Here is a 131,659-nt window from a genome sequence, read left to right as displayed (position 1 = left end):
CAGCTAACAGAATTTTTGGAAATTCACAGGCAAAAAATCCATTGTCACTCAGTTGGCTTATGAGAATGCTAATGCAGCCTGCCACAAGGCTATCAGACCTCACAGGGGGGAAGACAGACTTAGTTGGTTATATTTGCCTCTGTTCTGAAATTGGCCCCTCATATAATCAGGGTCTAGCAATGGCCGCAGCTTTGCAGGGAACCCCCATACCGGGGATACTTTCGCAGAGACGAGGGAATAAAAAGTGTTTTAAATGTGGTAGTCTGGGTCATTTTAGAAGTGATTGCCCTAGCAACAGGGGTGCTATAAGTGGGCAATCAATTTGCATCCCAGAAATCTGTCCTAAGTGTAGTAAAGGAAACCATTGGACTAGAGAATGCAAATCTAAGACTGTTATTCAAGGTGTCAGGGAAACTGGAGAAGGGACCAGCCTCAGGCCCGGATTCAACCAGGGCAGACAGTTTATGGGGCTACGCAGCTGCTGTCAAGCCAGGAAAATCCATCTTTGAGCTTATCAGAGCAACACCAGGAAGCACAGGACTGGACCTCTGCAGCAGCTTCCATGTCCTATTAACCCCAGAAATGGGTGTCCAGATTCTGCCTACAGGAGTCTTTGGACCTTTGCCTGCAGGAACTTGGGGATTGCTTCTAGGACGAAGTAAAAGGGGCTACAGATTTATCCAGGTGTCATAGACAGTTATTATGAGGGAGAAATAAAAATTATGGCTGCTTCCCCTCATGGTGTCATAACTATACCTGCTAACCAAAGAACTGCTCAACTTGTTTTGGTTCCTTTACATCTACTGCCTTCCAAATTCGTTAAGGATAAAAGAGGACAGGAGGGCTTTGGCTCCTCTGGAGTGTATGGGTTCAATCCATTACTAATAAAAGACCTAACCTAAATTAACAATTGAAGGAAAGGTTTTTGAAGGATTAATAGATACAGGAGCTGATGTAACAATTATTAAAGGACAAGACTGGCCACCCAGCTGGCCTTTGATGGAAACATTTACCCATCTCCAAGGTATTGGATATGCTAATAATCCAAAACAGAGCATGAGACTTCTAACTTGGAAGGATGAAAAGGGAAATTCAGGACAAATCCAGCCTTATGTTATGCAAAACTTGCCTACTACCCTTTGGGGGAGAGATCTTTTATCACAAATGAATCTGATTATATGTAGTCCTAACGAAATTGTCTCTAGGCAAAAGTTAGAGCAAGGATCTTTGCCGCTCAGGGGCTTGGGAAAGAAGGGCAAGGCATTAAAAGGCTTGAAAGCCCCCAGCCTAACTCTAACACTAGAGGTCTGGGGCATTTTCACTAATGACCACTGTCTTGTCTGCATCCCACGCTGATAAAATTCAATGGCTTAATGATAATCCTGTGTGGGTTGATCAGTGGTCTTTATCTAAAGAAAAAACAGAAGCTGCCTCTTTGCTAGTGCAGGAGCAACTAGAGGCAGGACATTTAAGACAATCTCAATCTCCATGGAATACCCCAATATTTGTTATCAAGAAAAAATCTGGTAAATGGAGATTGCTATAAGATCTAAGAAAGGTAAATAAAACTATGGTACCCATGGGAGCTTCACAAACTTGTCTTCCATCTCCCATGGCTATTCCTAGAGGATTTTATAAAATAGTTATAGATTTAAAAGATTGTTTCTTTACTATTCCATTGCATCCAGAGGATTGCAAAAGATTTGCTTTCAGTGTTCCTTCTATTAATTTCATGGAACCTATGAAAAGATACCAATGGATAGTTCTTCCTCAGGGCATGGCTAACAGTCCTGCCTTATGTCAGAAGTTTGTGGCACAGGCCATTCAGCCTGTAAGACAACAGTGGCTGGATATTTACCTTGTCCATTACACAGATGATATTTTGATTGTGGGGGGAAAAATCCTCAGACTTTGCTTTTATGTTTTAAAGATTTGCAGCAAGCTTTAGCCGCTAAAGGATTGTAAATAGCTCCAGAGAAAGTATAAACCCAGGATCCGTATAATTATCTGAGTTTCAAACTTACAGATCAAGCTGTTTTTTCCCAGAAGATAATTATTCGTAGGGACAATTTAAAAACTTTAAATGATTTTCAAAAGTTATTGGGTGATATTAACTGGCTTCAACCATATTTAAAGCTTACTACAAGAGAATTACAACCTTTATTTGATATTCTAAAGGGGAATGCTGACCCTACATCCCCTAGATTATTAACTCCAGAAGGACTTTTGGCTTTACAGCGAGTGGAGAAAACTATTGAAAATCAATTTGTTACCTATATAGATTATTTTTTACCTTTACATCTGCTAATTTTTAATATGACTGATTTGCCTACAGGTTTATTATGGCAAAAGGCTCCTCTTATATGGATTCATTTGAGGGTGTCTTCAAGGTGTAATATCTTGACATATTATGAGGCAGTAGCCCAAGTAATTGTGCTTGGAAGAAAGCAGGCGCTAACTTATTTTGGCAAAGAACCAGATATTATTATTCAGCCTTATAATGTAGATCAAGATGCTTGGTTAAAACAACATAGCACAGATTGGTTCCTTGCTCAAATGGGCTTTGAAGGGACTATAGATAACCATTATCCTCAAGAAAAATTGATAAAGTTTTTAAATATGCATGAGGTTGTATTTCCTAAAATGACATCTTTACAGCCATTACATAACGCCCTTTTAATTTTCACAGATGGCTCTTCCAAAGGAAGAGCTGGATATCTTATTAGTAATCAACAGGTGGATATAGAGAACCCTGGGCTTTCTGCTCAGTTATCAGAACTGACAGTGGTATTATGTGTCTTTCAATCTGTAAGTAGTACCTTTAATCTCTTTACTGACAGTGCTTACACTGCATATTCTGTACCACAATTAGAGACCTGTGGCACATTTAATTTTAATACACCAGCAAGATCCTTGTTTTCACAATTGCAAAGTATCATTCTTGCTAGGAAAAATCCCTTATACATTGGCCATATAAGAGCTCACTCCGGTCTTCCTGGAGCTTTAGCTGAAGGCAATCAGTGCATTGACAGAGCTCTAATAAGAGAGGCTTTAGTTTTAGAACCTGTGGAAATGGCTAGACATGATCATGATAGATTTCATCTTTCTAGCCATACATTAAGACTCCATCATAAGATCACAAAGGGGCAAGCAAGAATGATTGTAAAACAATGCTCTAATTGCCTTACATCAGCACCAGTTCCTCACTTAGGGGTTAATCCACAAGGACTTATACCTAATCAAATTTGGCAAATGGATGTAACTCACTATGCAGAATTAGGAAAATTAAAATTTATATATGTTTGCATTGATACTTGTTCAGGATTTCTTTTTGCTTCTCTACATTTGGGAGAAGCCTCTAAAAATGTAATTGATCATTGTTTACAAGCCTTTAATACCATGGGATTACTCAAGATCATTAAGACAGACAATGGGCCAGCCTACTCTGGCAAGAACTTTATCTCGTTTTGTAAAAAATTTGGTATTAAACATAAAACTGGAATTCCTTATAAACCAATGGGTCAAGGAATTGTCGAGCATACTCATCGCACTCTTAAAAACTGGCTTTTTAAAACAAAGAAGGGGAAATTATACCCCCCCCCCCAGGTCACCCAAAGCACACCTTGCTTTTGTTTTATTCGTTTTAAATTTCCTGCAGACTGATGCTAACAGTCAATCTGCAGCATACAGGCACTGGCACCCTACCAGTTCTAATTCTTATACCATGGTTAAATGCGTAACCCTTTAACTAATACATGGAACGGTCCAGATCCCGTTTTAATCTGGGGCAGGGGGTCGGTTTGTATCTTTTCTCAAAAAGAAGATGGAGCCCAATGGCTGCCAGAAAGGTTGGTACAACAGATAAGCACACCCTATAATTAATTAATTCAAAAAGGTATTCTTTAAGCTGCTTCTCACTTACTTGGGAAGAAAGGTTCCTTTGTGCTCTTGTAGTTAATTTGCAAGCCAGGCCTCTTGCCTGGGTCACAAATCTGCAATCAAATTGAATGCCTTGGGCCTTCCAGATACTGCCCAAGCAGGTTTTTTCTTTTAATCTCTTTTTGTGTTTCAAGCAGGTATCTCTCTGATACAGCACTCGAAGGTGTGCGACTGCAGCAATGCTTCTAAGGATCCGATGGAAGGCTGTGGAGGCAGGCCCGCAAGGCCACACTCTCAAGACATTTACTTTACCAGTGGATCCCCAGAGAGGGGGCTGCATAGAACCAGATCTATGCATGTTTGTTAATTTAGCAAACATGGGCATCAGTTTGAGGTGCAAGGCGAGGCACTGCAAGGGAAAAGGAAATGTCCTGCTTCCAAGTTTCCCTGAAAAGCTTGCCGGGCTGCATAGGGGTTGACATTGAAATACAGTCCTTAAATTATTAAGGCAGTCTATTTCCCCTCCCCTGAAAAAGATGTCAATTAATGTTTAAGGGGGCCGAGGCCTCTGCTTTCCCTCACTGATTAAAGCCCGTCATCTTTTGACGAATATATCTATCCACTGAGTTTTTTAAAAAATAAATAATTAAGGGGGAAATTGTCCCTTCCCCCACAGCATTGAGCTGGGATTCTCAGCCCATTTGATCAGCCTGCAACATTCCTGGCCGCCACCTCCAGCCTTCTGCTTGTGTTATCCCTGGCCTTTGTTCTTCTGAGAACAATACAGCTGCTTTCACCTGGAAATCAAGGCTGCCTCAAGACAGTCTCACCTGGAAACATCCCGGGACCTGTAAGACATGAAGTCCTTTAATCCCAGCAGGCAACGCCTGAGAAGAGGAGCCAACGATTTCTCAGATATCTCCTTGAAGTCTGGGGGCAGGGTTTTACCGACAGGAGCAGGGTATTAGAGAACCTACAGGAGCAGGACATTCGAGAACTGGCAGGAGAACCCAGCTCTCCCACAACAGCAAATCCTGCATACTCCATCACATCAGAAAAGCAAGAACCAGATTTGAAATCACAATTCATATCGCTAATGGAGGATTTCAAGAAAAACACAAATAACTCCCTTAAAGAAATAGAAGAGAATATGAGTCAACAGGTAGAAGCACAAAAATCCCTTAAAGGAAGACAGGAGAATATGGATCAAAAGGTAGAAGCCCTTAAAGAGGAAACAAAAAATTTCTTAAAGAAATACACGAGAATATGGGTCAACAGGTTGAAGCCCTTAAAGAAGCAATACAAAAATCCCATAAGGAATTACGGGAGAACGTGGGTCAACATGCAGAAACTCGTAAAGAAGAATCTCAAAAATCCCTAAAAGAAACACAGGAGAACATGGATCAACAGGTAGAAGCCCTTAAAGAGGTAACACAAAAATCCCTTAAAGAATTTCCAGAAAATAACAAACAAACAAGTGAAGGAACTGAACAAAACTATCCAAGATCGAAATCGGAAATAGAATCAACAAAGAAATCACAAAGTGAGACATCTCTGAAAATAGAAAACCTTGGAAAGAATTCAGGAGTCATAGATGCAAGCATCAACAACAGAATACAAGAGATAGAAGAAAGAATCTCAGATGCTGAAGATTCCATAGAAATCATTGACTCAACAGTCAAAGAAAATGCAAAATGCAAAAAGCTTGTAACCCAAAACATCCAGGAACTCCAGGAAACAATGAGAAGACCAAATCTAAGGATTATAGGAATAGCAGAAAGCAAGGATTTACATCTTAAAGGCCCAATAAATATCTTCCACAAAATTATAGAAGAAAACTTCCCTAACCTAAAGAAAGATGATGCCCATGAACATACAGGAAGCCTACAGAACTCCAAACAGATTGGACCAGAGAAGAAATACTTCCTGCCACATAATAATCAAAACACCAAATGCACTAAACAAAGAAAGAATATTGAAATCATCCAAGCAGGGAAAAAAAAGAACTATACAAAGAATCAACAAAACAAGGAGCGGGTTCTTTGAAAAAATCAACAAGATAGATAAACCCTTAGCCAGACTAACCAAGGGACACAGAGACAGTATCCAAATTAATAAAATCAGAAATGAAAAGGGAGACATAACAACAGAAACTGTGGAAATTCAAAAATCATCATATCCTACTACAAGAGTTTATACTACTAAAAGTTTGAAAACCTGGATGAAATGGTTATTCACCTTGATCAAGTAGCTTTTATCCTTTATCCCAGGGATGCAGGGATGGTTCAATATACAGAAATCCATCAATGAACAAACTTAAACACACACACACACACACACACACACACACACATACACACACATGGATATTTCATTAGATGCTGAAAAAAAAACATTTAACAAAATTCACTACCCCTTCATTTAAAAAGTCTTGAAAAGAACAGGAATTCAAGGCCTATATGTAAAGATAGTAAGAGTAATATAGATCCAACCTGTAGCCAACATCAAACTAAATGGAGAGAAATTTAAAGCAAACTCACTACAATCAGGGACTAATTAAGGCTGCCACTCTCTCCCTATCTATTCAGTATAGTGCTTGAATTTCTAGACAGAGCAATCAGACAACCAAAGTAGGTCAATGGATAAAAATTATAAAGGAAGAAGTAAAAATATCACTATTTTCAGATGATATGAATGTATACTTAAGTTACTCCAAAAATTTCATCTGAGAACTCCTTTTGCTGATATGAAACTTTGCCAATGTGGCTGGATAAAAAATTACCTGGAACAAATCACTAACTTTCATCTACTCAAAGGATAAAGAGGCTGAGAAAGAAATTATGGAAGCAACACCCTGACCCGTCCAGCAGGTCCAGTTATTCCAGGGTCTCGAAGAGGCACTACCTGAGGGTCAAAAATGGGGGGGAGAGAAAAGGGAAGCCAAGCACGCTAACAAAATCAGAGTCAGTCTGGGTTGTGTCAAGGCTTCATTTAATGTCGGGGAGGTAAGTGGGTTTTAAGGCTTACAGAGAAGGAAATAACCTTCACACCAGACAAAGGAGGGAAGGGCAGAGACACCCCTAGGGGTCGAAGCAGGAAGCAAGCGAGGAGGTCATCTGGTCATCTGGAGAGGACACCAGCAGAGAGGAGTTAACGCCAACAGGTACATTCCACGGTTAGGGCAGGAACATCTTGTGGTATTCTCGGGAATCTTCTTGCACCGGTAGCTCATGGGGAAGGCTCTAGTTAATTGTTCTCATATTTTAGCAGCCACCACCTTAGGGCCATGAGTAAGCATAAGTCCGAATAGCTCAGGATGGGTTCCCACATCTCCTCCTTTTTTCTTTCTTAAATTGGGGGGTGGCTATGGAAAGAGGGTCGGTGGAGAGTCTGTTTTAGGCTATGTGGTTTTGCCCCCATGTCCAGCACTGCAGTAACTAAGCCCTTTTAGATCCTAGTAGGGCAGGGCCTCTGCCTTAGGCTATGTAAGTTGCATCCACTCCTGGCATCACATCCCACGCCAATGGCTTAATCAGGCCCTTGGTGGGTGTGACGGGCTTCCAGGTAGCGGACTCACAATAATCCCGTCATGGAGTCACCCTGCAGCCAATAGGTGGTGTGCATCTGGCTCGTGGCACCACAATATTTCCCGTCATTAGCTACTCCACAGCTTAAGGCCCTCAGCCACTATTAGGAGCCGGAGGTCACCCTCCCTGGCATTGATGTTTCTACTGCTTAGGAACCAAGAAAGCTCTGTGCCTGCAGCAAGGGTAGAGAACTGAAGGCCGATGGTTGCTACCTCCACGTCTGTCAAGGCAGAATCAATCTGTGATTTAACAAAACTGGTTAATCTGTTAAAGGCCCAGGAGCCAAATGACAAAAGCAACAAAAGACCCAGGAAGGGCCCCAAAAGGCTGGAGAGCAAGGTGGAAAGCCAGGGTGAAATCTCAGCATGAGCATACTCTGGCAGCTAGCATGTTCCTTCAGCATCCTGTAGAAAGAACACAAACATGCCTCTTCTCTACACTTAGAGTTCCCTGGTATTAAAATTTTTAAATTTTTGTGGTATATAGAGATGTGATTCTCCCTTCTTTTATTATAAAAATATTGTTGTAAAGTTCTATGGGCCTGTTGCATAATATCTTGTCTCTGTGAATTATGAGGAATCTCAGTAATATGACTAATATTAAATTATTAATAAAACATCTCAAATGAATGACTATAATAATCAGTTATAATATCTGTCTTAATCTGATTTGGAACATTCAGTATAAAAAATAACATATGTAAAAACAGTTATAACTAGAAAGCTTGAAAAGCTGTCAATCGTCATGTATATTTTCATTAATTTTTTGAATTCCATTTATATAAATAATTGTAAAAGTTAAGAATTAGTAGCATAAAAAGAAACAATTTCAGCAATTGTAACCCATGATATATATATATTAATATTTTTATATTAATATATAAATCAAAAGTATGATTTTTGACATTTTAAGAAGAACAGCTACAGCACCCAATTCAATTATCTGTGCTGAAGCAAGGGGACACTCAAAAGAATAAACATGTGATATAATTATATGAGCTTTACTCCCATAGTAGGTACATTTTTATAGGATGCATGTATAAATCTATAACAATATTAAATATGTATAGAGGCATATATTTTAACAATTTATCTTTTAGATAACAATTATTAATTTTGCCTAAAAAAGGCTTGCCATGTAATAGATCAACCATCAATGTTTTGTAATAACCAATTTGATTGCTGTTTGAAACAAGGAACAAACGTTTTTCTCCTTGAAAACAGAGGTTTAGGTCTTCCAAGGGCAAGCTTAAGATGAGGTTAATATAAGATAAAGCCAATTAATATATCCTAAATCCTTTAAAAATCATTTATGTAAAAATTCTAAAGGCCTATGGTTAGGAAAAAAGGCCTGTAATGAACATTCCATGAACATTATACACGGAAGAATTTAAGATCCTAGCTTCTTGTATTGAGATAGAGAAAAAATATTTTTTCTCACTTAAGGTAAGACTACTAGCCATTCCTTAAAGAAAAAAAACCTTCTAATGAAATTGCTTTATTGCTTTTTTTTTCCTTTTTTTTTAAATTTTTTTTATTCGATATAATTTATTTACATTTCAAATGATTTCCCCTTTTCTAGCCCCTCCACTCCCCGAAAGTCCCGTAAGCCCCCTTCTCTTCCCCTGTCCTCCCACCCACCCTTTCCCACATCCCCGTACTGGTTTTGCCAAATACTGTTTCACTGAGTCTTTCCAGAACCACTCCTCCTTTCTTCTTGTACCTCATTTGATGTGTGGATTATGTTTTGGGTATTCCAGTTTTCTAGGTTAATAACCACTTATTAGTGAGTACATAACATGATTCACCTTTTGAGTCTGGGTTACCTCACTTAGTATGATGTTCTCTAGCTCCATCCATTTGCCTAAGAATTCCATGAATTCATTGTTTCTAATGGCTGAATAGTACTCCATTGTGTAGATATACCACATTTTTTGCATCCACTCTTCTGTTGAGGGATACCTGGGTTCTTTCCAGCATCTGGCAATTATAAATAGGGCTGCTATGAACATAGTAGAGCATGTATCCTTATTACATGGTGGGGAATCCTCTGGATATATGCCCAGGAGTGGTATAGCAGGATCTTCTGGAAGTGAGGTGCCCAGTTTTTGGAGGAATGGCCAAATGATTTCCAGAGTGGTTGTACCAATTTGCAACCCCACCAGCAGTGGAGGAGTGTTCCTCTTTCTCCACACCCTCTCCAACACCTGCTGTCTCCTGAATTTTTAATCTTAGCCATTCTGACTGGTGTAAGATGAAATCTTAGGGTTGTTTTGATTTGCATTTCCCTAATGACTAATGAAGTTGAACATTTTTTAAGATGCTTCTCCGCCATCCGAAGTTCTTCAGGTGAGAATTCTTTGTTTAACTCTGTACCCCATTTTTTAATAGGGTTGTTCGGGTTTCTGGAGTCTAACTTCTTGAGTTCTTTATATATATTGGATATTAGCCCTCTATCTGATGTAGGATTGGTGAAGATCTTTTCCCAATTTGTTGGTTGCCAATCTGTCCTCTTGATGGTGTCCTTTGCCTTACAGAAACTGTAACCTTATGAGGTCCCATTTGTCAATTCTTGCTCTTAGAGCATACGCTATTGGTGTTCTGTTCAGAAACTTTCTCCCTGTACCGATGTCCTCAAGGGTCTTCCCCAGTTTCTTTTCTATTAGCTTCAGAGTGTCTGGCTTTATGTGGAGGTCCTTGATCCATTTGGATTTGAGCTTAGGACAAGGAGACAAGGATGGATCAATTTGCATTCTTCTGCATGCTGACCTCCAGTTGAACCAGCACCATTTGTTGAAAAGGCTATCTTTTTTCCATTGGATGTTTTCAGCCTCCTTGTCGAGGATCAAGTGGCCATAGGTGTGTGGGTTCATTTCTGGATCTTCAATCCTGTTCCATTGATCCTCCTGCCTGTCACTGTACCAATACCATGCAGTTTTTAACACTATTGCTCTGTAGTATTGCTTGAGGTCAGGGATACTGATTCCCCCAGATTTTCTTTTGTTGCTGAGAATAGTTTTAGCTATCCTGGGTTTTTTGTTGTTCCAGATGAATTTGATAATTGCTCTTTCTAACTCTGTGAAGAATTGAGTTGGGATTTTGATGGGTATTGCATTGAATCTGTATATTGCTTTTGGCAAAATGGCCATTTTAACTATATTGATTCTACTGATCCATGAGCATGGGAGGTTTTCCCATTTTTTGAGGTCTTCTTCCATTTCCTTCTTCAGAGTCTTGAAGTTCTTGTCATACAGATCTTTCACATGTTTGGTAAGAGTCACCCCAAGATACTTTATACTGTTTGTGGCTATTGTGAAGGGGGTCATTTCCCTAATTTCTTTCTCAGCCTGCTTATCCTTTGAGTATAGGAAGGCCACTGATTTGCTTGAGTTGATTTTATAACCTGCCACTTTGCTGAAGTTGTTTATCAGCTGTAGGAGCTCTCTAGTGGAGTTTTTTGGGTCACTTAGGTAGACTATCATGTCATCTGCAAATAATGATAGTTTGACTTCTTCCTTTCCAATTTGTATCCCTTTGACCTCCTTATGTTGTCGAATGGCCCGAGCTAGTACCTCAAGTACAATATTGAAAAGATAAGGAGAAAGTGGGCAGCCTTGTCTGGTCCCTGATTTCAGTGGGATTGCTTCAAGTTTCTCTCCATTTAGTTTCATGCTGGCTACCGGTTTGCTGTATATTGCTTTTACTATGTTTAGGTATGGGCCTTGAATTCCGGTTCTCTCCAAGACTTTAAGCATGAAAGGATGCTGAATTTTGTCAAATGCTTTTTCAGCATCCAATGAAATGACCATGTGGTTTTGTTCTTTGAGTTTGTTTATGTAGTGGATTGTATTGATGGATTTCCGTATATTGAACCAACCCTGCATTCCCGGGATAAAGCCTACTTGATCATGGTGGATGATCGTTTTGATGTGTTCTTGGATTCGGTTGGCAAGAATTTTATTGAGTATTTTTGCATCGATGTTCATAAGGGAAATTGGTCTGAAGTTCTCTTTCTTTGTTGGATCTTTGTGTGGCTTTGGTATCAGCGTAATTGTGGCTTCGTAGAAGGAATTGGGTAGTGTTCCTTCTGTTTCTATTTTGTGGAATAGTTTGAAGAGTATTGGTGTTAACTCTTCTTTGAAGGTCTGGTAGAAGTCTGCACTGAAACCATCTGGTCCTGTGCTTTTTTTGGTTGGAAGACTTTCTATGACTCCTTCTATTTCTTTAGGCATTATAGGACTGTTTAGATGGTCTAGTTGGTCCTGATTTAATTTTGGTATTTGGTATCTGTCAAGGAAATTGTCCATTTCCTCCAGATTCTCCAGTTGTGTTGAGTACAGTCTCTTGTAGTAGGATCTGATGATTTTTTGGATTTCCTCAGTTTCCATTGTTATATCTCCCTTTTCATTTCTAAGTTTGTTAATTTGGGTACTTTCTCTGTGCCCTTTGATCAGTCTGGCTAAGGGTTTATCTATCTTGTTGATTTTCTCAAAGAACCAGCTCCTGGTTTTGTTGATTTTTTGTATGGTTCTCTTTGTTTCTACTTGATTGATTTCGGCCCTGAGTTTGATTTCCTGCCTTCTACTCCTCCTGGGTGAAATAGCTTCTTTTTGTTCTAGGGCTTTCAGGTGTGTCATTAAGCTGGTAATGTATGCTCTCTCCATTTTCTTTTTGGAGGCACTCAGGGCTATGAGTTTTCCTCTTAGCACTGCTCTCATTGTGTCCCATAGATTTGGGTATGTTGTGTTTTCATTTTCATTGTGTTCTAAAAAGTCTTTAATTTCTTTCCTTATTTCTTCCTTGACCATGGTATCATTGAGTAGAGTATTGTTCAGTTTCCACGTGTATGTGGGTTTTCTGTTGTTTTTGTTGCTATTGAAGACCACTTTTACTCCATAGTGATCAGATAGGAGGCATGGGATTAGTTCGATCTTCTTATATTTGTTGAGGTCTGTCTTGTGACCAATTATATGGTCGATTTTGGAGAAGGTACAATGAGGTGCTGAGAAAAAGGTATATTCTTTTGTTTTAGGATAGAATGTTCTATATATATCTGTTAAATCTAATTGGTCCAAAGCTTCAATTAGTTTCATTGTGTCCCTGTTTAGTTTCTGTTTTCCTGATCGGTCCATTGAGGAAAGAGCAGTGTTGAAGTCACCCACAATTATTGTGTTAGGTGCAATGTGTGCTTTGAGTTTTAATAAAGTTTCTTTTACGAAAGAGGGTGCCCTTGCATTTGGAGCATAGATGTTCAGGATTGAGAGTTCTTCTTGTTGTATTTTTCCTTTGACCAGCAAGAAGTGTCCCTCAGAGTCTCTTTTGATGACTTTGGGTTGAAAGTCAATTTTATCTGATATTAAAATGGCTACTCCAGCTTGTTTCCTGAGACCATTTGCTTGTAAAATTGTCTTCCAGCCTTTTACTCTAAGGTAGTGTTTGCCTTTGACCCTGAGGTTTGTTTCCTGTAAGCAGCAAAATGTAGGGTCCTGTTTACATATCCAGTCAATTAGTCTGTGTCTTTTTATTGGGGCATTAAGTCCATTGATGTTAAGAGATATTAAGGAATAGTGATTGTTACTTCCTTTCATTTTTGACGTTATTTTTTAAATTTGATTGCTTAACTTCTTTTGGGTTTGATGAAAGGTTACTATCTTGCTTTTTCCAGGGTGAAGTTTCCCTCCTTGTATTGGTGTTGTCCTCCTATTATCCTTTTTAGGGCTGGGTTTGTGGATAGATATTGGGAAAACTTGGTTTTGTTATGAAATATCTTAGTTTCTCCATCTATGGTGATTGAGAGTTTTGCTGGATATAGTAGTTTTGGTTGGCATTTGTGTTCTCTTAGAGTCTGCATGAGATCTGCCCAGGACCTTCTAGCCTTCATAGTCTCAGGTGAAAAGTCTGCTGTGATTCTGATAGGTCTTCCTTTATATGTTACTTGGCCTTTTTCTCTTACTGCCTTTAATATTCTTTCTTTGTTTAGAACATTTGGTGTTTTGATTATTATGTGACAGGAAGTATTTCTGTTCTGGTCCAGTCTGTTTGGAGTTCTGTAGGCTTCTTGTATATTCATGGGCATCTCTCTCTTTAGGTTAGGGAAGTTTTCTTCCATAATTTTATTGAAGATATTTGCTGGCCCTTTAAGTTGTAAGTCTTCACTCTCATCTATGCCTATAATCCTTAGGTTTGGTCTTCTCATTGTGTCCTGGATTTCCTGGATATTTTGGGTTACAAGCTTTTTGCATTTTGCATTTTCTTTAACTGTTGAGTCCATGGTTTCTATGGAATCTTCAGCATCTGAGATTCTTTCTTCTATCTCTTGTATTCTGTTGTTGATATTTGCATCTCTGTCCCCTGATTTCTTCCCAAGGCTTTCTATCTCCAAAGTTGTCTCCCTTTGAGTTTTCTTAGTTGTTTCTACTTCTGATTTTAGATCCTGGATGGTTTTGCTTAGCTCCTTCACTTGCTTGTTTGTGCTTTCCTGTAATTCTTTAAGAGATTTTTGTGTTTCCTCTTTCATGACCTCAGCCTATTGACCAAAGTTCTCCTGTATTTCTTTAAGTGTTTTTTGCGTTTCCTCCTTGTTGGCTTTTGTATTCTCCTGGATTTCTTTCAATGATTTTTGTGTTTCCCTTGCAAGGGCTTCTAACTTTTGATCCATTTTCTCCTGAATTTCTTTGAGTATGTCCTTCATGTGTTCCTGTACCAGCATCATGACCAGTGATTTTAAATCCAAATCTTGGTTTACCGGTGTGATGGGGTATCCAGGACATGCTGGTAGAGGAGAATTGGGTTCAGATGTTGCCATATTGCCTTGATTTCTGTTAGTGACGTTCCTGCGTTTGCCTTTTTCCATCTAGTTCTCACTGGTGTTACTTGGTCTTGTCAGTGCTAGACTCACCAGTGCAAGCTGCCCCTTCCCTGTTGGCCTCTGTTGCACAGCTTACACCCTGTACTGCCTGTAGACAGGGTGCTGCTGCCCAGGCTGTTCAGATCCCAAAGCAGGCACCCGAAGGCTCCCTCTGGGGCCCGCAGGATTTACTAGAGCACACCGACTTCTCCCAGCTGGCTGCCCGGAAGCCCTGCTAGCCTCTTGCAGGACCGGTAGATGTGGCGTTGCTGCCCAGGCTGATCTGGATCTGGAAGCGGCACTTTATTGCTTCTTTAAAGTTAGAAGCGAATGCTTTTATAATTGTCAGAATGTAAAGCAAAAAACACCCTTTAATCTATAATTTTGTATGGAGTAGACAGGCCAAATGTTAATGCCTTATTGACCTTTTATAGATTTTAACTGCATTTTAAACCACATGTGGATAAGGATGTAAGGAATGTCCTTTTAGCCAAACATTCCCTAGTTGAGGTGAGGTCTGTAAGGCAAAAATAGTTTTTCACAAGCTTCAACTGAGGCAGCCCCAAGCCTTGCATTAATTCAAATGTAAATTCCCCTTTTTTCCCTCCCAAGGACCCACCTAGAGTCCTTGGCTAGGACTTTCCATGTGCTTCCTCAAACTTAACCACCTTCTAATCTGAGCTTTTTATCTAAGACCAGACCCAAACCCGCCAGTCCAGTCCAGCCAGGACACCTTGAAGATTGAATAACCAAAGGAACCTGCAATTCCAGATATCAAATAAATTTCCACTGAGATCTCCCTTTTAATTTTGGAGGGTTAAATTTTGCTTCTACCATTGTAGCCTATAAACTTGTGGAAAAGTAGCAATGGGCCTAAAATGGCCACAGCTGTATCATACTTAAAATCATCTTAATTACAAAATATGTTAAGAATCATGAGCCTTTAACCAGGCGCAAACTGCAGCCAATGGCACAGTGGCAATTTTTATTGTAACTCAATTTTTCCTTGCAATATTAGAGCACAACTGCAACTTTGGAAGCAAATTCCAATTTTAAACAATCTATTTACTTTAAAATCAATGGCAAACGTATTCTTTACAGCACAAGGTTTGTCTGCCTGTTCTTATGTTCAAGTGTATGACGGTGTAACTTATTAAAGAGACATTATTTTAAATCATATTTCTTATAAGTCCAATCTCCAGGCCAAGATTTTCACACGAAACACCAAGCCAATTTAGAAGCATTTTAGAGGCCTGTCTTTCCTGGGTTGCGTCATGCCACGTGTAGCTAGTTAAGATGGCTCTGACACTGAATTGCCAGTTTTAAACAAACCTTTTCTTAGTAACACTATACCTTTTAAATCATAGCCAATTAATTTATAACTCTATAGCCAAGATATGTAAAACATTTATACCTTTAAGACCTAATTAAAAACAAGAATAAAGCAATTACACAAATTTTATGAGTTAAACCAGAGTTTTCCCAAACTGGACGTTATTGGTTCTCTAAGAGAAAAAGTTGAGCACTCTGCCGGGTCTACTGGCTCGTGGCCCACAGAGTTCCGGGGTCCCTCCAAGCCGGAGCAAGGCCAAGTAACTTTGAGGCGCTAGCACTCTGCCTTTAACCGCTTGCCAGGGCCAATTGCCCGTGGCCCACGGAGTTCTGGGCTCTCTCTGGCGGCCGCCATTATTGCCTGTGCCCTACGCGCCATGCGCTGCCCTGTGCTCTACCTCCCAAGTGCTTGGATTAAAGGCGTGCGCCACCATTGTCCACTGCTGCACATTTTTTTTTCCTTTAGTGGTGTTTTACTCCTACTTATGAATGTGAGGCACCTCAAATTAGCCTCCTCTGTGTAAACTGCAATTGGCAGGACTGCCAGCAAGATAAAGCTTTTTTACCATTTTTTCTTTTTAACATAAAACATAAAAACGACCAATCATTCAGCCAAACAAAACAATAGACAACACAAATTGACACACATATAGACAAGTTTTGGTGCACCAAAAGACAAACAACAGACAGCGAGGGAACGTGATGTCCCAAAGAGATCCAAATATCTTAACCTGAACTAAAGAGATCTCCAGTAGGTTTCAGAGAGAAAACAGGACGTCTCCCGCTTTCCAGTCCCCACCAGGAGAGTTTTGAAATAGCTTCCAACCATTTTTTTTTTTATACCATGTCCTACACATGGAAAAACTGCTTTTCTGAAACCTGCTTTTTCTCTTGTTTAAGATTTAACAAGGGGGAAGGAGGATGCCTAGTCAAACACACACACCTGTGGAGAGGGAAGAAGAGCCTAGGAATTTCTCTGCAGTCCAGGTCTCTGCTGCCCGTGAGAGGTTTTTCTCTGGCCGCCTCAGCAGCAGTTTCTGACTTCTACCTGCATGGGTCTCCCCTGTCCATTTCTGCCTAGTCCCTGTCCAGGGAGATAGCTCTGGGAGAGTATTTGTTGAGCAATAACCTCATTGGGACCACACATAAGGACTTTCATTTGAGAGAGAATGTCTCTTCCCCAGAGGTTAACAGGCAGACCAGGGACCACGAAGGGCTGAGTAAAGCTAGTATTTCCCTCACTGTCCTCCCAAGTCAGCAACTGTGAGCTCTGGAGAGTATTTTTTGATTGTCCATTCCCCTGCAGATGGGTCAGAGAGGCTTGCAAAGGCCAAGCGGGAGTCTAAGCACTTTGTGAGATCACAGTAGAATCGGCACCTGAGTCTAAGATGCCCTCAAAGCTTTTACCATTTATTTTAAGGCTGATCATATAGGACGATCTCTGGTGATTGCCTGGACCCAGTAAAGGTCTGAGGAACCTGGCTGAGAGGAGCTGCGCTGCATGCCTGGATATAGGGTGGCAGGCCACGTGGAGGGGTTTGTTTTGGCTCTGGCTTTTTCTAGGCATTTGACTTTGAAATAAATCTTGAAGTTAGAGTGACCATTTGTCCCTCGTAGCTCCTTTAAGAGGGCTGCTTGCTCTCTGCAGCTTTTCTCCTCCAAGTTGGCTTTCTCCGGGGGGGGGGGGGGGGGTCTCTTAACTTAATGGCATATCAGCAAGGGATGGGTCCCTCAGGAGCAGAGGATAAAGAGAAGTTACAGGAGCGGATGGCTGGGACTTAGACCTGTCTATAAAGACCGAGGAAGGTTTTGGAGAGTTCTTTTTAGGGGAAAGCAAGGTCACAGAAGCTGCCCGCGACAAAGGGCGGAGGCAATATTCAGCAGGGTCCTCGTTCGCACTCTGAATGAGCCCCCAGTAACTAAAGAATGTATCAGACATTGGTTCACCTGTACCTGTTTTCAAAATCTTATTAATTTCTTTACCAACCCTATTCCGCATTAGCGGTAAATATCAGGTCCACTTAAACCCAACCAAGGGCATTTTTCATGACAAAACAAAAGAACTTAATTAAATCTTTTTTTTTAACTCTTACTTCTCTCTCCCTGAATGATTGCTTGATTTCTCCTATGAATCAAGCCTCTTTAGCCTCTTTTTTTTCCCCAATGACAATCGGACGACAATGTTTGGCCACTTACCTGCCCCTCCAGCGACGCAAGAGCAATGTGGTCTGTGGGGTCCTTCATTCCTTTTCCCGGGATTTCTCCTCCGTCGTCCAGTAGTTGACCATACTTCGGGTCCCTGGTTCGGGCGCCACTATGACCTGTCCAGCAGGTCCAGTTATTCCAGGGTCTCGAAGAGGCACTACCTGAGGGTCAAAAATGGGGGGGAGAGAAAAGGGAAGCCAAGCACGCTAACAAAATCAGAGTCAGTCTGGGTTGTGTCAAGGCTTCATTTAATGTCGGGGAGGTAAGTGGGTTTTAAGGCTTACAGAGAAGGAAATAACCTTCACACCAGACAAAGGAGGGAAGGGCAGAGACACCCCTAGGGGTCGAAGCAGGAAGCAAGCGAGGAGGTCATCTGGTCATCTGGAGAGGACACCTGGAGTTAACGCCAGCAGGTACATTCCACGGTTAGGGCAGGAACATCTTGTGGTATTCTCGGGAATCTTCTTGCACCGATAGCTCATGGGGAAGACTCTAGTTAATTGTTCTCATATTTTAGCTGCCACCACCTTAGGGCCATGAGTAAGCATAAGTCCGAATAGCTCAGGATGGCTTCCCACAACACCCTTCATTATATTCCCAAATAATATAAAATATTTTGGTGTGACACTGTAAACAAGGAAGTGAAAGATCTGTATGACAAGAGCATCAAGCCTCCAAAAGAAATTGAAGATCTCAGCAAATAGAAAGATCTCTCATGCTTGTAACTGCCCACAGCTGCAGCAAACTGGGTCCCTGGAAAAGAAACTGGCCATAGATGGGGGGGGGGGGAGGGGCAGAGAGGAATGAAGACTAAGAAAACACCAGCTGTTCAAAGTCTCATGGTTTATTAGGGGACCCAGTGTTGTAAGGTTTCAGGCAAGACCCTCCCCAAGTTCCAGAATATGTTCTGGGAAACTGGTCTGCCTGTTCATTGCATGTTGGTTCCACTGCTTGGGCAGCTGGGTGCGTCACCTGCTTAATTTAGGAATTCATAGACCTGGAGGAACAAAGAACTTCACCTTCACTCGGAGTGTTCCACCCTAAGTATAGCAGGATACTGACTAACAAGGGAATCACCATTCAACAAAGGCTGGGAAAGGAAGTTCACCTTGATCAATGTCGAGTTCCTACCATGTGGCATGACACCCCAATATGGCTCTGTACATTTCCTCGCTTTTTATTAGTTTGAAAATGAGGGGGCAGCAAACAAGTGGATAAACATCCATCAAAAGATGGTGGGCCTTGATTCCTCTTAAATATTACATGATGTCTTTTGCAGAGGAGAGGTAACAGGCTTCCTTATTATTACTTTAAGGACAGCCTCTCAATATCAACCACTATGCAATCAGGCATGCTTCCGTGGCACTCAGAGACAGAAAACATGATCCACCCACTGCAGTGCTTTGCCTTACACCTCTCACTGGTGTCCATGTCTGTTTGCAAGCAGACACACATAGATCTGAGTTCTATGTGACTCCTAAAAGGAAATCCACTTGCATAGGTTTTGAAGCCAGCGGGTCTGCAAGTGTTCTTAACTGACATGCAATTTTCAATCCAGGTGAGCCTGCTTGAGGACAGCCAGTCTGCTTAACAAACAAGGTCAAGAGTTAAAGGTGGAACAGGATTAACTTGTCTGGGGATGTCCCTGAGGTATCCAATTCAGTTGCAAATTAGCAACTTTCAGAAACAAAACCTGGCTTCTCATTTAGTTGCAAATTACCAACTTAAAAGACACAAAGCCAGGCCTCTGGGGTTGGGGAGGTAGCTTTGTGAATCATGAGATGATGCTCTTACTTCTCAGGAAAAGTGGAGACAATATTTTAAATTAACTCAGCTGGATGAAGAAGATTATTAGCCATCTTCATAATTGGAATCTCCAAAACTGGGTTTATTTCTAGAACAGTCTATGTTTGAGTCAGGTGATCACATTAAAGGAAAGAGAAGAGTCATTATAATGTCTCCCTAGATTAATCTTTCTAAGTTAGCTTAACAGTCTCCATGTTCTGACCCAGAAGGTCTAAAAGCTTGAGGCAAGGCAGTTTATCTAATCTGTGACATAGGCAAGTAAAGTCACCATTATCAGGGTACTCTGCAAGCCCACAGTTAGCATTATCTTCAGCATGCCACAACAATCACTCTGGCAGCTAGCATGCTTAGGCAGCATTCTGTGGGGAAAAAAAACATGAAAATGCCTTCTTCCCCAATGTTAAGTCAGGATCACGGCATATGTCAAAAAGTGAATTCTTCCATCTTCCCTAGGCATCAACATGCCTAGCTATAGAATGCCATATAAACTCAGCAAAGAGTTTCTTGGCATCCAAATTTTAATTTTTTTAAAAAAATATACAAGCATAATTTAAATAATAAGAACAGGGATAAATTTTCCCCTCTCTTTTCTTTTTTAAGAAGATATTGTTTTAAAATTTCCATATTACCTCGTCCTTGAGGATAATAAAAAATTAAATTATCAAACACATCTCAAATGTTTGAGGACTGTAATAAATAGGTAGTTCCATTGTTTTAATTTAAGTTGGAACTCCAAGCATAGACAATAATGTAGGCAGCAAGGATAGAAAATAAACAGAGCATTTTAGTTGCTTTTCCTGTAAGAGCAGTTACAACTAGTGTAAGACCCCAAAAACCGAGGGTACCCCAGCACCCCACGCCCCGGAAGGTGACACCCAAATCACTTGCAAGAAATGGTCTTGATGCAATAACATGAGGGTTTCTTTATTCCAGAATTCTGGGTTCCACAGCTGTACACCGCACAGGGCTAGAGGACTGTGGACCACGAGGGCCAAATTGCGACAGCTTTTATAAGTTTACAACAAAGCCCGCGAATCACTAACCAATCATTTCTTAGCATGGAGAGCCCATGAAATGCGAGCCAATTGATTTGTACCACTCCATAGTTTTTAAGCCAATCAGTTTAAATTATCGGAGCCCACACTCAGTGGATCAATTAGTTTCCTATTTTCTTGAATGTCTATAGCCATGTGAACTCCTGCATAGGGGTAATGGCTTAAGCAGTTTACAGAAGCAAGATAAGCTTAGCCCATTTCCAGTTACCTTATGGGGCCAGGATCACCTATTCAAGGCCTTTCTGCTAGGTCTAAACAAAGGGTGGGCTCTGAAATAAGACCTTTTACCTAGGTCCTAACAAAGCAAGATAGCATTTTAAACTTCTGACTTCTTGGGGTCATTAGAATTAGGCTGTATTATTTTCTATCCTTTCACTAGAAAGTTTAAAAATATATCATTATTCACATGTACATATTTTTATTTTCTAAAGTTACAATTGAGTATCATTTATCTGTAATAATTAATTAATTCCTCTAGAATTAACTCCATTATGAGGTATAGGTAGAAATTGAGGACACCAAGAACAAGTCTTTACAATTTGATGTGCATATTTTCTAAATATATAAAATTATTTTCAAGCCATTATTATTTTGATGATATAAAGAATATGCTTATATGGCCAAGTGCTCCTATATAGTCTGCCTGGGACACAAATTTCATGTGCCTTGCCCTAAGTGGTCTTGTCCAGGCACCTTTTTAAAGATTTATTATTTTATTATATATAAGTATTCTGTAGCTGTCTTCAGACACAACAGAAGCAGGTGTAAGATCTCATTAAAGGTGGTTGTGAGTCACCATGTGGTTTCTGGGAATGAACTCTTATATTTTTGTTTGTGGACCTAGCCTGTAACGGCTGAGCCATCTCTGCAGTCCCTGGATCAACTCTCAAAAATCCCAGACAGTCCTTTTTAAACTTGAATTGTATTTGCATAAATAATTGTAAAATTTAAGAATTAGCGGTATCAAAAAATGAACAGTTTTAAGCATTTGTAAGCCATGAATATATATCCATGCACCTAAGTCATTATTGTCTGTGCTGAAGCAGGGGGAAACGCAAAAGAATAAACATGTGATCTATTTATATAAGTTTTACTACCACAGTAAATGTATTCTCTGTGGGATGCATGTATAAATCTATAGAAATACATAAGCATGCATGGAAAAAAATTTTAACAACTTATCTTTTGGATAACAATTATTAATTTTGCATAAAATGGTTTGCCATGTAATAGATCATCTATCAATAATAATCAATTTGATTGCTGTTTAAAACAAGGAACAAATGTTTCATCAGGTTCTTAAGACATTCCTTTTAAAATACCTTTATGATTTTATCTTTTAACATTTTTCTAACACACCAATATCTTTATTTGAGAATGTAAAAACTTTACTTGGAGATGAAAAAGGCTGACTTTACATTAATGTTCTCTTTGCCAAGGAATGGCAATGGACACGTAACAAACTATTGATAAATGCTTACAGTAGCTTCCTCCAAGTTGTGTCTCTATTTATTTTGGATCTACCTTGAGAACATCAGAGGCTTAAATCCTCTTGTGGCAAGCTTAAAGCAGTGTCTTAGCCAATAAATTTATCCTAACAACTTGAAAATCATTTACTTAAAATTTTTAAAAGCCCATTGTTAAGAGCAAAGGCCTGTAATAAAATTCTATGAACAATATACACTGAAAGATTTAAGATTCTAGCTTCTTGTATTGAAGCAGAGACAAAACATTTTTTTCTCACATAAGGTAAGGCTATTAGCCATTTCTTGAGGAAACTTTTCTTGAGAAACATTTCTTCAGAAAAACTTTCTAATGAAATTGCTTTATTGTTTCTTTTAAAGTTAGCTCATAGAAGCAAATGCTTTTACAATTATCAGGATGTAAAGCAAAAACACAATCTTTTAAATCCATAATAATTTTGTATGGAGTAGGCAGGTCAGATTTTAATGACTTGAAAAATTCTACCTAGCCTTATTAATCTTCCATAGATTTTAAATTTGAACTGTATTTTGAACCACACCTGGATGAATCTGTTGAGAATGGATTTCTTTTGACCAGAAATTCCATAGGTGGGGTCTGCAAGACAAAAGTAGTTGCTCACAAGCTTCCATTGAGGCAGCTCTGAGCTTTGCATTAACTCAAACATGAATTTTTTTCTAATCTGCCCAACACCTACCGGTCCAGCAAGGACATTGTATGAGGCTCCCCAAATGTTAATATCTTCTAATCTGAGTCTATTGTCTAAGACCAGACCCAAACCACCTGTATTGCAAAGGTATTATATGAGGTTCGAATAACAAAAGAAACCTTTAATTTAAGATTCCCAGAAAAATTCTACTAGTTTTTTTCTTAGTAGTCAAAAAGCTTGTTTGATATCAAATAAATTCCCACTGAGATCTCCTTTTCAATCTTGTGGGGTTAAACTTTGCTTCTACCACTGTAGCCAAAAAACTTGTGAAAATGCGGCAACAGGCCTATACTGGCCACAGCTGTTTTTAACATTTATCACTCTAAAAATCATCATAATTATGGAATATGTTAATAATCATGAGCCTTCACTAAGACTGCAAATTGCAAACTGCAGGATTAAAAACGCTGGCGGTTTTTAACCTTTATCACTCTTGCAATATTAGAGCATAACTATAACTTTGGAAAGCAAAACCCAATTTTAAACAATCTATTCTCTTTAAAATCAATGGCAAATGCCTTGCTTTCACACTACAAATTTGTCTGCCAGTTCTTATGTTCGAATGTGTGACAGTGTAACTTATTAAAGAGACATTATTTTAAATTTTATTCCTTATAAGTCTAATTTCTAGGATAAGATTCATATAAAACCTTATGCCAATTTAGAAGTACCTTAGAGGCCTGTTTTTCCTGGGTTGGATCATGCCACGTGTTGCTGTTTAAGATGACTCCAACCCTGATTATCAGTTTTAAACTAACCTTTTGTTACCAACATTATATCTTTTAAATCACGCCAAATACTTATAAGCCAATACTCTAGTTAAGACATACAAAAACATACTTATACTTTCATGACCAATTAGAAACAAAAATGAAGCGATTACATGAATCTCATCAATTTAAACCAAACAAATTCTTCCTTTTTCTAGCTGTAATTTCAAGAGAAAAAAGCACTTTGAACCCAAAATCACAATTGGAGAGATTTTTCTAGGAGAAATAACCATTAACCCACTTGCACTAGAACATGAGGTTGCTGGCCCTTTTTAAAAGCAACTTTCTCTCTAGCTATGTTTGACTCCTAGCTGAGTGTGGGGCAGTTTAAGTCAGCCTCTGCTGTATAAACTGCAGCTAGATTAAGAGATTTACCACTAGCAGATGGAATTTTTACTTTTCAACATGAAACACAAAACAATAATCAAACAACAAAGCAAGACAGACTCAAATTGACACATACAATTGGTGCACCAAGTATAAAACAATACACAGAGGGGGAAGCACACTGTACAATACTAAGGCTATCTCCAGTAGGGTCCACAGAGAAAACAGGACCTCTCTATATTTCCATTTTTTCCAAGGAGAGTTTTAAATTCCATTTTCCTTCGCTCTTTCTCATTTTTTAAACTTTCCTGAAGCAGCTCTTGAAGGCTTCAGACAAACATACATTTTCAAACCCTTTTCCTTTTGCCTGAAACAGCTCTTAAAGGCTGTGGACTAATGCCTATAATGTTCCTGCCCCATTTTCCACTGTCTGCCCCTAAGTGAGTTCAGCATTGGGTCTATGCTGCCTCACTTAGTACATACCCTGCTGTACCTATAGTTACTCACATTGCAGGATACCATCTTGTTCCATTTTCTGTGAAGCTTCGTGAAGACAGGGTCACCTCAGAACACCTTCCTATATCCAGTCCCATATTTGGGTGCCATTCTGTAACTACACGCAGCTGCAGCAAACTGGGACCCTGGAAGAGAAGCTGGGGATAGATGGGGGGTGGGGCAAAAGGAACAAAGACTAAAACAACACCAGCTGTTCAAAGTCTCATGGTTTATTGGGGGACCCACTGTTTTAAGGTTACAGGCAAGACCCTCCCCAAGTTCCAAAATGTGTTCTGGGAAACTGGTCTGGCTGTTCGTTGGGTGTTGGCTTCACCTCTAGGGCAGCTGGGCGGGTCACCTGCTTAATTCAGGAATTTGTAGACCTTGAAGACAATGTAGACAATGAACTTCACCTTCACTCTGAGTGCTCCACCCTAGGTGGAGCAGGATCCTGACTAACACAGGAATCCCTACTCAACAAAGGCTGGGAGAGGAAGTTCACCTTGATCTTTGTTGAGTTCCTACCACGTGGCATGACACCCCAATATGGGGAGCAGAGTCCCTTGGTCCTGAGAAGGCTTAATGTCCCAGTATAGGTGACTACCAGGACAGGGAAGCAGGAGTGGGTGGATTGGTGAGCAGAGAGAGAGGGATGGAATAGGGTGTTTTTGGGAGGGGGGCAGAACCTGGAAAGGGGATAACATTTGACATGTAAATAAAGAAAATATACAATAAAAATAGAAAATAAAATAAAATAAAATTCTAACTCTCAGACTAATAATCTTTAATTATTAGTGGATTCATACCCAGTCAGCACATTGGTTAGCCAACTGTAACAGGAATATTAAAAAAGCATCTCTTAGTCAAATCTCAGCAGTGGACCATGCTTCCAAGATCTGCTGGCCTGACAATTTCTAACACTATGTGCTAGCAGGGTTCCACTCAGCTTGACCCAAGCTCCCTAGCAGTCCTGCCAGCCTTGGCTGTCTCTCCAGCTGAGGTTCTGGGCAACAAGTGCAGTTCCTACATATTCATCATGCTTCCACCCTGTGTCTACTCTTTCTGATTACCAGGTAAAGCATAACTCTTAACCTTAAATAGTTAGCCAAAGATTTATGTATATTAAACTCACAAATACAAGATGCCAATTTACAATGATCAAAGTCTTATCCCAATTTCTAACTTTTACATAATCAAACATCTGATTACTTCTTGATACCTGTCTCTCTCCTGTGCTGTCCCACACTGTCCTATGCTCATGTGTCTGACTCTCACCTCCTAAATCCTATCTCTGCCTCATCTTTCCTGCCCAATCACAGGCCTCTCACTGCCTCAATGTGATTCATCAGGGAATATCCTGATACATGATTCTATTCCATGGATCAACAATATCAATACCACATGGTCTTTATCACTATTGAATGTAGTATGTCTTAAGGTCAGGGATGGTGAAGGCCCTAGAAGGTATTTTATCTCTCCTGGATGTTTTGTTTTTCTATATCAAGTTGAGAAATACTCTTTCCATATCTTTGAAGATTTCTGTTGGATTTTTAAAGGGGTTTCATTGAATCTGTGGATTTCTTTTGTTAAAATGGACATTTTCACTATTTTAATCCCACCAATCCATGACCATGGGAGATATTTGCATAGTCTGAGGTCTTCTTTGATTTACTTCTTAAGGGCTTTGATTCTCTTATCATGAAGATTTCTAACTTGCTTGGATGGAGTTGCTTTGGGTGTTTGGAATGAGGAAATAATAATGAATTTTAACAGAATTCTAAGAATATTTGAGTGGCAGGTAGCTGTAGAAAATGTCATGTTAACATTATAACTTTTATGCACTAGCAAGTAGAAATGGCTTCTACTATGCTTTTACTGTCTATAGAGAGTATGGAAGACTCTATGGAAGACTCAGGAGATGGAAAATTAGGATGAATTTTGATTGAGTGCATACATTCTTAGGTAAAGTTGTCTTATAAATTTTTATTATACTTTAGGTTCTGCTTGAAGTCAAATGTTTGGTACAATCTTCAGTATGTGGCCAAATGACATGAGAAATTCCCTTATGCAATGACATCAAGACTTTCATGTGAATATCTAAAAAAAATAAAGATCTAAAAATGATTAATGACATATAATCATATCATTAATATTTCAAAAAGCATGTGAATTGGTTAGGTTTGAAATGTGCATAATAAATGTTAATTGCAGTATTTGAGTGAAAGTATGCTTCTGGAGAATGTGAAAACTATCCTAATTGGATAGTGTCTCCCTCCCACTTTTTGAATTCTGTGTTTTTATGGGATCATGAATCCTGAGTGGTAAACTCATTCAACTCTCACTGCTATCCTCTATAGTGAAAGCAATTGCAAGTGTTAAGACAGGTAACTTGTGGGTTTCACAGAAATAGATGTTTAGTTTGATCACAATGCTCCAAAACTTATCCAAACCTTGATTATGAATTTGTGCAAGTAACACAGTTCTCCTCATTACCTGTTGTGTAAATTGAAATATTTGGACTAATCTTCAAGAATATGTACAGTGTTGATATCTTCATGTATAACAGAGGTCTGCTGTATAGCAAGGAAAATGGTCCAGAGAAAATTGTTAGCAAATTTCATGGACATCTCCATATCCACTATATTTGGCAACATTATTACAAAAAAAAAGTAGACTTTTTTGGTTGTGTAGTATTTCAGATCATATGTGTAGCACACTAGCACACTATTTTGTATAACTATCCCATTGTAGATAATTACTGGTATTCCATACATTGGCTTTTGTGAATAATGCTACAGTTTTTGTCAAAGTGCTTTCAACCCCTTTAAAATTTTATTCCATGTGGTTTATGTATAACTAAGTCATGAGCTTCCTGGTTCCATGTGGCAAGCCTATCTTTCAGAAGGATCTCCTTAATTATTTCACATGTGACTGTAGTTAGTTATTTTCTACCATAGTAATATGCTTACTTTATTCAAACCCTTAATATAGACTAGTTTTATCTTTGATAACAGGTAATATCATAGATATGAGGTGATCCCTCAGTGTGGTTTACATAGTAGATCTCTATATCTATCAAATCTCTATCATATATATGTATATATGTCTGCACATATATACATATGTACATGCATACATATATACATATACACATACATCTTAGCTGTGGTTTTAGAAATGAAAAGGGAGACATAACAACGGAAACTGAGGAAATCCAAAAAATCATCAGATCCTACTACAAGAGCCTGTACTCAACACAACTGGAGAATCTGGAGGAAATGGACAATTTCCTTGACAGATACCAAATACCAAAATTAAATCAGGACCAACTAGACCATCTGAACAGTCCCATAAAGCCTAAAGAAATAGAAGGAGTCATAGAAAGTCTTCCAACCAAAAAAAGCACAGGACCAGATGGTTTCAGTGCAGAATTCTACCAGACCTTCAAAGAAGAGTTAACACCAATACTCTTCAAACTATTCCACAAAATAGAAACAGAAGGAACACTACCCAATTCCTTCTACGAAGCCACAATTACGCTGATACCAAAGCCACACAAAGATCCAACAAAGAAAGAGAACTTCAGACCAATTTCCCCTATGAACATCGATGCAAAAATACTCAATAAAATTCTTGCCAACCGAATCCAAGAACACATCAAAACGATCATCCACCATGATCAAGTAGGCTTTATCCCGGGAATGCAGGGTTGGTTCAATATACGGAAATCCATCAATACAATCCACTACATAAACAAACTCAAAGAACAAAACCACATGGTCATTTCATTGGATGCTGAAAAAGCATTTGACAAAATTCAGCATCCTTTCATGCTTAAAGTCTTGGAGAGAACAGGAATTCAAGGCCCATACCTAAACATAGTAAAAGCAATATACAGCAAACCGGTAGCCAGCATCAAACTAAATGGAGAGAAACTTGAAGCAATCCCACTGAAATCAGGGACCAGACAAGGCTGCCCCCTTTCTCCTTATCTTTTCAATATTGTACTTGAGGTACTAGCTCGGGCAATTCGACAACATAAGGAGGTCAAAGGAATACAAATTGGAAAGGAGGAAGTCAAACTATCATTATTTGCAGACGACATGATAGTCTACCTAAGTGACCCAAAAAACTCCACTAGAGAGCTCCTACAGCTGATAAACAACTTCAGCAAAGTGGCAGGTTATAAAATCAACTCAAGCAAATCAGTGGCCTTCCTATACTCAAAGGATAAGCAGGCTGAGAAAGAAATTAGGGAAATGACCCCCTTCACAATAGCCACAAACAGTATAAAGTATCTTGGGGTGACTCTCACCAAACATGCGAAAGATCTGTATGACAAGAACTTCAAGACTCTGAAGAAGGAAATGGAAGAAGACCTCAAAAAATGGGAAAACCTCCCATGCTCATGGATCGGTAGAATCAATATAGTTAAAATGGCCATTTTGCCTAAAGCACTATACAGATTCAATGCAATACCCATCAAAATCCCAACTCAATTCTTCACAGAGTTAGAAAGAGCAATTATCAAATTCATCTGGAACAACAAAAAACCCAGGATAGCTAAAACTATTCTCAGCAACAAAAGAAAATCTGGGGGAATCAGTATCCCTGACCTCAAGCAATACTACAGAGCAATAGTGTTAAAAACTGCATGGTATTGGTACAGTGACAGGCAGGAGGATCAATGGAACAGGATTGAAGATCCAGAAATGAACCCACACACCTATGGCCACTTGATCCTCGACAAAGAGGCTGAAAACATCCAATGGAAAAAAGATAGCCTTTTCAACAAATGGTGCTGGTTCAACTGGAGGTCAGCATGCAGAAGAATGCGAATTGATCCATCCTTGTCTCCTTGTACTAAGCTCAAATCCAAATGGATCAAGGACCTCCACATAAAGCCAGACACTCTGAAGCTAATAGAAAAGAAACTGGGGAAGACCCTTGAGGACATCGGTACAGGGAGAAAGTTTCTGAACAGAACACCAATAGCGTATGCTCTAAGAGCAAGAATTGACAAATGGGACCTCATAAGGTTACAGAGTTTCTGTAAGGCAAAGGACACCATCAAGAGGACAGATCGGGAACCAACAAATTGGGAAAAGATCTTCACCAATCCTACATCAGATAGAGGGCTAATATCCAATATATATAAAGAACTCAAGAAGTTAGACTCCAGAAAACCGAACAACCCTATTAAAAATGGGGTACAGAGTTAAACAAAGAATTCTCACCTGAAGAACTTCGGATGGCGGAGAAGCATCTTAAAAAATGCTCAACTTCATTAGTCATTAGGGAAATGCAAATCAAAACAACCCTAAGATTTCATCTTACACCAGTCAGAATGGCTAAGATTAAAAATTCAGGAGACAGCAGGTGTTGGAGAGGGTGCGGAGAAAGAGGAACACTCCTCCACTGCTGGTGGGGTTGCAAATGGGTACAACCACTCTGGAAAGCAGTCTGGCGGTTCCTCCGAAAACTGGGCACCTCACTTCCAGAAGATCCTGCTATACCACTCCTGGGCATATACCCAGAGGATTCCCCACCATGTAATAAGGATACATGCTCTACTATGTTCATAGCAGCCCTATTTATAATTGCCAGATGCTGGAAAGAACCCAGGTATCCCTCAACAGAAGAGTGGATGCAAAAAATGTGGTATATCTACACAATGGAGTACTATTCAGCCATTAGAAACAATGAATTCATGAAATTCTTAGGCAAATGGATGGAGCTAGAGAACATCATACTAAGTGAGGTAACCCAGACTCAAAAGGTGAATCATGGTATGCACTCACTAATAAGTGGTTACTGGAATACCCAAAACATAATCCACACATCAAATGAGATACAAGAAGAAAGCAGGAGTGGTCCCTGGTTCTGGAAAGACTCAGTGAAACAGTATTTGGCAAAACCAGAACGGGGAACTGGGAAGGGGTGGGAGGGAGGACAGGGGAAGAGAAGGGGGCTTACGGGACTTTAGGGGAGGGGGGGGCTAGAAAAGGGGAAATCATTTGAAATGTAAATAAATTATATCGAATAAAAAAAATTGAAAAAAAAAAGATTGTGTTACATTAAGCTTTAGAAATATATATTTCTATAAATAATAGCTAACTGAGGTTGTGGCCTTTTTCAATATATGATATAAATTCTTGAGAGCCAATATATTAATTACTAAATTATGTATATGTAGATACATCATACACATATTTAAAATTATATATTTTATATTAAATAATTAGTACATATATCATATTAGCACCTTTTATTTTGAAATTATTTTTCACTGACGTAAACCTTAACTCTTTAGTTTGTCTCTGTTCTTTATTTTAAAAAAATTTTTTAAATTTTTCAACAGAACCCTGTATATTCATAGATGATATTTTTAAAGGCACTGCCAGATGACTCACATGGAGATTTTCCTACTTTATTATAGTATCTTGACAGTTTTAGGTCTTATGTTTAAGTGCCTATGGCACTTTCAGGTTCTTTGTTGGTGGGTTGAGACCAGGATCAAATTTCTCATTTAGCACATAGAGTGAACTGCTTGACTATCAATTTTCTGCTATAAAATGCCCCCCCCCATTTATGGTTCAGGAACCAAACATCAAATATTAAGTAAGCACATATTTTTACACAGCCTAATGTTATCATAATGAAAATATCTGGGGTGGGTTTTATATTTCCGCTGTCAGGGTTTATTTTTTATTTTGGCAAACAAAAATCAATGCAGTCCTTGCTACTTGTTTCTCAAATCAAGACTGCAGGAAATTAGGTCAACATCAATGTTTACAAGTATCAGAAAACGTTTCTGTACTTCATTAGAATTCTTCAAAGAAAGCAACTCTCATATCTGCAATTTGCAGGGTGTTTAGTTTAAAAATATTTATAATATTGAATACTCAGGTGATAGCTACCTGCAGTAATGATACTAACATTTGGAATAATCCAAGCTATGCTTCCCAAATGCAAATAAATTTATTAAAAGTACTTTTCTTGAATTATGTCTTCAACTTTTATTGTATCAAACTAAAGCCAACACTAAAGGCAATGCCTGTCCCAACATCACACCACAAAATCTGAATCTTTGAGGAAGGAACAAGAAAAAACTCTAGAAATTTAGTATTTTTTCACAACTGCTAAACATAATTATTATCAAATTCTATGTCTCAAAACAAGTATTTCATAAAGATGTGCACTTCAAATAGAATTGATTTGTACTTGTGGTAGTTGAGAAAATATAAAGTTCAAAGTATTTTCAACATTTCTGTCATCAGGAGAATAAAGGTTCGTAATGCTTCTAAGCAATTTACAAATATATGCTGCCAATACAATACTTAGTAAACCACTGTTGAATTTATCTGACATTCAAAAATGTATGTTAGAAGTATAGTTTTTCAATAATAAAAAATTTGCTGTAATTTGTGCTACTTTGTCAACTCAATACTGAGAAAAATGAGCAACATTACAAAGCACACTGCTCTCAAATAAAGGATATTTAGATATCTCATTTATCTATTGTTATGAAGGAACATAAAATTGAAAACTGTCATTTCCTTTTGAAGACTAGAACTTGAGATCTGCCACATAAACTCTGTACAGAAAGCCTGTTAGTTTTGCTATTGAAAGCAGCCTAGGCCTACACAAAGTAGGTCTCCTTACTTCACATGTTATTTTAAAATTATTTATTCCATTCATTTACCTCTCAAATGATCCCACTTCCCAGTTACCCCATCCACAAACTCCTCATTCTACATCCACCCTCTCCTCCCCCACTTTGCCTTTAATAGGGTGCTCACACACACGCCCTATCTCTCCCACTCTACTGCTCCAGCATCCTCTTATGCTGGGGCATCAAGCCTCCACAGGACCAAGGGACTCCCCTCCCACTGATGTCAAGGCCATCCTCTGCTACATATGTATCTGGAGACATGTCTCCCTCCTTGTATACTTCTTGATTGGTGATTTAAATCCTGGAAGCAATGAGCGGTCTGGTCATCTTATGTTGTTCTTCCTATGAGGTTGAAATCCTCCTCTGCTCCTCCAGGCCTTCCACCATCTCCCCCACCATGGTCCCTGAGCTCAGTCTGATAGTTGACTCAAAGCATCCACGTCTGCATTGGTCAATTGCTGGCCAAACTGCCCAAGCCACACCAGGTTCCTGTCATCAATCAACTCTTGGCAATGGCAACTGTGTTGAGTTTGGTGTCTACAAACAAGATGTATGCCCAGGTGGGTCAGTCGCTCGAAGTCTCTTCCTTCAGTCTTTGCTCCATTTTTGTCACTGTTCTTCCTTTGGGCAGGGACATTTCTATGTTAAAAACTTCAAGATGGGTGGGTGACCCCATCCCTTGATGGGGGTTGTGTCTATCTACTGGAGGGGGTCTCTACAGGTTCTATGTCCCCTTCTCTTCATATTTCAGCTGAAGTCATGTTGGGTCCTGAGAGCCTCTCATTTCCCTGATGTCTGGGCCCCTCCAGTGGCTATCCCCAGTTCCTCTTTCCCCACTGATACATATTTTTATTCAATTTTCTGGTCATCTGTACTTCTCTCCTGTCCTCTGCAGGATCTGATACTACCCTCTTATTTAATCTCCCTCCTCTCACTATCCCAAGACCCCCCCCTAGACCTCAAGCTATTATCCTGTTTCCCCCTAAATACAGGACTGAAGCACACACACCCTGGTTTTTCCTCCTAAGCTCCATAGGCTCTGTGGGTTGTATCATTGACATTGAGAGCATTGGGGCTGATATCCACTTATCAATGAGTACATACCATGTGTGTTCTTTTGTGCCTAGGTTACCTAAATCAGAATATTTTCTAGTTCCATCCATTTGACTGTGAATTTCATGAAGTTATTGTTTTTAACAGTTGAGTAGTATTCCACTGTGCAAATGTATGACATTTTCTGTATCCATTCTTCTGCTGAGGAGCATCTTGATTGTTTCCAACCTCTGACTATAATAAATAAGGCTGCTATAAACATAGTAGAGCATTAGTCCATGTTATATGTTAGAGCATCATCTGAGTATATGCCTGGGAGAACTATAGCTGGATCTTTAGGTAGAATTATTTCCAGTTTTCTCAGGAATCTCGAGATTGATTTCCAAAGTGTTTGTACAACCTTGAAGTCTCACCAGCAACAGATGAGTGTTCCACATCCTTGTCAACATCTGTTGTCACCTGTGGTTTTGATCCTAAATATTCTGATTGATGTAAGATGGAATCTCAGGGTCCTTTTGATATGCATTTCCCTGATGGCTAATGTTTTTGAACACTTCTTTAAGTCCTTCTTAGCCATTCATGATTCCTTAGTTGAAAAATCTCTGTTTAGCTCTGTACTCTATTTTTAATAGTGTTATTTGGTTTTCTGGAGTCCAACTTTTGAGTTCTTTGCATATTTGGAGTTCTAGTCCTCTATCAGATGTAGGGTTGGCAAAGTTGTTTTCCTAATTTGTGGCTAAGCAAGAATTGGAACACATCTAAATAACTGCCATGCTACTCATGCTGTACTCAGCAGAGTACAAAAGAAAGTAAAAGGTGTAAGTAACTGACTATTTGTGAAGAATGATTGCAAAGAACTTCTGAATAAATGTCTTAGAGTCACAATTGCTCTGATGAAGCTCTATGGCCACAGTAACTTGAGAAGGAAAGGGTTTATTGGGGTACACTTTCATATCACTATTGATCATAGAAAAATATCAGGAAACTGGAGACAGGAATTGAAGGTAAAGCTATGGGGGAGCTACTAATTGGCTTGCTTTCCCATGGGTTACTCAGCAAGTTTTCTCATAGTACCCAAGACAACCAGCCTAGGTATGGCTCTGCCCACACGAGGCTGTGTTCTTTCCCATCAATCACTAAATAGTAAAATGTCCCACACCAAAATCTAATGAAGGCAAAGGAGATTCCTTCCTTTCAGAAAACTCTAGCATGTGTCAAGTTGACATAAAACTATCCAGGATAGTAAGCTAGGAATAACAGGGTTGTCATTAAATTATAAAAGAACAGGTCTATCACAATGAAGAGAAAGAACAGTGATCAAGTGACTGTGAGATATGTTAGTTTACAAAGGTGTCAAGTTCTGATCATGTGACAGCTTTAAATTTACCTGAACATATAAGATTCTCCTTGAAGATAATCAGAAAAATTTAAAGGTGTTCTGTAGTTGAGAAATATGACAAAATTGAGCTTCTGATTGATAACTCTATCATTAACAAACTACAATTAGACTGAGAAGCTCAAAATACAATAGGAAACGCTGAAATAAATAGGGGGACAAAAATGACAAATGGGACCTCATAAAACTACAAAGTTTCTGTAAGGCAAAGGACACTGTCAAAAGGACAAAACGTCAACCAACAGATTGGGAAAGGATCTTCACCAACCCTAAATCTGACAGAGGGCTAATACCTAATATATACAAAGAACTCAAGAAGGTAGAACCCAGAGAAACAAATAACCCCATTAAAAAGTGGGGTACCGAGCTAAACAAAGATTTTTCACATGAAGAACTTCAGAGGGCTGAGAAACACCTTAAGAAATGTTCAACATCATTAATCATTAGGGAAATGTAAATCAAAACAACCCTGAGATTTTACCTCACACCATGGCTAAGGTCAAAAACTCAGGAGACAGGAGGTACTGGTGAGGATGTGGAGAAAGAGGAACACTCCTCCACTGCTGGTGGGATTGTAAGATGGTGCAACCACTTTGGAAATCAGTCTAGAGGTTCCTCAGAAAACTGGGCATGGCACTTCCGGAGGACCCTGCTATACCACTCCTGGGCATATACCCAGAGGATTCTCCAGCATGCAATAAGGACACATGTCCCACTATGTTCATAGCAGCCCTATTAGTAGTAACCAGAAGCTGGAAACAACCCAGGTGTCCCTCAATAGAGGAATGGATACAAAAAATGTGGTATATTTACATAATGGAGTACTATTCAGACATTAGAAAAAATAAAAATATTCCATGATAAAACCAAATTTACACAATATCTCTCTACAAATCCAGCCCTACAAAGGATAATTGATGGAAAATGCCAACACAAGGCGGGAAACTATACCCTAGAAAAATCAAGAAAGTAATCTTCCAACAAACCCAAAGGAAGATACCCACACAAACATAAAAATAACATCAAAAATATCAGGAAGCAACAATCACTATTCCATAATATCTCTTAACAATTGACTCAACTCCCCAATAAAAACACATAGAATAACAGAAATATTTCTCATGTAAATCTTCAATTTTATCAAAAATGTTTGTAATTCCCCCTTTAATTAATTTAGTAATTTTTTATGTCTACCATTTTATCTGCATTATTTTTATGATAATCTTCAATTTTAATGTCTTTCTATATACTGCCTCTATTTTATCACAAATGATTTCAATGTAAATCTTTGATTTTATCTCAAATGTTTCTAATTCCACCTTCAATGAATTTAGAGTTTTTATATCTACCAGTTTATATGTAAAATTTTCCAAGAAATAGTCAATTTTAATGTGTTTGTCTACATATTTCTTGAATTTTACCAGAAATATTTTCCATGTAAATTTTCAATGTTATCTTAAAATGTTTATAATTCCACCTTCAATCAACTTAGAATTTATGCATATTGTTTTATTTATATATTTTCCATGATAATCTTTAATTTTAACATTTTTGTATATATTCAATTTTATCAGAAATATTTTCCATATAAATCTTCAAGTTTATCAGAAAATGTTTATAATTCCACTTACAATCAACTTAGGAATACTTTTCTGCCTACCATTATCATATCTATATAAAATTTTCCATGATAATCTTTAATTTTACCATGTTTTTCTACATTTTCTACAATTTTAATGGAAATATTTTCCATGTAAATCTTCAATTCTATTATAAAATGTTTCTACCCCATATTTGAATTAATTTAGGAATGTTTTACATGTCTACCACTTTACTCTTTAATTTTCCATAAAAATTGTCAATTTTAACGTGTTTATCTGAAATATTTTCCATGAAAATCTTTAATTTTATCATAAAGTGTTTTTACTTCCCTATTCAATTAAAAAAATGAGGTATAGAGATAAACAGCTAATTATCAATAGAGTAAGGTTGAATGGCTGAGAAGAACTTAAAGAAATGTTTAAATTCCTTAGTCATCATGGAAATGCACATCAAAACCACTCTGAATTCTATCTCACACCCTTCAGAATGGCTAAGATCAAAAACTCAAGGTACAGCTCATTACAGAAAAGATGTAGAGCAAGCAGAACACTCATGTTCTCTTAGCAGGTATGGAAACCTGTACAACCACTCTAGAAAACAATTTGGCAGTTTCTCTGAAAATTGGGAATAGTTTTCCCTCTAAACCCAGCTGTACCACCACTCCAGGGCATATACAATCAAAATATGCTCTACTATCCCCAAAACACACTTTTTCAACTATGTTCATAGCTGCTTTATTGGTAATAGCCAGAAACTGAAAACAAGGTAGATGCCCCTTAACTGAAGAACGGATAAAGACAATGTAGATTATTTAAACAATGGAACAATACTCAGATATAAATAAAAGAAACCAAGGAAATTCAAAAGTTCATCAGATACTACTACAAAAGCCTACACTCAACAAAACTGGAAAATCTGTATAAAATGGACAATTTTCTAGACAGGTACCAGGTAACAAAGTTAAATCAGAATCAGATAAATCATCTGAACAGTCACATAAGAATTAGAAGCAGTCATTAAAAGTCTCCCAACCAAAAAAAATCCCAGAACAAAATGGGTTTAGTGCAGAATTCTATCAGTCATTCAAAGAAGACATAATAATAATACTCTTCAAAGTATTCCACAAAATAGAAAGAGAAGGAACACTACCCAATTTGTTTTATTAAGGCACAACTATGCTTATTCCCAAACAACCTAAAGATTTAACAAAGAAAGAGAATTTCAGCCCAATTTCCCTTCTAAATATCACTGTAAAATTCTCAATAAAATTATTGCAAACAATATTCAAAAACACATCAAAAAGATCATCCATCATATTCAAGTAGGCTTCATCCCAGAGATGCCGCCTTGGTTCAATATACAAAATGCAGCAATGTAATCCACTATAGAAACAAACTCAAAGAAAAAAATTGCATAATGTTCTCATTAGATGCTGAGAAAGCATTTGACATAATTCAATACCCCTTCATGTTAACAGTCTTGGAAAGAACAGGAATTCAAGGCCCATACCTAAACATAGTAAAAACAATATGCAGCCAACCAGTAGCCAATATCAAACTAAATGGAGAGAATTGAAGTAATCCTACTAAAATCAAGGAATAGGACATTGTATAGCCTGAGGACCCAGCTATATCACTTTTGGGCATATACCCAAAAGATGCTCAAAAATATAACAAGGACACGTGCTCCCCAATGTTTATACTAGCTTTATTTATTATTACCAGAAGCAGGTAATAACCCAGATGTCCTTCATCAGAGGAATGGATACAGAATATTTGGTACATTTACACAATGAAGTACTACTCAGCTATTAAAAACAATTAATTCACAAAATTCTTATGCAAGTGATTAAACTAGAATATACCATCCTGATTGAGATAACCCAGTCACAAAAGAACAAACATGGTATACACTCACTGATAAGTGGATATTAGCCCAAAAGCTCAGAATACCCAAGATACAATTCACAGTCCACATGAAGCTGATGAAGGAAGACCAAAATATGGATGCTTTGGTCCTTCTTAGAAGGGTAACAGAATACTCACAGGAGGAAATATGGGTCAAATTGCAGAGCTGGGACTGAAGGAAAGGCCATCCAGAGACTATCCCATTTGGGAATCCATCCCATATACAGACACCAAACACAGAGTCTACTGCAGATGCCAAGAAGTGCTCGCAGACAGGAATCTGGTATAGCTGTCTACTGAGAGGCTCTGACAGAGCCTGACAAATACAGAGAAGAATGCTCACAGTCAACAAATGGACTGAGCATAGGGGTCCATAATGGAGGAGTTAGAGAAATGATTGAAGAAGCTGAAGGGATTTGCAGCCCATAGGAAGAACAACAGTATCAGCCATTCAGACCCCTCAGTGCTCCCAGGGACAAAACCATCAACCAAAGGGGACACATGGAATAGCCCATGGCTCCAGCTGAATATGTAGCAGAGGATAACCTTGTTGGGCCTCAATTTGAGGAGAGGCCCATGGTGCTCAACACCCTAGTGTAGAGGAATGCCAGGGTAGGGAGGCAGGAGTAGGTGGCTGGCTGGGTGGCAGAGGACCCTCACAGAAGCAGAGTGAGAGGAACGAAATAGGGGGTTTCCAGAGAGGAAACTCAGAAAGGGGAAAACAATTGAAATGTAAATAAATAAAATATCCAATAAAAAAACAAGAACATCATCAGTTTTGTAGGCAAATGGATGGAAGTAAAAAAGCATCGTCCTGGAAGATATGCATGGTATGGACTCACATATAAGTGAATATTTGCCCTAATGTACAGAAAAACCACACTGCCATGCTTGCAGACAGTAGTCTAAGATAACTAGCTTCTGAAAGGTTTCACCTCACAGCAAATGGCAGGAGATGCAGTGACCCACAGGCAAACATTATATTAAGCTCATGGAGTCTTATGGAAGAATTGGAAGAAAAATTGAGGGACCTGAATTGACCTCACAGGAAGATCAAGAGAGTCATCTAACCTGGATCCTTGAAGGTTCCAAAAGACTAAATCCCCAACCAAAGTGCTAGCACAGGGGACCTAAGGTCCCTCACATATCTAACAGATGAGTGGATTATTTGTATTCTTGCAGGTCCCCCAACTACAAGTAAAGAGGCTATCCCTGAATCTGTTGCCTGCCTGTGTGCATGCCTGCCTGCCTGTCTGCCTTCCTGTGGATCCCATTCCCAAAAAATGGGCCACAGAGGGAAAGGATGCATCTAGTACTGCAGTGACTTGATGTGGCATAGAGTATGATGGTGGACTGACCAGAGAGTGAATAGTGGGTGGATACAATGAAGGGGCATCTCCCTTATCAAAGAAGAAGGGGAGAGAATGGGAAGAAGACACTATATGAGGGAGTGCTGGGAGAATATAGATAATATCCACTGGAATTTCCACAGGAATTAAGAGGAATATGATATCAATAAAAGATAAATAGGGTCTATTTGGATTCCTCTATATACAGATGTCCATTATCTGTATATAGTTAAATCAGCACCATTTATTGAAGATGCTCTCCCTTTTCCATTGTATGGATTTGGTATCTTTGTCAAATATCAACTGTCTGTCAGTGTGTGAGTTTATTTCTGAAACTTCAATTTTTTTCCATTGGTTAACATGTCTGTTTTTATAACAATACTATAAAGTTTTTATTACTCTTGCTGAACAGTACAGTTTGAGATCAGGGATGTAACAACTTTAGAAGTTCTATTATTTTTCAGGAATGCTTTTAGATATCCTGGGTTTTGGCTTTAGTATATAAAAGTGAGAATTGCTCATTCATGATCTGTAAAATATTGTGTTGGATGGACTTTATGGGAATTGCATTGAGTCTGTAGATTACTTTTGGTAGGATAGCTATTTTCACTATGGTAGTCCTACAAACATGTGAGCATTAGAAGATCTTTCCATCTTGTGATATCTTCATCAATTTCTTTCTTTTGAGACTTGAATTTCTCTTCATATGGGTATGAAAAGAAATTTTAATCACTTGGTTAGAGTTACACCAAAATATTTTATATTATTTGGAGCTAATTTAAATGGTGTTGTCTCCCTAACTTATTTCTTAGTCCATTTATTATTTATATAAAGAAAGGCTACTGATATTTTTAGTTAATTTTTCATATAGACACTTTGCTGAAGGTGTTTATTAACTGTAGGAGTCTTTGGTAGAATTTTTGGGTTGCTTATACATACAATCATATCATCCTTGAATAAATATACATTCATTTATTCTTTTACAGTTTGTCTCCCCTTGATATCCTTTGGTTGTCTTATCACTCTAGCTAGAATATCAACAATATATTGAATTAATAGGGAGATAATGTACAGCTTTGTCTTTTCCCTGATTTTGGTGAGACTGCTTTAAGTACCACTCTAATTCAATTCTGGTTATTGGTGTGGTATATATTTTTACTATGTGGAGGAATGTCCCTTGTATCTGCAATCTCAACAAGACTTCTACCAGGAAGGATTTTGGAACTTGTCCAAGGATTTTAGCATCCAATGCTATGATGTTGTGAATTTTTCTTTTGGTTTGTTTCTATATGGATTATGTTGATAGATATTCATATATTGAAACATCCTGGTATCCTAGGAATGAAGCCTACTTGATCATTGTGGATGATGTCTTTGATTCAGGTTGACAGTATTTTATTGAGTATTTTTGCATCAATGTTCATTAGAAAATTTAGTCTGAATCTTCTTGAGTTTCTTGAGTCTTTGGGCAGTTTAGGTTTCACTGTGATTGTGGCCTCATAGAATGAATTTGACACTGTTCATTCTCTTTCTATTTTGTGGAATAGTTGGAGAAGTATTAGAATTGGATCTTCTTTGAATATCTGGTAGAATTCTGCCCTAAAACTAACTTGCTCTGGGCTAGTCTTTGGTAGAAGACTTTTAATGACTGCTTCTATTTTCTTAGGTATTATGTTGGGGTTTAAATAATTTATTCAATATTGATTTAATTTTGGCAAGTTGTATCTGTCTAGAAAATCTTCCATTTTGTTTAGATTTTCCAATTTTATGGAATAAAGTCTTTAGAAGACTAGGGATTTCCAAGGGGAAATCATTTGAAATGTAAATAAATATATCAATAAATTAAAAAAAAGAGAGACAGACAGAGAGACAGACAGACAGAGACAAACAGAAAAAAAGAAGAAGACTAGGGATTTACTTTTAAGTAAAGGGATACCTGCCAATTTATGCTAAGTGATTGTGATTCTTTGGGGGGGGTTGGTATATTTTATTTATCTTTGAGATAACATAATTATTTCATTCACACATCCCTAAGTATATATGTGTATTCTTCAGCACATAAATATAATAGCTAGGTCTGAACATTATTACTAGTATACATATAATTATAATTAGTAAATAGACACCTTCATCCCATGCTGATACAATGTATAAATACCTGTGAAGTGTGTCTTAATAAGGGGTTATGCACAACTCTTTGGCATGTGGAAATATTCATGAGGGTGTCTTTTATATTACTTGATGAAGTAATGCTCTGCATATTGTGTGTATATCCAGTTATCTAAACAGAATTTTCTAGATAATAAATTTTAAATGACAGAAGATAGTTACATAAGAACAATTGAGGAGCCATGTGGATATTAATTAGCCCAGAAGCCCTGAATACCCAAGGCACAAATTGCATAACAAATGACTCCCATGAAGAAGTATGAAGAGGGTCCTGATCCTGGAAAGGATCGATCTAGCATTGGAAGGGAATATAAGGACAGAGAAAAAGGAGGGAGGTGATTGGAGAAGGGATGGAGAGAAGGAGGTTTATGGGACATATGGGGAGGGGGGAAACGGGAAAGGGGAAATCATTTGGAATGTAAACAAAGATTATAGAAAATAAAAATATTAAAAAAATAATATCTCTAAGGTCTGCCTGTGGATGTGGTGTTCCAGGTCCTTCCTGACTTCTTTAAAATAAATAGTATGTAGTCTGAAATGTAAAGACAAACAGATTATTTCTGCATTAAGTGACATTTTATCAGAGGATAAGAAATGATACAGTAATATAAAGTCCTCATCCTAACTCTAAAATAAAATATTTTAAAATTTATTCATGATTACTTTATAAGAACATCACTCCAGAGAGGATTACTACAAGATTTGTGTACTCCTGTAAATGGGAAATGAATAGTGTACTCCTACTAATTCTAGGTTGGATAGGTAAGTACAAATTAAAAAAAATGTTTTAAACAGAGACACATTTAAAACACAATGTGACTCTCCATAAACACAAGCAAGGGGCCTATGTTCTATGAGAAATATACTTTGCCCATAACCTGAGTGCTGTGTATCACCATGTCACTCTGTAAAAAAAGAAGGATGGAAAAATGTGATAGAATGTCTACAGGGATTATGAAGAAGAGAATATTGTTCAGTCATAAAGAGAGGTTCTGATCTGGACTTTGAAGAATTGGTTCTATTGAAAATCATGGCAGACAAGAGAGCTTGAAGAGTGGCATGTAAAGGGTATTTTTAATGGAGATTGCAAATAATTTTGTAGAAATAAAAATGTAATAAACCTTGTGAATATCACATAGTGTTTGGAAAGAGAAAATTGGAATCAATTCTTAACATAAAATTCTAAAACTATTTATGTGGCTGACATTGGTATAAAATTGCCATTTTAATATCATCTTTATGTAGTAGCAAGACAGAATAGTTTTCCTTACTCTGTATGTCAAAAAACAGAATGGAAGGACTAAGGAGTACTTGGAGATATGAGATACTACAGGATTTGTCTCATAAATTCCTCCTGAAATAAAATGCTGTAACAATGTCCAGAAAATTACAGGATGAAGGTAAATGAATGAAGTACAATGACTTCCATGGAAAAACCTTGTTTACTCTTCCATAAGAATGAGAGTTGCTTAAGTATAAAATATACACAATAAGTATTAATTCCAATACCCAAAGAGATGCTGAGTTCCTGGGAACTGGCAAGGTAATCTTAGCTGAAATACTGATACATTTATACTCACTTCTTAGACACATAGCTACTTTGTCTGAACAGGTGATAAAAGGTGCTAGTTATGTAATAAGGGAGCTTATACAACAGTACAAAGTTATGACTTAAAAGATTACCCACAAAGAGTTCCTGCTCCGAATTCAAAGCATTACAAAAACCATGGTCTCAAAGTATAAAAAGCCAGCAGGAGATCTCCAGAGAAATCTTGAAGACAAGATGGCTAAGCTCATTCTTGCCACAGGTAAGCTGATGATGAGATAAAGAACTTCAGTCTTGCCTGACTTTTTCCCCACAGGATCTGACAAGGTAGCCATTTGGACACTGCAATTCTATGCATTTCCATTTTTTGCAATTGTGAATTTTCTTTCCTTATTCAGTCCTTCCCTAGCTTTCATAAGTCCATGGGCTGAGAAAATATATCTTCCTTCATTGATACCACAGCCATAATAGTAATGTCTCACCTTCCTTCAAGGCTTGTTTTGCTCTTCCTTTCCCTCTCATTCATTACCCTACTCCTCTTGCTGTACCACCTGCCTAGAATTGTTATTCTGTTTATTTTGATGTTACTGTTCTAGCACAACTTTTTCAGAGACAGGCATCAATAGATTCTGAGATAGAACTCTCCAAGGATTTTTTGCCCTTCTCCTTTCAGAATAACTTTATATTTATACTTTATTGTACTTTTCCATTGAAGACTTAAATTGACATATGAAGAAGCAATAAGTTATTTATAGAACTAGATTTAGGTGTTTTCAATGAAGTTGTTGAAAACTTATGATTTGTTTTATGATTTGAAATCTGTGCCCTTTACAATTTTTCAGCTTTATAAACTCATTTCAGACAAGACTAAAGCAGTGTTTAAAAGGTTCACAGTAGAGGTGCTCTAATGAAATAATGTTTCAAATCCAGAATGTTAGCACCAAAGAGCTATAGTCAGAACTCTCTCCAATGGAAATCCATCCATGCTTACATAATAAGTACCCTGATTTAAAAAGAAGATCAACACAAAGAGAAAACTTCTTCAATACTAAACTGTTCCTTTGCTGCTAAAAATGACTTCTCAAACCAAAAAAAAATTATATCTGCAGCAGAGTCTCTAGATAGTTCAATGCAAACAATGATCAACTTCAAAAGTCACTGAATGGCATGTTATAGATGCTGTCTTGACTGGGGTAAGGCTTGGTTTATTGCAGCTCTGGGAACTGAGGCTACTATATGTATGCTATCTGATTAAAGGACCTTGTGAATAAATTCATTCAGTATTACTTGCAGAGGTAACAGATTTCAAATTTTGTAGCAATTAAGACACAACAGGTGGAACATGAGGACATTGCCAGATTTTCCTAATCACTGTAGAGGAGTTTGAATGGCATTATGTCTTAAAGGTCCATATCTCTTAAAGCTGTAAAGTTTCTAGGGGATGTAATGTCCAATAGTCAGTAGGATGACCCAATAGGACTTTGTCCCTAAATTCCATGTATAAAGATTGATAGTCTAGAGCATTAAGTCAAACGATCCATAGCTTACCTCTGTGGTATTTTACTAGGTATCTACTTTATCAGAACAAAAGATATGGTACTAATGGAGTAACATGAACTTTTCATGCCAACCAAGTACCTAATAACTGCTTTTACAATGTGTTATTATAACATTTAAGTAAATCATTCTTCCAAAAACATCTACTAAATGTTGTCGAGTATTATAAATGGTACTCAAACTAAAAAGGATTATTCATCTGAGAATAAATACATGCATCGAACACGCAAACTTATTAAACAGGCATAAATAACTTTTTGGACTCATAATTCTTTTCTTTTCTTTTTTTTTTTTTTTTTTTTTTTTTTTTTGAGATGGCGTTTCTCTGTATAGCCCTGGCTGTCCTGGAACTCACTCTGTAGAACTCAGAAATCTGCCTGCCTCTGACTCCCAAGTGCTAGCATTAAAGGCATGCACCACTGGCTAAGGATTCTTACACTGTAGAAGTTTGGTATACTCGTTCTTCCTGCTAATTCCATGCTCCCACAAATTAGAATCAAGCTCAAAATATATGTATGAATACCTTGTCCATATAGCTTGGCTCTTCTCTGATTAGATATAACATAAAATTACCCTTTATTCTAACCTATATTATGCTACGTGGATGGTAACCTGTGTCAGATACCTGTGTACTCTTTTCATTGTTCCATCATCATAGCAAATATCTAGTGCCTGGTACTAACCTAGAATCTTTTATGCCTCCCAGATGCCCCACCTCCTGTTTCTTGACTAAGACATAGGCCATCAAATTTATTATTGAAAGGAACCACATCCATATACAAATGAGATATTTTCTCTATAGGCTAAGGTGCTTATGTACAATGAAAAATATAAATTTTCATCAACATAGTATAGTGTATAATCCCATGTCAATACCATATAGAAAATATAGATGATATGCTCTGGAATTTCTACAGGAATTAAGAGGAAGTTGATATCAATTAAAGATAAATAAGTGATCTATTCTTGAGTTTCAAGAATTAATATTATTGGGATTGGGATAGAAATTTACAATGGACTGTGTGTGCCATCTTGAATTAGTAAGTCCACAATTTTGTTTAACTTGAAATTTAATATTATATGCTAGTATCATATAGAATTTGGAAGTGTAAATTGGAATGAATTCTAAACACAGAATATGAAAGCTATATGATAGATATTTAAGGAATGGAGAAATTTAGCCATAATAATCTTTGAGTATTGGTGACTGGGAATGGTTTCTCTATTTTTATATCAGCATACATATAGAAGACTAGAGTGTGCTGCTGAACTAGAAAAGAAATATGTTTGGGTACATTTATTCTTTGAGAAATAAATGTCGAGTAACCTTACCTAAAAACCTTTCTACAGAACAAGAGTTGAAACAATATTTAGAAAGTGGCCATGAAAAATATAAAGTTATTCAGGCACGTGCCTTAAGACTTTCCTGTGAAAGACTGAAGATAGTAAATTGTTTGACAATTGCTAAATCTTCTACTTAATCATTTTATTACAATTGAATACAAATTTAATCAGATGGGAAGCCTGCCTAATACAAATGAATTACTATATCTGAAAAGAATATATACTTCTGGGAAATGCCAAAATTGCTTAAAATGAATTATTACATAGGGTTTCAGTTTTCACCCACTCATAGGAGACAGATCACTTTTACTTATACAGGGACATAAAGGTGTTGGTCAGTTACTAAAGGAGATAAGTCAACAGTAAGTACCTGTAGGCTTAATAACTAGCCACACACATATTCTGGTTAAAAAATGTTGAAAATTTTGGAATAATCAGGGTCTGAAATGATATAAAAAGTCAACTGAATGAAGCATTCTGTAGCAGTCCTGAAGACATCATGGGGAAGCTCATTTTTGTCACAGGTAAGTTGAAAATCAGACATAGAGACTTAGTCTTGCCTGAGAGAACAGTTTTAACTCTACAAAATTATGCTTTCAAATTCTTCATTTATTATTTCAAATTGTGTCATTTTATTCAGGACTTTTCTAGCTCTCATAAGTCCATCTTCTGGGAGAACACTTATGCCTACATTATGCCACAGACATGGAATTAAAGACTCAACTTCATTCAAGCATTCTTTGCTGTTTGTCTATTATCCAGCTATTCATTATTCCACAACTTTTGCTAAACCTCTTTACTGAAAATGCAATTCTGTGACTTTATTCTGATTGCTCTCTTGGAACATAATTAAGGGATGGAAATCACTAGAATATGAGATAGAGCTAGCAACATTACTTGCCTCTTCTCTGCTCAGAATCATTTGACATTTATCCTCCATTATCCTTTTTCTCTAAGACATACATCTGTCTTAAATAAACATATACTTATCTGAATAGTTAGAATTACTCACTGATTTAAGCCAAGTTGTCGAAAGCTTACTATTTTCTGTACATCTGCAATTTAAAAACATTTTACAGATTCAGAAAGTTATTCAAATAACTTGAATCTCAATTTGTAAAAGAATCAGATTAGAGGAATTGTAAATTCATGATGATCATTCACACCTAAAACTCACCACTTAAATGATACAATCAGGTTTTCCAATAGAAAGCTAGATTTGGGCTACTAATGAGACACAATCAAAATGCACACCCATGCACACCACCACCACCACCACCACCACCACCAATAACAACAAAAACACCACCACCACTACCACCACCACCACCACCACCACCAACAACAACAACAATATGTACAGACACATACAGAAACAAAAAAAGAAAATAAAAAGCCATCATCAGATGAGATTTTCATCTTAAACTACCCACTGATAGTCTAAAATGGTATCTGGAGTGATTATATTTTCTCTGGCAACCACTTTTTAATTTAATTTAGTTTTTTTACACTCCATATTTTATCCCCCTCCCCATGCACACTCCAACTGTTCCACATCCCATATCTCCTCGCCAGTCCCCTGTCTCTACGTGGATGTCCCTACCCACAACCCCAGATGACCTCTAAACTCTCTAGAGCCTCCAGTCTTTTGAGGGTTAGGTGCATCATCTCTGAATGAACACAGTCCCAGCAGTCCTCTACTGTATTGGGTTGAGGGCATCATGTCAGCTGGTATATGCTGCCTGTTCAGTGGTCCAGTGTTTGAGGGATCTCATGGGTCCAGATTAATTGAGACTGCTAGTTCTCTTACAGGATCACCCTTCTCCTCAGCTTCTTTCACGCTTCCCTAGTTCAAGAACAGGGATCAGCTGCTTCTATTCATTCTTTGGGTGCAAATATCTGCATCGGATACTTTCAGCTGCTTGTCGGGTCTTCTGGAGTGTGGTCAAGCCAGGTCCCTTTGTGTGAGCACTCCATAGCCTCAGTAATAGTGTCAGACCTTGGGACCTTCCATTGAGCTGGAGCGTACATGCATGCATGAGCACGCATGCTCTCTCTCTCTCTCTCTCTCTCTCTCTCTCTCTCTCTCTCTCTCTCCCTCACACACACACACACACACACACACACACACACTGGGCCTGTCGCTGGAACTTCTTTCCTCGGGCTCCTCTCCATTTTCAACCCTGTAATTCTTTCAGACAGGAACAATTATGGGTCAGAGTTGTGACTGTGGGATGGTCCCTCTCTCCCTCATTTGATGCCCTATCTTCCTGTTGGAGATGGGCTTTGTATGTTCCCTTGCCCTACTCTCAGACATTTCATCTATGGTCCCTCCCTATGTGTCCTAGGAGTCTCTAACCTCCCAGGACTCTGGTTCATTCTGGATGGTCCCCCAACCGCCTATCTCCTGAGGTTGCTTGTTTCCCTTCTTTCTGCTGGCCCTCAGGGCTTCAGTCCTTTTCCCTCACCCAATACTAGATCATGTTCCCCACTGCTCCCACTTGCCCACCCCTTCCACTTTCCCTCCCCCCTCCCCCCAACTTGTGTTTGCTTTATCCTCCCTCCCGAGTGGCTAGAGTGTTGGCTCAGCAAGTAAGAGAACTGACTGTGGATTCTAAAAGACACCAGTTCAAACTCCAGCCACTGGTGATGTCTAACAGCCATCTCAGCTGTCAACTCCCTTTGATAGATGCTTTCAAACATTAAAAAAGCTCCAGGAGCTACTCATTTCTGTGCTTCAGATGTTGCATCGGCAATATCAGTTGATTCATTACAGCTCTTGGAACTAAGATTCATAAATTTATGACAATTAATTAGGTGAAATTATGAATAATTTCAGTCATAAATTCTTGTAGTTATAGTAGACTTAATGTTAAAAAACAATTAGGACATGGAGTGTGAAACATGAAATATTGATAAGTTGGACTACTGTGTAAATAGTAGTATGAAAGACATGATAACTTTGGGTCCCCACATGGGTGAAGCAGTATTTTTTCCAAATTCAATTCCGTTGTGTGAGGTAACGATCTACAGTTAGTAAGATGGTCTAGAAAGGTTACGAATTTTCTGCTATACCAATTGCTGTGGTTGGACCAATTAATCCAGAGCAGTAAATGTGTTCTCTCTCCCTCTCTCTAGGTCTGGCAATACTTCTGAATACACAGCTGGGTGAGTTTTAGGTCAAACCTTTCTTCAACAAAAATTCTTTAATCCTGATTATTTCTAATGAGATTTTCTGCTAATCCTGATCCATTTTCATTTTATATATGGACTCAAATAGCAAGAGAAAATTGACTGGAGAGTTCCCTCTTGGGTAGTAGAATAGCATCAGTTTTCTCTGTTGGCTTCACTAGAAAGATGAGTTGAGACTAAATTGACAACTTCTGGGTTTTACAGGTGCTTTTCTCTTGTATTTTTTCATGAAGCTCAAAATTTGTCCCGAGTTTTGACTATGAATTTGTTATTATAATTGCAACTGAATCATTGGTTGGTTGTACACATTAGCAAAAATAAATATTGACAGCATTCATCTCTTCCTGAATAACATGTGTCTGATATGCAACAAATAAAATAACAAAGGCAAAAGTTTTAGCTAAGGTCACAAGTAACTACATCAGAACACTTTTCCTCTGATAACTTTCCACAGGATTTTCCTACCAGCTGATGTGCTACTATACCAGTTGGGCTAAGGACAGGCCAACAGTAGGGAGTTTCAAACCTGGTAATATTGACCCCTGTCTATGTACTCACCTGATCTATGCCTTTGCTGGGATTCAGAACAATGAGATCATCAACACAAGTGAACAGGACTTGATTGACTATGAAGCATTAAATGGTCTGAAAGCCAGGTAAGGACAGAGACATTTGGTTTGTTATCAGTGTGCCAATAGTTGCTAAATATCAGTGCTTCCTAAAATGTATGTCAGAATCAAAAAGAATACATGATGATTCCATCAATGTATTCATTAGATTTATATTATGTTTTTATTTTTAATCACTTATGGACTTGAATTCTGCATATAAATCTCTATGTCTCACAACCCTATTAGGATATATGTTACCTCACCCCATATTTTGTATGTGGTTAGGGTCCTTTCTATATATAGTTCTTAAAATAGTCTTACTGTTTATGGTGTGCTTTGACCTTTGGTGTGCTATGTTCCTATCTCTCAGTGAGAATCATCATACTCTTTTCACATTGTGTGTGTTCAAATATTATAGATATCATTTGTAATTCAGACCACATTCTATCTGTCCGTCTTCCACCTGTTTCATTTAATACCATACCCACCAGGTTCACAAATATGTTTGCAAAAAAACCAATCCCAACTTTCATATTTTTGATGTTTGAGAAGTATTTCTGGATATAGGCAAAGCACACCACATTGTCTATTCAACTAATTCTCTATAATTACTGTGACTTAAGTTGAATTTGTGAATCAAGCTACAATTACTGTTGACATACTGCCTCCTCTTAAAAATCATGAATATGTGTACTTTGGAGATAAACTAAAGAGTGTCTTTTTGATCATGTGGCAGTGCTAACATTCTGAAGGGTCTTCTCAATGCTTTCCTGTGTAACTGAACTTGGTTATATTTACATCAGCAGTGTACAGCCTTTTTATTCATATACTTGATGACATTGATTAGGTTTTATCTGACAGTATTAAGCTACCATGAGACATGAGAAGATATTCCAATGCAGTTGAAATTTAAATTTATCCTTTAATCATGGTATTAGGCTTCCTTAATTCAGCTGTTGGACAGGTGATTTTCTTTGAAAAAAGTCTTCCAAATTTTTTTCTTTTTGTCAAAATGAGGTATATTTTTGATATTCCATTACTGATTTATACAATTTGCATTACTTAATTATAATATTATATTTTGTAATCAGTCTCACAAATCTAAACCTATCTCTATTCAGTTTATTTCTTTCCCCATTTTTATTTGTGAAAAAACAACAAAACCATTTTAATTTTTCAATAGGAGCTTGTAAGTTTGTGATACACAATAAAAATATTCATGGGCCAATAAATAGCATGGATATTTCTCCATGTTCTTTTAATAATTTAGAAGCTTCATATGTTTACATCCCACTCCAATTTCAGTTTATTTTTGTCTGTGGTGTAAGCCTAGGTTGCAACCTCTTGTTTGAATTACTAGTGTAAAGATTGTTTTGCTAGGAACCTTGTGCTGTGGGACTTTTGTCACTCAAGGTTTAGAAGTCACATGTTAAACAGCAAAGAAGTACACAATTCTTTTTTTTTTTTTTTACTGCAACCTGTTCTGGCTGTGTAAAAGATACCATAGTGATGAAAACATCAGTAGTGTGGTTCATCTTTTTTCTGTCACAGTTTTTTGTTTGTTTTTGGAAAACAACATAAATACAATCTTTGCTAATTACTTTGGGAAGCTTTAACTGTGGGCGATTAGAAGGTAAATATCAATGCTCATGAATATTTGATGAATTTTATAAAAGTTTTTGTTATATTTAACAATAAACTGTGCACTTATTTCCATCAATTGACAGGAGAGGTACTTTAGGAATGCAAATGCTCTGGAATATTCAGATGATATCTTCCTTCAGTAGTAACATTATATTTAGGAAGAATCTAAGCTATGATTTCCAACTGCAAATGAGTTATATAAAAGGTCTTATATTTAAGAGTGTACCTTGCATATCATTCAACAAAACTAAATTGATTACTGAAAGCAGTATTTCTATGACAGATCACAGAAACTGAATCTCTGAGGAAGGGCAAGAAACCTAAAAGTTTAATGTCTGCTCAAAAGTGCTAATAAATTTCTATGGAATCTGATATGTTAAAACAGGTATTTCAGTGATGATGTATACTTCCAAGAGAGCTGATATGTTTTTACTGATGAGGATTGAGAAAATAATAAAGATCCAGATATTTGTCAATTTTGGTACTAGGGAGAATGTGAGCTAACTATGGTTCAAATTTACTTGCACAGAAATGCAGTCCCTATACTACTTGATAAACATTTCTCAAATTTACTACTATATAAGTTGCCTGCTCTAAAAGGACACATTGGGAACAAAAACAGTTAACAACTGAATTTTGAGTCCTTGTCTTTCACCAAGGTGTCCTGTTTCTCTCATTCTCCCTTTGCACTCACATCACCTATCTCATAATACCCTTTATATCCAGCTCCATAATAACTACTATGATAATGATGATAATGAAGAGCTTAACAAAAATTACTCAATAGTGAAAACAAACTTCCTCTGTATTGTGATGTTATGTCAGATAAAACTGAATAATATGAGATATATTTTTAAAAAGCACTGATAATTTATGTAATGTAGGGCAAACATTTTGATACCTTTTTTCTGTCATTTTTGAGGAACACTGACTTAAAAACTCTCCTGGCCATTGGAGGATGGAACTTTGGATCTGTCCCGTAAGTTCTATGTACATGGGCTACTGGGTTTTATGGTTGTAGGCAGGCTAGAGCTAAAGAACACAGGTCAATTACTTCACCTTTTGTAAAAGAGAATTGAAGAAAATTTATTGAATAAATGGGTTAACATGTAAATAATTATAATACCACCTCAAATTAAACTGCAAATACTCTTTCCTGGTACACATATGGCAATCATAATTTCAAATTTGGCCTAATATTTTAGGATGCATAATCTGAGAGATATTTAGCTACTGAAAAAATCTTTTTCTTAAAGCATTTCATGTCCTCCAGACATCGAAACTTGTTAGTAGTTACTATGTGGCTGGATATAAAGGGTATTATGAGATAGGTGATGTGATTGCAAAGGGAGAATGAGAGAGAAACAGGAAACTTTGATGAAAGACAAGGAATCAAAAATCAGTTGTTAACTGTTTTGTTCCCAATGTGTCCATGTCATAGAAGCCTAACACTCACTTCTTTCAATATACATAAGGTTCAGTGCCATGGTATCTACTCCTCAGAACCGTCAGACATTCATTAAGTCAGTCATCAAATTCCTTCGCCAGTATAAGTTTGATGGCCTCAACATGGACTGGCAGTATCCTGGGTCTCGTGGAAGCCCTCCTAAGGACAAACATCTCTTCAGTGTCCTAGTGCAGGTGTGTCAATTGGAAAAATTCTTTGGTCCTAAAAGATTTAAATCCCTCCATCTCAAGGACTGTAAATTCTTGTAAACCCAAACAAATATAGAATTATAGACTCTTAGCACTGTAAAAGTCCTACTATTCATGTATTCGACAAACATGTGAGACATTACTATCCATGGTGTTTATAACAAAAGTGCATCATCATATGTCCTATAAACAGTGAATCCAGTGTAATGATCTTCATATTACAGACAAAACCATTAATGTACAGAGAGTGTTTGAGTAACATTTCCAGGATCATACAGCTAGTTAATATCACAACTGCTTGTGTTGTTTGCATGCAGAGTTCAATCCTTATAATCCACAGGTTAGTGGGTACATTTTCACCAAGGAACAATGCAGAATAGTTTGCTTCTTTAAGTCACACATATGAGGTAATATAGGCAACAAATGAAACATCTTGATAACTAGCATGAAACAGCAGAATACAAAAGAAACTCAAATTTGTGAGTACCTGACTGGGTTTGAAGAAGGATAAAAAATCTCTTGTGTGTAAGATAAACGTGCTTTAAGTCTGAGGACACTGTTGTCATTAAATTAGGTAAAGAGGCATCTGTCACAAAAAAGAGCTAGAGATCTATCAGAAGTGACTTGGAAAAACATGTGAGTTTAAAAAGGCATCAAGTTCTGATCATGTGAGAGCTTTATATTTATTTAAGGATCTATAATTCTCATGCGAGACCTTGGAGGTACTATGAAGGATTATGCATAAGATTAAAAATATATGACAAAACTTGGCCTTTTGTGATATTAACTGCTAATAAATCAGTAGGTACTGATGTGGGATGCAGAATCAGAAGAAAGCCATAGAATGATGACCTCTAGTTTTAACTCTCTCTTACAGTGGGGCCCAGAAACTGATGGCTTCTACCAGTTTAACTTTTTTTGCCATTCTTAGGACAAAAAGCTCATAAACCTGACAATTTAATTCTCTTGCTATTATCTCAAATTTAGTTCTGGGGTCCAGAAGCTGATGAGTCTAGCAACTAATTCTCATGGCTCTCATGAGCCAAAATATGATAAATTCTGGCAATTAACTTCTGCTTAAGGCATCAGCGACTTAGTGAAAGAAACTTAATTACTTGGGCCCTTATTTTCTGAGTCAGGGGCCCCTTTCTGGCAAGGATACAGTCTTGGAGTTTTTTTCTTTCTTCCTGAGCTAGAGAGAAAGAAAAAGAAAGAAAGAAAATTGGGCACAAAAAAGACACGTGCACACTTGATGAAGTAGAGAACAGCTACACTCACTTTAATTTTGCTTCCAGCCTTTTATGGCTTTTTAGACAAAAGTTCCTATGTAAGAAAAAGATTTCCTCATATATAATATGTTACACAAAGGGGGAGTTACAGAAGGATTTAGATAGTAAGGTCAAAAAAGTGTTTCATTTTATAATCTCATTAAAAATTCAAAACAACACTTTCGCATGGCCTTGCTGTAGCATAGAGCATACCTTTCTTGGACCTGACCTAAAATAATTATTTTTCCTTGATCACAAATCTGTTGTAAGCCTATTTGTCTTCTAACTGCAATTTATGAAAGCTCATTGTATTTCTTCTTATCCACCCTTTACTTAATATTCCATGAGGAGGAGCCACATTCTATTTTCAACTCTAACTTTATTATCCACAGAAATTGATTGGTATACTGTGTTAAACTTCATGATATGAAATTTAATTTGATGTCTTGTACTGTAGTTAGCATCAGAGATAGATGATCACCAATAAAAATGAGTAGAATATAAGGCAAGTCTTGTGGTGCTTCCTTTGCAGACCTTTCAGCAGATAGGGAGAAAAAACATTCAAAGTGAGGTAAAAATGAAGCTCTGTTCAGACCAAATTTATTGGAAAAATTGTGGGCCAGGACTTCTTTAGTTGGGTCTAGACCATTTTACTTTGGTCATATTTGGGCATAAAAAAAATGAAAACAAATGTTCAGATAACAATTAACTTAGTCCCAGGATTACAACAATTTAACACATATTTGCATTGAGATTACTTATAAAACACATCTACACAATTTCACAAGAACTGGGTACTGTTTACTCAGAAAAACTGCCAAAGATTTTGGTGGCTCTAGAGATTCACTGAGGTAAACAAAATTTGTGTGGTTGTCAATATTGCCTGGATGACATAACATAATATAGTAGTCACTTAGGCTGTTGTAATGAAGAAATTATATCACACATAAGGATGGGATTTATGGCCTAAAAGTGATGCTCAAGGTTTTATGGGTAAAATGATTTGAGAAAAGTAAATTCTAGTAGATATAGGAAGAGTTTGATTCATCAGAAAATAAAGGATAGCCGGGTTGTAAAACTGTATCATTGGTGGCATTCCAAGAAGAGCGGCCACACGTCTCATTCTATGTTAGAGGGAAGCTGTACGTTTAACTTTACTAGCTTCTCTGGTTTTTATTTGAGTGAACAGGTCCTTTCTGTCCTCTAGAAAGACTAAAAAATTTTAAATTTAACTTCTACTAAAATTATTAAAAAACATTATACATGTATTAAAATTTGGTGGTTGCTGTTCCAGACAATAACCAGCAAATTACTTTCAGTATCACTGCATTCAATAGATTTTTACCCAAGCTCTGACAATATTTAATATTAACTACTACTGAATGACTAGGTATTTTTTTGATTAATAATGTTCATAGAAGTAGAATCTGAATAGTAAGCTAAATCATGCTTCTGACTGATATTTACAATTCGGAATGATTTATTTAAACAAGACAAAATTTGAAATTACATTCTATAGCTGATATGCTTAAGAGTTGTAATGATCTATAACTCATCTTCTCATGACTTCGACCAGTAAAACACTCCCATCATTTAATCCTCTTACAACAGGGCAAATTGTGGAGCTTTGTTTTCTTTCTTCATTTGATAAAATTTCATTTTAACATATTTTCTGGTTTATTCTGAGATACTTCCCACCTCCATGCTCACCCACATTCATATCTTCTTCCCACATTTCTCAAAAATGAAATATGGCAATAAGCTTTACCCACAAAACATATGATAAAAAATGAGAAGGAAAATGAACACAAGAAATACACATATTATTTGCAACAATGACTTCCACACCCAAGCAATACAGCTATGAATGAAACCTGAATTTGAAGACATGATTAGAGTCACTGTGGATTATAGGCAGGCACTAAATTGATCTCTTATTCAGATATTACCACCTCATTTCAATATTTGACTAAGCAGGATACACAACCTATGAGCTAGTTTAGCCACAGAGCATTGATATCTTCTCTTTGTACCATTGCAAGAGGACACAGGCTCAGAGAGGAGTCACTTACAGAGTACTGGATTCAGAATCATCTCTGACCAGACTTTGGAGCCTATATTCTAGCCATAGATTGGTACAAACTATTTTTTAAATTTCTATACATATTAGGTAACCATAAATTAATACCAATTTTAATGATTTTTGAGGTATTCACAAAATAAAGTAAAAGAAAATTTGTAAATGTCCACTGAGATAATTTTATAGGTCTTGTATTTATCAGAAAAATGTCTGAAATGCTATTTGAGCTCATTGTACTTTTTGTAGGAAATGCGAAAAGCTTTTGAGAAAGAATCCATTGAGAAAGACATTCCAAGGCTGCTACTCACGGCCACAGTAGCTGGAGTCATTCCCACAATCCAGTCTGGTTACAAGATCCCTGAACTGTCTCAGTAAGTGAGGATCCATCTTCATGACTACTGTGGAAGTTTAAGCTAAGTTCACTTATTCATGAGATACTTGTTTCTTCAAAGCATTGTTTATAGGCATGGTCATGGGTGTGGATTGACTACATAGGTGTGAAAAATCATTCTACAAAATAAATATAACATGTTTATTGATCTTATAATGTGTTTATCTATAGAAATATTTCCTACATTAATACAATTTATTTTGATCATATACATTCACTAATAACTTTCTGTCTAAATTATCCTAATAGCTATAACTTATATCCCTCTGAATTAGAGGTGTTCTGCTTTTAGTTTTTAATGATGTTAATATCTCCTTACACAAATTCTAAAGTCAATTCATGCATGGCTATGGGCTCAAACAGTGAAATCCAAACACCTAACAATGACCACATTCCTAACAGAGTTGAATATTTTTCACTTTGCAGCCATTAAGTAATAACTTCTTCACAATATGTTAGGCTTGGGAATGCAACTTCCTGCACAAAATGCTGCAGTTTCATGAGACTTGATATCCTATAGGTATTGTGCACATAACACCAGCTCCTATAAGATAATGTTTCAACAGCCATACCTGGTGAAGAAATCAGTATTTCACCATTTTCCTTCATTTCTTAAGCAGCAATAAATTATTTCTAAACCCTCTTTTTCATATTCTTTGAACCTTGAACATGAGGAATGTTAGTAGAAATGTCTGTCTATAGCTGAGAACACAGACTGACTTAAGATTTTGTACCTTAACTAATAATGAGTGTATGAATTAAGAACTTTTCTTCCAAAAAAGCAGATATTCTGGAACAAAAATCTTGAAAGCATCTTATATCTATGGAAATAAACTCACGTTTGAATAGCAGTTTAATGCTATGACAATCTAGCAAAACAACAAATGTTGGTTCCATGTTGGGCCTTTGAGATTCCAAGGCATGAATATTTGGCCAGATTTACTGTGACAGATATAAAATATACTCAATGTTACGCCTCACATACAATCAGAAAGCAGGTTATTACCTCTATAATGATCATGTCTTTAGTGAATAACTTGTATAGTATATTAATATTGTAGCATTCAGGAGCTATCACTGGGTATATCCATTTGTGTCTTTTTACCCCAGAAGCCTACCTTACATATATGTCAAGAAGTAGGCATCCTGTAGGAAGAGATATTTCACTGTTAGTCTCAGGTTGATTTCTCTAGGTCTACAGCTAATGTGCATTGTGTTCAGCAGTATGGTTGTCACATCAAGTTATGGTGAACCTGCTAGAGCATTTATAATATGCTGGATTGCTTTCAGTGTATCTTATGACTGCAGAAAAATAATATGTTAGAATTGTAAGATGCCTGACACTGATATATTCATTTAATAGTGCCTGTCTTTTTACAGCAGTATTATTGCCCATGCAGATTAATTGTATTCAAGTATATTATGAATATTATATTCTATTTAACTGATGAGAAAGTATATTTAATTAATTCTCTTTTCTATATCCTTTATTTCTTTCTAAGTCATTCTTGATCCACTAGTCTCCCCAGATCCCCATGCTTATTTAAATACTTTAACAATCTTACTCCTAAATGTTTCATTTCACTGATGTTCTATTATACTTTTGATTTATTTTTGTTCTTTTTAGTGGTAAAGAATAACTTTACCCATACATATTTTTTAGAACCCATAGATGAAGAGCAAGTGAAATCAGAGAACTGAACAGGAGTACATGGGGGGAGGGGTTGAGGGGAATGATACATATATTAGGATGAGTATTAGGGAAGAATACAAGGATAAACTTGAAGAAATATAACCAAAACATTGATTCTAAGTCCTTTCCTTTACTCCAGGTCTCTTGACTATATTCAGGTCATGACATACAATCTCCATGATTCCAAGAATGGCTATACTGGAGAAAATAGTCCCCTCTATAAATCTCCAACTGACACTGGAAATAGTGCCTATCTCAATGTGGTAAGATATCAACAGGTTCAAGTGGAACTGAGAGATTAATGCATGGCCCAATGCTATTGAATATATCTGAAACACTGTAACTATATAATTTATTTTGGAAAACAGATTTAATTTATTAGCTGTAGCATCACACAATTTGAAATATAAGAGCTGGGAACTAACCTACACAAATACAGATCACCACATGATCCAGCAATAATTTTACTTTGTATCGCTACAGGATTCAATCATTACCTACTGGAAGGAAAATGGAGCAGCTCCTGAGAAGCTCATTGTGGGATTTCCGGCATATGGGCACACCTTTATGCTCAGTGATCCCTCTAACACTGGAATTGGTGCTCCTACTATTAGTGCTGGCCCACCAGGGCATTACACGGGTGAAACAGGACTCTGGGCTTACTATGAGGTCAGTATATTGGAGATAGTGTGCTCAGTGAACTGTAGGTCAATTTCTCTGTTTGAGAACAGAATCATCTGCAAGTGTATGTCCATTTTATCTAGTATGTATTCTCCCTAAGTAGATACAATATATCAAGTGCTACATACTTGAACTTTATAGTATACTTTCATATAATTAATAAGAGGTACTTTTGAATATATAAGTTGATACAATAGACCAAAACCTAATATCCATAAATATCACTATAGGGCATTTATTTTCTGTTAGGGTGTATTCTAAATCTACAATACAAATATGAAGGCAACATATGATCATTTTAAAAATAACTCAAGTATTAATATTCCTTTGTGTTTTATGATATTCTTGTCCTCAGGTTCAATGTCCAGAACTATGTATGGGTAGATGAAATCACAGTCTGGTAGTATAAGGTATGAAGAATACTGTGAACCCCCCCCCCCATGACTAATACCTAGAATATCAACTTTTAGGAGGCAGGTACTGAAGAATTGTCAGTTTTAAACCTGCATTAGCTATGAAATGGACAAAAATTCAAAAAGTAAAAATGGAAACTAGTGATGCACCACAAGTTAGATCACTTCCCTAGTCTGGGGAAAGGCCTAGATGTGTCCTGTAGGAACAGTAAATTCAAGAAAATATCTCTTTACTGGAAGACTAATAAAATCCACTTTAGAAAATGCAGAAAACACCACAACTGCATGGAGAAATGGTAACTTTCCTTCTTATTACTACTATTTTAAAGATCTGAAACTGTTTGTTTACAGATTTGTTCATTTCTGAATGTTGGAGCCACTGAGAGCTGGGATGCCACACAGGAAGTTCCATATGCTTATCATGGCAATAAGTGGGTTGGCTATGATAATGTCAGGAGCTTCAAGATAAAGGTAAGCTTAGACCATTGAATGTGCTGAGGGTGTAACCCAATTCCCAGGAAATCAAGAGACTCGTGTCCTTTTCAACAGGCTCAGTGGCTCAAGGACAACAAATTAGGAGGTGCCATGGTCTGGCCCCTGGACATGGATGACTTCACTGGTTCTTTCTGTGACCAGGGAAGTTTCCCTCTGACTTCTACTTTAAAGAGAGATCTGAACATACACAGTGCAAGTAAGTGACAATAGAGTTATACTCAGAGTATACTCAAAGACTGCCTGAACCTCCCCATCCCCACTCCTGAGTCATGTTTTTTCAATTCATTTATGTGTTCCTTTCAAAGTGATAGACAGTTCCCCCACACTTTCAATTCCATTAATTTATGTAATACACTTACTGGGAACCCGGGCTACCTTGAGGATGAGTCAGGCTGCTCCAGGTCTATTAAGTATTCAGGTTATATGAGTCTGCAGAAACTATACTCCCATTATCTATCAGATTTTTCTTCTCTTTTATTCATGTCATTAGAGTGTAAATCTGTCACTTGGGGGACTTTTATCATAAACACTTAAAAAGTGCTGTCATTCCTGTGTCTGTCCATATTATCTTTAATGCATAATTTATCCTGAGATTTTAACAAACTCATTTACCCAGTGAGTATCAAGGAAGTGTTGCTTATAGCAAGAATGGAAAAGGCAAAACTTGAATTGCTAGTTCATCTTGCTCTAAGATAGGTTTTAGAGACCTAGAAATAGGTTAACCCCTGGGATGATGGTACAAGTTCCCTAAATTCTATCTGGATTTATTGTCTGATATAACCCAAAAGAGTCTGAAGTCAATTGGTTTTCTAGTCCATGTAATCTAGGTTGTACTTTTCTTCTCCACTTGCCTCCAGGGTCACTGCTCTACCTTTTTATGTGTGTTTCAGGTTGTTACAACTCTTATCGAGGGGAGCTTTAGCCAATAATTTGTCCTTGAAACTGTCAGAATAAGAGTAAGTTCAACAGCTTTTCCACAGTTGATTCTGCATTACACTTCCATGGAGAATAATAGAACTAAGTTCTTGGCTAGCCTGAATTTAATCCCAGAGTAGTACTACTAAGATGGATGTCTTATCTGCTGTTCCAGCTGGAAGAAAACAAGACTGGTCTTCATCTGTCAGCTTTGGCTAAGCTCTGAACATCTTCCATTGCTTCCTGTAAACACATCCTGATTGTTTCTTGCTTTCATAATAAATTCCACATTCAAAACATAAGCATCTCTAGTACTTTCATATGCAATTTTTAGGAAATTGTTTGTTGGTGTTAAATTCATTCTGCTCATGGGTTATAGTGATAAAATGGCTGTGGGAAGTAGTGATTAAACCCAGTGGCTTTGATTTTCTATTTGACTTCAGGCTTTCCCATGATTGAGACTGTGAGATGAAAATGTTAAATAATTGGTTTTACCTATCTTCTTCATGTAGTCATTCTCAATCTAATGATGGATTCAGATTGCGAGTGACTACATGAAGATGTGTTTATGGTAGTTGGTCAATAATCCAAAGGCAGATACAGTAGCCTCAGGATAACAGCCTACACACGGTTTGGTGTACCCATTTATGCACTTCAAGGCATTTTTAAATATGCCTTCGGAAACCAGAGCAATTGAGCCCTTTTTGAGTTTGAAGCTTTTGAAGATCTCTAAGTATTCTTCATGACTTGCTGTCTGAGTACAAGGTCCTCCTAAACCACCAAATTCATTAATATCAGGTGTGTTTTCACCTGTTCTTCCCTCCTTTTGATTTACTTGGCATTCACTATCAAATGTCATTAAGTCCTTTTGCATACTTTGTTTAAAAAGTCACTATTGTTGATGCCAATAAGTGCTTTCTAACAGGAGCCTGATATAGCTGTTACCTAAGAAGCTTTGCCAAACCCTTACTGATACAGATGCAGATGCTTGCAGACAACCATCAGACTTAGCTTGGGCACCCCAATGGAGGATTTAGGGGAATGGCTGAAGAAGTTGAAGTGGTTTGCAACTCCATAGTATTGGTACCAGGACCTCTGAAACCTGTGAAAGTTGTCTCCCTCCCTTTGAGTTTTCTTAGTTGTTTCTACTTCTGATTTTAGATCCTGGATGTTTTGCTTAGCTCCTTCACATGCTTGTTTGTGTTTTCCTGTAATTCTTTAAAAGATTTTTGTGTTTCCTCTTTCATGACCTCAGCCTGTTGACCAAAATTTTCCTGTATTTCTTTAAGTGATTTTTGCGTTTCCTTATTGGCTTTTGTATTCTCCTGAATTTCTTTCAATGATTTTTGTGTTTCCCTTGTAAGGGCTTCTAACTTTTGATCCATTTTCTCCTGAATTTCTTTAAGTATGTCCTTTATGTGTTCCTTTACCAGCATCATGACCAGTGATTTTAAATCCAAATCTTGTTTTACTGGTGTGATGGGGTATCCAGGACATTTTGTTAAAGGAGAATTGGGTTCAGATTCTGCCATATTGCCTTGATTTCTGTTAGTGACGTTCCTGCGTTTGCCTTTTGCCATCTAGTTCTCACTGGTGTTAGTTGGTCTTATCAATGCTGGACTCACCAGTGCAAGCTGCCTCTTCCCAGGTGGCCTCTGGTGCACAGCTGACCTCCTGCACTGCCTGGAGACAGGGCGCTGTGGCCCAGGCTGCTCAGATCCAGAAGCAGACACCTGAAGGCTCCTGCAGGGGCCTGCTGGACTCACCAGAGCACACTGACTCCTCCCAGCCGGCCTCCTGGATGCCCCTCTTGTCTCTTGCAGGACCTGGAGATGTGGTGTTGCAGTCCAGGCTGTTCTGGATCCCGAAGTGGAGATCTGAAGGCTCCCTCCAGAAGCCTCAGGACTGGAACCTAAGCTCCATGCTGCTGGAGCAAGCTGTGTGCTCCCAGTCTGCTTCCAGGTGCACACCAGGCCTCCTGCACTTCCTGGAGACTGAGTGCTATGGCCCAGGCTGTTCAGATCCCAAAGCAGACACCTGAAGGCTCCCTCCAGGGCCTGCTGGACTCACCAGAGCAAACTGATTCCTCCCAGCTGGCCTCCCGGGTGCCCCTCTGGCCTCTTGCAGGACCTGGAGATGTGGCATTGCAGCCCAGGCTGTTCTGAATCCGGAAGCGGAGATATGAGGGCTCCCGCCAGAGGCCTCAGGACTGGAACCTAAGCTCCGTGCCCTGAAAATTCTTTCATTACTTCTGTACCCCATTTTGAACTAGCATATTTGGTTTTATATGGAGTTTATTCTTGAGTTATTGGATATTTTGGATATTGGCCCTCTATGAGATGTACAGTTAAGTTTTAACTGCTTCAAAGCTCTGGCCCAAACCCCAGACTGACGTTGTCAAGTCTGTCCCTGGATAAATGCACAGAACTAGCAGTCCCTTCAGGAGTACAATAAATTAGTGTGTCCTGAAGAGAGGGAGGGTGAAGTAGTATGGTGTGGATGAGATTAAATGAATTGTATAGATCTGTGTAATTAACAAAAAAAATTAAAAACAACAAATAAATGAAAGGTTTTGCTGAATTACAAAATTACCAAAGACATTCATGTTCTGACTGCTTACTTTATTTCAGTGCATTAGGTAGAAGTAAGAAGGTTCTAGAAAGGGGCAAGGGACACTATACAGAGTCCTGGAGAAAGGTAGCATATAGTGTCTTTGTCTAGCTCAGCAAGGGTGACTGCTCTTGAAGAAAGATTCTGCCCGGCAGTTAAGGAATGTGTTCTATTCAGGCAGTACCAGATGCTTCTTGTTATTGCTACTGTGTTGCAACACAGGCCGCAATGCCCCAGAGCTGTTGTTCCTGCTACTGGTCACATTGGCTGGAAGAGCAGTTCCTTTGCAACCTAAAACATACAGCGTAAATAGCAGATCAATGATTTCATGTGAGGAGACTGACTGCTCTTAAACAAGAGAACCAGGCAGGAGGAAGTGGCCTGGAGTGTTGGTACAATGAACTCAAAGGTTGATCAGGTAAGATCAGAAATCACAAGCAGTTATTTTATCAAGCCTGCCTACCTCACAGTTTAAAAAGTTGATCTCCCTTTGTAGGGTAATTTTATGCCAACTTGATAAAGCTAAAGTCATCTGAGCTGAAGGAACTTGAGTTAAAAATTGTTCCAAAAGACTGGGATGTAAGCAAGCCTGTAGGGAATTTTCTTACCTACTGATTGATGGGGAGGACCAAGCCCACTGTGGTAGTACATCCCTAGGCTGGTAATCCTGGGTTCTGTAAGAAAGCAAGCTGAGCACTCCTGCTCTTGCTCCTGCCTTCTCACTTCCTCTCTTTCTCTTGTCCCCCTTCTCTTCCCATTTTCCCCCTCTCTCCAGGTGATCATGGCCTGCCCTTCTCTCTCTCTCTCTCTCTCTCTCTCTCTCTCTCTCTCTCTCTCTCTCTCTCTCTCTTTCTCTACCTCTGTTACCTTGTGAATCCCCTTCCCCATGCCCTGAGTAAAAACTGTTCTATATTAAAAAAGAAAGGAAGGAAGCTGAGCAAACAATGGGAAACAAGGCAATAAGTAGCCCCCCTCCATGGCCTCTGATTCAGCTTCTGTCTCCAGATTCCTGTTCTTCAGGAGTTCCTGCTTTAGCTTCTTTGATCAACAGTGAAGTGGAAGTATAAGCCAAGTAAATCCTTTCCTTTCTAAGTTGTTTTTAGTCATGGTGTTTCATCACAGCAATAGTACCCTTAATTAAGACATTCCCCATATAAGTCAGTTAAGAAATAGCCACTCACACCCAGTGTTTATAAAACCTTTCTAGAGGATGTGGTATATGTAACAAATATGTTTTTAAAACACATTCTGGAAGAATTATAGTCATTATTAATTCCCATGAACAATAGGTTAGATTTATGAGAGTACTCACTAAGAATGCCTATTAAATCTGTCCAGGGTGCCTATCTGATCTAGAAACAAATAAGAAAACAAAAACTAAGGAGTTCTGATTTCCCATAGGATATAAAATTGATAGCATAGTGGTTAGCAGTTAGAGAAACAGAATCTCATGGGGAAAGAGACTGGCAGGTCCAGGCTTCCTTTGAGTTGACTGAAGGAACACTCATACCCCCTCTCCGTACTCTTATTATCACTCACTTGCACTGTGAACTTTAAGGGTTTTCTTCAAGGTGGAGGTCAGGGGAAATGTTCCCTGATCACAGAAAGAGCCAGTGTAGTCATCCATACCGATGGCCCAAATCATGGCACCTCCAAAGTTATTTCTCTTAAGCCACTGAGCCTAGTTGAGAAAAGAGGACAGCAGGAGTCACTTGGTTTTCTGGGACTCAGAGTCAGGAGGGCCTAGCACATCCAAGAAACTGACCTTACCTTGATATGAAAGCTCTTGACATTGTCATAGCCAACCCACTCATTGCCAAGGAAGGCATAGGGCACTTGCTGAGCGGCATTCCAGACCTCAATGGCTCCATTTTTCAGGAATGTGCAAATCTTTAAAAAGTTAAGAATTTCAGATCCTTTAAATACTAATTCCATTTAAGAAAAATAATGTACGTATTTCCCTCCTTTTGTTGATTCCACGTGGTTTAGCTGAAATCTGTAATTGATTAGATTTCTAGGAAATTAATCCTACAAATTAGTTAGGAAGATTTGGATTGTTTTATTTTATATACTGGAGATCCCCCACAAGGCCTAGCCATTGATAAATAAGGACTTTACCAATAAGTTACATCCCCAGTCCTTTTTTTGTTTGAGAGAAGATCTCTGTCTATATAGACTCACTTCAAAATTCTGATACTCCTGCCTCTGTCTCTTGAATACAGAGTTAATGGGTATAAGGAACCATGCCTGCTAAATATGTTCATAATATATTACTATATACTATGAGCCCATTTTTATTTCTGTGATATTGGGGTCTGGAGCCAGAGCTCATGTGGATATAACATTATGATGCAAAGTTCAAATACAGTGAAATACATGAGCTGGAAAGATTGTTCAATGAGTGAAATGCTTACCAGGCAAGCATGGAGACCTAAGATCTTGTGTGAAACACAGCATAGCAGTATGCAACTGCAATCACAGTGCTCCTACATCAAGATAAAATGTAGAGACAGGAAAATCCTCCAAATTTATGGACTCTGGCATATGTGGTAGCAAATAATAATAGGCCCTATCTCAAAGTGCAGGTGAATGACTGCTACCAAAGCGGTCTCTGAAATCTACCTGTACAAAGCACACATACACACACATACATACACACATACACACACACACACATACACACAAGCACACACACTCATGAACACACTTACATATTCACACACACATGCACACACATGAACATGCATGCACATCATACAGTGTAAGGAGCAGTGAAGTCCTGAGTGAATATGGACTATTGAGATGAGCATAGCCTGAATATCAGGGAACCCAGTGACTCAGAGGGGGTCCATATATGTGTGTGTGTATATGTGTGTGTGGGGGGGGGGATAGCAAAGCCTTCTCAGGAGATAGTCGGAGGCATAGTGAAGTCTTCTTCTAGTCTGAGTGAGAATGACAGTGTATAGAAACATTATCAGCCACAGTTTCCTCCTCCTGAGTGCCTGCAGCCTAAGACTCCTTTAGAAAGGTTTCCTGCAGAGATTAGCTGTATATATTCTGCCTCCTTGCTCAGCTGAATTGCATGAACCTACCTCCTTATTCAACTGAATACAGTAAACCTGTATTTTCAATTCAGATGCAAAAAATAAACATGTCAAAGTTCCAAGTTGCTGATGGTGGTAGTATCTCTCCATTAGAGCAGACAGACAACCTGATCCCAGCTTTTCTGTGCATGTGTCTGTGAGTCTGTCCTTTATTCATTGCTTCACCACCCTGGTCAACTTTCTGGGACCTAGCTATGAAGGATGTAACAATATGCATACACATATATTTCAAAAGGAGGAAAATGCATGAGCGCTATGTCTAGGATACTCTGTTCATAGGTGGTTTCCCATTGAAAATGAAATCAAATGTCAACAGAAAAGTGATGTTAAAAGTTGAAAGGGAGGTTATCCATAATAGTCCAACTTTAAAACAGCCCAGAGTCAATCAATGGAAGTCTAAGTAAATAAAATGTGGTGTCTGTCTAGTCAGCAATAAAACTTAACTTCTAAACGTTCTGTTCTGGGTAAGTCATTATTTTATAGTCCTTTCATTGAATGATGGAACTATGTAGTAATTTGAACAAGGAAAATCTAATATGCAGAATATTTACTCTAACAAGGTCTAACAAGAAACAGTTTAAAAGAATTCAGAAGGTTATATAAATAGAAAGCTTGCCAACAAAACAAAACTTGTAAGGTTGAAGCGCAGAAAATAAAAATGAAATAAATACAGAAGAAGCCTCAGGGCTGAAGTTCAGATTTTCATTCCATCCTTTGTCCTTCTGTAGATGCTACTGTTGTAATACTACTGATGCTTGAACAATGTAAGGTTTGTTGGGGTTCTGTGTCTGCCCTGCCATAGAGCTTGGCCTGCTTAGGGAGGCAGTACTCAGTGGAGTTTGACTGTGCTTACCCCACACCAGTCCCCTGGTGAGTGTCAGGCTATGGGGAAGCCATGGGACACCACTCTGGGGGTTGGAGAGCACAGACTGAATTCCAGGGGACAACTAGATCTGACTTGTGGGTCCCCGGACCTTCAATGAGGCAGAGGCTGTCTGGTACTCAAGCTCTTTGACACCCTGGCTCTGCTGGATGCTGTGGAAGAGCAGAGAACTGAGCAGGGGCCCACAGGCTGGATCTAGCCTGGTGCCAGGGATAGTCCTTGGTTTATCTGCAGCTGGCTTGGCTTGGTGGTTGCTGGGGGCACAGAGAGGCATTTCCACAGGAGATTAGATGGCTGGCTATTTAGGCAAAGGCCTTCTCCATTGCTCACCATGGCAGATCCCAATCCAAAGAGGCAGTCTGTTGCTACTTTGTTTCCAACTCAATTCCTTGTTCAAAGAAATCTCAATTCAATCAGTTAACAAAAGAAGCTACAAGCCTAGATTGGGAAGATTTCCCACTACACTACTCTATTTCCATCTATATTATCCCATATAACTTGTGGTTTCTCCAGGCCAAGAGCTTCTCTCTCTGCAGTCCCTAGTATCTCCTCTCCATCACGCCAATTCTCCCTAGCTCCTCCCCCTTCCTCCTGCCCAATCATTGGCTCAAGCCTTTATTTGAAAAGTTGAAGTGGGGAGAAAGTTCACAAGGCAACTCCTCATCTGCAGCCCCTCTGAGGAGTGGAATTAGCATCAAAATAAAAACCCATGGCTATCCACAACAGGCACATAAAATTTAAAGAACACTGTATAGCCAACAACTAACCTCATAATAGGCCCAAAATCCAGTTTTCTTAGTGTAGGGTCCTGGATGGCCACCACGATTGCTAGGGGCACCAATTCCTGTTTTAGTGGCGTCACTCAGGATGAAGGTGTGTCCATATGCTGGGAATCCAACAATGAGCTTCTCAGGTGATGCCCCTTTGTTCTTCCAGTTCTCCATAATGTATTTCTGCAGTGGCAAAAATTAGCTATAATGTTCAACCCACTGACCATCTATTGGCTATTTATTCTAACTATGCAAATGTCCATATTAACATAAAAATGACTGGTAATTTCTTATAAAGCATTTCAATAACTTTGAATTTATAGTCAATGAGACATAATTGAATTAAAACAATGAGATTTACATTGTGTTGATTTTGTGCCAAAATCTATATATGATTTATCTCATCACTTATCTGTGTAGTATCTTACTATGTTGTGAAAGGCCTTGACTCCAGCTTCAATTGGAGATTTATAGAGAGGACTGTTTTCTCCAGTGTAACCATCCCAAGATCCATGGAGGTCATAGGTCATAACTTGAATATAGTCCAAGTACCTAGGTAAGGGAAATTACTTAAAATCGTTTATTTTTATTTTTATTATTAATTATTTTATTTATGTACAGCCCAAATGTTGCCCCCTTCCAGTCCCCTCTTGCAGAGTTCTTACCCCCCATGCTCCTCTTCATCTCTGAAAGAGTGTACCCCCTAAGCATCCACAGTACCTGGAGCATCAGTTCTCTACAAGTTTAGGCACATCCTTTCCCACTGAGGCCAAACAAAGGAGTCCTCTGCTACATATATGCTGGGGACCTCAGAACAGGTTGAGTTTGCTCTTTGGTTGGTGGCCTAATTTCTGTGAGATCCTAGGTTAGTTTATAGTGATGATCTTCCTAGGCAGTTGTTAGCCCCTTCAGTTCCTTTAATTCTTCTCCTAACTCTTCGATAGGGGTCCCTGACCTCAGTTTAATATGTAGCTGTGAGTATCTGGATCTTTCTCAGTCAGCTTCTGGTAGAGCCTCTCAGATTCAAATCATTTCTTATGGTTATTTTCCACACCTATTCCAGCAAAATATGACCTTTCCAAGGCCTATGAACAAAAACTTACATCAGTAGGTCATGCCAGGGTATAAAAATATGCTCACACTATAGTAGTACAAGTATATATAGGGCAAGGTATATCACTCACTGTGACAATTGGGGGATCTCATAGCCAAGTTGAATTGTGGAGGTAACACCAGCAACTGCAGCAGTGATAGTCAGCCTGGGCTTTTTGTTCTTGCTCACCTCGTTTTCAAAAGCTTTACGTATTTCCTATAGAGTAATATGGTATAACACAGTATGCTTGGAATTAATTTAGCTCCTTAAATAAATTACATGTTAAAGTACTTTTACATATTTTATTTTACTTTAGTATGTCAACATTTCAATAAAGTCATTGGGGTAAATTATGTTAATAAACTTAACACATTCCTAATATTCATAGGTAATAGAGTCAGCACCATTCAAAACCAAGGTAAAGGTCTTAGATATCCATCAATGCATCCCTGTATCACCATGCTCTAGAACTTCATTTGCTTTGATGCCCTGGATCCAGCTTTCAGTTGTATAGAAATTTGCTTTCATCTGTTCAATAGATGACCTTTTTTTTATGAGACTGATATTCATTTCAATGGAAAGGAGAAAGAACAGCTAGAAGACAGATCACTTTCAGTACCAGATGAAACTTTCTTCATGTGTTCTGTAATTCAAATTACATAGAATATTAGAATATTAGGTTTTACCTTATTAAAACATTATTTAGAGTGCAAGAAGGTATTGAACAGAAGACCTCAGAAAACTGCCAGGTAGAAAGTAAAGTGACCAGGATGTTCTACTAGAAGATGCATTATAAGCTAGGTGTTTTACTGTATTTAAATATTGAGCTCATATATTGCATAGTGTATGATTTTGTTCTCTATTGTGTCAGTGAAGGAAAAATAGAACAGTGTCTGGAAATTATAAATATACTGGAAGCATGGTTTAGCTAAGAGTTCAGATACAGTTTTTGATAGCTAAATCTGTTCAACAAAAAGTAAATTGCTACTATAGAACCTTCATAATATATACACATACATACAATCAAAAATAGCTAAAATTGAGTTACCGTGTAAGTCAGCAACAATGTTTCTACTAGATACAAAAAATTAATTACAAGCAAAATGTCAGAAATGAGTTATCTCTTTGGGAGTTATTGGCTGGTATGTTCCTGTAGATTACTTGCCCTCCTAAAATTATTAGTAAGACCTTATTGCTGAAAACACTACATAATTAAATCATAGAATATAGAAAACTGAAGCTGGTACTCACAGGTAAGCATGATCCATAGTAGTTAGGTTTTGTGGTGATAGAAGATGCTGTAAATACTACTGAAGTAAAAAAGTAATTATCACTCTTACCCAGCTGTGAAGTCTAAAACTTAGAGCAATAATGGGATTGGAAAGACATGCACCCTTGTACACTTTCTAATTGGATTTGTGGTGCAGTCCACAAAATAAAACCCACACTTGGCATCAATATCAAAGCAAAGAATGTATTACTACACAGGTCCGATACTAGGGAAGAATCTACTATTATTCTGTTAAATGGACATAGCTGAAAACAACTACAAATGTCCTGTCATTCTAGCCATAGATTAATGCATCTTTCATCAGAGAAGGTTATATTTATAGTAAACAGATTAAGACAAAGACATACAATAGACCAAGATGCAAAGAGAAAGAGGAATGCTTTTGAATGTTCAACCCTAAATTGGCCATCACAGCTCCTCACTCAGAACCTGGATTCAGAATCTGTTCAGACTAAGAAAAAGAATCTGTCTTGTGAGAGTAACCTTGAAATCTACAAAAGCTTATAGATTTTTTTCAGCAAGAGAGTCAGAAAAGTTTTATTAACTAGAAGTGGTAGATGTCCACAAGAAAACGGTGTTTTATTTTATGCTTTTTATTCCTTTATCATTTCACTCATCAAAGTATTATGCAATCATTGTATTTTAACATTTTTATTTATTCTTTAAGAATTGCACACAAAGGCTTTTAAACATATTAATTCCCCTCCCTCAACTTCTCCCAAATATTCTTGTACCTTCCTACTAATCCATGTTCATACACTCTTCCACTCTAAGCAAAACAAATTATGCAGGCCAGTTTGTATGAACTCTCTACTCTTGAACATGGCACTTACCCTGTAATGTGGCTGATATACCCAGTGCCACATAATTAAAGACAATGTATTGTCTCTCTTCTACTAGCAATAGATTACATATAGTCATTTAGCCAGGAGGGGATTTTATGCCTATTTCACCTTTTTGCTAGAATTATGTCTGGTTTGAGTCTGTCCTGCTCTTGTACATGCTATCACAATCTGTACAACTCATGTGTTCATGTGTGTTACCTTGTGTCTAAAAACTCTATTTCTTCAAAATTATCTGCAACTTCTGGTTTTTCAAGTAAATATGTGCCCTCTGTTTATGACTTTCTGTGTTATTTACTCTTCTACTCCAAATAGAAGCTTCTCTGATAAGGGAAAAGTGCTTCACCAACCTATAGGCATAGCAATATCTCATTAGGAGTCACTTTGTTACTATGTTCATTTAATGGAATAATTGTAGTCTGTTTCCTCTTAGGAACCATGGTCTATTTATTCAGGTTCTTAGCTCATTGTCAGGCATGTATTCTTTCTCATGAAACAGGTTCTAAATGTAGTCAAAAGTGTCCAGTTCCTCCTTTAATATTGCATTAGTGTAGCTTGCATGATTCATAGCTGGATGACATTAATGATTAGTTCTTTCCTCTGATAGTTTGTATAGCACCTTCAAACAGTATGAATACTACCCAACAGAAAAGAATGTTCCATATCAGTACTATCTATATTTCTCCATGTGGTATATTCACCAAAAGTGTTTTACCATCAAGCTGTGAAGGGTAATCAATACTATTAGCAATGATCTGCAATATCTGGGAGGTCTTTAGGACTCCACTGGCCAACAAACTCACAAAGATATTTCTCATTTCTGTCATTGGAGGGTTGTATTTGGTTACATACAGTCTTTGATATAATATATTGTCCACCTCCATTTTATGGTAACTCCACTGTGTGTGTGTGTGTGTGTGTGTGTGTGTGTGTATGTTTGTGTGTGTATGTTTGTGTGTGTATGTTTGTGTGTGTGTATGTTTGTGTGTGTGTCTGTGTGTGTGTTAATACTTGTATCTATATTAACTAATGAAAAATGTGAAGTTGAGATGAATTACAGGTTGTAAAACTCATGTGGTCAGGGGTGAAAGATGTGGCTCATCAGTTAAGAGCATTGATTTGTTCAGGGTTTCTGAGTTCAATTCCCAGAATCCATATGGAGGCTCAAAATTGTCTATAACTGTAGTCAATGTGATCTGATGCTCTTTCCTGGTGTGTAGGCATACATTCAGACAAAACACCCTTATATGTGATACCAAAATAAATACATTTTATGTTTTGTAAACTACATGTGGTAAAAAAAAAACAACTAGTATTTACCTTGTTGAATGAAGTAATATTTAAGAATCTTTGCCATGATAATATTTTATAAATCTAACTTCACATAATCCCTCTTAGAAAAACAAAACTTCAAATCTTCTAGGAATAAAAAAGTTATTTATTCCTGCTTTCCTTACCTGAATCAGGATGGTAAAGAGATGTCTGTCCCTAGGAGGGCTTCCATAACAGCCAGGGTACTGCCAAGCCAAATTAAGCCCATCAAATCCATACTTTCGCAGGAACTTTATAACTGAAGTAATGAAAGAATGGCGGCTCTTGGGGGTAGATACCATGGTTATAAAACTAAGAGAACCGAAAGAAATCATAATAATGCTTCAGGAATCTAAACACACTGGAATAAAGATGTTTTGTTGATTAATATCTGTCTCTGAGCCTTTTCTCATGACCTTTCCCCCAGAATAAGTCTCTGAGTTTCAGGGAATCCATGTACAATTGCTGCTTTTGGCTGACTTTCCATTTATTTTTTTATTGCTGATTCTAATGTTCTGTGTATTAAATGCAGCTGTATTTATTTTTAATTCAGCTAACATATCAGTGTGTTTGGTTTTCAAATAGTTCCCAAATTTATGTGGTCTCAAAGAAGTCTCACTGCTTATACATATCTGTTCTCTTTCTCTTCTTTTGGAAACAATGATCAAAAGTATACCAGGCTTTCCTCTGGCTTATACTTTAAGAAGAATGTCTGTTATGAAATAGGTAAATAAATCTTGGGATGGAGTGCCAGAATATTAATCCAAACATTTAAAAATATGAAGTACACATTAGTCTTTCCAGTGTCTTTTAGTCTGTATTGAAGTTTCACTATAGATACTTATTTAGTTAACATATTAACTTAGTGGACACTCTTAATACTCTATATAAAACTGTGTAGGATAAGGAGACAGAAATTGTGCTACTCTAGATTGTCTTCAATGGAATGTAAATGAAAAATCTCTCTGGAGAGGACTTACGACCCAGTTCCAAAGTTCCAGCAGCCAATAGACAGGAGTGTTTTCAGCTTGTTGTTTCTTTAAAGCAAAAGAAAAGAGAAATTTCAAATTCCAATGGTCCTCCTATTTAAAATTGAACTGTTTGTGGGATTGAGTCTATTCTTATGATTTAATCTTGTCTTGATATTATACCATAAAATTTTGAACAATTTTTTGATTAATAAAATGTTATTACAGTTTTTGTGTTGCCATAATCTTAAATAACATCAAAGTAACTTGGGCAAACTAAAGTACACATTTTTATAAGCTATATTTTTACTTTGAAAATTATAATATAATGTAAATCTTTGATTTTATCACAAATGTTTCTATTTCCACCTTCAGTTAATTTAGAAAGAGTTTTTATATCTACCAGTTTATATGTAAAACTTTCCATGAAATAATTTTAATGTGCTTGTCTATATATTTCTTGAATTTTACCAGAAATATTTTCCATGTAAATCTTCAATTTTATCTGAAAATGTTTATAATTCCACCTTCAATCAACTTAGAATTATCTTTATGCCTATCATTTTATCTCTATAATTTCCATGATAATCTCTAATTTTAACATGTTTTTCTACATATTTCTTCAATTTTATCAGAAATATTTTCCATGTAAATCTTCAAGTTTATCAGAAAAAGTTTATAATTCCACTTTCAATTAACTTAGGAATACTTTTATGCCTACCATTATTATATCTGTATAAAATTTTCCATGATAATCTTCAATTCTAGCATGTTTTTCTACATTTTACTACAATTTTATCAGAAATATTTCCCATGTAAATCCTCAATTCTATCATAAAATATTTCTATTTCATAGATCAATTAATTTAGCATATTTTTATGTGTACCACTTTACTCTTTAATTTTCCATGAAAATTGTCAATTTTAACGTGTTTTTCTATGTATTTCTTTTATTTTATCTGAACTATTTTCCATGTAAATCTTTAATTTTATCATAAAGTGTTTTTACTTCCCTTTTCAGTAAAAAAGTCACTTAAAGCTATTTGTACAGAAGTGTATACTGGCTTTAATGCAGCCAATACATAAACTTATATAAATAGTCCTTGAAAAGTTACAAATGTATGTCATTTAATTCCTTTCCAAAAGATATGAATTCTATGTGTTGAAGAGATGGCACTGACAGTGTATAATTCACAATATGCAAGATATGAATGAGTAGACAAAATGATGTACTAATTATAAGCATTAAAATTCAACAATCGAATGAAATTTGTCATTTATCACAGGATGTGTTAACATCAACAATAGAATGAAATTTGTCATTTATCACAGCATGTGTTAACATCGAGTGCTTGTTACTAAGAAAAATAGGAGAGACCCAGAAAGACACACTGCATGAATGGACTCTTGAGTATTTGAACTGAAGTATAAACCAGACTTGTGATTATCATGGCCCAGTCAGGGGAAAGAGGGTTAGGAATACATACAAGAATTTCAAATTTTCCCTGATACAGGAAAAATAATGCCAAGGTATCACATTTTTGCCGCATGGTGCTTATAATTTATAATAATAAACATTTAGGAACTGCAAAGAGTAGATTAAATTACTGAAAATAGAAGTGTTCAAAGACAAGCAAGATTTCTCAGTTGTTAAATATACTTGCCATCAAGCCTGATCACTTCAGTTCAATTCCCAGTACCCACATGGTGAAAAGAGAGAGCGAACGCCTGAAAGTTGTTCTCTCATTTCAACATACATCTCGTGGCATGCATATGAACATTTATATACATCTACGCACACCATAAATACATGTAACAATTTTTATAGATGTGGTCGAGACAATGCATATATCAGTTTACTAAACAACAATTTTAAAATGCATAAATATTTCAAAACATATTTTTGTCAAAAATATATGACATTTGTTGAAAATAAAAGGGATCAACTTGCAACTGGGCCACTACAACAAATCTATCAATCCTGTATTATGGAAAACTGGGAAAGGTTTTAGCATTTGAAATGTAAGTGAAGATTATATTCAATTAAAAAAAAGAATATAAAATGGAATAGGCATTTTGGAAAGCATGGAAAACAAAAAAAATGAAATAAAAATAAAGAAAGAAAGGAAAGAAAGAAAGAACCATTGACATGTAACTATTGACCCAAAGATACCATATTACATATCTTCTCTTTCTCTTACCTATTTTTTATTGAGTATCTTCTTCATTTACATTGCCAATGGTAAAACCTTTCCAAATTCCCCCCTCCCAGAAGCCCCCCTCCCCAAAGATTCCCAACCCCTCCTCCCAACCCCTGCCTCCATGTATATGCTCCTCTACCCCACATACTCCTACCTCCCCTCATCCCCACCCCTCGGTCCATTTCCCTTTGTTGGGGCCTCTATTGAGCCTTTACCTGACCAAAGACCACTCCTCCCACTGATGCCCAACAAGGCATTCCTCTGCCACATTTTTTTTGCTGGAACTATGTGTACCCCTTGGTTGATGGTTCAGTCCCTGGGAGTCTTGGGGTGTCTGGGTGTCTGAAGTAATTGTTCTTCCCATGGGGCTGCAAACCCCTTCAGCTCCTCCGGACTACCCTCCAGATCCTCAGTTGGGGACCCCAAGCCCAGTCCAATAGTTGGTTGCTAGTTTCTGCCTCTGCATTTGTAGGGCTCTGGCAGGGTCCCTCTGGAGACAGCCATGGCATGCTCCTTTTGGTACATGCTTCTTGCCGTAGTGTCGGTTTTTGGTGACTGTTTATAGGATGAATTCCCAGGTAGGGCAGTCTCTGGGTGGCCTTTACTTCAGTCTCTGCTCCACACATTGCCTCCCTTATTGCTCCTGTCTTATTTATATTAGCCAGAAGCTGGAAAGAACCCAGATGTCCCTCAACAGAGGAATGGATACAGAACCTGTGGTATATATACACAATGGAGTACTATTCAGCTATTAAAAACAATGAATTCATGAAATTCTTAGGCAAATGGATGGAACTAGAAAGTGTCATCCTGAGTGATGTAACCCAGTCACAAAAGAACACACATGGTATGCATTCACTAATAAGTGGATGCTAGTCCAAAAGTTCAAAATAAACAAGTTACAATTCTTACCTATTTTTTAAGTCATTAAAATCTTTGTAGTCATCCAAATCTTTCCTTTTGGTCATGGTGATGTTGTTTTCCCAAATCCCAGTGAAAGAATAGATTAGGTGAGTACACAGGCAAGGGTCAAAGTCATCAAGCTTCATACCTCCAATATCTGGCTGATATTGAGGCCAGTTGTTGAAGTAACACATCAGCTGGTAGGCAGAGCCTGTGAGAGGTGAGGGTTAAGGATGACAGCCATTTGTTGGAGATAATGGCATGTGCTCATGGTTTGGCCCTGGTTCCTTCTTTTCCTATAATTCAGAGTACAGGAAATCTGTCCTAAACACAGATTAGATGCCTAATCTCTGGTTAGAAATGATTGATGTGAGCTCTCACAGATAAGACCATCTTGAAAATAGTAACTGACTTAAAGTACCTTACTTTCAGTTTTGGAAAATGCACTGGGGGGAGTTTTGTTTACTTAGAAGACAAAACAGGGGTCCAGTTGTCATGCGGAGCTAGGTAGTCATTAGTTTATAGCTCTCCAGTGGTCATGCTATACTGGTAGCAGTGAGAACAGAACTAAAACAGTCAGCTCTCCACAAAGTAAACCTATCTCATTTCCTAGTATAAATTACCTCCTAGTAAGGGTTTTTCCAAAAATAAATATTAGAATATATTATAATTAATAATTAATAATAATCTATGTTAAGCATAATAGTAGATTATGGATAATTTATGGAGATCTGAGGCTTTGCTAATAATAAAACAGGTAGTCAATGACTTACCCAGTTGAGCATTCAGTAGGAGGTTGAGACCTAGAAACAGAACATATATTTACCTGCTGTTCTCTAGGATCTAACTCAGAAGCCATCTTACTTATCATAGATTGTTACATCCATGGTAATACTCTTAAACCTATTATTTCATTACTCAGAACCATCCATAACCCTGTTTTTTACTTTTCTTGTAGTACTTATTATTGAATATAAAGGCTATAGAAGACAAACTGACCACATTTGAAAATCCCACAGATTGTATGGGTTTAGCCTTATAACATGCAAAGCATCATTTAAACGAGAAAAGTTGGTTTCTCCTAGAGCACTGGGATGTTCATTAAGAAGAACGTTGAAAAGCCTTTTGTAATGATGCCAGATGAATAATGAAGTAAAACTCAAGATGATTTTTCTCAGCTTAAACACAGAATGTTTTCCTTTGACAGAGTCTCGCTGGAACTTAGGATGGCCAGGGCCTGGAGTTCCTTCCACCTCAACATCTTGAGTCCTAGAACTAAAGGCTTGAACCACCCTCAAACTGACCAAACTACTATTTCTCTGATTGTTTCACAAATTAAGTTTGGTGTTATGTTTCGAAAAGTATTCTGAAGGTCAGTGAGTTTAAAACTATGTAGATTTAATACAGCTAATACTTTTTGGAATTATATAATATATATAATTATTCTGTATGAATGATTGTACTTATAAGAATAACACTTTATTATTCCATCACTGACTTAGGAAAACTATGTGGGATAATTAAAGAATAATTCTAAGTAACTGCTTCCATAGCTCTGACTCATGTACTGCTTGCTGATCTTCATTTCAGAGAAAGCTATTCTACAGTACACTGTACTCTCAGTATCTCACACTCTCTGATAGGGACATACATTATTTCCTTCATACAGACAGCTTAAAGCTATATGTCAATCTTCTAACAAAAAAGACATAACCAAATAAATAAACATAACACCAAGGAACAAAGAAACATGATACACTAAACAGATGAAAATAATGCCTGGAAACATAGACAACTACCCAGAACTTGTGAAGTTCTAGATCTTGGAAGAGAACCTCCAGGTTCTACCTTTTTAAACTAGCATAAATCCTAAATACATTCTAAATTCTTGTCCTACTACTCAGACTTGGTAGGTTTGGTTCTTGCCCATTAAAGAAATAGTCTTGCAGGACTTTTGAGTTTGGAACAGGTTGAGATCATTAAAGAAAATGATCAAACTGCAGCAAACAAGTAACCATGTAGTGCCCAGCCCCGACTGCTACATCTATAACTTCTGAACCCATGAGGCAAGGGTAATAGTAAAAAATGTGGCAGAAAGATTAAGAGCCAGGGGAACAGGGAGATTGCTGTGAGATTTCCTCACCTAAAAAATGTCAAATAAGCTACACTAAGTCTCATCAACATAGCTTCCTGTACAAGGACACCAATAAATGCTAACACAAAAGGGGAAAGTTTCACCTGGTCTCACCCCTATGCAATAAATTTCAGTTAACTATGAAAGCTAAGACTGGGAAAAAATTGTCCTCCCAAGGAAAGTTCCCAAATCAGCTACCCCATAGCAAGTGCTCACCCCAGCCATCATATACATACAAGAATCATTACAAAAAAAATAATAAATCATGTAAGAAGAAATTGTATATCTGATTACACACTCACCCAAGATGAAAATGAGCTTAGATACGGTCTCCTTCAGTACTGATTCAGCAGGGACTTCACTGGTTTTATATAACATTTTTTGCCCCTAGTAATCAATCACAAGATTTTCACATAGAAATTGCTTACTACAAAGTATATATGGCTGATTTGTAGATCAGCAGTTCTCTATTATGGACACTGCTTTTAATGCTATTCCTCCTAGCAGGAAGTGCAGCCCACAATTACACAAAGCACTCACTTACTTAACACCCTTTTCCCCATATTCCAAGGTCATAAAATCCTGTTAAGATAAGGCAATGGGGTTTTATTTCACAGAATTTTCATACCTGGCATCAAAGCAAGTTTCTATTGGCAGGTAAACAGCTAAATTCTTTGTAAAATATTAGCTCTGTTTGAATATTGTTTGTTCCTGAAATTATTCATATGTTATTTATACAGTCAATGCCTAAATCATTCCTGCTGTCTTTACTCAGAGGCAACTTTCTTAACATTCTATCCACTTTTGTTATATGAAATGGCCAAGATGTGGGATATTTAGGATTTCAAATAATGGTAGTTACACTACTGAGAAAGTGGATACAGAGGGCCAAGGGTTGCAGGGAAGAATTCAGACTGTAGCCTGAGATGTCAAATTGAGATACTTACTAGCACTTTGATATACAATTTTGAAAATGAAAAGAGTATGGGTTAGAAATTAAAAATTAAAGGGTTCTAAGAATAATGATTATGTTTAAACCTATATAGGGATTACTTTGTGAATAAGCCAAGCCAGAATGAAAACAAAATGATGGTCTAGCCTGAGCCAGGAGCCCTCTCATGCTTAAATGGTAGAAAGATGAGGGATTATGATAAGGAATTGAGGAACATTCATGAAATAGAGGAAGACAAAGTGATAGCTTTAAGCAATGATTCTTAAGGATCAACTAGTCAGTAGCTCATACCTACAATCTTAGTAATGGGAGGCTGAAGCAGGAGGATTGTTATGAATTTGAGGTGAGTATGGACTAATAGTGAGTTCCAGAATACCTTGAACTACAATATCACCTTGTCTCCAAAATAAAGGAAAGAAGGAAGGAGGGAGGGAAGGAAAGAAGAGAGGAAGGAAAAAAGGAAAGAAAGAGAGAGGGGAAGAGAGAGAAGGAAGCAAGGAAGGAAAGAAAAAAGAGAGAGGGGGAGGGAGGGAGGAAGGAAGAAAGAAAAGAAAGAGAAAGAGAAAAACACAAAAAAGACAAAAGAAATGTGTGTGCCCCTAATGTCAAATGTTGCTGACTATATACTATTTTTATGTCAGTACATAGGCCTTGAGGCTAGAAATAATTCTTGTAACACTAACTGCTAAATACTTAGCTTCCTGTCCTATCACCTCCCTATCACTATCACTGCTGCTAAATTCTTAGTTCATAGTTTTAGATTCATTTGTCCAAGATAAAATCAATTCCTAAACCTCAAGGACAGCACAACCCCACACTTAAACCAGATAGATGTTTATTCCTTGTTCTCCTCACAGTGGAGTAGCCTTCTGAGTCACATTTCAGCTAATTCTTCCTACACCTGTGACCTCAGATAGACTTCAAACTTTAGTTCAAAAATAATTGGATGAGAGCTTTCCCTTTCCTCTTCCCACCTTTCTGTCTGTTCTCTGTACTGCGGAGAAATTCCTTCAGATAAAATGCCCAAAACATTCTCTAGTGACCAACACCAAAAGTTGAAATTGATGATGTATTTGAAGTTATCAGTGGCTTACTATACAAGGGGATGCCATGAACTCTGTCCCACCTGAAACTGAAATTTTCATATTGATTGTGAGTCTAGCCACTTTTAAATGATAGGTACATATTCTGCTAATCTATAATTTTTAACTACTTCTATTCAGTTATAATCAAAAGATGTTTTATCTCTAATCACTTTAAGCATACTCTTAATCTTGTAACCTCATACTAAGTAACTTCGACACCACTCTGGGGAATGACAGCTTTCTTTGTGTATCATTCTCTGCACCAGCATACCTGGCTATTCCAGTCCCTCTGATAACTTAGCCATGACCACAGGTGTTATTTTACACCCAAAATAGATGGTCCATTTTCAATTATTTATCAATCACTGAAACTTTTCAAAGCATAATAAAATTCATGATAATTGACAAGTATATTCATTGACAGCAGCCACATTTCAATATATAATAGACTTAGATGCCCTGACAATAAAAAGGGGTAATGTAATGCCAAGTGTAAGTCATCTGAAGTATAATTTTCTTGTCCCAAAGTTACAAGGAGTAATAGTATCATAAAGTAAAAGGAAGAATGAACCAAGAATTTGGAGGCCTGTCTTAGATCCCAGCACTGAACATAAAACAAGCTGTGAAGCCCACAAAGTTGAAATGGGCACAAACGTAAAAACAGGTACTGCAGGTAATCTCTTCTTTGTTGTAACCAAATACCTGAAAAGGAGCGATTCAAGAAAAGAGTTTTTATTTTGGTTCATGATTTTGGGAGAGATAAGATCCATTATGGTAGAGAAGAATTGGTACCAGGAGCTTGAGGCAGCTTATCACCTTGAATTCTGTCAGGAGGTAGAGTGGACATAAAGTACAGCCATATTATAAAATTAAAAGCTTGATACAGTGGCAAATATCTTCCACTGAGGCTCTACCACCTAAAGTTTCCAGAATCCACAAAAGAACACCACCAGCTGAAGAACAAGTGTTCAAATATAGCAGCTTTTAGAGAACATTTTCACATTCAAACCACAGCATTGTGGGACTGGTCACTATAAGGTCATACTCAGCAGATAGCAAATTTTCAAGATTTGTAAACTTTCTTCCTAGGTATTGATTTTGCTTTGGCCTAATATTTTCTTGTTATGCTCCAATGGTTTCCTTCCAGAATGAGAAGATTTACCCTGTACCATTAAATGATTTTGATTTTAACGGGACTCACAGATAAGAGATGTTATTGAAACTCTGAGGGATTTTGGACTTTGACTTGTGTTTTATAATGATGGATAATGATAAAATGACCATGAGGGAATTTCAAGGAAGCAGAGATAGAATACAGTAGTATAAGATGTTTTATGAAAAATTTGAAAGTCAAAGAGATAAATTGTGATTTGAGAAGGAAGGGCAGGATACAAAAGGGAAAGTAGGAAGGGATAAATTACACCAAAAATTTTCACATATGATTTTTAATGAGTGCATAAAGAACTTTCTCTCCTTACAGGCTTCTGCCTAAACATCTTGTACACACTCTAACTTTAGAATGGTATTAAATTATGATTATAATTATGAGCATTTTATATATGTGTCACCAAATGTTCCCTAGAATACCCTCTGAAACTATCCTGTTTCATAATGTTGTCTGGCATCTGGGCAATGACAGATTTCCTGTCACCAAAAACACCTAGAAGTTGGAAACAACTCAGATATTGCTCAACCAAAGAATGGAGACAGAGAATGTGTTTCATTTACACAATGCAATATGATTCAGCTATTAAAATGAGGACATCAGTTTTTTCAGGAAAATGGATGGAACTAGAAAATATCCTGAGTAAGGTAACACACACCCCAAAGGACATACATGTACTAACTGATAAGTAGTTTAGTGGCTATTCCTGGTTGTCAACTTGACTATATCTGGAATGACCTACAATCCAGAATTGGAAGGCTCACCTGTAATCCTAATCTGGAAGATGGGAGATGCAAGTTTCTGACCTGGATCTTGACTTGGAGATCTTGAAGCATAATGTCTATGAAGCCCGGATTAATACCAGGAGATCTCTGAGTTCAAGGTCATCTGGTACAAAGCAAGTCCCAGATCCAGGCATGGCAACACGCACCTTTATTCAGAGCCACACCTTCTGCTGGAGTCCTACCTAAGGACATTGGAAGAAGGAAGATTTAGTCTCTCTTTGCTGCTTGCCTTGCAGGACTGAGCAACTACTAGATCCTCAGACTTCTATTCACAGCTGCTGCTGACCATTGTTGGAAGTTGGACTACAGACTGTAAGTAATCAACAAATTCCCTTAATATATAGAGACTACCCATAAGTTCTGTGACTCTAGAGAAACCTGACTCTAATACTAGTGGATATTTGCTAAAAAGTTCAGAATATCTATGATACAACTCATAGACAGTAGGAAGGAATGCTCAAGTGTGGATACCACAAACCCACTTAGAAAGGGGAACAAAATAATCATGGGAGGTATAGGGGAGAGGAACCTGGCTGGGAGAGGGGAAGGAGAGGAAAGGTAGTATCAGGTATGGAGGAAGACAGAAGAGAAACACACAGGGCAAGCAGAATAAATGAAAATATGCATCAGTGTGGGGTGAGGAGGCAGGAGGAGCCTCTACAAAGTCTCAGAGACCTGGGATGTGAGGAGCTGACAGGACTCAGGGGGAATGACATTAGCAGAAATATCCCAACAGAGGAGAGATGGATCATGAAGAGACCACCTCCAGTAAACAGACATGGCCCCCAGTTATGGCAGGGTGCCACCCACCCATCTTCAAAATTTTTGACCCATAATTGTTCCTAATAAAATACAGAGACAAAAATGGAGCAGAGCCTGCTGGAAATGCCACCCAGTGACTGACCCAACTTGGTACCCATCCCACGTGCACACAACAAATCCTGACACTATCACTGAGGCTATATTGTGCTTGCAGACAGGAGCCTGGCAGTGCTGTCCTCTGAGAAGCTCTGCCAATAACTGACTTTGACAAATGCAGACACTTACAGCCAACCACTGGATTGACGTCAGGAACTGATATGGAAGAGTCAAAGGAAGGAAGGAAGGAAGAGCTGAAGGGGCTTGCAACCCCGTAGGAATAACAATAGGGTCAGCTAACCTGGACCTTTCAGAGCTCCCAGAGTCTAATCCAGAAACCAAGGAACATACATAGGGTGGTTCATGGCCCTGGGAACATGTGTAGCAGAGGACTGTCTGGTATGGTCTTAGTGGGAGAGGATACACTTAATCCTGGAGAAACTTGATGCCCCAGGGAATAAGGATACTGGTTAGGATGAGATGGAGGGGTGGGCAGGTGGAGAGACACCCTCTCAGAGGCTGGGGAGGAGGAAGATAGAATGAAGAATTCAGGGAAGGTGAACTAGAAAGGGGGCAAGTTTTGGAATGTAAATAACTTAATAAAAATGTAAATATAAGGGTGAAGCAGAAGTATCTCTTTTCTTAGATATAATTGGTACTCAACCATTTCTAGAATTCTGTGTAAAATCAATTCTTAACTGCTCTTTTCAAAATGATCCAGTATCATATTTCTATCTGAAATCTATCCATACCTCATATTTCTACTTTAAAATTACCCATTTTCTGCCCTCATACATTTTGCCTCCTTCTGTTCAAACTCTTATACTGTTCTTCTGTTTTCATTTTCTACACCAACCTTAACAATTTTTGAAAGACTATATCAAATCTCCTCTTTATATTTACATAATCTGTCATTCTTTTCAATTCATTTAGATACTCTAGAACATATAATCTGCACTGCTTACAGTGATTCACTGTGATTGCACTCAGAACTCAATTTGTGGATGGACAAATGCCATCAGGAGATGTTGTCATTTTATCAGTTATTGACATTTTATGCAGGTTTTTAACTTATTACATTTATAAATTAAGGAATTTCTATTTATTCAATAATAATTACACAATCAGTGTTTGGTTCCTGTTCACAAGACCTGGCAAGACACAATAGAAATTCTTACATGAAATGACTCAGTTGTAAAAATAGTATCACCAAATACCACATACTATGTACTGCAGATTTTACATAAACAGATTTGGAAGATGAGGGTAAGTTCACATAATCAAAACCATCAGCAAAGATATTGCCTCTGTTATAACAAAATTGAAGTCTTTTCCAGTTAAGGAAAATAGAAAGCAATTGGATAAAGAAACTCCCAATTCCAACCTCAACCCATTAACAAGTCAACACAAGAATCAACCTTCTGGGGAAGTAATCTTGTTGTGCAAAACCTGACATCTTAATGAAAGAACAGGGTGTGTGTATTTATATTGCTTACAAGGCTGGTCATAAAACAAAATTCTTACAGAATGGAAAGTGGAAGCAGAGTGAATAAGAAAATAACACAGAATTCTCAAGCTCTACTGAACTGTTTATTTTAGCAAAAAAACAAACAAACAAAACAAACAAACAAACAACAACAACAACAACAACAAAAAACGTAAGTCTATCAGCAATTGAGCAGCAAATCCAGGATACAAGAACCAAATTAGACGCCTCCAGCATAAAAGTCTGCTAAAATGCATGATACATTGCCATCTTGTGTTTAAAGGATAAGTCAGTACTTGAAGAAAAATTGTCAGAGGCTCACTCCTGTGGTACAGAACAATACAAACATCTAGAATTGCAGCACTAGATTTGCACAAATAAATAAGTCAAAATATTTGTGGGTTTATGCTGATTAGGACCATCAGTTTTAGGTAGTTTTACACTTAATGAAGTACTTTCCATTGAATTTGGAAACCCTGATCCCAGTGATATATTGAATCTATAGATAAAATATCTCCTTTCAAAGATATCTCTGCTTTCTAAACTTTGACTTTTTTAGCTAGTGTTTCCTTGTAAGGACCTGACTGTCCCTGAGAGTCTCTGATAGCTCATGACAATACAGTTGCAGATAATCACAGTCAACCGTCAGATTGACCCCAGGGACCCCAATAGAAGAGCTAGGGGAAGGACTAAATGAACTGAAATGGATTGCAACCCCATAAAAAGAACAAAAAATATCAACTAATTGGACCACCCAGAGCTCCCAGGGACTAAACCACCAGACAAAGAGTATACTCGAAAGGACCCATGGGTCCAGCTACTTATGTAGCAGAAGTTGGATTTATCTGACATCATCAAGAAGGGCAGCCCTATTGATGTCCCAGAGTAGTGGGATTCTACGGCAGTGAGGTGGGAGTGGGTGGGTGGATGAAGAAGCACACTCATAGGGGTGAATGGGAAGGAGAATGGGATGAGGGTTTATGGAGGAGACACCAGGAAGGGAGACAATATTTGAAATACAAATAAATAAAATAACCAATAATTTTTTTTCTAAAATGCTGCCTCAGAAGGAGTTCATCCAGAAGTTATTTTGATTCAGTAGGCAATCTATGTTAGTTGCTACAAGGGAAGGTTTAATCATTTAATATTCCCTATCCTTTGTCTCCCTTTAACTCAGCTATGTATCATACTAACAATTTCTGACAGTCTTCACTATTTTCAATTTACTCTACCTGCCATGAATAAATAAATAAATAAATAAATAATGAATGAATGAATGAATGAATGAATGAATGAATGAATGTCAATCATCTACTTGTTTGGTTCTGCTTTGATAGGACCACACAAAATTATGTCACAGCTGAACAATACAACTACTCAAAATGTAATTTTCTGAAGAAAATCTTCTAAGACCAATTAAAACTATCATGAAATCTTAGGTGAGATAATTGTAGCCAAAGAGATAAATTTTTTATCCTGGATCATAAAGAACTTGAGGGTTAGCTCTTGTGACCACCAATGCTAATTTTTGAATGTAACAAACTTCATTACTCAAGGAAATGTTTTGATTCTGATTCCTCTGGACCATTGTGAGAAAGCTATGGTATATGACCACATGTTTGATACCAGCTCTCTTAAATGACTGTCAAACAGTTAAAGGATGAAGACTCATGCCTCCTTTGAATCAGTGTTTCTTTGGGGGAAGCCCAGACACTGAAGAAATGTGCTTTGAGTGTTCCTCTGGTGATACACAATGCAGCGCTCTAGTAGATAATGCATCTATATCCTTGTTTGTGGTCCTGGATATTGAGATTTTTAAAGTTTCTTAAATAGTAAAGATCTAACATACCCTTGGTAAAACAAGGATATAGGAGTTGATAGCAATATTATACATCAGATTGTTAACTTTAAGCCTTATCTATGACCTCAGTCTCTATTACTTTGTAGAAAATGCCACCAGCCTTGTAGAAATGAAGATATCTTGATCACTTAAGCAGCACATACACTAAAGTTGGAACAATACAGAGAAGCTTATCATGGCCCCTGCCCAAAGATGACCCACAAATTTGTGAAGTGTTTCAAATTTTTATAGACTGAATACATAAGCCGGACCAACATTTTGCTGCATAAAGGAAACCCACCTCAAGCACAAAGACAGACACTACCTCAGATTAAAAGGCTGGAAAACAATTTTTCAAGCAAATTGTCCCAAAAACCAAGCTGGTGTAGTCATCCTAATATCGAATAAAATCAATTTTCAACATGAGGTAATCAAAAAAGATAAGGAAGGACACTACATACTCATCAAAGGAAAAACTATCAAGCTGAACTCTCAATTCTGAACGTATATTCTCCAAATACGAGGGCACCAACATTCATAAAAGAAACTTTACTAAAGCTCAAAGAGCACATTGTACCTCACACAATAATAGTAGGAGACTTCAACACCCCACTCTCATAAATGGACAGATTAGGGGAACACAAACTAAACAGAGAAACAGTGAAACTATCAGAAGTTATAAAATGAATGGACTTAACAGATATCTATAGAACAATTTATCCTAAAACAAAAGAATATACCTTCTTCTCAGCACCTCACTGTACCTTCTCCAAATTGGACCATATTCTCAGTCACAAAACAGACCTCAGCAGACATAAGAAGACTGACATAATTCCATGCACCCTATCAGATCACCACAGACTAAGGCTGGTGATAAGAACCAAAACAACAGAAAGGTCACATATACATGGAAATGGAACAACAACGATAACTTGGTCAAGGAAGAAATAAAGAAAGAAATTAAAGACGTTTTAGAATTTAATGAAAATGAAGGCACAACATACCCAAACTTATGGGGCACAATGAAATCAGTGCTAAGAAGAAAACTCATAGCTCTGAGTACCTCCAAAAAGAAACTGGAAAGAGCATACACTAACAGTCTAACAGCACCACTGAATGCTCTAGAACAAAAAGAAGCAAATACACACAGTGGAGTAGACCACAGGAAATAATCAAAATTATGGCTGAAATAAACCAAGTAGGAACAAAAAGAACTACACAAAGAATCAAACAAACCAGGATCTGGCTCTTTGAAAAACAACAAGATAGATAAACCCTTAGCCAAACCAACCAGAGGGCCCAGACACAGTATCGAAATCAACAAAATCAGAAATTAAAAGGGAGACATAATAACAGATACTGAGGAAATCCAAAATCCTACTACATCAGATCCTACAAAAGCCTATACTCAACAAAAGTGGAAAATCTAGGTGAAATGGACAATTTTCTAGACAGATACCAGGTAAGTGTCCTGGATTTCCCGGATATTTTGGGTTACAAGCTTTTTGCATTTTGCATTTTCTTTAACTGTTGAGTCCATGGTTTCTATGGAATCTTCAGCATCTGAGATTCTTTCTTCTATCTCTTGTATTCTGTTGTTGATATTTGCATCTCTGTCCCCTGATTTCTTCCCAAGGCTTTCTATCTCCAAAGTTGTCTCCCTTTGAGTTTTCTTAGTTGTTTCTACTTCTGATTTTAGATCCTGGATGGTTTTGCTTAGCTCCTTCACTTGCATGTTTGTGTTTTCCTGTAATTCTTTAAGAGATTTTTGTGTTTCCTCTTTCATGAGCTCAGCCTGTTGACCAAAGTCCTCCTGTATTTCTTTAAGAGATTTTTGTGTTTCGTCTTTTATGACCTCAGCCTGTTGACCAAAGTTCTCCTGTATTTCTTTAAGTGTTTTTTGAATTTCCTCCTTGTTGGCTTTTGTATTCTCCTGGATTTCTTTCAATGATTTTTGTGTTTCCCTTGCAAGGGCTTCTAACTTTTGATCCATTTTCTCCTGAATTTCTTTAAGTATGTCCTTCATGTGTTCCTGTACCAGCATCATGACCAGTGATTTTAAATCCAAATCTTGTTTTACTGGTGTGATGGGGTATCCAGGACATGTTGGTAGAGGAGAATTGGGTTCAGATGTTGCCATATTGCCTTGATTTCTGTTAGTGACGTTCCTGCGTTTGCCTTTTGCCATCTAGTTCTCACTGGTGTTAGTTTGTCTTGTCAGTGCTGGACTCACCAGTGCAAGCTGCCCCTTCCCAGTTGGCCTCTGGTGCACAGCTTACCTCCTGCACTGCTTGTAGACAGGGTGCTGCTGCCCAGGCTGTTCAGATCCCAAAGCAGGCACCCGAAGGCTCCCGCTGGGGCCCGCTGGATTCACTGGAGCACACTGACTTCTCCCAGCTGGCCGCCCAGAAACCCAGCTAGCCACTTGCAGGACTTGGAGATGTGGTGCTGCCACCCAGGCTGATCTGGGCAGCAGAACTCCCAACCGGGTTGGTGCACCCAAGGCTAGCCTAGCTGCTCAGGCCCTGAGTCTAGGCAAAAGCCTGGCAGGCCAATGTCGGTGCAAAGTTCCCCTCAGCTGTGGGTGTTAATTGGGTGTGTCAGGTGGCTAGGATGGTGACGTGCGCGAGTTCCCTGAGAGTGCTGGGAGAGTCTGCTGGGCTAACAACCTCCTGGCCGGGTCGGCACACAGATGGCCCACCGAGCAGCCCAGGGCCTGGGGGCAGTCCAGGGCCTGACCGTCTGAGACCCCTGCTATGTCCGCCTTGGGCTATGCCTGTTAGCTGGTTTGGTTTTGCCTGCTAGGTCTCTCTGGCTTCCCGTAGGCAAAATGGCGGCAGTGCGCGCTGGCCCAGGCAAACAAGCTCCTGGCTGGGTCGGCACACAGATGGCCCACCGAGCAGCCCAGGACCTGGGGGCAGTCCAGGGCCTGACCGTCTGAGACCCCTGCTATGTCCGCCTCGGGCTATGCCTGTTAGCCGGTTTGGTTTTGCCTGCTAGGTCTCTCTGGCTTCCCGTAGGCAAAATGGCGGTGGTACGCAAACGGCCCCGATAAACAACCTCCTGGCTGGGTCAGCACACAGATGGCCCACCGAGCAGTCCTGGGCCTGGGGGCAGTCCAGGGCCTGACCGTCTGAGACCCCTGCTATGTCCGCCTTAGGCTATGCCTGTTAGCTGGTTTGGTTTTGCCTGCTAGGTCTCTCTGGCTTCCCGTAGGCAAAATGGCGGCAGTGCGCGCCGGCCCAGGCAAACAAGCTCCTGGCTGGGTTGGCACACAGATGGCCCGCCGAGCAGCCCAGGACCTGGGGGCAGTCCAGGGCCTGACCGTCTGAGAGCCCTGCTATGTCCGCCTCGGGCTATGCCTGTTAGCCGGTTTGGTTTTGCCTGTTAGGTCTCCCTGGCTTCCCTTAGGCAAAATGGTGGTGGTGCGCACACCGGCCCGGGAGGAAAAAAAACCTCCTGGCCGGGTTTGCACCCCGGTGGACCCCCGATCAGCCCAGGGCCTGGGTGCAGGCCAACGCCCGTCGAGCTTAGACCCCCGCGATGTTGGTCTCGGGTTATATTTGCGTACCTCAGTCTGATTTCTCTGGCGACCGAGAACCAATATGGAGCCCTCGTAACTGACTGGCGGGAGGCAGAGTTCTGATGTGGCTTCTATCCAACTCCTTTTATGAGGCCACAATTACTCTGATACCTAAACCACACAAAGACTCAACAAAGAAAGGAAACTTTAGACCAATTTCACTTATAAATATCTATGCAAAAATACTCAACAAAATTCTTGCCAACTGAATCCAAGAACACGTCAAAATGATCATCCACCATGATCAAGTAGGCTTCATTGCAGGGATGCAGGAATGGTTCAACATATGGACATCCATCAATGCAATCCACTATATAAACAACCTCAAAGAAAAAATCCACATGATCATTTCATTAGATTCTGAGATAGCATTTGACAAAATCCAACACCTCTATTTTTTATTGAGTATTTTATTCATTTACATTGCCAATGGCAAAACCTTTCCCTATTTCCCCTTTCCAAAAGGTCCCTCCCCAAAGATTCCCAACCCCTCTTTCCACCCCCTGCCTCCATGTTTATGCCCCTCTACAAGACACACTCCCACCTCTCCCCTATCCCCTGTCTGTTTCCCTCTTTTGGGGCCTCTATTGAGCCTGTACCTGACCAAAGACCACTCCTCCCACTGATGCCCAACAAGGCATTCCTCTGCTACATTTTTCGCTAGAACCATGTTTACCCCTTAGTTGATGGTTCAGTCCCTGGGAGTCTTGGGGTGTCTGTGTGTCCGAAGTCATGATAAAAGACTTAGAAAGATCATGAATTCAAGACCCATAATTAAACATAGTAAAAGCAATATACAGCAAGCTAGTAGCCAACATCAAACTAAATGGAGAGAAACTTGAAGCAATCCCACTGAAATCAGGGACTAGACAAGGCTGTCCACTACCTCCCTACCTGCTAGATATAGTACTCGAAATCCTAGCCAGAGCAATTAGAAAACAAAAGGAGGTCAAAGGGATTCAAGTTTGAAAGGAAGAAGTAAAAGTATCACTATTAGATGATATGATAGTATACATAAGTGACACCAAAAATTCCACCAGAGAACTCCTAAAGCTGATAAACAGCTTCAGCAAAGTGGTTGGATATAAAATTAACTCAAACAAATCAGTAGCCTTCCTATACTCAAAGGATAAAGAGGCTGAGAAAAAAAGAGAAATGACACCCTTCACAATAGTCACAAACAATATAAAATATCTTGGTGTGACTCTAACCAAGCAAGTGAAAGATCTGTATGACAAGAACTTCAAGTATCTGAAGAAAGAAATTGAAGAAGATCTCAGAAGATTGAAAAGATCTCCCATGCTCATGAATTGGCAGGATTAAGATAGTAAAAATGGCCATCATATCTAAAGCAATCTACAGATTAAAATGTAAATTAACCAAATATCTAATAAAAATGGATCAGAAAACAAAAAGAAAATGAAGATATCCAAAGAAAGGCAGTTATGAATCTCGTTTTTGAGTGTAAGACAGTAAACAATAGCCCAAGGGATCTCCACCTTCTCTCAAGAGGGCAACAGCTAGGCGCACACAGGGTATAAGATCAGTGGAGCAGCTGGGACGGAAGTCTTCCCACCACCATTTGTACCAGGGAGCCAGGAGACTCCACAGTCTTCTGTGTACAGTCCACCAGCAGCACACAGGGCATAAGATCAGTGGAGCAGGTGGGACAGAAGTCTTCCCACCACCATTTGTACCAGGGAGCCAGGAGACTCCACAGTCTTCTGTGTACAGTCCACCAGCAGTACACAGGGCATAAGATCAGTGGAGCAGGTGGGACAGAAGTCTTCCTGCCACCATTTGCACCAGGGAGCCTGGAAACTCCACAGCATTCTATGCACAGCAGGCCAAGAGAGAGTGATCTCCCAGCAGCCCTTTTTTCTGAGCACAAAGGTGAGATCTCCACTTTCTCTCTGAAGGGGAACAGCTAGGAGCACACAGGGCCTAAGGTCAGGGGAGCAGCTGGGACAGAAGTCTTCCTCCACTATTTGCACCAGGGAGCCAGGAAACTCTACAACCTTCTGTGCATAGCTTGCCAGGAGAAAGTGATCTTCCAGCAGTGCTTTCACTTCTGAGATCAGAGGAGTAAGGACACAGGCTTACAGGCCCACAGGAGGAACAAACTCCAGCCAGAAACAACAATACAAACTAGTACCATAGATAACCATATGGCAAAAGGAAAGCACAAGAACCCTACCAACAGAAACCAAGGCTACATGGCAACATCAGAACCCAGTTATCCCATCACAGCAAGTCCTAGATACCCCAACACACCAGAAAAGCAAGAGTCAGATTTAAGATTGTATCTCATGATGCTAATAGAGGGCTTCAAGAAAGACTTACATAACTCTCTTAAAGAAATACAGGAGAACACCAGTCAACAGGTAAAAGCCCATAAAGAGGAAACACAAAAATCCCTTAAAGAAATACAGGCGATCATGGGTCAACAGACAGGAGCCTTTAAATAAGAAACACAAATATCCTTTAAAGAATTACAGGAAAACACAAACAATCAAGTGAAGGAACTAAGTAAAACCATCCAGGATCTAATAGTGGAAGAAGAAACAATAAAGAAATCACAAAGTGAGACATCTCTGGAGATAGAAAACCTTGGAAAGAATTCAGGAGTCATAGATGCAAGCATCAACAACAGAATACAAGAGATAGAAGAAAGAACCTCAGGTGCTGAAAACATTGATTCAACAGTCAAAGAAAATGCAAAATACATAAAGCTAGTAACCCAAAACACCCAGGAAATCCAGGACACAAAGAGAAGACAAAACCCAAGGATTATAGGTATAGACAAGAGCAAAGATATCCAACTTAAAGGGCCAGTAAATATCTTCAACAAAATTATAGAAGAAAACTTCCCTAACCTAGAGAAAGAGATGCCCACGAACATACAAGAAGCCTTCACAACTCCAAACAGACTGGACCACAACAGAAACTCCTCCCAGTACATAATAATCAAAACACAAAATGCACTAAACAAAGAAAGAATATTAAAAGCAGTAACTTATATAGGCAGACATGCCAGAATTATACCAGTCTTCTCACCAAACAATGAAAGCTAGAAGATCCTTGGCAGACCTCATACAGACCCTAAGAGAACACAAATGACAGCCCAGGCTACTATACCCAGAAAAACTCTCAATCATCATAGATGGAGAAACCAAGATATTCCATGATAAAACCAAATTTACACAATATCTGTCTACAAATCTAACCCTACAAAGGATAACTGGGGGAGGGAAACTACGCCCTAGAAAAAGCAAGAAAGTAATCTTCTTCCAAAAAACCCAAAAGAAGTTAAACACAGAAACATAAAATTTACATCAAAAATAACAGGAAGCAACAATCACTATTCCTTAATATCTCTTAACGACAATGGACTCAACTCCCCAATAAAAAGACATAGACTAACAGAAATATTTCTCATGTAAATCTTCAATTTTATCAAAAAAATGTTTGTAATTTCCCTTTTAATTAATTTAATAATTTTTATGTCTACCATTTTATCTGCATTATTTTTCATGATAATTTTCAATTTTAATGTCTTTCTACATATTTCCTATATATATTTATCAGAATTGTTTTCAATGTAAATCTTTGAACTTATCACAAATGTTTCTAATTCCACCTTCAATTAAGTTAGAGTTTTTATATCTACCATTTTATATGTAAAATTTTCCATGAAATAGTCAATTTTAACATGTTTGTCTATATATTTCTTAAACTTTACCAGAAATATGTTCCATGTAAATCTTTAATTTTATCTGAAAATGTTTATAATTCCACCTTCAATCAACTTAGAATTATCTTTCTGCCTATCATTTTATCTGTATAATTTCCATGATAATCTCTGATTTTAACATATTTTTCTACACATTTCTTCAATTTTATCAGAAATATTTTCCATGTAAATCTTCAAGTTTATCAGAAAATGTTTATAATTCCACTTTCAATAAACTTAGGAATACTTTTATGCCTACCATTATTATATCTGTATAAAATTTTCCATGATAATCTTTAATTCCAACATGTTTTTCTACATTTTTCTACAATTTTATCAGAAATATTTCCCACATAAATCCTCAATTCTATCATAAAATGTTTCTATTTTATATTTCAATTAATTTAGCTATGTTTTACATGTCTACCACTTTAGTCTTTAATTTTTCATGAAAATTGTCAATTTTTACATGTTTTTCTATGTATCTCTTCTATTTTATCTGAACTATTTTCCATATAAAGCTTTAATTTTATCATAAAGTGTTTTTATTTCCCTTTTCAATAAAAAAAAATAGCCCAAGGAATTTAAATATCCACAGGAATCTCATACTGAGAGTATAAAAAGGCTGCGCTAGGAAGAGTTTTCACACACCTTTGATAACTTATTAGTTCACCAAGCAGGGAAGGTAGAGCAGAGACAATATTGTGTCAATGGCAGGCTGGGCCCAATCTTGACCAGGACTGTTTACCTATGCTTACCCCTTTGCCTCTCTATTTAAGTCTCATTTGAAGACTTAGAAGACAGACTTGAGCCACTGAACCTCTTTCTGTTTTCTTCCTTGTAGTGTAGATGCATTAAACTAATGCCCTATCTTTACTTTCACGAGCAATAATCTCTTTAATTGAATTGCTGGTGACTGGTGGCTCTGACAAATCCAGTTTGTCAGAGCCACAAGAACTCCTGCTACCACCACCACTATTGCTCTCAAGGGGCCCAGTACTCCAGCCACCTGCCTTATGGAGGCTGCCCAAACTTCTTTGTTCCTCTTTTAAGAGCTTTAACACCCCTGGAATTCCCGGCAGGAACAGAATCCTGTGCAACTTATTTGTGGTACCTAGGCTTTGCTCAGTCTGGTGTACAGAGACATCTGACACCTTAGATGCAAGTGGGCAAACTCATGATAATAGATGATATTGGCAATGATGAAGATGAAGATGAAGATATTGAGAAGGCTCGATGCCCCAGTATAGGGGAATGCCAGGACAGGGAAGCAGGAGTGGGTGGGTGTGTGAGCAGGGGAGGAGAGATGGGATAGGGTGTTTTAAGAGGAGAAACCAGAAAATGGGATAACATTTGAAATGTAATTAAAAAAATATCCAATAAAAACTGTAAAAAATAAAAAATAAAGATTATGATGAAGATTATGATAATGAAGATGATAATGAAGATGGAAGAAGAGGAGAAGGAGGAGAAAGTGATGATGGTTATGCTGCTGCTGCTACTACTGTTGATGATAATCATTACCTCTCAACTATTTGAGGAGAATCCAAACAAAAACATCATAATCAAGGCATATCTAGTTATTTTATTTTGTATTAAATTATTTTATTTATTCCTAGTTAAAATTATTGAACTTCAAAAATTAATTATTCAGAAACCAAAAGGAAAGTCTTATTTAGTAACTTGTATGGGTTAATGAAAGGATATACGTAGCCTCTGGATTCAATATCTCCAATCATGTCTACTCACAGAATATGCAATCAATGCAACAGGATTTTAGATGATGAAGAAATAATTCTGAAAAGATGAGAGCAAATAAAACTTGAATAGATATATCTTCATTCCTAGTTATTTTTTCTAAAATAAAGAGAGTTCCAGGGCATAAACAAGCATATTAACATAGTGCTAATTTAAATCCAATGGAGCAGGATGATTAATAGGAAGCACAAATGCCTATACAAAATGGGAAAGAATAAAACAAGTATTGGTCAAAACTGATAGTTTATTTCAGTGACATGCTCATATGGCACCAGTGAAGACTGAATAATTTTCATAGTTAGGGAGCAAGTAAATTACCGATTGTATGAAAAAAGAAAACATAAAATGAAAAAGGCACCATGGGGATCTATACTGCAGTCATACAAAAGCTCTGTCATGGTTGCCAGATCCTGAGACTAAAATAAACCCATCAAGACTGAAGCTCAATGTCTTACGAAGATTCATATGTTACAAGAATAAACTTTGCCCCAATACTTTTATAACTATCCCAACAGATCCTTGACTGACTTTTTGTTTCATCTGAGACCCTGGTTCTCCCAAAGATTTAACCAGGATGTATGTGTGGCTAATCAGGTAACCAGAAGCTCTCCTTCCTTACTGATTGAGTTCCTTGGTTCCCTCACTACTCAGTCTTCCCTACCCACTGTGTAAACAAAACGATGGCAAATATCTTAGATGGAGGTAGAGACTTACACTAAGTACTCACCTTCTTAATACACTTTCTGGAACCTTTCCAGGGCCAGTAAACATTTGTTAAGATACTGCACTCAGGTTTCATTTCATGATCCTACTGGTATCAAAGCACATGGCTATTTTCAAATAAACAGTAGAAACCACAGGAAATTAATATCTGTTTTAAACTCCCTTTCTTTCTAGTGTTCACCACATGTAATGTTTACAATTGATTCCCTCTTTAGGGACCACTTTTCTCAACATCCTCTCGATATTTGTTCTTTGGAAGTGCTTTATCATTTTTCATAAGAAAATTTGCCTGAAAAGCTCAGGATGTCCTTGTTCTTAATAGCTGAGTAAGATCCCATTGTGTAAATAAACCACATTTTCTGTGTCCATTCTTCTATTGTGGAATATCTGGGTTGTTTCTAGCTTCTAGCTATCACACACAAGGCTGCTATGAACATAGTGGAATACATACCCCCATGGCATGCTGGAGCATCTTTTGGGTATATTCCCAGGAGTGGTATTCCTGGGTCTTCAGGTAAATCTATTTCCAGTTTTCTAAGGAACCTCCAGATTGATTTCCATAGTGGTTGTACCAGTTTGCAATCCCAACAGCAATGGAGGAGTGTTCCTGTTTCTCCTCATCCTCACTAACATGTGCTGTTGCCTGAGGTTTTGGTCTTAGCCATTCTGATTGGTGCAAGTTGGACTCTCGGGATTGTTTTTATTTGCATTTCTCTGATCACTAAGAACTTTGAACATTTCTTTAGGTGTTTCTCAGCTATTCACAATTCTTCTGTTGTGACTTCTCTGTTTAGTTCTATATTCCCATTTTTTATTGGAGTTTGAGTTTTTTGGTGGTTAACTTCTTGAGTTCTTTATATATTTTGGATATTAGTCCTCTATCAGATGAGTTTTGCAGGTAAATGGATGGAACTAGAAAATATCATCCTGAGTGAAGTAACTCAGACCCAAAAGGACATGCATGGTATGTACTTATTAATAAGTGGATATTAATACCCTGCCAAAAAAAGTCCATGTCCACAGAACTCAAAAAGGTCAACAAGCTGAAGGGCCCAAGTGAGGATGCCTCAGTCCCACTTGGGAGGGAAAAGAAAGGGGGAGGGATGGAGGGACATGGGAGGCAAAGGGTATGGGGGAGAAAGGAGAACATGATCTGGTATTGGGTGAGGGAAAAGAACTGTAGCCCTGAGGGCCAGCAGAAAGATGGAAACAGACAGCCTCTCAAGGTAGAAGGTTGGGAAGACCCTTCAGAATGTACCAGAGACCTGGGAGATGAGAGATGCTTGGGACTCAAAGAGAGGGACCTTAGATGAAATGCCCTACATTGGGGAGAGGAAACTTGTAGAACCTACCTCCAACAGAAAGACAGGGCATCAAGTGATGGGGTTGCCATTTCACAGTCAAAACTCTGATCTATATGTCCAGGGCCTTTTAGAAGAGGTGCTTGTCACCGGTACAAATGCACTGGACCTGGCAGGGATGGAAATGACATAGGATGAGTCAATGAAAGGCTGGCTTGCAGAGCTCCTCTGATTCACAACAAGAAGTGTATAAAAGAAATATGTTAATTTCAAAGTCATGGTCCAAGCAGTCCAGTAAAAGTACTGCATTAACATTATATAGAAAATGAAAAAGTATATGTTAGTGAAGAATAATTTAAACTACCCAATAAAAGCAGTCATTGTATGTTTTGAAGACAGGAAAGGAATGTATAAGATTAAAACAAAACAAAACAAAAAAAACCCCTCTGACCCATAATTGTTCCTTTCTGAAAGAACAGCATGGATGGCAATGGAGAAGAGCCTGAAAAAAGAAGGTCCAGAGACAGAGCCAAAGTGGGATCCAGCTCAAAGGGAGGCCCCAGGCCCTGACACTATTACTGAGGCAATGGAGCACTCACAAAAGGGACCTAGCATTACTAACCTGCAAAGGAACCAAGAAGAAGCAGCTGAAAGAGTCAGATGAGGATATTTACACCTAACCAATAGACAGAAGAGGATGACCCCTGTGGTTGAATTAGGAGAAAGCTGGAAGAAGCTGAGGAGGAGAGCAACCCTGTAGAGGACCAGCAGTCTCAATTAACCTGGACCCCCAAGATCTCTCAGACACTGGATCACCAACCAGGCAGCATACATCATCTGATATGAGGCCCCCAACACATATACAGCAGGCAGAGGACTGACAGGTCTGAGTTTAGTCAGAGAAGATGCACCTAAGCCTCAAGAGACTGAAGGCCCCAGGGAGTTTAGAGGTCTGGTGGGTGGGGGCTTTGGGGTAGGAACATCCTTGTGGAGACAGGGGTTGGAGAGGAGGTATGGGATGTGGAACATTTGGAAGGTGAACCAGGAGGGGAATAAAATCTGGAGTTTAAAATAATAAAAAATTAAAAAAAAAGAAAATTTGCCAACTGAATATTTCTAGAACTCTGATTTTAAGATTAATTACTAGTTTCTCTGTCAATATTTTATTTGATACCATTATCTAATAATGCTCCTTTCCAGACAAAGTGCTCTGTTCATTGCGCTCAAACATATTTTTTGTGTGTGTGCGAAGCTTTCAGTTCACTGTCTCTTCACTATTTATCCCAATCTTGGCAAGTCTTTAAAGTCCAAATCCAATATGTTTTTCTTCACATTTTGATGATCATTCTTTCCTCCTCTTGATTCCTTTATATACTGTATATGTCATGTACGCTTTTCTCCTTTCTTTGTATCCTGTGGGTGTGAGACAAAGATTTAAAATACAATTAGAAATTATGGTGTCCTAGCTAAGTGGTAGTAGTAGTTTCTCTTCTAAGATCCAGGACATCATTGGCCCCAGTAAGTTGGCTAGGTTTCTTGAACCAAACATAATTTCTCTCTAAGTGGACCTTAGGTCTAATTAACTAGCTCTTGGTTATCATCAACATATGAGGCCAGGAGTGTTAGAGTTATTAGAAGAGAATCAAGGATGTTTTGGCACCCTGTGCAGTTCAGGTAGCCAAAGTCCTGAGTCTCTCATTAGCAACAGCAACAGCATCAGCAGTGTGAATCTGGCCAACCAGGCAAGTCCAAGGTGCATTCATGAGTGCTTTAGGAGAGAGAGCTCTTTCCCGATTATTACAGTTCAGTAAAAACAGACACTCTCAGAAGATCCTTGATAAAATAACTTGTGTGTTTTATTCCATGTGGACAAAGACTATAAACATTGAGGAGTGGAACATGACTTAGAGGTGGGCAGTTTCTATTGGCTCAGTTTGAGATGGTAGTGATGTTCTATTCGCATGGGGATGGACTCCAGATATTTCCTTACATGGTCCTCTCAGGGGAGTGAAGTGGTTAAGTGTTCCAGAGGAGATAAAGAAATGAGTAGGGAGCAGTTTGACCTCTGCTGATCTCAAGTATCTGAGATTCTTGGGGTCTGAGCTCACTCAACCTTACCAGTTTTATTGTCTTGTGGCAGGGCCCATTTGCCATACAATATTCTCTGCCTCTTTTTGTTTTAGAGATGTGAGCTTTTAGCTCTTCCTTTCACTATGTGTTTTATCCACCATCATTGACTCTACGGTTCTGAAAGAGTAAGCCAATTGGATGCTTTCTTTTATAAGTTGACTTGGTCATCTTTTGCATAACAGCAACAGAGACATAATTCAACACACATGTTGAGCCATCTTGAAGGTCCAGAATAAAGACATGATAAAACTCATAATGGATAATCTTTATATGTGTTTGTATTCAGTGTACTAGTGTTTTATTGTGAATTTGTTCATCTGTGTTCATCATAAATATTGATCTGGAGATTTTGTTTTTGTTCTGACCTTACCTGGTTTGTGTATTGGGTATATACTCAATACATATGAGTTTTATATGGTAAGCTTAGGGATGATCCTTTTATTATTTTTTAATAAAAAGTATTGGGTGCCATTCTTCCTCTTTGAAAGTCTGATAGAAATTTTGTTATGAATATATCTATGCCAGGGCTTTTTTATTTTAATTGAATGGCTTTTAAAATTATTTTTTCAATCTGATAATTTCTTATGAATCTGTTCAAATTATTAATCTCTTCTTTGTTTAACTTCAGTACGTTGTCTGAATCAATGAATTCATGCATTTCTTTTAGATTTTTCCTACTTAGTAGAGTACAGGTTTTTACAGTATTCCTTTGTGATATTCTGCATTTCTTTGATGTCCACTTTAATAATTCCATGATCAATTTTGATTGTTTTACTTTATTTTCTCTTCTTTTTTATTAGATGGTCCAAGGATCTGTCAAATTTATTTATCTTCTCAGAAAATCAGCTCTTAACAATCATTCATTTTTTCTTTGTTTCTACTTTATTAATTTATTTTTCAAAATTAATTCTTGTTGTTTAAATGTTTTGCATATCATTTGTTTTGGTTGTTCCAAATTCTAGAGTTTACTCTTTAATTCATTTATTTATGCTTTTACTGATACTTAATGTAGGCATATAAGGATTTAACGTTTTATATTAGAACTACTTTTATTATGCTGCATAGGTTTTGTTGTCTTGTGATTTCATTTCCCTTTAGTTACAGAAATATTTTTATTTCTCTCTTGAATTCTCCTTTGATTAATTCATCATTCAATAATAAGGAAATTTTTCTTCTCCAAAAGTTTATCCGATTACTAGAGCTTTTCTTGCTGTTGAGTTTAAGGTGGTTTTTTGCATGATATATAGGCTACATGAGGTTACCTCAGTTTTTTTGAGGTTTGTTTTGTGTTCCACCATATTGTCTATATTAGAGTAACTTCTATGTTCTGCTAAGTAAAATTTATACTCCTTAATGTTTTGGTAAAATATTCTTTAGATATCTGTTGGGCCCATTTGATTAACATGAAGTTTCATTCAATTCTGATGTTTCTCTGTTTATTTTTTGTTCTGATGTCCTATGCATTAGAGAAAGTGGGGTATTCAAATTGCATGCTATTGTTGTGTCTGTGTTAATCTGCACCTTTTATTCCATTACTATATTTTTTATGAAACTGCATCAGGATTCAGTGCATACATGTTTTGTATTGTAATTTTTATTAATTTATTTATTCACTTCACATCTTTTTTTTCTTTTTTTTATTTTTTTATTCGATATAATTTATTTACATTTCAAATGATTTCCCCTTTTCTAGCCCCCCACTCCCCGAAAGTCCCGTAAGCCCCCTTCTCTTCCCCTGTCCTCCCACCCACCCCTTCCCACTTCCCTTCACTTCACATCTTAATAACAGATCCTCTCTCCTACTAGTAACCCTCACACAGATCCTCCCCAATTCCTTCTCTCCATCAGGGAGAAGGGAGATCTCCCTCATGGCTATCACACACCCCATCTCACATCAAGTCACTACAGGACTAAGCACATCCTCTCCCAATGAAGCCAGACAAGGCATCCTAGTTGGGAGATCAGAATCCACAGGCAGGAAACCAGTTGAGAAATAGCCCCTGCTCCAATTGTTGGGGGACTTACATGAAGACCAAGCTGCACTTTTACATATGTGCAAGGGGGCCTAGGTTGAACCCATGCTTCCTCTTTGGTTGATGGTTCAGTCTCTGGGAACACATAAGGGTCCAGGTTAGTTGACTCTGTTGGTCTTCTTATAGAGGCCATGTCTTGTTTTGAGTCCCTCAATCCTTTCCCCAGCTCTTCCAAAAGATTCACAAAGGTGCATCTAATATTTGGCTGTGGGTCTATGCATATGTTTCCACTGGATGCTAGATAGAGCCTCTCAGAAACAGTTATGGTAGGCTCTGTCTGCAAACATAACAGAGTATCATTAATAGTGTCAGGTATTGGTTATTGCCCATGGGATAGGTCTCAAGATTGGCCAGTCTTTGGTTGGCCATTCCCTCCCTTTCTGCTTTATATTTGTCCCTGACATCTTGTAGGCAGGACACATTTTGGACCAAAGGTTTTATGAGTTGGTTGTTGTCCTTAACAGCACTTATAAATTACAACACTGGTAGTCCTGCCTGCCTACAGGAAGTATCCACCTCAGAATCCATATCCTTTACTGCAAAGGCTTAGCTAGATTCACCCCCACAGAAACCCAGGGGCCTCCCCTGCCCACCACCAACTTCAGTTCTCTTGCCTCCTCTTTCTATAGCTGATCACCACCACCACCCTGGGGCCCTGTTCCCCTCCCTCTTCACTCTCCCATTTAGTTCTCAAAAGAGGAATCTCTAATAGCTCAGAAACATTTAAAGAAATATTCAATATCCTTAGAATTCAGGGAAATGCAAATCAAAATGATTCTGAGATTCCACCTTACACCCATCAGAATGGCTAAGATCAAAACTAAAGGAACAGCACATACTGAAAAGGATGTTGAGCAAGGGGAACACTCTTCTATGGCTGGTAGGGCTTTAAAATTGCACAGCCACTCTAGAAGTCAATTTGATGGTTTCTCAGAAAATTGGGGCTAGTTTGATCTCAAAACCTGGCTGTACTACCCATGGGCATATACCCAAAATTTGTTCCAACCTCCCACAAGGACACTTGTTCAACTGTGTTCATAGCAGATTTATTCATAATAGCCAGAAACTGGAAACAACCTATTTGCCCCTCAGTTGAAGAAGAGATAAATAAAATATGGTCCATTTACACAAATGAATACTATTCAGCTGTTAAAAAACAAGGATATCATGCACTTTGCAGGCAAATGGATGGAACTAGAAAGTATCATTCTGAGCGATGTAACCCAGACCCCAAAAGATATATATGGTATGTACTCATGTAGAAGTGGACATTAGTAATAAAGTACAGAATAACTACACTATAATCCACAGGCATGGGAAGCAAAATAACAAAGAGGTTCTAAGGGAGAATGGTTGCATCTTTCTCAGAAGGGGTAATATTTTCTTGATCAATTGATCCCTTTATTATAATAAAATGACATTCTTTTTCTCTTCTGATTAGGTTTAATGTCAGGTCTATTTTTTTTTTTGCCAGATATTAGAGTGGCAACATCTGTTTGTTTCCAATATCATGTGCTTGAAATAATTTTTCCATTTTTTTTACTTTAAGTTGGTGCCTATATTTAAAGCTAAGATGTGTTTCTTGTAGGAAATAGAAAGACATATATATTTTGTTCCTGATGCAATTCACGTAGCCTATGTCTTTTGATTGGGAAGTTGAGACAACTAATGTTCAGAGTTATTATTGTGGTTGAGGACTCCAGAGTGACTTGTTTGCAGCATTAGACCAATCCTGAGTATCTACACTAATCACAAATCACTTCAAAAAGAAGTGTCTTTGATCACAGCCAAAAGTACACTTTTCAGTGGGCATGAATGTAAATATTTAGGAAGTGTTTGACTAACAGTCCATGTTTGAAGAGTACTAAATTTATTCCTAGTGCCTATGGCATTCCCAGTCATAGGACTTTAACCAAGTCTACAGTACCAGGCATGAATTCATTTCTATATTGCAGACTATAGTTCTAGTCAGAAATTAGTTGGTGATTCCCTTAATACTCATGCCACTATTGTACCAGTGAATACCACTTGCCTGGCAAATTGTTATGGTAGCCTTCAGGAAAATAAGTTTAAGGCAGCTGTGCCACTGAATAAAAACCTCTCTCCATCCCAAGTAAATGTTAACCACTAATTAGAGAGGATTAGGACTCCTTTACACACAGTCTCCTGTACTAAGCCTCATTCTCAACAATTTGAACCACCCAGTACTCCCAGAGCTCCCAGGGACTAAACCAACAACCAAAGAGTACACATGATGGGACCCATGGCTCCAGATGCATATGCAGTAAAGAAGACATCAATGGGAGAAGAGGTCCTGAGAAGGCTAGATGCCCCAGTATAGGGGAATGCCAGAACAGGGAAGCAGGAGTGGGTAGATTGGTGAGCAGGGGGAAGGGACATAAGTTAGGGGATTTTCAGGAGGGGGGAGTCAGGAAAGCGGACAACATTTGAAATGTAAATAAAGAATATATCTAATGAAAAAACTGTGAGGGTTTATAGTAGGAATTCATAGCTGCTCAGATTTCAATTTAACAATGCCCTATCAGTCCCAAGGAACAGCATTTTATAACACTGAGAAAATAATATTCTAGAGGTTTTTGGGGGGGAATCTTGCAGGCAATTCACAATTCACAAACACACACACACACACACACACACACACACACACACACACACACACACAGAAGAGTGAATGAAGAAAGATTGATCTTCCTACCACAATGCTAAATCAAATACTGAGGGAAGAGCAAAGACATCTCATACTGTCTTATCTTTAGTGTATCTGACTGTAGGCTGTGGTTGAAATTCTTTCCCACACTTTTATGAAAGATAAGTCTCTGGACTGTAGTTCTACCATTACTTATATGTTTTTTCAAGCCATGAAATGCCTTGTAGTGAGTCACATTTTGCTGAATGGTGAAGATCTTTTTCTGTATCTTGTAAAAGATACTAATAAGGTCAGTACATAGGAATGATTGAATAGTATGAGCACTGAAAACATCAAGTTTGGTAATTACTGAGCATATAAACTGGTAGGTAGAATGTCTAACTTAAAAGGAAGTGATCATGCATTATGGAGAATATTCTCAGGGGATTATGGATTTTAAGAAACCACAGATTTCTGAAGAATTTTTCTTGGACTCTGTGAAGGGAAATTAACATATACATTGCATTGAAGTGATATCCAATAGCTGCTGTGTGGATAAATCTGCTTACAGATATCTTTTACTCTAGGAGTCAAGTAAAGAATTTCATAAGCCATTACTTCTAGAATGAATAAAACAATGTGGAGGGGGGAGCTGGTGTGATTACTCAGTAGTTAAGAGCACTGACTTCTTCCATTGGACCCAAAATCAATTCCCAGCATTGACATGACAGCTCATAACCCTCTATAACTCCAATTCCAGGAATCCAATGCCAACGTCTGAACTCTACAGTCACTGCACTTATAAGGTACACAGACACACCTTCAGGAGAAACATGCACACACATAAAATAAAACAAATAAACCTAAAAACTAACAAAAATATAATGATAGTAAGCTCTGATCTCCATGTGTCTGAGCCCACTGTTCATGTAAATAATAGCAATTAACCAATGCTTACTTAGCATGGAATTTTCTATCCATTTGCTCCCTAATTCTCACCTTAACAATCTAAGGGAGTTACCATGGTTTTCCTCCCTTTTCTTGTCTGTAAAGAGACATAGAAGGGGTTATGATATAGTTTATTTAGTACTTATAGCCATATCTTTTCTTCCATAGGGAAATAAACTTAACAATGAGCAGTGGAATGAAGGCCTTTATAGTTGGAAAGCCATTTACACTGCCTCTACCCACAATAATGAACCAAAACCAGTATTATACACTCAAAGAGATTATATATTAATCTATAGTTCATGGAATCAGTGTGTGAATTCTGCAAATTCTTGATGTCTCTATTCCAATTATGAATTCTGAGGCTGGTAAAATAACCACATGATAAGTTTGGAGATATACTGAACCAGCACCTGTGAGTCAGACATCAGCTAAATTCCGTTAGTCACTTGTCTTCCCTGAGACTCTACTTTAACTGGAGTAACACAAGCACTTGGGAAGTGCTCTGAATCATTATAAGTTCAAAGTCGGTGTCTTATAAGTTCCAAAAGTATGTCATTATTTCATTTGTTCCAATGCAGTTATCCTAGTAAGGGGTCATTAAGTCTTAAGGGATAATTGAAGAAAAAAGTACTCAGTACTTTTTCAGCATTGCCAAAAGGGTCTTCCCCAAGAATATCCAGCATACCTTTCATTCAAGAGGTTCTATATCTTTAAATTGATTCATCTGGGAATTGTGCAAAAGCCATGATTCTCTGCTACTATGATTCACAGTAATTTTCCATTTATTTATTCTAGAATGTTTTTCCTAATACCACTTAAACAAGAAGTTAGGCATCTTATCTATTCTCTAATGGGAAAATCATAATTGATTAGACAAAGAAAAATATTTACATGTATGAAACCATTATGAACATTGTTTAGCCTATACTGTCCACTAAATTTCCATACATGGAGGTATTGTAACTACAGAATTTTATTTTCTAGTAGTTCTAAGTGTTACAATTTAAGTCACATATTTGGACATATTTAAGCGATCATATTTGGACAGTATTTTAAAGCAATCTTTACATTATAATTTAATGACAACATTCCCTTTCCCCCCTCCAAACCCTCCTTTATACCCCACCCCACTGTCCTTCAAACTCATGGCCTCTTTATTACTGGTTATTGCATGTATATATTTATATACATACATATATTTATATACATATATATTTATATACATATATATTTATATACATATATATTCCTAAATATAACCTATTCAGTCTATATAATGTTATTTGTATGGATATTTTCAAGGCTGATCATTTGGTACTGGACAGCCAGTTATTGTGCTCTTCACTAAGGAAGACCACCTCAGCCTATAGTTCTTCCTGTCCAATTGAGCCTTTATGAGGTTTTTCTGGATTTAATGTAGTATTTTGATTGGCATCATCATTGTTGATTTGAGCAGTCATGTTGGTGAGATTTTAGAGTGTAGTTTCTGAGATTACTAGAAGACACAATGTCACAGCAAACTTCCTGACACTCTGGTACTTACGTTCTTTCTGTACCCTTTTCTGCTGGAATGTGTTGAATATACATTAACTAAGACTGGAATCCACACGTCTGCATTTTGATTGGTTGTGGTTTTCTGTAGTGATCTTTCTGTTGCAAAGAAGTTTCCTTATTGATAGTGGAGACTATACTTACCAGGGTAGACCCTGAAGAAGGACCAGAATGTATTTTTGATATGTTGTCAGTTTGTTTTCAGCATTAGATTTTGTTTTGTATGTTTTGTTTTGTTTTGTTTTGTAAACTGTACCGAACTTTAAACACAGACAATATCCAAGTCTGAAAAATTAGTTCACATTCCTGGTAGGAAGTTGTGTGACATTACTTCTAGGGAGACATGAACAAGTGTCTATCAACCCAGTTAAGGAAATAGATAACAGACAAAAAAATACAGATATCACAAAAGTCTAATTTGGTGAAACATGAATTTTATTGAGGTTATTTACAGGAATATGAGTGAAAGGTTACTTACAGGAGCAGAATTAACTCAAAGTCAGTGTCATCACCAAGACCTTACCTCAGTAATGGTGACAGCTCATGAAATCTGGAGACTCAGAGAGAACTGTACAACCTGCACACATGTCAACATACTGGAAAGTTTCTTTTCCAGACATATCTACTAAGTCATATCCAAGCCATTGTTTGCTCTAAATCAGTAGTTTACAAACTTTACTAAATTTTAGAGCCTTTTGCAATGAATTGTTGAGATCAATTTATAAAGTAATCAAAAAGAGAAATGGTTTAGTTATTCAAATAGTAACACAAAGGCATCATCATCACAGCACTGGAAAGCATGATACAGAAGGAACTACAGCTTAAGGCTATCCTGGGCTACATAATGATGGGACCCTGTCTCAGAAAAGTAAACCATATTCTTGAAGATACAAAAGACTATTGGGGGCTTTGTACCATAATTCCTCTGAGATGGCAGAAAGTTGCATTCAACAAATTCTAAATGTACAGGGGTTGATGAAATATGAGTTTTAAAGGACTGCTTACTTATTAGAAGGCTTTGCTCAGCCCAGCTCCAAGAGATAACAAATAAATGTGTGCCAAGTAGGATGAATTTGGAGTAATTTCAGTTAATAATATTTCAAAGTCAATAATAATTATTATCTGAAAGATCTAAGAGAGGATCATGGTCATTTTTCACTAGTATTTAAAGAGTAGATGGTACCCCTTGTGTGGCTACATATTTTTGTATATCTTTTTACAAGCTATAACAAGAAAGATGGCCTACTCATTCTTGGAGTTAGGTCCTAGAGAATGCAGAGAGCTTTTCAAAATAATGTGTAGGTTCACTTCATGGTTCCAAGCCTCAATTTCTCTACATGACCCCTTCCATCCTGGGACTTCAACTGCTGCTGGGACTGCACCTTCAACAAACTATACCAGGACATGTTGTAAAAATGGAACTTCACTGTCACTTCAAAACTTCTCCCGTCTGGCCTCTTCCTGCTCCATCCAACATTCCCTGTCTGGCTGCTAGTTCCTAGATTAGATGGATTTATTTTTAACTCTGTACAGTTTTATCAAGTACAGAGGGTGCATGAAGTGGCACTGCCATTTCCTGTGATCTCCAAATAATGGATCTGGGCCAGGCCTGTTCCATTTAGATACTGACCCATAGATCTCAAGAGGGGCCAATATTGAAACCATACCTGTGGGTCTGACAGCAAGGTTTGTCCATCTCGTGTTGAGAAGCATCAATACTTGTGAAATATTTTTGTCTCTGATAAAAGTATGAAATATAACATTTTATGATTGGATATTGATAGCTTCATCATTCTACTACTTACCCAAACTAAAATCTATTTTGATACCAGGATTATAACAACTGTTAGCAACTAATTTATTTAGAATACTTGACAGAAACTCCAAGAATTGTCCGAACTTACTGGAGTCTGGAGTTTCCCCAGATTCCCATCAATATCAAGTAGAGTCTTGTGGGAAGAGTTGTTTCCAGGCACCTTCTACCAGTTTGTGCACATTTATTATCTATAAATTTTCGTCCAATAAACAATTCTAAATTGTTCACCAAAAAAAAGAAAGAAAAGAAAAAACTTTATAAATAACTTTTCAGAGAAAAAAACCTGACCAGACCCCCTCATCTGCATTTTGAAAGAGAACCTAAAGTTAAAAACCTCTATAACCTTACTTGAACTTGGCATTCTTTGTCAGTCAGAACTGAGAGCTTGTCTTTCAGTGGGTATTTCCAACAGTGCTAAAAAAGATAATTCTAGTATATCACATGTATCACTGTGGATGGACACAAATAAACACACACTTGCTAGTGTGCTTCTGAGAGCATCTGTCTTGGTATTTTAACCAGCTGACCAGACCCAAGCTCTGTAAGCTGAAGAAAATCATCAGTGATTTCTCTACCATTTTCTGACAGGATGCCTTGCTGTTGGTAGATGAAGACTAGGGTAACAGCACCATCTGGTGGTCAGTGATTGGCAGTTTAGTTCTGTGTTCTGTCCTAAGATTATTTCCCAACTTCTTTCTTGGCAGGGGTTAAGTTGGTAGGATAAATACCCCTACAGGAACATTTGAGAGCCTTGTTAAAGTAAACTCCAGAGTGAGTTTTAAAATGGCCTCTGCCCAGGGCAAGCACAGTAAAGTTTAAAGATGAGCATATGAAGACAGTTGAGGCCTGAAAGGCTGTAGCAAAGAACCAGGAAGGAAAAACAAACAAACAAACAAACAAAAAACCAAACTTCAGGGCCTCCCCTACCTTCAGACTCACCTTGTCTGTGAACTCTTTATGCATAAAAAGTTACTGCCAAATCTGATCTAAAATCTCTTGTTCAGTGTGCACATGGCTAAATAGTTACAAGGTTGTGTAATGATAGATTTTAATCTCTTCCCTTCCACTAAGTGGAAAGTGAAGCAAAAACTATTTCTTTTTCTAATGTATCAATCTTTTATTAGATATTTTTAATTTACATCTCAAATGTTATCCTATGTCCTGGTTTCCTCTCCAAAATTCCCCTATCCCATCCCTCCTTACCTTGCTCACCAACCCACCCATTCCCATTCCCTGTCCTGGCACTCCTTTACACTGGGCATCGAGCCTTCACAGGACCAAGGGCCTCTCCTCCCACTGGTGAACAACAAGTCTATCCTCTGCTACATGTGCGGCTGGAGACAAGGGTCCCTCCATGTGTACTCTTTGGTTGGTGGTTTAGTCCTGGGAGTTCCGGGGTACTGATTGGTTCATATTGTTGTTCCTCCTATGGGACTGAAAACCCCTTCAGGTCCTTGGGACTTTTCACTAGCTCCTTCATTGGGGACCCTGTGCTCAGTCCAATGGTTGGCTGAGAGCATCCGACTCTGTATTTGTCAGGCACTGGCAGAGCCTCTCAGAAGACAGCTATATCAGGCTCCTGTCAGCAAGCACTTGTTGGGATTCATAAAAGTGTTTGGGTTTGGTGACGGTATATGGGATGGAACCCCAGGTTGGGTAACTTTCTAAATGGCCTTTCCTTCAGTCTCTGCTCCACACTTTGTCTATGTATCTCCTCCCATGGGTATTGTGTTTCCCCTTCCTTCTTCTTGAGCTTCATGTGGTCTGTAAACCATATCTTGGGTATTCCAAGCTTCCACTTATCTGTGAGTGCATATCATGCATTTTCTTTTGTGACTGGGTACCTTATTCAGGATGATATTTTCTAGTTCCATCCATTTGCCTAAGAATTTCATGAACCTATTTTTAATTGCTGGGTAGTACTCCACTGTGTAAATGTACCACATTTTCTATATCTATTCCTCCACTCAGGGATACCTGGTTTCTTTCCAGCTTCTGTCTATTATAAATACGGCTGCTATGAACATAGTGGTGCATGTGTCCTTATTATATGTTGGAGCATCTTCTGGGTATATGCCCAGTGTACAGAGCCATATTGGGGTATCATGCCACATGGTAGGAACTTGACATTGACCAAGGACAATCCCTGGTTTCGGGCAGGAATCTGACATTAGGGCATAATGTGGAAGTAGGTTACAGCAGGCATTTTTATCCTAGGGTGGAGTGCTAAGAATGTACTTGACATGGTCAAGGTGAACTTCTCCCAGCCTACCAGAGAGGGATTGATCCTGCTCCACCTAGGGTGGAGAAGTTCAGAGTGAAGATTAAGCTCATTGTTCCTCCAGGTCTATGAATTCCTGAATTAAGGTGACCCACCCAGCTGCCTGAGCAGTTGAGCCAAGGACCTAGAAGGAAGGAAGCTAGACAACTTCTGCCAGAACTCAGCCCGGAGTCTGGGGGGAAGGGTTTGCCCAAACTGTTAAAAGGGCTGACTGACATTAAAGTTGGGACCTCAATTGGTAAACTTGACTGGGCCTCTTTCTTTTCACCCTCATACATCCTCAGCTTCTGTTCCAGCAACCCAATTCGTAGTAGCTGCAGGCAGCTACCGAATACAACAGCCCAGGAATGGTATAGCTGGGTTTTCAGGAAGTACTATGTCCAGTTTTCTGATGAACCACCAGACTGATTTCTAGAGTAGTCTTACCAACTTGCAATTCTGCCAGCAATGGAGGAGTGTTCCTCTTTCTCCACATCCTCACCAGCATCTTCTGCCACCTGAGTTTTTGATTGTAACCATTCTGACTGGTGTGAGGTAGAATCTCAGGGTTTCAAAACCATTTCTTGATCCTTCATCTTCACTCCAGTCCCTTTAGGACATGGGCTTCAAACAAAACACGAGAGTCTGACATACAGCGTGGGCCCCACCTACAGATCCAAAGCCTAGGAGCAAAGGCAGGAAGATGAAAAGTTCTAGGCTTGTTTAGTCTACCTCAGCAACAACCTACCTATAAAAAGACTAAAAAGAAGAAAGAAAAGAAAGACTTCTGTAGGTCATTAAGTAAGTACAAGAACAAATAAATGATTCTCTGTGCCCTTTTTATTGGCCTCTATATACAATATATCAGCTGCTGGTCATGTACTACTCATGAACGAATGGGTGATTTATTGGAAGCCCAGGTACAGTGGTTGGTTTTGAACTGAAGGATGTTCACAAACATTTGCCTGTGTTGATTCACCCACCCGTGAGAACTTTGTTTAAACACAGGATGTGGGCTGTGATCTTCCTGTCTATGTTTTGGGGTAAAGCACTGGCACTGAATGTGTCTTTGATCTCCTCCTAACACTTGATCAGGGAAGGGCTGTGAAATCTTCAAAATTGAGAGTTGAAGGTGAAAATGAGGGAGAAGGATGTAAGCACCAGCCAGCCAGGCAGCAAAACCTCTGGGAACTCATGCTATAAAAGAAAGGATGGACACCGGCAGAATCTGAGGTGATCATTCTTCATTTGCTATGGTGCTGTCCAAACTTAGGTGCAAGACAGGGTGTATCAAGTTCTTGATGAATTGGACACAATAAGAGTAGTTCCATATTGATTCCCAAAGTGGTTGTACAAGTTTGCACTCTTACTAGTAATGGAGGAGTTTGCCCCTTTCTCCACATCCTCACCACCATGAGCTGCTACTTGAGTTTTTGGCCTTAGCCATTCTGATAGGTTTAAGATGGAATTTCAGAGTCACTTTGATTTGCATTTCCCAGATGGCTAAGGACATTGACTGTTTCTTTAAGTGCTTCTTACCCATTAGAGATTCTCCTGTTGCTAATTCTCTATTTGGCTCTGTACCCCATATTTAATTGGATTACCTGATTTTTGATGTCTAGTTTCTTGAGACTTCTAGATATTTTGGAAATTAGCCCTCTGTCAGATGTATGTATGGTTGGTGAAGATATATTCCCTTTCTGTAGGCTGCCATTTGTCCTATTGACAGTGTCTTTGCCTTACAGAAACTTTTCAGTTTCATGGACTTGAGTTTTGTGCAGGGTTAGAGATATGAATCTATTTACATTCTTCTACATTCCAACATCTAGTTAGACCAGAAGCATTTATTTCTTTATTCCATTGTATAATTTTGGCTTCTTTGTTAAAAATCAGGTGTCCATGAGTGTGTATGTTTACATCTGAAACTTCCAATTCAATCCCATTGATCCATCTGTGATTTTATGCCAAAACCATGTGCTTTTTTTATTACTATAGATCTGCAGTAGAGCTTTCTTACAGCTGGTTTATGTATAATAGCCAAAAATAGGAGAGAACCTTGATGTCCCTCAAGTGAAGACTGGATAACAGAAGTGTGGTACATTTACACAATGGAGTATTACTCAGCTGTTTAAAACAACATCACGAAATTTTCAGGCAAATGGGTAGAATTAGAAAAAATTACCCTAACTCAGAATAACAAACATGGTATAGGTATGTTCTCACATATGAGTGGATATCAGCTGCAAAGTAAAGATAACCATGCTATAACTTACAGACTAGGAGGAGCTAAGTAACATGGATGGTTCAGGGGAGAGATGCATGAACTCCTTTGGAAGGGGAAATAAAATAGACACTATGTGTGGAAGCAGGGACAGGAACTGGAAAGATCAAGTGGGGACAACATAGGAGAAGATAATACTGGAAAAGATAAGGAACTGGGGGAATCTTTGGGACAAGCTAGAAACCTTGGTGCAATGGAAACTCCCAGGAATCTACAAGTATGATTCTAGCTAAGACTCCTAGCAATGGGGGATACATAGAAATCTCTTTTAACCAGGCAATGCTTCCTTCAGAGGGACTGGAACACCAGGTCAGCCAGGAAACTTCTGACATACAATTTTTCCTGATGTGTTATTCTGGAGTAAATATGGCAACAAAATTGTGGGAGTGACCAACCAATGACTGTTCCAGCTTGAGATCCATGCCACAAGAGGGATCCTACCCCCTGACACTGCATGGAGGGCCAGGATCCAGACACCTAGGATAGAACCAAACATCACTGGGGGAAAAGTCAATGAAATGTTATTCTGCTATACTCATAGATTGGTGCCTAGTTCAACTGTCATTAGAGAGGATTCATCCAGAAACTGATGAAAACAGACCCACAATCAAACATTTGGGAAAGCTTGAGAATCCTGCAGAAGAGTGGGAGAAAGGATTGTAGGAACCAGAGGTGTCAGGACACCACAAGAAACCCCGCAGAATCGACTCACCTGAGCTCACAGGGGCTCACGGAGGCTGAACTGACAACCATAGTCTGCATGGGACTGACCTAAGTCCTCTGCATATATGTTAAAACTGTGTAGTTTAGTCTTCTTGTGGACTTTTAACAGTAGGAACAGGGGCTATCCCTGACTCTTTTGCTGACTTTTGGGACCCGTTTCCTCATACTGGGTTGCCTTCTCCAGCCTTGATATGAAGTGAAATTGCTAATATTATTGCAAGTTGCTATGCCATGTGTGGTTGATATCCATGGGAGGCATGCTCTTTTCTGAAGAGAAACAGAGAAGTAGATGGAGAGGGGGAGATAGAAGGGAGGTGGGATGGGAAACTGTGAGGAGAGGAGGGGAGAAAGGGGGAACTTCAGTTAGAATGTAGTAGTAGTAGTAGTAGTAGTAAGAGTAAGAGTAGTAGTAACGAAAAAATAAAATGTATCTTCCTCATGGGACTACTTGGAGGGACAAATATGATAATGCATGACCAGTACTTGGTACATTACTCAGCTCAAACCATGCACTGAATAAGTATATATTGTTTTCCAATTATTTTTTAATGTTCTTTCAAGTATCACACTGAAAAGCCAAGTAGAGTGGGTCACTCCAATAATTCCAGGATTCTCTAAAGTTGGAGGCAGGAGGACCAGGAGTTCAAGGTCAGTCACCCTTAGGGTTACATAATAAGTTCAAGACCAGGCTGGGATATATGAGATCTCGTCTCACATTTTAAGAGGAAAAGAGAAAGTGGGGCAACATGTTTTTCAAGGAACTGAAGCCTGTATTATCAATGCTTCCCATCTAAAGAGTTACAGTCTCCTGCTTGTCCTTTCCTTTTCCCTAGATTCAGGTATATTGGACTGGTCTATAGCTACCACAACCCAGGCACCAGCCATGCCCTGTGACACAGGCTGTGTCCTAAAGAAGCAGGTAAGTGTCACAGTGTGGGCACCAGCTGTTTATCAGAAGCTGTTACTTGTGAAGGAAGCACAGAAACAGGCAAGAATGCAGCCTTGAGAATGTAAGAATTCAGCTTGCTGGATATAAGTGTTACTAATTTTTCTCCCAGGCATAATCTTCATCCCCTACTTAGGTTTGTAGAACCAATGACATGACCAGTTGGGCAGTGAACGATATGTTTATTCTTGAGCAGTAATAAAAAGAGAAAAAAATCACAAATCAACTATACCACTCTTTGTGGTATGAGAGGTTAGTTAGTACATGAAAGAAATGAAGAGGAAGAATATGTTGATAAAGAAAAGGAAGGACAGTCTCTAGATGGCCTTTGTTCAGTCAGCCCATATACAGCCATGAAACCCTGCCACTATTGTTAATGCAAAGAAATGCTTGCTGAAAGAATCCTGATATGTCTCCTGAGAAGTCCTGCCAGTGCCTTACAAATACAGAGGCATATGCTCGAAGCCAACTCTTGGACTGAATGTGGGGTCCCCAATGGAGGAGTTAGAGAAAGGACTGAAGGAGCTGAAGGGGTTTGCAACTCCATAGGAAGAACAATAACTACGAACCAGATTCCCCCAGGGCTCCCAGGGACTAAGCCACCAACCAAGAAGTACACATAGCTCCAGCAACATTATGTAGCAGAGGATGGCCTCCTCAAGCATCAATGGGAGGAAAGGTCCTTGGTCCTATGAAGGCTCAATAGATGCCCCATTGTAGGGGAATCGAGGGTGGGAAAGTGTGAGAAGATGGGTGGGGGGAAACACCCTCATAGAAGTAGGAGGAGGGGGAATGGGATATGGAATTTCTGGGAGAGGGAAAAACTGGGAAGGGATAACATTTGAAATGTAAATAATGAAAGTATGCAGTAATACATAGATGGATAGATAGATTATAGATAGATAGACAGATAGATAGATACATACATACATACATAAATACATACATACATACATACATACATACATACATACATAAATACATATATACATAGAAGAAAGGGGGTATTGTTATTTTGTGAGGAGAGTGATAGAGTTGGAAAGGACCAAGGACCTCAGGCCAGGCTTGAACTGCTGTGTAGCTGAGAGTAAGTGTGATCTCTTGATCCCTGTCCCTATTCCCACAGTGCCAGGATTATATGCATTACCTCTGGCTAGCTCTCTTCCTGTCTTTTCTAGGAATGGGTGGATATATTCCAGGATATATTCCAGGAATTAGAACACATTCTCTTTTCATTCCTTTTGTTTTTTCCAGACATTGTTATGGCAAATGCCTACTGCCATGACAGTGGGGGACAGATGTCACACAGCAGACAACTGGTATTATAATGAAATTCCAAAGTACAGTAGCCACTCTCAAAGCCTATTCCACTCTCTAGTTTGTGCCAGTCAACCTGAAGAGGAATTTCTGGTTAACATGGATAACCAAACATAGTAGCACTTACCTCAGCACTTAAGAGACAGAAGCAAGAGAATCAGGGGTTCAGAATAAGCCTTTGAGATATAACTAATTTTGGGTCACCCTGGGCCTCATGAAACCCATCTCAAAAAATTTATAGGCATTCTGCCCTCAAGGACAAACAAGATCATGGCATAAGATATAATTGTAACAAGGTTGGCAATAAAAGACTGAGGAAGGGCAATAAAATAAGTGACAGCCATCAGAGTCATCCTATCTCTGCTGAGTCTTTATACCACCCCCACCTCATTCAGTCATTAGAAATGGGCTGGAGAATGAAGATATGGCCTAGGGCAAGGGCATTATCTGCTCCAGAGACACAGCTCTGAAAACTCTGGCAACAGAAAATGTATATATACATCTGTCTGGCTCATGTCAGGGCCAGACATACAGAGACAGTTACCATTTCTTATGATCTTTTTGGAAGAATGTCATTTTCTTCGGTGATGCTGACTACAGTATGGGCAATCTGAATCAGACACCTAAATAGAGAGAATTAGAAAATGTACAAGGTTGGTACATAATGAAACAGGTAGTTTTAAGCTCTTCTGTGTGGTCTATAAACTTAGTTGTGAAAGACCCTTCCCAGTTAGCATGAATGGGGTCTAGAAAGAAACTAGAGGTAGTCTTGCTGGTTTAGAACACCAAAACCTGTTAGAGGGCAGAGACTGAAGTGACAGTAACTGAGAGGATGGGTGCTCACAGCAGTCAAACTAGGGGAGGGGTGGAGTGGATTAAGTGGGAAGAAAAGCCTTCAATGTAAAACACCTACAGTCTACACCTTGCTCTGAAAACTTCCCTGCTTGAGTTTCACTCTCTCTACTACAAGAACTTGAGTCCCCCCCACCTCACCCCACTTCACCCCACTTCCACCAAAAGCTTTACCTGTATTAAAAAATACTGGGAAATGATTTATTGATTGGAATTGATATGGAGAGCTAAATTGTTGCAGAGCCAAGATTGTCTTGAGTTATTTTTAGTCCTTTTTATAGCCTTTTATCACTGAGCCCTGTATCTTACCTAAGACTTCCAGTGACTATCAAGAAAGACCTTTGAAATATGTTCTCAACAGGAACTAATATCCACCAAGCCAAGAACTAAGGTGTGCTCTAAAGCAAGGCGAAGATTTCCCTCACTTTGCTGTAACACATTTACCTAATGTGTCTGCCAATGTATTTGGTACGTGCATTGGTCTTTGACGTCTGACTTTTATTTGTTCTGTGACTAACAAAAGTTCATGTAACCACTTACAGATTCATAAGAAAAAAAAACTTACGTACTTGTTTCTGGCCCATGATCTCTCATATTTGCCCAAAGTAAACACTTTTATTCCCTTTGAAGCAAGAACTGTGTTCTCACTGAAAACCTCCTGCCAGTGTACTCTGACCCAGGTAACTAGAACAGAGGCTAAATGTTACACATATCTGATAAGTGTTTGTAGTTGCCAGCAGTCAAGATAAAAGAAGCTTTACACCACAAAACTAGGGAACTAGATAGACACATACCATCATTATTTTCTAGCCTTTGGTACATGGTCCCTAAGAGGAGAATAATGAATGAGACACGTCCTACTGCTCCGTCAGCTTACTGTTAAGGTCGGTGCAAAAGAAGGTTGGAGTAACTGTAAAGAGCATAGACATCCTAGTGAACAGAGGAGACAAGGATTCAAGGATGAAGAGGCTGAGATGTCTGGAAATGGTACTGCAGAGAGGAAGAAACAACACGAAAAAAGAGTCAGTGGCCTATACAGTGCTGCCTCGGATATTGTTTTCCTTTGAAACATATATTGAGACATACATATTGTGTCATAACCTTGAGTCTCTGTGGCCCTACATCTAACAGTCCTAATGTTTAAAATGTTCAAAAACAGTATATATCACAAAGCCCAGGATATCCTGAAACCCACTATGTAGAAACAAATTAGCTTGAACTTCTCATTATCCTATCTCTTCATCCCAAAGGCTAGAATTACAGGTATTTTGAGACACCACAAAATAAATTAAAAAGAGAATATTGCACTGTTGTGAGTGACAGACGGATGAGTTGCTTAGACTAGATGAGTAGCAGTGAATGGTTAGCAGTGAAAAGTTAGAGGCCATAAATGGTGAAAAATTCTGAGATTATAAATGAACAAAATATGTTGATATTTTAGATGTAAAACTAAGAGTATTGAGAGCTTGCTCTGGTGGCACGGAGCTTAAGTTCCAGTCCTGAGGCCTCTGGCAGGAGCCCTCAGATCTCTCAGCTTCCGGATCCAGAACAGCCTGGGCGGCAACGCCACATCTCCAGGTCCTGCAAGAGGCAAGAGGGGCTTCTGGGAGGCCGGCTGGGAGAGGTCAGTGTGCTCTGGTGAATCCAGCAGGCCCCAGCGTGAGCCTTTAGGTGTCTGCTTCAGGATCTGAACAGCCTGGGCCACAGCACTCTGTCTCCAGGCAGTGCAGGAGGTAAGCTGTGCACCAGAGGCCACCTGGGAAGAGGCAGCTTGCACTGGTGAGTCCAGCATTGACAAGACCATCTAACACCAGTGAGAACTAGATGGCAAAAGGCAAATGCAGGAACATCACTAACCGAAATCAAGGCAATATGGAAACATCTGAACCCAATTCTCCTTTAACAGCATGTCCTGGATACTCCATCACACCAGTAAAACAAGATTTGGATTTAAAATCCCTGGTCATGATGCTGGTACAGGAACACATAAGGACATACTTAAAGAAATTCAGGAGAAAATGGATCAAAAGTTAGAAGCCCTTGCAAGGGAAACACAAAAATCATTGAAAGAAATTCAGGAGAATACAAAAGCCAATAAGGAGGAAACACAAAAATCACTTAAAGAAATACAGGAGAACTTTGGTCAACAGGCTGAGGTCATGAAAGAGGAAACACAAAAATCTCTTAAAGAATTACAGGAAAGCACAAACAAGAAAGTGAAGGAGCTAAGCAAAACCATCCAGGATCTAAAATCAGAAGTAGAAACAACTAAGAAAACTCAAAGGGAGACAACTTTGGAGATAGAAAGCCTTGGGAAGAAATCAGGGGACATAGATGCAAATATCAACAACAGAATACAAGAGATAGAAGAAAGAATCTCAGATGCTGAAGATACCATAGAAACCATGGACTCAACAGTTAAAGAAAATGCAAAATGCAAAAAGCTTATAACCCAAAATATCCAGGAAATCCAGGACACAATGAAAAGACCAAACCTAAGGATTATAGGCATAGATGAGAGTGAAGATTTACAACTTAAAGGGCCAGCAAATATCTTCAATAAAATTATGGAAGAAAACTTCCCTAACCTAAAGAGAGAGATGCCCATGAATATACAAGAAGCCAACAGAAATCCAAACAGACTGGACCAGAACAGAAATACCTCCCGTCACATAATAATCAAAACACCAAATGTACTAAACAAAGAAAGAATATTAAAGGCAGTAAGAGAAAAAGGCCAAGTAACATATAAAGGAAGATCTATCAGAATCACAGCAGACTTTTCACTTGAGACTATGAAGGCTAGAAGATCCTGGGCAGATCTCATGCAGACTCTAAGAGAACACAAATGCTAGCCAAAACTACTATACCCAGCAAAACTCTCAATCACCATAGATGGAGAAACTAAGATATTTCATGACAAAACCAAGTTTACCCAATATATATCCACAAACCCAGTCCTACAAAGGATAATAGGAGGAAAACACCAATACAAGGAGGGAAACTTCACCCTGGAAAAAGCAAGATAGTAACCTTTCATCAAACCCAAAAGAAGTTAACCAATCAAATTTAAAAAATAACGTCAAAAATGACAGGAAGTAACAATCACTATTCCTTAATATCTCTTAACATCAATGGACTCAATGCCCCAATAAAAAGACATAGACTAACGGACTGGATACATAAACAGAACCCTACATTTTGCTGCATACAGGAAACACACCTCAGGGTCAAAGACAAACACTACCTTAGAGTAAAAGGCTGGAAGACAATTTTACAAGCAAATGGTCTCAGGAAACAAGCTGGAGTAGCCATTCTAATATCAGAGAAAATTGACTTTCAACCCAAAGTCATCAAAAGAGACTCTGAGGGACACTTCGTGCTGGTCAAAGGAAAAATACAACAAGAAGAACTCTCAATCCTGAAAATCTATGCTCCAAATGCAAGGTCACCCTCATTCATAAAAGAAACTTAATTAAAGCTCAAAGCACACATTGCACCTAACACAATAATTGTGGGTCACTTCAACGCTGCACTTTCCTCAAAGGACCGATCAGGAAAACAGAAACTGAGCAGGGACACAATGAAACTAATTGAAGCTTTGGACCAATTAGATTTAACAGATATATATAGAAAATTCTATCCTAAAGCAAAAGAATATACCTTTTTCTCAGCACCTCATGGTACCTTCTCCAAAATCGACCATATAATTGGTCACATGACAGACCTCAACAAATATAAGAAGATAGAAATAATCCCATGCCTCCTATCAGATCACTATGGAGTAAAAGCGGTCTTTAATAGCAACAAAAACAACAGAAAACCCACATACATGTGGAATCTGAACAATATTCTACTCAATGATACCTTGGTCAAGGAAGAAATAAAGAAAGAAATTAAAGACTTTTTAGAACATAATGAAAATGAAGACACAACATACCCAAATCTATGGGACACAATGAAAGCAGTGCTAAGAGGAAAACTCATAGCCCTGAGTGCCTCAAAAAAGAAAATGGAGAGAGCATACACTAACAGCTTAATGACACACCTGAAAGCCCTGGAACAAAAAGAAGCTATTTCACCCATGAGGAGTAGAAGGCAGGAAATCATCAAACTCAGGGCCGAAATCAATCAAGTAGAAACAAAGAGAACCATACAAAGAATCAACAAAACCCGGAAAATCAACAAGATAGATAAACCCTTAGCCAAACTAACCAAAGGACACAGAGACAGTATCCAGATTAACAAACTTAGAAATGAAAAGAGAGATATAACAACAGAAACTGAAGAAATTCAAAAAATCATTAGATCCTACTACAAAAGCCTATACTCAACACAACTGGAGAATCTGGAGGAAATGGACAGTTTCCTAGACAGATATCTGACACCAAAACTAAATCAGGATCAAATAGATCAACTAAACAGTCCCATAACACCTGAAGAAATAAAAAGGGTCATAGAAAGTCTCCGAACCAAAAAAAGCACGGGACCAGATGGCTTCAGTGCAGAATTCTATCAGACCTTCATAGAAGACCTAACACCAATACTCTTCAAACTATTCCACAAAATAGAAACAGAAGGAACTCTACCCAACTCGTTCTAAGAAGCCACAATTACGCTGATACCAAAACCACACAAAAATCCAACAAAGAAAAAGAACTTCAGGCCAATTTCTCTTATGAATATTGATGCAAAAATACTTAATAAAATTCTTGCCAACTGACTCCAAGAACACATCAAAACGATCATCCACCATGATCAAGTAGGCTTCATCCCAGGGATGCAGGGATGGTTCAATATAAGGAAATCCATCAATGTTATCCACTACATAAACAAACTCAAAAAAAAAAAAACATATGATCATCTCATTAGATGCATAAAAAGCATTTGACGAAATCCAGCATCCTTTCATGCTAAAAGTATTGGAAAGAACAGGAATTCAAGGCCCATACCTAAACATCGTTAAAGCAATATACAGCAAACCGGTAGCCAACATCAAACTAAATGGAGAGAAACTTGAAGCAATCCCACTAAAATCAGGGCTGACCTCTCTCTCCATATCTTTTCAATATAGTACTTGAAGTTCTAGCTAGAGCAATTAGACAACATAAGGAGGTCAAGGGGATACAAATTGGAAAGGAAGAAGTCAAATTATCACTATTTGCAGATGACATGATAGTCTACTTAAGCGACCCGAAAACATTCCACCAGAGAACTCCTACAGCTGATAAACAACTTCAGCAAAGTGGCTGGTTATAAAATCAACTCAAGCAAATCAGTTGCCTTCCTATGCTCAAAGGATAAGCAGGCTGAGAAAGAAGTTAGGGAAATGACACCCTTCAAAATAGCCACAAACAGTATAAAGCATCTTGGTGTGACTCTAACCAAACAAGTGAAAAATCTATATGACAAGAACTTCAGGTCTCCGAAGAAGGAAATCGAAGAAGACCTCAGAAAATGGAAAAATCTGCCATGCTCATGGATCGGCAGGATTAATATAGTTAAAATGGCCATCTTGCCAAAAGCAATCTACAGATTCAATGCAATCCCCATCAAAATCCCAACTCAGTTCTTCATAGAGCTAGAAAAAGCAATTCTCAAATTCATCTGGAATAACAAAAAAAACCCAGGATAGCTAAAACTATTCTCAACAACAAAAGAAATTCTGGGGGAATCAGTATCCCTGACTTCAAGCAATACTACAGAGCAATAGTGTTAAAAACTGCATGGTATTGGCACAGTGACAGACAAGTGGACCAATGGAATAGAATTGAAGATCCAGAAATGAATCCACACACCTATGGTCACTTGATCTTCGACAAAGGAGCCAAAAACATCCAGTGGAAAAAAGATAGCCTTTTCAACAAATGGTGCTGGATCAATGGAGGTCAGCATGCAGAAGAATGCGAATTGATCCATTCTTATCACCATGTACTAAACTTCACTCCAAGTGGATCAAGGACCTCCATGTAAAACCAGACACACTGAAACTAATAGAAAAGAAACCGGGGAAGACCCTTGAGGACATGGGCACGGGGGAAAAGTTCCTGAACAGATCACCAGTAGCTTATGCTCTAAGATAAAGAACTGACAAATGGGACCTGATAAAATTACAAAGTTTCTGTAAGGCAAAGGACACTGTTAAAAGGACAAAATGGCAACCATCAAATTGGGAAAGGATATCTGTTAGAGGGCTAATATCCAATATATACAAAGAACTCAAGAAGTTAGACCCCAGGGAACCAAATAACCCTATTAAAAATGGGGTACAGATCTAAAAAAGAATTTTCACCTGAAGAAATTTGGATGGCCGAGAAGCACCTTAAGAAGTGCTCAGCATCAAAAGCATTTGACAAAATTCAGCATCCTTTCATGCTTAAAGTCTTGGAGAGAACAGGAATTCAAGGCCCATACCTAAACATAGTAAAAGCAATATACAGCAAACCGGTAGCCAGCATCAAACTAAACGGAGAGAAACTTGAAGCAATCCCACTGAAATCAGGGACCAGACAAGGCTGCCCCCTTTCTCCTTATCTTTTCAATATTGTACTTGAGGTACTAGCTCGGGCAATTCGACAACATAAGGAGGTCAAAGGGATACAAATTGGAAAGGAGGAAGTCAAACTATCATTATTTGCAGACGACATGATCGTCTACCTAAGTGACCCAAAGAACTCCACTAGAGAGCTCCTACAGCTGATAAACAACTTCAGCAAAGTGGCAGGTTACAAAATCAACTCAAGCAAATCAGTGGCCTTCCTATACTCAAAGGATAAGCAGGCTGAGAAAGAAATTAGGGAAATGACCCCCTTCACAATAGCCACAAACAGTATAAAGTATCTTGGGGTGACTCTTACCAAACATGCGAAAGATCTGTATGGCAAGAACTTCAAGACTCTGAAGAAGGAAATGGAAGAAGACCTCAAAAAATGGGAAAACCTCCCATGCTCATGGATCGGTAGAATCAATATAGTTAAAATGGCCATTTTGCCTAAAGCACTATACAGATTCAATGCAATACCCATCAAAATCCCAACTCAATTCTTCACAGAGTTAGAAAGAGCAATTATCAAATTCATCTGGAACAACAAAAAACCCAGGATAGCTAAAACTATTCTCAGCAACAAAAGAAAATCTGGGGGAATCAGTATCCCTGACCTCAAGCAATACTACAGAGCAATAGTGTTAAAAACTGCATGGTATTGGTACAGTGACAGGCAGGAGGATCAATGGAACAGGATTGAAGATCCAGAAATGAACCCACACACCTATGGCCACTTGATCCTCGACAAAGAGGCTGAAAACATCCAATGGAAAAAAGATAGCCTTTTCAACAAATGGTGCTGGTTCAACTGGAGGTCAGCATGCAGAAGAATGCGAATTGATCCATCCTTGTCTCCTTGTACTAAGCTCAAATCCAAATGGATCAAGGACCTCCACATAAAGCCAGACACTCTGAAGCTAATAGAAAAGAAACTGGGGAAGACCCTTGAGGACATCGGTACAGGGAGAAAGTTTCTGAACAGAACACCAATAGCGTATGCTCTAAGAGCAAGAATTGACAAATGGGACCTCATAAGGTTACAGAGTTTCTGTAAGGCAAAGGACACCATCAAGAGGACAGATCGGCAACCAACAAATTGGGAAAAGATCTTCACCAATCCTACATCAGATAGAGGGCTAATATCCAATATATATAAAGAACTCAAGAAGTTAGACTCCAGAAAACCGAACAACCCTATTAAAAAATGGGGTACAGAGTTAAACAAAGAATTCTCACCTGAAGAACTTCGGATGGCGGAGAAGCATCTTAAAAAATGCTCCACTTCATTAGTCATTAGGGAAATGCAAATCAAAACAACCCTAAGATTTCATCTTACACCAGTCAGAATGGCTAAGATTAAAAATTCAGGAGACAGCAGGTGTTGGAGAGGGTGCGGAGAAAGAGGAACACTCCTCCACTGCTGGTGGGGTTGCAAATTGGTACAACCACTGTGGAAAACAGTCTGGCGGTTCCTCCGAAAACTGGGCACCTCACTTCCAGAAGATCCTGCTATACCACTCCTGGGCATATACCCAGAGGATTCCCCACCATGTAATAAGGATACATGCTCTACTATGTTCATAGCAGCCCTATTTATAATTGCCAGATGCTGGAAAGAACCCAGGTATCCCTCAACAGAAGAGTGGATACAAAAAAATGTGGTATATCTACACAATGGAGTACTATTCAGCCATTAGAAACAATGAATTCATGAAATTCTTAGGCAAATGGATGGAGCTAGAGAACATCATACTAAGTGAGGTAACTCAGACTCAAAAGGTGAATCATGGTATGCACTCACTAATAAGTGGTTATTAACCTAGAAAACTGGAATACCCAAAACATAATCCACACATCGAATGAGATACAAGAAGAAAGCAGGAGTGGTCCCTGGTTCTGGAAAGACTCAGTGAAACAGTATTTGGCAAAACCAGAACGGGGAACTGGGAAGGGGTGGGAGGGAGGACAGGGGAAGAGAAGGGGGCTTACGGGACTTTCGGGGAGTGGGGGGGGCTAGAAAAGGGGAAATCATTTGAAATGTAAATAAATTATATCAAATAAAAAAAAAAGACAAAAAAAAAAAAAAAAAAGAAGTGCTCAGCATCATTAGTCATTAGGGAAATGCAGATCAAAACCACCCTGAGATTTCACCTTACACCAGTCAGAATGGCTAAGGTCAAAAACTCAGGAGACAGCAGGTGTTGGTGAGGATGTGGAGAAAGAGGAACACTCCTCCACTGCTGGTGGGGCTGTAAGATGGTACAACCACTTTGGAAATCAGTCTGGAGGTTCCTCAGAAAACTGGACATGACACTTCCAGAGGACCCTGCTATACCTCTCCTGGGCATATACCCAAAGGATTCCCCAGCATGCAATAAAGACACATACTCCATTATGGTCACAGCAGCCTTATTTATAATAGCCAGAAGCTGGAAAGAACGCAGATGCCCCTCAAAGGAGGAATGGACACAGAAAATGTGGTATATTTACACAATGGAATACTACTCAGCAATTAGAAACAATGAATTCACAAAATTTTTAGGCAAATGGTTTGATCTGGAAAATATCATCCTAAGTGAGGTAACCCAATCACAAAAGAATACACACGGAATGCAATCTCTGATAAGTGGATATTAATTAGCCCAGAAGCCCTGAATACCCAAGGCACAAATTGCATAACAAATGACTCCCATGAAGAAGTATGGAGAGGGTCCTGATCCTGGAAAGGATTGATGTAGCATGGGAAGGGAATATAAGGACAGAGAAAAAGGAAGGAGGTGATTGGAGAAGGGATGGAGAGAAGAAGGTTTATGGGACATATGGGGAGGGGAGATCCGGGAAAGGGGAAATCATTTGGAATGTAAACAAAGAATATAGAAAATAAAAATATTAAAAAAAAAAAAAACTAAGAGTATTTCCTATGTCTTTGCAGATATCTTTCAGCCACTTCTTAGGGCCAAAACCTAGGTGTCAATTAGCATAGAATTTTATATACTACAGCACTACATGTCTCTATCTGTCTCATATAACTGATTAGATCAAGGTCTATCAGTTTCTCATCATTCAACCAGACACCTCATGAAAAACAACTTCAGGGATGAAGGACTTGTTTTGCTCATGTTTCATGGAGATGAATGATATCTGGGGTGTCATCAGTGGTGACAGGACCTTGAGGCTTGTTGTGTACATCTCAGCCTATCAGGCAGCAGAGATGCAGAGAGGAGCCAGAAGTGGGCTATAACTTTCTAACCCTGTGTCATAACCTTGAGTATCTGTGGCCCTACATCTAACAGTCCTTATGTTCAAAAGGTTCCATGGCATTCAAAAACAGCATTATCACTGAGGACCAAATAAGCACAAGAGCCTATGGACATTCAAACCACCTCATAAACTTTCGCAAACTATTTCTCCCCCCCCCCTTTCCTTGTGTTTCCTAGTCTCAAGTTTGATGCTATACTTTCACATTCAATGTCAGTTCCAAGGCCAGCAGAAACAACAAAGGGGCAAAATAAGTTAGGCCAGTTAACTGTGTTCCTTTTTACCCAGAACACAAAAAGTTTTCTGAAAGCTACAACCAGTAAAGTCCATGGTATCATACAAGCAAACTCAGAAGAAAGATGTTAACATGTTTATTTAAAATTACAGTATTCCAGAAAAGTGTGGTGGTTCACACATTTACTCCCAGAACTTAGCAGACAGGGACAGGTGGATCTCTGTGAGTTAAAGGCCATCCTGTTCTACACAGTGAGTTCTAGGTCGGCCAAGGTTAGATAGTGATATCCTGTCTCAAAACAAACATACAAACAGAAAGATAAAATTACAGTATTCCATAAATTCAACTAAACTACACTAGGCCCCAATAAAATAGTCTAAAAATCAAAGTGGAATCACTCATAATAAAATTCTAAAGGAACCTTAACTTTTTACCAACCTTCTAAGAAATTATGGGAGGAAGGCAGAGTGTTCAAATCCTCAAATGTTTTAGCTTCCTTTTGCACAGCAATAAAGTTTCTCTGCCTTAAGACTGCCTCCGGATAAAATAACAACCAAAGTCACTAATGGGAATCCAATCAGTTATTTTGGTAGTTATGCCTTGTTGACCCTGTCTTATAAGGAAAATAACAGTGACATGGCAAATTCACTTTTTCTTTTTTTTTTCTGCTTTCTTATGCTTCTGGCTATAAAAGCAATCTTTTCTGCCAGCCCTTTCTGTTTAATGAAATGAAGTATATCTGTATTCTAAACTGAAAATGAAGCCAACTAGGATCTATCTGCATAAGCTATCAGTGCTTTACAAGAAATAAACAGACAATATAACAGACAAGGCCCAGAAACTACCATAAAGATCAGCATTCTGTTGTAAAAGAGATGATGTGAATAGTTGAAATTACAAAACAAAATAAAGTCATGAGTACATCTATTTACAGAATATACCAGGAGAGTCACAAGGTGCATAAGCTATAATTTAGGGTAATCTCTCCTATCAGATTCATGTGTGTATAACATTCTTAGCTTTAGGGCCTATGGAATCTGGATGTCTTTCGGGCTTAGTACTGCATTCTAAGAGTTTTTATCTAGTAGGCCAGATATAGAGGTCAAATGTAAATGTCAGTTAAAAGAAACTAAGGTATGTTTGGAGAGACACCAAGAGCCTGAGGCAGTGGACAATTACTATGAAATATTGTTTTCCACCTACAACAGGGCGGTTGCATAGATGAGTTTATTGCAGTTAAGATAGCATCAACAAGACCTTTACAAATGCAAGGTCAAGTAGATAATATATCAGCATGGAGAATGATTTCCATCATTGGTTAACTTCTTTGGTTCACAGGTATGTTGATTACATATTGGCATAATGGCATCTTTTCAATTGTCCTAATGTTGTGAATTAGGTCTGCTCAACATGCCACCTAAAGGCTACACACATCCCAGGGCACCTATAAATGCATCCCAACACTTCTGAAGATGGCAACATCAAGTAGCAGTATAAAAAAAAAGTTGAACATCCCTGTAAAAAGTTGTGATCCATTTGGCTATCAAATTAATGAAACAATGGACCTCAAGGAACTGGAATTTCCCCAGGATTGTTTTTTTCTTTCAAGAAGGGAAAGACTAAAGTCCAGATGCCAGCCAGAAAAAAAAAAGTTGTGTTCCAGGAAAACATTTCACATGGTTCTGCAGTTTGCCAGACTACCTCTTAGGAGACTGGACCTGAGAAACAATGAGGGGTCAGTAATGAGTGGGACCAACCTTGGACCACATTGCTTAGCTGTGCATGACTCTGGCCTTCTATTTAAACCTGAGCTTCACATCGGTACTCTGGAGGTACTTGGAAGGAGAGAGACAGTCATCAGACTTCTCTGTTCCTCCTCCATTATGTCCACAGTGACTAAATCTCCTTTTTTACTTGCAGAATTACTTACTGTTCTCTTTAATTGGCCCATTTTGGACAGGAGGCTGAATCTAGGTTGTGAGGACTGCTGGGACCCAGGATCAAACCTTAAAATCTCCAATAACTCTGTAAGTCTGGAAGATTTCATAAATAAGATGACAGAAAGACTTTGAGAGGACATGGAGAGGTGCACCATCTCAAGTTATAATGCAGTGGCCCACGAAAAGGGCAGTCTGCTGGCCCTACCACTCAATGATCCATGTAGAAGATGGTAGGCCAGTTTAGTCATCCAAAGAGACAAGGAAAGTACAAAGTGAATAATGTGTATAACCAGGAGGGAAATGATATGTATTTCAAAGCTGAAAGCAGAAACAGTCCCCCCCCTCTCTCTCCCTCCCCCTTCTCTCTCTCTCTCTCTCTCTCTCTCTCTCTCTCTCTCTCTCTCTGTGTGTGTGTGTGTGTGTGTGTGTGTGTGTGTGTGTGTGTGTGTGTGTGTGCCTGTGTGTCTATGTGTGCATTTGGAAAAACATTTGAATGGTCGCTTAAATCTGAAAAGTTTAGGTATCAGAATCTGATCTTGAGAAGAGAAACAAAGACAAGAAACACAATCAAAATGTTAAGTTTTGTTTGGAAACAGGAATATGGGAGGAAGGACAAAGTGATCCTGGAAACTGGAAAAATGGCAGAAATTAAAATGAAAATGAAATGACACCCCCACAGTCAATAGGCTTTACATTCTTCTCATTTCACGGGGAAGCAGTTTCCCAAGAAGCTTTCAAATAGCAGACCAGGATTTAGCTTCAGCAGTTCTTGACCTAACACTTTGTGTTCTGTCTTCTTTTTGCAAAACTTGCCCTCCTCTCCACCCCCAGTCAGCATGCAGCTCAATGGCAGCATAGGAGACAGTTGGTTGATCATTCACAGTTCCTCTCACCTCTCCATCTCTGTCTTTAGAAGATTCAAGTGAGGACTCACCTCTGTCACAAACTGTTCCATCAGATGCAATGATCAGAAGTCTCACAACGATCTTGAGCAGACAACTTCCTCTGGTTAGTGCTGTGGTGAGCATTCTACCTCCTTCTCTAAAACAGGTTACTAAACAGCCTTGGCCCCCACTTGGTACCCAGCCTCTTGCAGCAAGTCTCTAGTTTCTTGACAAAAGGAGACTGGAAACGAAAACCTCTACAAAATATAGCAATTTGCATTTGGTTTCCTCTGAGCACAGCAGACCAACACCACACACCCACTGCCTAGGCCTTTTTGTAAAATTTGCACGTTTGCATGCACCCTGGGAACTTGGTGCTTATGTTTTCTCACAGTGCCTGCAGCTTGATGGCTCCTCAGGCCTCACATCCTTCATGTGGTCCATTAGCTGCTGACTACAATTATATATCCTGCTTCCTCTCACATGCAAGGACATTCATGAGCTCTGTGGTGCAAACTAATATTTGTATTGGGATTATTTGGCAATAATATTAGCTCCAATATTCTTATTTAAGCCCTGCTCTTATCACCTATTTCCCTTGGTCTTTGCAATATCTGGGAGAGTCATGTTGAGTATGAAAACTCCTTGGAGGGCTGAGTTCAGACAGGTCCATGTGGTTCAGCCCCCCAACACCCATCAGTAAGGAAATAACACGCAGTGACATGAAGATGTACCAGAATGAGATGGAAAGATAAAAGATGGGGAAAGCTGACTCTTAGAAA

General features: G+C 38.4%; 2 protein-coding genes and 1 non-coding gene across 14 annotated transcripts; 2 read left to right on the top strand and 1 right to left on the bottom strand.

Annotated features, from left to right (window-relative positions):
* Positions 1-43,427: 43,427 nt before the first annotated feature.
* LOC127682142 (chitinase-like protein 4) lies at positions 43,428-61,137 on the top strand. Its single transcript, XM_052178539.1, has 11 exons — positions 43,428-43,452; positions 49,230-49,259; positions 49,738-49,939; positions 52,461-52,517; positions 53,014-53,179; positions 56,789-56,913; positions 58,766-58,889; positions 59,110-59,295; positions 60,072-60,191; positions 60,270-60,411; positions 61,106-61,137. Exons 1-11 carry the CDS (start codon positions 43,428-43,430, stop codon positions 61,135-61,137), a joined length of 1,209 nt encoding a protein of 402 aa, XP_052034499.1.
* A 2,597-nt stretch (positions 61,138-63,734) lies between these two features.
* LOC127682840 (chitinase-like protein 3) lies at positions 63,735-131,130 on the bottom strand. 12 transcript variants are annotated; one of them, XM_052179534.1, is made up of 19 exons: positions 130,928-131,026; positions 112,345-112,580; positions 109,489-109,852; positions 99,684-99,922; positions 98,561-98,678; positions 91,186-91,317; positions 90,983-91,105; positions 83,207-83,409; positions 79,543-79,627; positions 77,880-77,909; positions 77,116-77,317; positions 74,015-74,071; positions 73,181-73,346; positions 69,682-69,806; positions 68,926-69,049; positions 68,495-68,680; positions 65,511-65,630; positions 65,280-65,421; positions 63,735-64,031 (listed from the first exon to the last, which is right to left on the bottom strand). In XM_052179534.1, the coding sequence occupies exons 8-19, from the start codon at positions 83,276-83,278 to the stop codon at positions 63,910-63,912; spliced, it is 1,431 nt and encodes a 476-aa protein (XP_052035494.1). In that variant the 5' UTR covers positions 83,279-83,409; positions 90,983-91,105; positions 91,186-91,317; positions 98,561-98,678; positions 99,684-99,922; positions 109,489-109,852; positions 112,345-112,580; positions 130,928-131,026; the 3' UTR covers positions 63,735-63,909. The 12 variants fall into 12 exon arrangements, with proteins under 12 accessions (XP_052035494.1, XP_052035491.1, XP_052035489.1 ...); XM_052179531.1 differs by having other exon boundaries at positions 90,983-91,317; positions 109,489-109,559; positions 109,726-109,852; XM_052179529.1 differs by having other exon boundaries at positions 90,983-91,317.
* Positions 87,553-87,659, top strand: LOC127683824 (U6 spliceosomal RNA). Its single transcript, XR_007977626.1, has one exon. It is a non-coding gene; the product is annotated as a U6 spliceosomal RNA (small nuclear RNA).
* Positions 131,131-131,659: the final 529 nt, after the last annotated feature.

The sequence above is a fragment of the Apodemus sylvaticus genome, chromosome 4 (genome assembly GCF_947179515.1).
Source record: "Apodemus sylvaticus chromosome 4, mApoSyl1.1, whole genome shotgun sequence".
NCBI lineage: Eukaryota > Metazoa > Chordata > Mammalia > Rodentia > Muridae > Apodemus > Apodemus sylvaticus.
This window is presented reverse-complemented; position numbering and strand designations above follow the sequence as displayed.

What these genes read in the sequence shown, in the direction of transcription:
- LOC127682142 (XM_052178539.1), top strand. Translation starts at nt 43,428, where the DNA reads ATGGCTAAGCTCATTCTTGCCACAG. An exon ending in AAGATCCCTGAACTGTCTCA is followed by an intron (nt 56,914 to 58,765) that starts GTAAGTGAGGAT and finishes CCTTTACTCCAG; the next exon opens with GTCTCTTGACTATATTCAGG. An exon ending in GACTCTGGGCTTACTATGAG is followed by an intron (nt 59,296 to 60,071) that starts GTCAGTATATTG and finishes GTTTGTTTACAG; the next exon opens with ATTTGTTCATTTCTGAATGT.
- LOC127682840 (XM_052179529.1), bottom strand. Translation starts at nt 83,278, where the DNA reads ATGCTTCAAGATCTCCAAGTCAAGATCCAGGTCAGAAACTTGCATCTC. An exon ending in CTTCCAGATTAGGATTACAG is followed by an intron (nt 79,628 to 83,206) that starts GTGAGCCTTCCA and finishes ATTGATTACTAG; the next exon opens with GGGCAAAAAATGTTATATAA. An exon ending in GATTTTGGGCCTATTATGAG is followed by an intron (nt 65,631 to 68,494) that starts GTTAGTTGTTGG and finishes AACTTTTTAAAG; the next exon opens with ATTTGCACATTCCTGAAAAA.